The sequence below is a fragment of the Musa acuminata genome, chromosome BXJ1-9, assembly GCF_036884655.1.
Source record: "Musa acuminata AAA Group cultivar baxijiao chromosome BXJ1-9, Cavendish_Baxijiao_AAA, whole genome shotgun sequence".
NCBI classification, from domain to species: Eukaryota; Viridiplantae; Streptophyta; class Magnoliopsida; order Zingiberales; family Musaceae; genus Musa; species Musa acuminata.
This window is the reverse complement of record NC_088335.1, coordinates 42332222-42473202: the sequence shown is the minus strand read 5'-3', so window position 1 is coordinate 42473202 and position 140981 is coordinate 42332222. Positions and strand designations below refer to the sequence as shown.

Genomic DNA, 140981 nt, shown 5'->3' with positions numbered 1-140981 from the left:
TGACTTTTTCAATTCAATAATCAAGTGAAAGGATAAGGAACTTAAAAAGAAAGCATCTAATCAACAACACTTAAGCAGGCTACCTGAACCAACAAATTCTTGCTATCTTTCTAAAGGGAGCTTAACTGTAGGGCAACCCATCAAGGAAAATAAAGATGCTTTTCTACTTTTTTTTCAAACATCTTTCTCATTTCTTGACCTATCCTGGTTACTGTTTGCTTCCACTATCTACTGTTAAGCATACACTGTAAAGCACCTAAGTCCATGACATATGTTGCTTTTCCATTCTACAATCTTCCATGCAATATAACAAATAAATTTACTTTTATCATCAATCTGTATTTTATATCATCCAAGTGATCTATTATTCAGATCATACTTCTGAAGAAATGCAATGCAAGAAGGTAAGTATAGCTTAATATAAAATCAATGAAATAGAAACATGGGCAATATCTCAATTATCATAACTTAAAGCAATGTATTGCACCGACAGCTAACCATTGATGATAAGGAGAAGAAAAGATGGGGCCTTTCAATCTCTTTCTCAAGCTCGAGTACTCTTCGAACGAGTGCTCGCCTATCCCTCCTCTGCAACACGGCCTCATCGAGAAACCCGGCCTCTCTAATCCGCATCCACACCTCCGCCTCCATTTGTTCTCCATCACGAGCCTCACCATCACCATGAAACGACAGCTCCTCCGGATGCAGCATCGCGTTGCAGACCATCACATCTCTACCTTCCCCCTTGCAAGGAACCACGCCGCCATAATTCCCAGGTTCCGGTGGGGCAGGCCAATTCCCCCTCGCTAGAATAGCCCTTTACGAGAGAAACCAACCCTTCTTCTACGGCGCATGCATCGCAAATCCCCTTCTTCATAGCTACAAGAACTCAATGAATCGGATTTGGGAGGGAAAGAACCGAGGGACCAAAGTTCTACATGGAAAAAGATTGTGAAAATGATGAATGAAACTAATTTGGCCGTTGGAAATCCTAAATTGGATTATTTGGAGCCCCGAAATATCTCTTGGTCAGAGAACCGTTAACTATTTTTGGACAGGATGGAGAGAGCTCGATGAAACCCAAAAAAAGGACGACGGACCAAACGGCTATGTATAACGGTGGCGCGAGAACGGGTGGCAATGTTGTGATTTACACGCCCCCTAGGTTTGCCTTACATGGATACCATTTCTTTACAGCAACGTGAAGTTGGATGACAATTAAATTTCAAATTTAACTAGAAAATTAATTAAAATGAATTCAATCCACTACTTATCACAAAATTACAATAGGATAAGTGTTCCATGATGAAAAATAGTCTACCAACAAAATATAGATAAAACAGTAAATAGACATAAAGAATGGATGGTGGCAAATTTGCCCAGAAAAGTGTATGCAATAAGTGTACAAAGACACATACTGAAGGCACATCAATCCTCGACATTTCCATGAACAGAAGGATCAGTTGTAGCAGCATTTTAATAGAGCCTCTCAGGTAAATAGTACCAAGACAATGCAACGATGAAATGGCTGCTTGCCAATGCCAATTCTGAGGAAAGAGACATTGGAGAACCAGAGATAATGAGATTTTGTTAATGAAAATGGTAGTGAAAAGGAAAGAACTCGCTGAGTTACTGTCATTGGATCACCGAGTTCATGATTAAACCAACTTGTCAAGTTGACTTTTTTAATTCAATAGTCAAGTGAAAGGATAAGGAACTTAAAAAGAAAGCATCTAATCAACAACACTTAAGCAGGCTACCTGAACCAACAAATTCTTGCTATCTTTCTAAAGGGAGCTTAACTGTAGGGCAACCCATCAAGGAAAATAAAGATGCTTTTCTACTTTTTTTTCAGACATCTTTCTCATTTCTTGACCTATCCTGGTTACTGTTTGCTTCCACTATCTACTGTTAAGCATACACTGCAAAGCACCTAAGTCCATGACATATGTTGCTTTTCCATTCTACAATCTTCCATGCAATATAACAAATAAATTTACTTTTATCATCAATCTATATTTTATATCATCCATGTGATCTATTATTCAGATCATACTTCTGAAGAAATGCAATGCAAGAAGGTAAGTATAGCTTAATATAAAATCAATGAAATAGAAACATGGGCAATATCTCAATTATCATAACTTAACGCAATGTATTGCACCCACAGGTAACCATTGATGATAAGGAGAAGAAAAGATGGGGCCTTTCAACCTCTTTCTCAAGCTCCAGTACTCTTCGAACGAGTGCTCGCCTATCCCTCCTCTGCAACACGACCTCATCGAGAAACCCGGCCTCTCTAATCTGCCTCCACACCTCCGCCTCCATCTGTTCTCCATCACGATCCTCACCATCACGACGAAACGACAGCTCCTCCGGATGCGGCATCGCGTTGCCGACCATCACCTCTCTACCTTCCCCCTTGCAAGGAACCACACCGCCATAATTCCCAGGTTCCGGTGGGGCAGGCCAATTCCCCCTCGCTGGAATAGCCCTTTTCGAGATAAACCAACCCTTCTTCTGCGGCGCATGCATCAAAAATCCCCTTCTTCATAGCTACAAGAACTCAATGAATCGGATTTGGGAGGGAAAGAACCGAGGGACCAAAGTTCTACATGGAAAAAGATTGTGAAAATGGTGAATGAAACTAATTTGGCCGTTGGAAACCCTAAATTGGATTATTTGGAGCCCCGAAATATCTCTTGGTTAGAGAACCATTAATTGTTTATGGACAGGATGGAGAGAGCTCGATGAAATCCAAAAAAAGGACGACGGACCAAACGACTATGTATAACGGTGGCACTAGAACGGGTAGCAATGTTGTGATTTACACGCCCCCCCCGGTTTGCCTTACATGGATACCATTTCTTGACGGCAACGTGAAGTTGGATGATAATTAAATTTCAAATTTAACTAAAAAATTAATTAAAATGAATTCAAACTTGATCCACTACTCATCACAAAATTACAATAGGATAAGTGTTCCATGATGAAAAATAGTCTACCAATAAAATATATATATAACAGTAAATAGACATAAAGAACGGATGGCGGCAAATTTGCCCAGAAAAGTGTATGCAATAAGTGTACAAAGACACATAATGAAGGCACATCAATCCTTCATTATGTGTCTTTGTAGAACTAGAGATTATGTGCCAATTCTGAGAAAAGAGACATTGGAGAACTAGAGATAATGAGATTTCGTTAATGAAAATTACAGTGAAAAAGGAAAGAACAGTACGGGATTTTGTTAATTACACCCCCTTAGTGTACGTCAAACCCTTACCCTATCCATACCAAGGCTCTCAGGAACCCGATCTATGGGGTCCGCAGTTCCATCTGGATACGAGTTGTTCAGGTTACAAAAAATAGTACGAGTTACGCTACGATATTAATATATGTGGTTTACATAAGTTAGTATAATTAAAAAAACAAACGTCACCAATTAAAATGTTGATATAGTATTACCTGATTATATTCCAAACAATTAAATCTTACATAGTAATATGTATCAAATGATACAAACATATAATTGAAGCTTACATAGTAAAAGAACTGATAGTGGAAACGAAATGAACATTTTTGGTCAAATTTTGAACAAGTCATTGCCCAAATTGCAGTAGTAAGCAATAGGGCAGACTCTTCGAGAAGGAAATTTTACTAAAGAACAACATACAGCACCTATGACTAGTTCTAGCGACATAGTGAGACACCTAATTCCCAATCATCTGCTGGAAGCATTCGTGTACGTCCATGAAAGCTGACGACGGAATCTGTAAGAAATCACGGTGGTGATACGGGTTAAAGAAATGAAGCCGTGCTGTGCTTTATTTCATCTGTAGCAGCGACCTTAGAAAACTGGATGATTGTTCTCAATAATAGCCGGCGCTTCTGAGCCCTCCTTGCTCGGTTTCAGCAGCCTTGCTTACGTCGCCAAGAAACACAAGACGACATGTGGAAATTTCAATCCATTTTAAGTATGTTGATCATGGATAAAAGTTCATCTGCATTCATTAGTTCTTTATTCATATGGCTTCTTTTCAAGGGCACTATAGGCATTCTACTCTCATAAGCCCAATGAATCTGACAGTAACTTTGAAGAACTTATACTAAAATGTAATTTAATTATTTGCTGATTTCTAGATAAAAGCTTTAATATTATGTTTTACATTCTATCAGAATTTTGGTCCAAGACCTTAGGATCTATCGGTTCTCAAGTTTTGAGTCAATAAGTTTCTATTCAGCATTTTGACTTGTGCATCAATGAAATAAGTAAATTAAATTGTTGCATTTTTATCAAGGCCCTAAAACTATTAACTGTTCAACATGTAGTTTCGATCTGGGGCATTAAAATCCACCCAAGCTTTCACCGTGGCCGGTTGCTTTCAAATTGATCTATTGACAAATATTTGGGTTCTCACTAGAAGCCAAAGTCCTATACTACAAAATGCAAGATAACTAATTGTAACTCAATAAGTTCTCTACTACATTTTTCTGAATTAGTATACTTGAAGGCTAAAGATGACTGGTAAGCTTTCAAACTTTGAAAAGCAAAAAATTAAGGAAAGAGAAATATCATCTGCACGGATAGCAACTTCCCTTATGCGCCTAACAAGTCCAGTAATTGGGTCACTGAAAACTTTAGTCTCCAGGTTGCCCTCCAAATACAAAATCGCCCTGTAATAAAGGAAGTAACAAGTGTTTACCATTGACACTCATATATTTTAAGATTTTATTACTAGATATTTTATATGTTTTCTTATTTATATATGATCCGTACGTGAGCATGAAAATTAAAAAGCAGAATTAATGAAAAAATTATTAACTTATGGATTTACTTGGATATATTTGTATTTATTTATTTATGGTTATATTTGGAAATATTTATATTTGAATATTATTGTTGTTGTGGGAAACAACTTTTTAAGCCATGGCCTCGAGACCGACGCGGCTTGGTTCGGGGGTTCGAATGTCGGGGATTTCGGGTGGCGTCCCTCGGGGTCTCCCGGCGGCCGAGCACGGTGGTTCGGGTCGGGAGGTCGGGTCGGGAGGAAGCTCCGCCGTAGCGCCGGGAAGAGGCGACACCGTCTCGCACCTACACACAGGTCGGGCCGGGAGCTCGGCCCGACCCCTCCGACGATCAAGTTAGCGATGTGGAGAGGGTTTTGGAGGAAGAGATGCCTCCATACAAGTGTTGTGTGTGAGTTCGTCCTCCTCCCCGTTCGTTTAGAACTCTGGGGTATTTATAGATGAGTTTGATGTTACCTGATGTGGCTGCCTGCAGGAGGCAGGCTGATAGCGTCTGACATGGGGTTGGCGTGGCGTGAAGAACCAAGCCTGAGTTAGGTGTTAATGCGCCTCGACCAGTGTTCCGGCTCGGTTAACCGAGTGCAGTTGCGTCGATCGAGGCATGAGGTGTCGGCTGACGTCATGGTGTGTCACATCGTCAATTTTACCCTTATCATATTCCCCCCTGAAAGGAGCTATGCATCGGCTGTTGTACGAGGGGAGACCAATGCATGGCTTCTGTCTTCAGGCGGGCGGGCCGCGCGGACTCGATCTCAGGGAACATGGAGCCGAGGAGCACGACGCAGGCGGGCTGGCCGCGCAGGTGTGTCTCGGGAGGGCATAGAGCCGAAGGGCCGAGAAGCACGACGTAGGCGGGTTGGCCGCACAGGTGTGTCTCGAGAGGGCACAAAGCCGAAGGGCCGAGGAGCATGACGCAGGCGGGCTGGCCGCGCAGGTGTGTCTCGGGAGGCATGGACCGAAGAGCACGACGCAAGCGGACTATAGCCGCGCGGACGCCTATCAGGCGGGCAGACCGCGCTGAGGTGAACTCGGCAGCGTATGGCCGAGAAGCTCGGCGCAGGCAGGCTACGGCCGAGGGACGTGACCCAGGTGGGCAAGCCACCCTAAGATGGACTCGGTAGTGAATATGGCCGAGGAGCTCGGCGTAGGCAGGCTGGCTGCGCAGGCGTGTCTCGGGGAGTATGGAGCCGAGGGGCACGACGCAGGCGGGCTGGCGGCACTGGTGTGTCTCGGGAACATGGAGCCAAGGAGCACGACGCAGGCGGGCTGGCCGCGCAGGTGTGTCTCGGGGATGATGGGAGCGAGGAGCACGACGCAGGCGGGCAGGCCGTGCAGGTGTGGTCTCGGGCATCATGCTGCCGAGGAGCACGACGCAGGCAAGCAGACCGCGCAGGCGTAGTCGCGAGGGCCATGCGGCCGAGTAGCACGACGTAGGCGGGCAGGACACGCGGACGTGGTCTCGGGCACCATGCGGCCGAGTAGCACGACACAGGCGGACAGGCCGCGTCGAGGTGGATCTCGGCAGTGTGTGGCCGAGGTGCTCGGTGCAGGCAGGCTGCGACCGAGGGGCACCACTCAGTCACGCAGGCCGCGCTGAGGTGGACTCGGGCCGTCTAAGACCGAGCCGTGTGAATGCAAAAAAGAGGGGGGTTAGGCCGAAGCTAACCGTGAGCCAAGAGGCGATCAGCTAAACATGGAGCCTTCGCTTGGAAGAGACTGAGGCAGGGGCTAGATTCCTTGCACGAGGATTACACCGGATAGCAACCGCGGATGCTTGACCGCTGCTACGGGACCCGTCGCCCAGAGTCACTCCTCTTCCTTGCGGTCACCCAAGCTTCCGCCGCGATGTACCGGTTAGCTCGATGGAGCATATCTGGTACTGTGGTGGGGGGTCGCTCTACGAGGGACTAGCAAAATCTGGAAGGTCGCAAGCCGACCATGAACGCCTGCATTAACAGAGAGGGGTGAGTGTCCGGTAAGCTCCGGATTTGCATGGCAAAGCGGTCCACGAAATGTGAGAGGGGCTCGTCCTCTCTTTGTTTGAGTCCGAGGAGCAGTGCCGCGGAGGGCTTTGGCCGGGCATGGGCTACGAAGTGGAGCTCGAAGTCCTTGGCGAGTTGGCCGAAGGAAGTGATCGTTCCAGTCTTCAGGCCACTGTACCATGTGCGGGCCGGACCCTGTTGGGAAATCATAGGGGGGGGGCGACATCATATGCGCAGCGGAAGAACAAGAAAACAAAAATCCCCGATTCCCAAAAAGATGTTCATCGTCGTGCGAAGATTGGTGCGCAAAATCCGCAAAAACACAAAACTGCGTATAGAGATTGTGTTACCTAGGGAGATCGTATATCCCTGTTTCCTTGCAGATCCTTAGGAGAGGGTGAAGGAGGTCAAGCGTCCTCCTCTCTAGCGGTGATCCACACAGCAGGGTTGCGACGACGCTCCTCAAAACTCCAGGCCTACTCTGAGGTGGAGAGGGAGAGGAGAATAGGAAGGGCAAGCAAAGACTCTAGCCTATGAGGCTGTGAATCCCTCCTATTTATAGAGATCCCGTGTCAAAACCCTAATGGGTCCTTTCCCTAGTGGGTATTGGATCTGCATCCAATAAGACAAGGGCTCCGTCGGATATCTCATATCCGAACCTCTACTCATCGCAATGCCTACCATATGTGTGTGACCCTCTAGGCCCAATATCGAGCTGGCCGTGAGTCATACCTGTCAGAACTCCTTCTAACTAAGTGAATTATTATCTCTGTAATAATTCACTCGACTCATCGACTACGGAAGTACTAGGCCACTACGCCGTAGTCCCCAAACGATACAGGGGAATCCAATCCATTGGACCTGTCTGTCCTCAGTTACCATGTACCTATAGTCCCTCATCCATCTAATATCCCAGAGACCGTATATCGAGCATGGTGCTGTCAGACCCATACGGTTTCTACTCGAGTCTCGCTCTAATCGGATTCTCCCGGAGAACTCTTTCTCTCTCAACCCGAATGACCCTGGCCAGGGATTTGTCTGAGCAAGAACACATGGGATATTCCTCTCATGATACCGAGAGTGGATGATCCTCTATCGACACTCAATAGCCCTCGTAAGGTCGACTACCACTCCCAATGACCAGCTGTACTAGATCTGGGAACAGCCAAACCTATAAGTCTGGTATCAAAGAGTGGAGCACTCATACAGGACATCCTTGGTGTCTCAAGTCTAAGAACCAGATACACCACTAGGACTACGGAATTGTTGTCTGACAATAAGGCATCATCAACCATCCAGCATTCCGTAAGCGGATCAATCAGTGAACTCATTCTCCAATGAGCACCTGTACTGTATCCCTAGTGTCCCTACACGAGCAGCTATGAGACCAGCTGCATCCATCATATGGACGGGTATACAGCACACCAGTCTATCCGGTTATCACGATGTCCCTCTCGAGTAACCTATGACCGGGATTATTTAGGATATGTGTTTAAAGGTGAATCGATCTCATTATCGTGATCTCATCACGATCCGATTCCCATTGCACAAATCCAAGGACATCACAATATATATGCATTTATGCAATATTTATAAAGTGATATACGCCAAAATATAATAAGCAAAAAGATTCTGTATCAAGTCACACGTGCCATCACTCACGTGATTGGCTTGCTGGGCACTTATGACTAGCAATCTCCCACTTGACCTAAAGCCAATCACCTATGTGTCTGATCCCCATCAGACCCCTGTGACGCTCAAAGACAATCTGAGACAATGGCTTTGTTAGTGGATCTGCAATGTTATCTTCGGATGGAACTCTTTCCACTGCTACATCTCCTCGGGTCACGATCTCTCTGATAAGGTGGAACCTCCTCAGAACATGCTTAGATTTCTGATGAGACCTAGGTTCCTTCGCTTAAGCAATTACCCCGTTGTTGTCGCAATATAGGGAGATCGGCTCCTCACTATCCGGCACGACTCCCAAATCTGTGATGAACTTCTTCAACCAGACTCCCTCCTTTGCTGCATCTGATGTAGCAATGTACTCCGCCTCTGTGGTCGAGTCAGCAGTGGTATCTTGCTTGGAACTCTTCCAGCACACTGCTCCTCCATTCAAGGTGTACACATACCCTGAATTCGACTTGCTATCATCGACATCAGACTGAAAACTTGAGTCAGTGTAGCCTTCAACCTTAAGGCTATTACCTCCATATACTAGTAAAAGATCCTTAGTCCTTCTCAAGTACTTAAGGATACACTTTACTGCTTTCCAGTGCTCCAAGCCTGGATCCGCCTGATACCTGCTCGTGACACTCAGAGCATGCGCTATATCAGGCCTAGTACATAGCATGGCATACATGATAGACCCTATTGCTGAGGCATAAGGTATCATATCCATGTTCGCCCTTTCTTCTGGAGTCTTTGGGGACATACTCGTAGAAAGCGATATCCCATGTCTCATCGATATGAGACCTCTTTTGGAATTTTCCATGCCAAACCTTTTGACAATAGTTTCTATGTACCTGGACTGGGACAAGCCAAGCATCCTTTTGGATCTATCTCTATAGATTCTAATCCCCAAGATATAAGATGCTTCTCCTAAGTCCTTCATGGAGAAGTGTCTAGATAACCAAGCCTTTATTGTGGATAGCATTCCTATGTCATTCCCAATGATGAGGATGTCATCCACATATAACACCAAAAAGCTAATAGCGCTCCCACTTACCTTTCTGTATACACAAGGCTCATCTTCGTTCTTAACGAAGTCATAAGATCTGATTGCCTCATCAAATCTTATGTTCCAACTTCGGGAAGCTTGCTTTAGTCCATAAATGGATCTAAGCAACCTACACACCTTATCTGGGCAGTTCTTGGACACGAATCCCTCAGGTTGCATCATATACACCTCCTCCTCCAGGTTCCCGTTGAGGAATGCGGTTTTCACATCCATCTGCCAGATCTCATAATCATAGTGTGCTGCAATAGCCAATAGAATTCTGATGGATTTTAGCATTGCTACGGGTGAGAAAGTTTCGTCGTAGTCAACACCTTGCCTTTGACGATACCCCTTAGCCACTAGCCTTGCTTTATAGGTCTCTACCTTTCCATCTACTCCGATCTTTTTCTTAAAGATCCACTTGCAACCGATGGGTACAATACCTTCGGGTGCATCAACTAGGTTCCAAACCTTATTGGAGTACATAGAATCCATCTCAGAATTCATGGCTTCTTTCCACTTCCCGGAGTCTATACTCATAATAGCCTCCTCGTAGGTCTGAGGATCAATATCCTCTACATCCTCTGCTCTAATATGTCCCACATATCTCTCAGGAGGATGGGATACTCTATCAGACCTGCGTAAAGTTGAAACTTGTGTATTAGATACCTGAACAGACTCGGGCTGTAGAGTGGTGCTTGAGCTTGGTTCTCCAACCTCGCTCAATTCTATCATTCTCCCACTGTCTCCGTCAAGAATGTGTTCCTTCTCAAGGAACACTGCTCTCTTAGCTACAAAGACCTTTTGGTCCTCGAGATGATAGAAGTAATACCCACAAGTTTCCTTGGGGTATCCCACAAATTTACATCGCCCTGTCCTTGATTCTAACTTATCGGGGTTGTGTCTTTTAACATGGGCAGAGCAGCCCCAAATCTTAACTACTTTAAGATCAGGCTTCTTCCCTTTCCATATCTCATATGGTGTAGACACCACCGACTTAGTTGGAACTCTGTTCAGAAGGTAAGCTGCGGTTTCTAGGGCATATCCCCAGAATGAGATGGGTAGGTCAGCGAAACTCATCATGGACCGTACCATATCTAATAATGTACGATTTCTCCTTTCAGAGACACCATTGAGCTGAGGTGTATAAGGAGGTGTCCATTGGGATAATATCCCATGGTCCTTGAGGAAGTGAGTAAACTCTGTACTTAAGTACTCACCTCCTCGATCTGATCGAAGAGTTTTGATACTCTTTCCAGTCTGGTTCTCCACCTCATTCTTATACTCTCTGAATTTCTCAAAGGCCTCGGACTTGTACTTCATTAAGTACACATATCCATACCTTGAGAAATCATCAGTAAATGTAATGAAGTAGGAGTAACCTCCAATGGCATGAGTTGACATGGGTCCACATACATCACTATGTATGAGTTCCAACAACTCAGTGGCTCTCTCTCCAGTTCCACTAAATGGAGAGTTGGTCAGTTTTCCACGAATGCAAGGCTCACAAGTTGCATATGACACATAGTCGAATGGATCTAGATATCCATCATTTAGCAACTTTTGAATCCTTCTTTCATGGATGTGACCTAGCCTACAATGCCACAGGTATGCACTGTTCAACTCATCTCGTTTCCTTTTGGACACATTTATATTCATGATATGTGGAGTGGTGTCTAACATAAATAAACCATTATGCAATGTTCCTTTCGTGATGATCTTATCATCTAATAATATCGAACAACCATTGTTCTCAAAAACAAATTTATATCCACTAACTGTTAAACATGAAATGGAGATAATGTTTTTGATAATAGAAGGAACAAAATAACATGCATCTAATGCAATAAAAGCTCCACTAGGCAGATGTAGGGCGACCTCGCCAATAGCTAATACAGCAACTTTTGCTCCATTACCCATCTTGAGGTCCATCTCGCCTCTCTCTAGTCTCCTAGGCCTTGCCAGAACCTGCAACGAATTACATATATGATAAGCACTACCGGTATCTAATACCCATGTGTTATCATAAGAGTCTGACAAATGGAGACTGATCATGAATGTACCTGAAGCTTCATCAAGCTTTTGTTTCGCCCTTTCTGCAAGGTACTCTTTGCAGTTTCTCTTCCAGTGCCCATCTTTACCACAGTGGAAGCACTGGCCTTTGTCCTTTGTTGGGTCTTTCTTAGCAACCTTTGCTTTACCTTGTTTGCCCTTGCCCTTTCCCTTCTTAAGGGACCTTTCTGCTTTCCTTTTCTTTCTGGTCTCACCAGTGTAGAGAACTGGCTTCTCTTTCTTAATAGTACTCTCTGCCTCCCTCAACATATTGAGGAGCTCTGGGAGAGTCACCTCAAGCTTGTTCATATTAAAGTTCATTATGAACTGTGAAAAGGAATCTGGTAGGGACTGAAGCACAATGTCCACACACAAGTTATCCTCTAGGACCATTCCTAGACCTGTGAGTTTCTCTATCCACTCAATCATCTTTAGGACATGGTTCTGAACCGGTGTCCCCTCAGTCATCCTAGCGCGGAAAAGGCTCTTGGATATCTCATATCGTTGAGTCCTTCCCTGTTCCTCAAACAATTTACGGACATGTAGGAGAATGGATCTGGCATCCATCTTTTCATGTTGTCTCTGTAACTCTGGAGTCATAGAGCCCAACATATAGCACTGAGCAAGAGTGGAGTCATCAATGTACTTCACGTAGCGAGCGATCTCATCCTCGCTTGCCCCTTCTTCGGGCGTAGGCATCACTGTATCAAGGACGTACACGATTTTCTCCGCTGTGAGAACAATTCTCAAGTTACGGAGCCAATCCGTATAATTTGGACCAGTGAGGCGGTTGACATCAAGTATGCCACGCAAGGGATTTGAAAGCGACATTTTCTGAAAATAAAGATGTAGCAAAAATGAATAACATGCAGATTTTGCAAGAAATAAACTATCAAGATATGGACTTCTATCTTAATATGCTCCCACTATTTTACTAACGAGTCACGCGACACCCTCAGCACGTGAAACGGAAGTCTCCGGCAGACTTCTAGTGGGGATCAGGATCCAATCAGCGTCTTAGTGTAACCTCGAGGGACTCGACCAATCACACTAAGCCTAAAAGGTAGACAACTCTTGCCGATCACAACTCCTTGTGATTCCCGTCCTGTTCGGCCTCCGAATCACCATGGCCTCGAGGGACTCGACCAACCATGATGCTCGGTTAAGTCAACACCTTCGTTACAAGATGAGTCTGATTTGATGATATACCCTCGAGGGACTCGACCAAGCATATCATGCCCTCAGGTCACCGGTGACATCTCTATGTCGTAAGCAAGATAGCGAATCGCGATATAGGTGAGTCTCGAGGGACTCGACCAACTCAACCTACACCGGGATTCGGTTCCTACTCATAACGATGGAAGGCCACGTGGGTCAATCTAATTGCCTCACGTTTACCGACTTAATATTATCGAGAGATGTTTCTATGATTTGGTCTCCTAATATGACATGTCACACATATACATATTTAATATATATCTACATCGCATGCAAATATATATACATATCTAGTATGTGTATAAGCAATCACACCAGATGATCATGGACCACAACCTAATATGATTAGGCCCGAGCCAGTAGGCCTAATCACTCACATCAAGATCTATGTGTGCAACGGTGCATCTCCATGCCTTGTGATCGTCCATCTCGTCCTCGTTGGTTCCGTCGACATCTTGATGCATCTTCATGCATCACGATCGTCCGTCTCGTGGGTCCCGCTATGGCTTCCACGCTCCCGCTGCGCCTCCTCATGTGATTACAACTTAATCATAGGCACGTAGGGCCGACAATAAACGAGAAATATAATGGAGGTTCGCAGACCTCAATAATAATAATCACAAGTACACACATCACACGGTCCATGATCATCCGTCCACTCATCATACATCACATGTATAAATAATCATCATCATGTAGGACTACTAGATAATAATAAAAATAATAATCAACTAAACCTTTTAATTAATTAATATTTTCTGAAATCAGGGATATATAGGGAATTTCTCAATTCCTAAGGGTATTTTCGTAATTTGGACAAAAGACAGAAACTGGAATTTCTCAAATTCCGAGGGGCAAAACTGTCTTTTGCGCAGAAAACCCTAATACCCTTTCCCCTTTTCGCTGCTGCGCCGCCGCCGCCGCCACCCTGCTGGCGGCGGCCTGTGCGGCGAGGGCGAGGGCACTGCCCTCGCCTGTAGGTGGCACGCCCGCTGGGGTCGCTGCCGCTGCAGGTGGGCGCCCCCGCGGGCGCCGCCGCCTTCGCGGGCGGTTCTGCCCGCGAGTCAGCGCCCACAGGTGGTGCTGTCTCGCTGGCGGCCGCCCCTGCGGGGTTTTTGCCCGTGGGAGCAGCGGCCACAGGCGCCGCTGCCCTGCGGTGCCTCAGCCCGCGCTGCTGCCCCGCGGCGCCTCTGCCCGCGGGCTCAGTGGCTGCAGGCGCTTCTACCGAGCGGGCTCCCAGCCCCGCCGGCCGCAAGCCTGCTGCAAGCAGACCGCCGGCCGGCTGCTGTAGGCACAGCGCTTGCGCATGCGCCGGCGCTGTGCTGCCTGGCTGCGGCTGCGGCTGGCTGCAGGCATGCAGATCGAGGGCAGCAACTGTTGCTGCCCTTCCTTGCTTTTGCGTCAACGATTTTGACGTCAATATTCTTCCTAAACACAACACACGCAGTTCAAAAACCAATCATTCGCACGAACAACCTGGCTCTGATACCACTGTTGGGAAATCATAGGGGGGGGGCGACATCATATGCGCAGCGGAAGAACAAGAAAACAAAAATCCCCGATTCCCAAAAAGATGTTCATCGTCGTGCGAAGATTGGTGCGCAAAATCCGCAAAAACACAAAACTGCGTATAGAGATTGTGTTACCTAGGGAGATCGTATATCCCTGTTTCCTTGCAGATCCTTAGGAGAGGGTGAAGGAGGTCAAGCGTCCTCCTCTCTAGCGGTGATCCACACAGCAGGGTTGCGACGACGCTCCTCAAAACTCCAGGCCTACTCTGAGGTGGAGAGGGAGAGGAGAATAGGAAGGGCAAGCAAAGACTCTAGCCTATGAGGCTGTGAATCCCTCCTATTTATAGAGATCCCGTGTCAAAACCCTAATGGGTCCTTTCCCTAGTGGGTATTGGATCTGCATCCAATAAGACAAGGGCTCCGTCGGATATCTCATATCCGAACCTCTACTCATCGCAATGCCTACCATATGTGTGTGACCCTCTAGGCCCAATATCGAGCTGGCCGTGAGTCAAACCTGTCAGAACTCCTTCTAACTAAGTGAATTATTATCTCTGTAATAATTCACTCGACTCATCGACTACGGAAGTACTAGGCCACTACGCCGTAGTCCCCAGACGATACAGGGGAATCCAATCCATTGGACCTGTCTGTCCTCAGTTACCATGTACCTATAGTCCCTCATCCATCTAATATCCCAGAGACCGTATATCGAGCATGGTGCTGTCAGACCCATACGGTTTCTACTCGAGTCTCGCTCTAATCGGATTCTCCCGGAGAACTCTTTCTCTCTCAACCCGAATAACCCTGGCCAGGGATTTGTCTGAGCAAGAATGCATGGGATATTCCTCTCATGATACCGAGAGTGGATGATCCTCTATCGACACTCAATAGCCCTCGTAAGGTCGACTACCACTCCCAATGACCAGCTGTACTAGATCTGGGAACAGCCAAACCTATAAGTCTGGTATCAAAGAGTGGAGCACTCATACAGGACATCCTTGGTGTCTCAAGTCTAAGAACCAGATACACCACTAGGACTACGGAATTGTTGTCTGACAATAAGGCATCATCAACCATCCAGCATTCCGTAAGCGGATCAATCAGTGAACTCATTCTCCAATGAGCACCTGTACTGTATCCCTAGTGTCCCTACACGAGCAGCTATGAGACCAGCTGCATCCATCATATGGACGGGTATACAGCACACCAGTCTATCCGGTTATCACGATGTCTCTCTCGAGTAACCTATGACCGGGATTATTTAGGATATGTGTTTAAAGGTGAATCGATCTCATTATCGTGATCTCATCACGATCCGATTCCCATTGCACAAATCCAAGGACATCACAATATATATGCATTTATGCAATAGTTATAAAGTGATATACGCCAAAATATAATAAGTAAAAAGATTCTGTATCAAGTCACACGTGCCATCACTCACGTGATTGGCTTGCTGGGCACTTATGACTAGCAGACCCCTCAGGGTCGTGGGAAACGCCCTGCACATTAAAGCATCAGACGTTCCGTACAGTGCCAATTGGGCATGGAAAACAGCAACATGGTCCGCTGGGTCAGTGGAGCCGTCGTATGCATCCGAAGAAGGGAGCTGGAAGTTCGGGGGAACCGCGTGATCTCGTATCTTTGGTGCGAACGGAGATCCTCGGTATGCGTCCACCCGAGCTCTCCCTCTGAGTTGCGAAACTCCTTCTCTAGTTCGTCGAGCCGCTGACTAAGAAAGCGTAGCTGGGCTCGCAAGGAGTCCGTTGACTCCGGAGATAATACTTCGGGCTCCGAGGGGCCGCTCGGGTCTGCCATCACTGGATCCCCGAGTGGGGTCGGTCGGACTCGAGGCGAAGCGGGAGGCTCTGGAGGCGTCACGTGGGCCCAGGCGGGCGGCTTTTGTTGCCGTAGCAGCTGAGTCATAAGTGGGGGTGTCGGTTGGGAGACGAGCGGGATGATGGTTTGCACCATATCCGTCAGAGCTCGGACTTGACGAGCGAGGTCGTGAAAGGCCTCGGATGACACTGGCGAGGGGACGCTCGGAGCGCCCTCGGGCGGAAGCAGATCCGGGTTGTCGAATGAACGCCAATAGCATTCCGAGGTCGCGAGGAGGTCGTTAGCCCGCGGCCCGTCACGCACGGTCTGCGCCCCTGCTAAGAACGATCCCTCAGCAGGGAGTTCGTCGGGATCATTTTGAGGATCCCTTGACATTCGGGCCCTCCTTCTAGCGCCAATCTGTTGTGGGAAACAATTTTTTAAGCCGTGGCCTCGAGGCCGACGCAGCTCGGTTCGGGGGTCCGGATGTTGGGGATCTCGGGCGGCGTCCCTCGGGGTCTCCCGGCGGCCGAGCACGGTGGTTCGGGTCGGGAGGTCGGGTCGGTAGGAAGCTCCGCCGCAGCACTGGGAAGAGGCGACACCGTCTCGCACCTGCACACAAGTCGGGCCGGGAGCTCGGCCCGACCCCTCCGACGATCAAGTTAGCGATGTGAAGAGGGTTTTGGAGGAAGAGATGCCTCCATACAAGTGTTGTGTGTGAGTTCGTCCTCCCCCCCGTTCGTTTAGAACTCTAGGGTATTTATAGATGAGTTTGATGTTACCTGATGTGGCTGCCTACAGAAGGCAGGCTGATAGCGTCTGACATGGGGTTGGCGTGGCGTGAAGAACCAAGCCTGAGTTAGGTGTTAATGCGCTTCGACCAATGTTCCGACTCGGTTAACCGAGTGTAGTTGCGTCGATCGAGGCATGAGGCATCTGTTGACGTCATGATGTGTCACATCGTCATTTTTACCCTTATCAATTGTGACATATGAACTTTGTGAATATTATTATTATTATTATTTATAATTTTTATTAATAATAATAATAATTTTATTTTCTAAAATAAAATGGCAAATGTGTGAGTTCTTTACCTCTATGAAAATTTTTGTCACTACTTCTATTTTATCTAAACGAGGAATAAGATGAAGATAGAAGATAAAAGATAAAAGATGAGAGTAACGGAAGAAGCATTCCCCTCACCTCCTCCAATTCTATTGACATCCATACTCTTGTAATATAAGAGAGATCAAGATTTTAAATCTCTAAAACTCTTTTGTAAAAATATAGGTAAATAATCGTATGTTGGTGTGAGATTCGTCCGACTTTTGTTATTATGTTTTGTTTAGTGACTTCATGATTGTGATGGGTCAAAATAGCGACATTATCCATGGCAATGTTCATCCCATTTGTCAATTATTATTTCATTATAACGCTGAGTTGAGCCTTCTTGAACGATTTTGAAGTGATATTATATGAGCGATATGAAATCCAAGAAACATGTCATATCTGCGATCCAAGCGCTCAGTGGCTCAGCTCCTCTCCCGCAAATCTCACCGTCCATAGTCCCATCTGCAATGCACGAATCTCAAAGCGCAGGGATGCGCTCTTTCTTGCCCATCAAGTATACCCACGCCGAGGAAGGATTAAGAGGGCCGCCGTCGACCGCAAAACCAAAACGAAGCGAGAGAGAGAGAAAGCGAGTGAGCCGAAGCAAAGAGTGGAGAAGGCAAGGATGTCGGCGAAATCGGTGATCGAGCACGAGGTGGTGGCGAACCACGACGCCCTCCGCTTCGGGTTGCACGCCGTCAAGGGCGACGTTGTCGGATCCCATCCCCTTCAATCCCTTCGCGAATCCGTAACTCACCCTTCCCGATCCCGTCCTTCTACCGTTTTCGCTTGATTTCCTTGTTTTGGCTTCCGATCGTCCGGGTTTCTTCTGGTTTCTCGAATTTTAACCTTATGCTGACTCTAACCCTAATCCTTATTTTGTTGTCGTTGGTGTGTCTTTGGGTCTGATCTCGACCAGACGGGTAGAATCTGGGAGGAGAAGAAGCGGATGGGGTTGGACCTTACCTACGGAACGGCTTTCAATCTGAGGAGAGATCTCGATGCCCAAATTCTCTCCAGGTATGTATTATTTTCTCAGCAAAATCACAGTCACGATGTGCAATGTCGCAACAGCCACTGATTATGAATGTCATATTGGTACTGACTATTTGATCTAGTTATTAGAAGCTCAGAGTAGCGAGTTGTATTCTATGCTTTCTCCTGCACTTGTTCAGGCTTCTAATGGTGGTCTGCTGTATATTATCTAAGGGGGTCTTACTTGATTGAGTGAAATGTACTGAATCGAGAGAAAAATAGCGCATATTTATGGTTGAAGTTTTCGTCTTATAGTTGTAGCAAGGCTGATCAGAAACATAAGCATGGGGATGGGTTTGTATGGCGGTGAAATTGTAGGTGAAAAAGTTTGTATAGTATTGTTTCTCCGTCTTTTTTTTATTTGATTCAGAACGTTTTAGTGAGTGGAAATATGCTCTGAGCTTGTCTCATCTTTATATATATGACAAATATGAACCAAAGAAGAGAGGCCCATCTGGGGTGGGTTACCTTGAAGGTCCAAGCATCTCTAGTTCCTTCTCTGACTGAGTTCAGCTTTCCCAAATCTTTCCTCTTGCATATTGAAGTGTTTGTATGAAGGTGGTTGACTGGCTGATAAGTTCATATTCTGATGTAGTTGGCTACTTTGTTGTCTTATACTTGTTTGGCCCATACATCTGTTTTTTTCCTTTTTTTTTTTTTTGTGATATTCAAAAACCTTTTCATATATATCGGCCTCTCATTTAGATCTGGAAAGTGGGTTAGGTTGTTTCCCCCATTAACTTATATATATGATATGGGTCAACAGGGAGAATGTAAGATCTGGCATTGGCTATTAACTGGTCCTTGTTGTCTAGGGTTGCCTTTAGGTAATATCATTATCTACCAGCATATTTCACATTTCGCTGATGCAGCTCCTTAATGGTTTAAGGATAAATATTCTTTATTTGAATATAGATGACCTACACATAAGATTGAAATACAATGAAAGAGTATTTTAAGTTTATATAGTGGGTGTAACTTGACCATGCAAACCATAAGTTTTCCCAAATTTGGGCAGGTTGTGTCGGATCATGGACTCAGGCTTAAAAATCTTAAGACAACCTGAATTTGGATTAAACATGTATTTAGTTGTCAAGCATCTTGAATAGCTTCAGGTGGTTCATAATTTTTAAATATGCAAAAAATTTAAACATTTATTTTTGAAGTATTAATTTCTGTTTAGACCATTTGTGAGGTAGACATAGGATTGGTAAATCTTATATGAAAATTTTGGTTTGCATTTTTTGTATGGACTTTTATTCTAAGTCAATCTAAGAAAATGACATGAGGGTTTTATCAAGAAGCTATTTGCCAATAACAAAGTGCTGGAAATACCAAGGAGCTAGGAAGAAATTTAGAAGTGAAGAAAAGATAAATGGTGTTCTGATATCAGATATTTAATGCAATAATTGCAAGTTCACACCTAAAACTAAGTGTATATCTTGTCTAATGCTTATGATTTGGTCAACATCTAGAAGCCATTGGAGGTACTCTGAGAGTGTGCACCTATATTTCTAAGTGTCCAATCTTTGTTTGTTAGGAAATGACTGAACAATGTGTTTAAGATCAATGGGGTAAGTATCTGATGAGTATTAATTTCTGATATGTGAGACTGACCTAGCATGTAATATCTGATATACTAATTTGACTTCTTTTATCTAGTATAACTCTTTATGTTCCTAATAGGATTGCATTATCATTTGCAGATTCCAAAGACCTCCCGGAGCATTGCCCTCTTCCATGCTAGGATTTGAGGCTCTCACTGGTGGCTTGGATGATTTTGCTTTTGAAGATTACCTTAACTGTATGTGTTTTTTCTTCTTTTACAAGTTTTATCTCTTTCAATTTCTCAAATTTAGTCTCTGAGAAGTTTTTGCATATGTCTAGCATTCCTTGCATATTGTTTTCGTAAGGGATATAATGCTATCTTTCTGTCACAATTGTGGAAATTTATGATATTTTGTTGACTATCCTAGTTTGCTCCTCACTATTTCTGCTGATAAATCAATATCTTCATTTAGGATTGTTCTATGTTTTCATTTAGCATGTGACAATTATAGTCCATGGTGAAGAGCTAAGCATGCTGACACATGTATGCACAATGCACCCTGCTTACTCAGGAAAGAGGACCCTATGTAATGAGTCTGAGATCATTATCAATATGGATTTCCAAGTATCAATGGCTCTTATGTACCTTCATATATGGCAGGGCAATGCAGAATTTTCATCTAATTTGCTGCTTGTAGTTTTGGACAAATGGGTTAGCAGATTGTTGGCAATTCTCGTGAGCCTTAGAGATTTAGAGTGTTAAGTGAAGTGTGGCTTTTTGACCAACTTACTGGTAGTGCTATCTTCCAGTACAACTAGAAGAACTGGTTATGGTTATTATGATGCTTTACTTAAATGAGTCTGTCACAGTTTATAATATTTTTTTTCTTTTTTCTTTTTCCATTATTGTTTTTGAATTTACATGCTGTGTTGTTGTCTAATATTTTTTTCTCTTTTCGGATTTGCAGTGCCACAGGACTCGGAAACATTCAAGCCACTGGACATGCATCACGGGATGGAAGTTCGCCTTGGCATATCAAAAGGACCTGTTTGTCCAAGTTTCATCTGAAGTTATTGTTCTATGTTGGGTGACACTGGCAACGTTTGCTTCATGAAACATGTTATGAGACGCCATTTGATATTTTGAACTTGTTCGACAGTGACATTGAGATTTATCTAAATGTACTTGAACAAGTGAAATGATGAATCAGGACTTCTTGCGCTTGCATTAGCATATATGAAAAGCTGCGAGATTCATATGTAGAAACTTATTGGACGAGTACACAAAATGATAGATTGATTAATGGCCATGAGCAGCTACTTGGGATGAAACACTCTAGCTAAGATAGTGCTGGCTCTCGACAGTTCGTTGCAGGGAGATTTGAGCCTATGTGAAACGGCTGCATGGTTAATGTCTGGGCTCTGCTATAATAACTCATTTTTTCTTTCTATGAATGGAGAAATACGTGACCTTAATTATGGTTGTCGTTGAAGGATTTCCTCTCGACAAGTACAAGCCAAAATCACTCATTACCAAGTCTCCAAAGCTTCTTGTAATCTGTACATGGCTTCCAAAGCTCAACACATTTGGCATACTACGTTCTCTATAGGATTCATCGTTGCCATCCGACAGTTTCTGGCACTTTCTACACCAAAAAATGTTCTTGTCTGTTCTAATGGATCTATTGATGTTCTTGTCTGTTCTAATGGATCTATTGTCTAACTAGCGTGGCTTCTCCTTTATCAGGCCACGATCCTCTCTTCACACACAAACGAGAGCGAGAGAGAGAGAGAGAGAGAGAGAGAGAGTCCCAAAGCAGTAATGGAGGTGGTGAACAACGAGTTTGAGGTGGGCGAATGCAAGGGCCAAAAGCTCGTTGACGGAGAGCAGATGCCGCTGGTGCTCCGCCCAGCCGAAGCCCAAAAGCGAGGCCTATGCTCACTGGTGGCAACGCTCAAGGCCAACAAGGTGTGGTTCGAGGAGAAGCTGCTGCAGCACAGCGCCGTCCTCTTCAGGGGATTCGACGTGCGCGACGCCGAGGGCTTCAACGAGATCGTCGATGCCTTCGGGTGGGACGACATTCGCTATGTCGGCCCTGCGCCAAGGACTCACGTCCACAAGCGCGTGTGGACCGCCAACGAAGGACCCCTGTCCGAGTTCATATACTACCACCATGAGATGGTTCTGGTGAGCTCGAAGCCCCATGCTTCCTTGTTCGATCGATGAAGTGATCAGATATATGTACCTTTTACTGATATGTGATGGTCAGATCAACGAATTCCCCACCAAGGTGATCCTTTTCTGCCAAGTGCCGCCGCCGGAGGGCGGTGAGACGCCCTTCGTGCCGAGCTTTCGAGTCACGGAGAGAATGCTTGAGGAGTACCCCGACAACGTGAGGGAGATGGAGGAGAAGGGACTGCGATACACCTTCACTGCCGTCAGCAAGAACGACACCACCTCCATGAGGGGAAGAGGATGGGAGGACGCCTTCGGCACATCCGATCCGGTCGAAGCAGAGCGAAGGTGCCATCATCCATCTCGTCCTCCACAGCAGAAGCATGTAGTTCTAATGAATGGAGTCAACGGTGCAGGGCCAGGGCACTGGGAATGAACATCGAGTGGCTCCCAAACGGCGGGGCGACGACCATCTTGGGGCCGCGGCCCTTGACTCGGGTCTTCCCGGGGAGGAAGGCAAGGCGCATGTGGTTCAACACCGTCGTCGGCATGCATGGCAAGGAGACCAGCTCGGCGACCATGGCGGACGGGTCGGAGATACCCGAACACGTCGTGAAGAGGTGCGGCGAGATCATCGAGGAGGAGAGCGTGCAGTTCAAGTGGGAGGAAGGGGACGTGCTCTTCTTGGATAATCTGGCCTTGCTCCATGGGAGGCGGCCTTCGCTGCCGCCGAGGAAAGTCCTCGTTGCCACCTGCAAGTGAACTGGTCCTTCCAATAGCCAACAATAAAAGATCAACTGTGTTAAGCATCAACTCTAATATAAATATAAATATAAATATATATAAATATAAATATATATATATATATATATATATATATATATATATATATATATGTATGTATGTATGTATGTATGTATGTATGTATGTATGTATGTATGTATATGCATGTATGTATATATGTATGTATGTATGTGTGTGTGTGGTTGTGTGTGTGTTTAAGAAGTATTCATGACATCAATTTATCATATATTCTGTATCTTATGATGGTTGCAATATCATATGCTTTACCGTGACTTGAGTTTGACCTATAAAAGGTTGTTTTTATGAATTGGATCGACTTATATTAACATGCATCAATCAATCCTCTTTAAGATAGTATAGAATCTTCTATAAAATAAATACCAATATAGTTTTCTTCTTAAATACCGAGAATTGGAGGCCAATATGCATTGAAATATCGAGAAATTAAAAAAAATAAACAAAATTATTTACTCATTTTCTAATTAATGAATTAAAAAACCCAAAAATGGCAGGCATGCTAATTTGCATGGGTTGACTCGGACCCTAACCTTTCCCGGTTCTCGAGCGCGTTTGCTGCGCCGCGCCCAAAACCCCAGCCGTCACCCCCATTTCAAGCTGTAGGGTTTATCGCACCACAAGAAGAAGAGGGCAGCTCACACCACCCTCAGATGGCTGCTTCCTCCTCTTCCTTCTCCGCCTTTGCCTCCCTCTCCAAGCGCCTAATCTGTCGCGGTCCTCCACTCTGCCGCCAGATCCTTCTCCCCTCAGACTCCCGCTTCTCCTCCACTTCCCTCTCCTCCCCCGACGAGTCTGACTCCACATCCGAAGGTGGCACCCCTCGCTCGGAAGAGACCACTCCCCCTTCCCCCTCAATTGGCGCCGCTGATGCCACAGCTGCCTCCGAGGCTCCCCAGCGGCGTGCCCCCTTCCAACGCCCCCTCGAAAGCGGCCTCGACCAAGGTGTTTACAAGGTAAAATTTCACGGCGAACCCTATCGATAACCGACGGGCTTTGTTTTGATCGGGAGATCTGTCTGTCCCGAAGGCGGTCGTTGTCGGGAAGGTGGGGCAGCAACCGGTGCAAAAATATCTGAGGAGCGGGCGCGCCGTGGTGCTCTTCTCGCTGGGTACCGGAGGGATCCGGAACAATCGCCGGCCCCTTGAGAATGAGGAGCCGAGAGAGTACGCCGAGCGGTGCGCCGTGCAGTGGCACAGGGTTTGTGTGTACTCTGATCGGCTCAGCGGCCTCGCCCTTAAGCACGTCAAGCCTGGGTAAGTTGTCTGATAATATAGCTGAGAACGATGTCGATAATGTCATTCGTTCTATATGGCTTTGCAATTGAATCAATTGATTTTATCTGCAATACTGCTGATCCAAGTTTCTTGTATGCCTTTGTTAACTTGGTTCTCACATCATGATTCCATAATCATGCAATTATTGAAAACTTATCCTATTCACAGTTGGTGAACTTATGATCTTGATTTAGGTGAATTTATTCTATTCATAATTTGGCGATTAATGCTAACTCAGGAAGTTCGGACCGAAAAATGCCAAATGTTCTAAGTCTTTCACATGTAAACAGTTGTAGATGATGTTTACAAGGGTGATGAATCATTGAAGTTTCTTTGGTTTTTTTAGTCATTCTGTGCGATAAGCACATTAAATGTGGTCGAGAGGAATGTCGTTATACCAGTGTCACAAGTTCATCCTGGAAATCATATATGAATGAGCCTAACTAATGAATATGTTCCTTTCTTTGTTGCTACCAGTGGTTTCTTTGATATCTCAATCTACTAATTATTTAATTATATTGATTACTATTTAGCTGAAGCAAACGAATGTTCAGATATGTTCTCATCTAAATTTACTAAAGAATCATATGCCAACAACCTAAGTTGCTTTATGTAGGAACCGTTGGATTCTGATTCTGCAAAAAATGTAGATTAAGGACTTATTTAGTAGAAATATATTGTCTGATTCTTGAGCAAATTCTGTTCTATCGAGCCACCAGCTTCAGTGAGGTAGTCTGCCTATATGTCAAGGAACTTCTTGAAATCCTAAAGGACCACATATAGATTGCTATGCTATTTGTTCATGAAAGCAAGTTCATCAACTTAAATGAACCACGGTAAGTTCATCATCATGAGGAGTTCCACGGAATTTGTGCTATTGAGTAAACAAATCAATAGGATATATGCTTTTTCTCGTCCAAAGTTCATACTTGGAAATGGGACCGTTTGAATGTGTGCACATCCTACATCTATGTTAACTTATATGTACGATGTTTATACCATTAACATGGCCTTTAGACATATTGAGTATTGATTTGCCATGATGTTAATAAATTCCTTAATGTTATATATATATATATATATATATATATATATATATATATATATATATATATATATATATATATATATATATATATATATATATGAAGTAATTTTGTGAATGACAATCATCTATGTGATTGAGAATTGTTAATTGTGATGTGAGATGTGTCAAGTAAATTTATTGTATGTTCTTGCATTTTATATTTTTCAAAGGAAAAATATATGAGTGTCAATGGTAAACACTTGCTACTTCCTTTATTATAGGGCGATTTTGTATTTGGAGGGCAACCTGGAGACTAAAGTTTTCAGTGACCCAATTACTGGACTTGTTAGGCGCATAAGGGAAGTTGCTATCCGTGCAGATGGTATTTCTCTTTTCTTAATTTTTTGCTTTTAAAAGTTTGAAAGCTTACCAATCATCTTTAGCCTTCAAGTATACTAATTCAGAAAAAAGGTAGTAGAGAACTGATGACCCAATGAGGAAGGGGCATGCTTATTGAGTTACAATTAGTTATCTTGCATTTTGTAGTATAGGACTTTGGCTTCTAGTGAGAATCCAAATATTTGTCAATAGATCAATTTGAAAGCAACCAGTCACAGTGAAAGCTTGGGTGGATTTTAATGCCCCAGATCGAAACTACATGTTGAACAGTTAATAGTTTTAGGGCCTTAATAAAAATTCAACAATTTAATTTACTTATTTCATTGCTGCACAAGTCAAAATGCTGAATAGAAACTTATTGACTCAACTTGAGAACCGATAGATCCTAAGGTCTTGGACCAAAATTCTGATATAATGTAAAACATAATATTAAAGCTTTTATTTAGAAATCAGCAAATAATTAAATTACATTTAGTATAAGTTCTTCAAAGTTACAGTCAGATTCATTGGGCTTGTGAGAGTAGAATGCCTATAGTGCCCTTGAAAAGAAGCCATATGAATAAAGAACTAATGAATGTAGATGGATTTTTATCCATGATCAACATACTTAAAATGGATTGAAATTTCCACAGGTCGTCTTGTGTTTCTTGGCGACGTAAGCAAGGCTGCTGAAACCGAGCAAGGAGGGCTCAGAAGCGCTGGCTATTATTGAGAACAATCATCCAGTTTTCCAAGGTCGCCGCTACAGATGAAATAAAGCACAGCACGGCTTCATTTCTTTAACCCATATCACCACCGTGATTTCTTACAGATTCCGTCGTCAGCTTCCATGGACGTACACGGATGCTTCCAACAGATGATTGGGAATTGGGTGTCTCACTATGTCGCTAGAACTAGTCATAGGTGCTGTATGTTGCCCTTCAGTAAAATTTCCTTCTCGAAGAGTCTGCCCTATTGCTTACTGCTGTAATTTGGGCAATGGCTTGTTCAAAATTTGACCAAAAATGTTCATTTCGTTTCCACTATCAGTTCTTTTACTATGTAAGCTTCAATTATATGTTTGCATCATTTGATACATATTACTATGTAAGATTTAATTGTTTGGAATATAATCAGGTAATAATATATCAACATTTTAATTGGTGACGTTTGTTTTTTTAATTATACTAACTTATGTAAACTATAGATATTAATATCGTAGCGTAACTCGTACTGTTTTGTAACCTGAACAACTCATATCCAGATGGAACTGAGGACCCCATAGATCGGGTTCCTGAGAGCCTAGGTATGGATAGGGTAAGGGTTTGACGTACACTAAGGGGGTGTAATTAACAAAATCCCGTACTGTTCTTTCCAGGAAAGAACTCGTTGAGTTACTGGTACTAATCAGTCATTGGATCACCGAGTTCATGATTAAACCAACTTGTCTAGTTGACTTTTTCAATTCAATAATCAAGTGAAAGGATAAGGAACTTAAAAAGAAAGCATCTAATCAACAACACTTAAGCTGGCTTCCTGAACCAACAAATTCTTGCTATCTTTCTAAAGGGAGCTTAACTGTAGGGCAACCCATCAAGGAAAATAAAGATGCTTTTCTACTTTTTTTTCAGACATCTTTCTCATTTCTTGATGATTACTGTTTGCTTCCACTATCTACTGTTAAGCATACACTGCAAAGCACCTAAGTCCATGACATATGTTGCTTTTCCATTCTACAATCTTCCATGCAATATAACAAATAAATTTACTTTTATCATCAATCTGTATTTTATATCATCCAAGTGATCTATTATTCAGATCATACTTCTGGAGAAATGCAATGCAAGAAGGTAAGTATAGCAGCCATTGAGGGTGGTGTGAGCTGCCCTCTTCTTGTGGTGCGATAAACCCTACAGCTTGAAATGGGGGTGACGGTTGGGGTTTTGGGCGCGGCGCAGCAAACGCGCTCGAGAACCGGGAAAGGTTAGGGTCCGAGTCAACCCATGCAAATTAGCATGCCTGCCATTTTTGGGTTTTTTAATTCATTAATTAGAAAATGAGTAAATAATTTTGTTTATTTTTTTTAATTTCTCGATATTTCAATGCATATTGGCCTCCAATTCTCGGTATTTAAGAAGAAAACTATATTGGTATTTATTTTATAGAAGATTCTATACTATCTTAAAGAGGATTGATTGATGCATGTTAATATAAGTCGATCCAATTCATAAAAACAACCTTTTATAGGTCAAACTCAAGTCACGGTAAAGCATATGATATTGCAACCATCATAAGATACAGAATATATGATAAATTGATGTCATGAATACTTCTTAAACACACACACAACCACACACACACATACATACATACATATATACATACATACATATACATACATACATACATACATACATACATACATACATACATACATACATACATACATACATATATATATATATATATATATATATATATATATATTTATATTTATATATATTTATATTTATATTTATATTAGAGTTGATGCTTAACACAGTTGATCTTTTATTGTTGGCTATTGGAAGGACCAGTTCACTTGCAGGTGGCAACGAGGACTTTCCTCGGCGGCAGCGAAGGCCGCCTCCCATGGAGCAAGGCCAGATTATCCAAGAAGAGCACGTCCCCTTCCTCCCACTTGAACTGCACGCTCTCCTCCTCGATGATCTCGCCGCACCTCTTCACGACGTGTTCGGGTATCTCCGACCCGTCCGCCATGGTCGCCGAGCTGGTCTCCTTGCCATGCATGCCGACGACGGTGTTGAACCACATGCGCCTTGCCTTCCTCCCCGGGAAGACCCGAGTCAAGGGCCGCGGCCCCAAGATGGTCGTCGCCCCGCCGTTTGGGAGCCACTCGATGTTCATTCCCAGTGCCCTGGCCCTGCACCGTTGACTCCATTCATTAGAACTACATGCTTCTGCTGTGGAGGACGAGATGGATGATGGCACCTTCGCTCTGCTTCGACCGGATCGGATGTGCCGAAGGCGTCCTCCCATCCTCTTCCCCTCATGGAGGTGGTGTCGTTCTTGCTGACGGCAGTGAAGGTGTATCGCAGTCCCTTCTCCTCCATCTCCCTCACGTTGTCGGGGTACTCCTCAAGCATTCTCTCCGTGACTCGAAAGCTCGGCACGAAGGGCGTCTCACCGCCCTCCGGCGGCGGCACTTGGCAGAAAAGGATCACCTTGGTGGGGAATTCGTTGATCTGACCATCACATATCAGTAAAAGGTACATATATCTGATCACTTCATCGATCGAACAAGGAAGCATGGGGCTTCGAGCTCACCAGAACCATCTCATGGTGGTAGTATATGAACTCGGACAGGGGTCCTTCGTTGGCGGTCCACACGCGCTTGTGGACGTGAGTCCTTGGCGCAGGGCCGACATAGCGAATGTCGTCCCACCCGAAGGCATCGACGATCTCGTTGAAGCCCTCGGCGTCGCGCACGTCGAATCCCCTGAAGAGGACGGCGCTGTGCTGCAGCAGCTTCTCCTCGAACCACACCTTGTTGGCCTTGAGCGTTGCCACCAGTGAGCATAGGCCTCGCTTTTGGGCTTCGGCTGGGCGGAGCACCAGCGGCATCTGCTCTCCGTCAACGAGCTTTTGGCCCTTGCATTCGCCCACCTCAAACTCGTTGTTCACCACCTCCATTACTGCTTTGGGACTCTCTCTCTCTCTCTCTCTCTCTCTCTCGCTCTCGTTTGTGTGTGAAGAGAGGATCGTGGCCTGATAAAGGAGAAGCCACGCTAGTTAGACAATAGATCCATTAGAACAGACAAGAACATCAATAGATCCATTAGAACAGACAAGAACATTTTTTGGTGTAGAAAGTGCCAGAAACTGTCGGATGGCAACGATGAATCCTATAGAGAACGTAGTATGCCAAATGTGTTGAGCTTTGGAAGCCATGTACAGATTACAAGAAGCTTTGGAGACTTGGTAATGAGTGATTTTGGCTTGTACTTGTCGAGAGGAAATCCTTCAACGACAACCATAATTAAGGTCACGTATTTCTCCATTCATAGAAAGAAAAAATGAGTTATTATAGCAGAGCCCAGACATTAACCATGCAGCCGTTTCACATAGGCTCAAATCTCCCTGCAACGAACTGTCGAGAGCCAGCACTATCTTAGCTAGAGTGTTTCATCCCAAGTAGCTGCTCATGGCCATTAATCAATCTATCATTTTGTGTACTCGTCCAATAAGTTTCTACATATGAATCTCGCAGCTTTTCATATATGCTAATGCAAGCGCAAGAAGTCCTGATTCATCATTTCACTTGTTCAAGTACATTTAGATAAATCTCAATGTCACTGTCGAACAAGTTCAAAATATCAAATGGCGTCTCATAACATGTTTCATGAAGCAAACGTTGCCAGTGTCACCCAACATAGAACAATAACTTCAGATGAAACTTGGACAAACAGGTCCTTTTGATATGCCAAGGCGAACTTCCATCCCGTGATGCATGTCCAGTGGCTTGAATGTTTCCGAGTCCTGTGGCACTGCAAATCCGAAAAGAGAAAAAAATATTAGACAACAACACAGCATGTAAATTCAAAAACAATAATGGAAAAAGAAAAAAGAAAAAAAATATTATAAACTGTGACAGACTCATTTAAGTAAAGCATCATAATAACCATAACCAGTTCTTCTAGTTGTACTGGAAGATAGCACTACCAGTAAGTTGGTCAAAAAGCCACACTTCACTTAACACTCTAAATCTCTAAGGCTCACGAGAATTGCCAACAATCTGCTAACCCATTTGTCCAAAACTACAAGCAGCAAATTAGATGAAAATTCTGCATTGCCCTGCCATATATGAAGGTACATAAGAGCCATTGATACTTGGAAATCCATATTGATAATGATCTCAGACTCATTACATAGGGTCCTCTTTCCTGAGTAAGCAGGGTGCATTGTGCATACATGTGTCAGCATGCTTAGCTCTTCACCATGGACTATAATTGTCACATGCTAAATGAAAACATAGAACAATCCTAAATGAAGATATTGATTTATCAGCAGAAATAGTGAGGAGCAAACTAGGATAGTCAACAAAATATCATAAATTTCCACAATTGTGACAGAAAGATAGCATTATATCCCTTACGAAAACAATATGCAAGGAATGCTAGACATATGCAAAAACTTCTCAGAGACTAAATTTGAGAAATTGAAAGAGATAAAACTTGTAAAAGAAGAAAAAACACATACAGTTAAGGTAATCTTCAAAAGCAAAATCATCCAAGCCACCAGTGAGAGCCTCAAATCCTAGCATGGAAGAGGGCAATGCTCCGGGAGGTCTTTGGAATCTGCAAATGATAATGCAATCCTATTAGGAACATAAAGAGTTATACTAGATAAAAGAAGTCAAATTAGTATATCAGATATTACATGCTAGGTCAGTCTCACATATCAGAAATTAATACTCATCAGATACTTACCCCATTGATCTTAAACACATTGTTCAGTCATTTCCTAACAAACAAAGATTGGACACTTAGAAATATAGGTGCACACTCTCAGAGTACCTCCAATGGCTTCTAGATGTTGACCAAATCATAAGCATTAGACAAGATATACACTTAGTTTTAGGTGTGAACTTGCAATTATTGCATTAAATATCTGATATCAGAACACCATTTATCTTTTCTTCACTTCTAAATTTCTTCCTAGCTCCTTGGTATTTCCAGCACTTTGTTATTGGCAAATAGCTTCTTGATAAAACCCTCATGTCATTTTCTTAGATTGACTTAGAATAAAAGTCCATACAAAAAATGCAAACCAAAATTTTCATATAAGATTTACCAATCCTATGTCTACCTCACAAATGGTCTAAACAGAAATTAATACTTCAAAAATAAATGTTTAAATTTTTTGCATATTTAAAAATTATGAACCACCTGAAGCTATTCAAGATGCTTGACAACTAAATACATGTTTAATCCAAATTCAGGTTGTCTTAAGATTTTTAAGCCTGAGTCCATGATCCGACACAACCTGCCCAAATTTGGGAAAACTTATGGTTTGCATGGTCAAGTTACACCCACTATATAAACTTAAAATACTCTTTCATTGTATTTCAATCTTATGTGTAGGTCATCTATATTCAAATAAAGAATATTTATCCTTAAACCATTAAGGAGCTGCATCAGCGAAATGTGAAATATGCTGGTAGATAATGATATTACCTAAAGGCAACCCTAGACAACAAGGACCAGTTAATAGGCAATGCCAGATCTTACATTCTCCCTGTTGACCCATATCATATATATAAGTTAATGGGGGAAACAACCTAACCCACTTTCCAGATCTAAATGAGAGGCCGATATATATGAAAAGGTTTTTGAATATCACAAAAAAAAGGGAAAAAGACAGATGTATGGGCCAAGCAAGTATAAGACAACAAAGTAGCCAACTACATCAGAATATGAACTTATCAGCCAGTCAACCACCTTCATACAAACACTTCAATATGCAAGAGGAAAGATTTGGGAAAGCTGAACTCAGTCAGAGAAGGAACTAGAGATGCTTGGACCTTCAAGGTAACCCACCCCAGATGGGCCTCTCTTCTTTGGTTCATATTTGTCATATATATAAAGATGAGACAAGCTCAGAGCATATTTCCACTCACTAAAACGTTCTGAATCAAATAAAAAAAAGACGGAGAAACAATACTATACAAACTTTTTCACCTACAATTTCACCGCCATACAAACCCATCCCCATGCTTATGTTTCTGATCAGCCTTGCTACAACTATAAGACGAAAACTTCAACCATAAATATGCGCTATTTTTCTCTCGATTCAGTACATTTCACTCAATCAAGTAAGACCCCCTTAGATAATATACAGCAGACCACCATTAGAAGCCTGAACAAGTGCAGGAGAAAGCATAGAATACAACTCGCTACTCTGAGCTTCTAATAACTAGATCAAATAGTCAGTACCAATATGACATTCATAATCAGTGGCTGTTGCGACATTGCATATCGTGACTTTGATTTTGCTGAGAAAATAATACATACCTGGACAGAATTTGGGCATCGAGATCTCTCCTCAGATTGAAAGCCGTTCCGTAGGTAAGGTCCAACCCCATCCGCTTCTTCTCCTCCCAGATTCTACCCGTCTGGTCGAGATCAGACCCAAAGACACACCAACGACAACAAAATAAGGACTGATTAGGCTCCAAACTTGCTCAAACCAGTCCGAACTCGGGCCCAATTGGCCCCTACTTATGTTATACGATTAACACCTAATCCTAATCCTAATTAACGTGCTAACTACGAATTTAAAGATATTTTCTAAGCTATTACAAAGTCCGCAAGTCAAGACTTTTTCCGACGAGCTCCGACGAACTTTCGATGGTTTTTCGACGAACTCTCGGAAACCATTCTGCGGACTCTCGGCAAGCTCCTAGACTTCATGATTTGATCTTGGCGAGTTCGAACGAGCTTCTTCGGCAAGCTCCGATCTTTCTCGGTGAGCTCCGCGAACTTCCAACGAACCTTCCGGCGAGCTTCCGAAAACCCTTCGACAAGCTCTCTACTCATTCTCGGCTAGTTCCGGCAGCATTCCCGACGAACCTTCGGACTTCCATCGAACTCTCGAACTCGCAACAAATCCTTCGCGCTTGACTCCGACACTTTGTTTCGCTTTATGTCTTTATCGTTATCGTAGTTAATCCTGCACACACAAGCCAAAACTCTACTCCGATCTAGACAATTATTATAACGCGAATTGACATTCTGTTGCCCGACACATCATTGGTTAACGCTTCGTCCGATTCTTCAGCGCATCGTCCTCTCTTGCGGCTTGTTGCCCAATCGACGGTTGACCTCTACAACCCCGATATCCTTGGCGCAATTCCGCTCTTGGCCCGATGCCCGATGCCCGACGTCCGAAGCCTTCTGTCATCCAATATCCTAACGTGATCTCCTCTGGCGCAACGTCAATTCCTCCTGCATTAACTGTCTAATCCTGATCGAGTAGACCTGCATTACTCAAAATACAGTTAAACATCTAAACACAATCAATTAGTTTCATCATCAAAATCCGAGATTTAACACTAATTATAGATTCTCTTGTATTTGAACCCTTATAACATCTTACTGTTTGTACTTTTAAAAGTTATATTAGGCTCTTTATGGTTATGAAATTAAAATAAAATTTTTTTTTTTTATAATATTATTTATTGCACTGATGGAAGACATTGTATCTGATATCACATACTTAATTAGTATTTTACGAGTAATAAAATGATCATTTAATCAGTTAATTCAATGGTAGAAAAAAGAGCGCTTGACCTAGGGTGGCCCCGGGTTTGACTCCTTTTTTTTTTTTTAAACCCTAAATCAGTCACGTAGGGTTTGCAGTAAAGCTCTTCACAATCAACATGTGCTTCTCTACAACATCTCAATATCAGGTCAGAGTTTTAGCAATATTGTGAATATTAATATCAAGTTAGAGTTCTAGCTTAAGTTTGAATATGTATGGATTATGCTATTGTGGTATGTGATTTATGATGAGAAATTCTTGGATGGAGCATATGTTGGGCTGATAGCCCAAAGTGGGTTCAGCCCATGGTGAGCTTTATCAGCCCACAACCCACACCCCCTCTTAACCTAACCCTAGATTAATATAAGGGGGGTGTGGTGGCTGCGCTTTGGTAAGAAAGGTGGTTACGTTTTTTGGCAGAAAAGGGCAGCAACATGGTGATCTTCGTAGCAGCAAAGAGGAGAAGAAAAATGTAGAAAAACAAAAGAAAGAAAGGGAAGAAAACAAGGACAACGCAGAGAGACTGTTCTCAATCATCTAACAGTTTTCTCATCTTAGGTTAGATCAAATCTATAGTAGACTCTTGCTGTGATTACTTTGGGAGGTTTTAGATATCGTAGACAGTGACGTGATCCTTGTATCCCAGTTATTCTCTTGTGATTGTTGCTAGGGTTTAGGGCAAGAGATTGAGATTTGTATATTCATTATTCTCATAGTGGATTATTTCTAGTTTGCCCCGTGGTTTTTACCCTTCACATTGGAGGGATTTTTCATGTATATCTTGGAGTTCTATTTGATTATGATTTCATTTAATTTTGTTGCATATCATGGCCTGCTAGTATTTGTTCATATACAAAGGTTATTCCGTTTTATATCCCTATCAACTGGTATCAAAGCAAGGGTTTTGGTGATTTAATTTTTGTATTTGAATATGGAGGCCAGTAATGTTTCTTGCATGATTAGTTTAAATGGAAACAATTGGATGATATAGAAACCAAAAATGGAAGATCTCTTGTATTGCAAAAATTTGTATGGACCTTTGTAGGGGGATAGTGCAAAACCCATAACTATGATAGATGATGAGTGGAAGAGGTTAGATCGAAAAATAATTGGGTTTATTCGACAGTGGCTTGATGATAGTGTCTTTCACCATGTTTCTACTGAAATTTTTGCATATTCTCTTTGGAAAAAGTTGGAAAGTCTCTATGAAAGAAAAATAAAAATAGTTGGCAACAAAGCTTTTTTGATCAAAAAATTTATGAACCTAAAATATAGAGAGGATGCTTATATTGTTGAGCATTTGAATTAAATGCAAAGTATTACTAACCAGTTATCCTCTATGAAAATGTCTCTTGATGATGAGTTGCAGGCATTGTTACTTCTCAGTTCATTACTAGAAAGTTGGGAGACACTGGTGGTTTCCCTCAGTAATTCTGTGTCAGATGGTGTTATCACTATGAGTCAAGTAACAAGCAGTTTGTTGAATGAGGAGTTGAGAAGAAAGAGTTCAGCAACATCTCAGAATGATTCACAGGCACTTATCTCAGAGAACAGAGGAAGGTCAAAGTCTAGAAGCAGTTCACGCATGAGTAGGAGCAAGTCAAGATCAAGAGATATTGTTTGCTATAACTGTGGTGAGAAAGGACATTACAAGAACCAATGCAAGCAACCTAAGAAGAGCAAGAAAAAAGGAAAAGAAATGGAGTCTATAGAGTCAAAAGATAATATCACAACTATAGTGTAGGGTGGTGATTATTTGATTTTGTCTCCTTCTGATGATATTTTTTCTTGTGCATGTCAGGATCTTGAGTGGGTGATTGACACAGGTGCTTCTTATCATGCTACACCACAGAGGGAGTTTTTTGCTACATACAGGTCTGAAAATTTTGGTATTGTCAAGATGGGAAACTATGGCACAGCAGACATCATAGGCATAGGTGATATCCATTTAAAGACCAACCTTGGCTGCAAGTTGGTGCTTAAAGATGTGAGGCATGTGGTTGACTTGAGGCTGAATTTAATTTTAGTTGGAAGGCTAGATGATGAAGACTATAATAGCATATTTCACAAAGAGCAATGGAAGCTCAGTAAGGGTTCTCTTGTTATAGCTAATGGAAAGAAATGTCATACTTTGTACAGGTTGTAGGCTAAAGCTTATGGTGAGCAGTTAAATGCTACAAAAAAAGACTTCAGCATAGAGTTGTGGCATAGGCGATTGGGACACATGAGCGAGAAGGGGCTGCAAGCTCTTTCCAAGAGAGAGGTATTGCCAAACCTCAAAGGTATACATCTGAACTCTTGTATTGATTGTTTGGCAGGTAAACAACATAGAGTTTCATTTGCTAGTCCTGCTTTGTCTAGAAAAATGCATGTCTTAGATTGTGTTTATACAGATGTATGTGGCCCTTTGAGAACAAAAACTCCTGGTGGATCTGTTGATGTTCTTGGTATAAGTAGTGCACTTTATTTTATCACTTTTATAGATGATTTTTCTAAGAAAGTTTGGGCCTATGCTTTGAAGACCAAAGATCAGGTTATTATTATCTTCAAAGAGTTTTATGCCAGGGTTGAAAGGGAGATAAAAAGGCAATTGAAATACATAATATCAAATAATGGTGGTGAGTATACATGATTATTTAATAATTATTACAGGTCACATAGAATCCAACATGAGATGATAGTTTCTGGTACACCTCAGCATAATGCAATTGCAGAAAGGATGAACCGCACCATCATGGAAAAGATCAGATGTATACTTTCACAGACCAAGCTACCTAAAAGGTTTTGGGATGAGGCTTTGAGGACTGCAGTTGATGTGATTAACTTATCACCATGTACATCCCTAGATGGTGATGTTACAGAGCATGTATGGTCAGGGAAAGATGTTTCCTATAGGCATTTGAGAGTATTTGGTTGTCGTGCATTTGCACATATTCCAGACAATGAGAGGTCCAAGCTAGATGGTAAGTCTAAATAATGTATTTTTCTTGGCTACTCACATGATTATTTTGGTTACAGGCTTTGGGATCCAGAAAAGCAGAAGGTGTTTAGAAGTAGAGACGTAGTCTTCTTTGAGGATCAAACTTTTAAAGATTTGAAGAAGAATGCATTAGCCAATACTTTTGTAGAAGGATTAGCAGATTGTGACCCAATTTCTCCTCCAGTATATCAGGGTGATGGGGGAGATGTGCAGGAAGATAGTGTAGAGTCTGATATTGATCTACCTGCAGGACATGTTGAGCAAGAAGAAGTTGGAGAGCAACTTCCCGCAGAACCTCAGTTGAGAAGATCTTCTAGACAACGTCAACCTTCCAGAAGGTACTCTACAGATGAGCATGTGATGCTTACTAATGCAGATGAACTAGAGAATTACCAGGAAGCAGTTAAAAGTGAGCAAAAAGAGAAGTGGTTAGTTGCTATGCAGGAAGAGATGAATGCTCTTTAGAAGAAACACACTTATGATTTGGTGCTACTACCAAATGGAATGAAGGCCTTAAAGAACAAGTGGGTTTTCAGGTTGAAGACTCAAGAATATTATTCTCAACCAAAGTACAAAGCTAGATTGGTTGTGAAAGGCTTTGGTCAAAAGAAAGGTATTGACTTTGAAGAGATTTTTTCTTCTTTTGTTAAAATGTCTTCTATTCGTGTTGCTCTTGGTATTGTTGCTAACTAGGATTTGGAGGTTGAGCAGTTAGATGTGCAAATTGAAGAAGAGCTTGTATGGGCTAAAGCAAGCTCCAAGACAGTGGTATAGAAAGTTTTATTCATTTATGACAGAAAATTGATACAAAAGAACGACTTTAGATCATTGTGTGTACATCAAATGGTTTGGTGAGAATTTTATTATTCTCTTACTTTATGTTGATGACATGCTTATTCTTGGGAAAAATATGTCTAAAATTGACAGATTGAAAGAGTTGAGTGAGTCTTTTGCAATAAAGGACATTGGGCCAGCAAAGCAAATACTGGGTATGCAGATTTCTCGTGACAGAAAAAATAAGAAGATTTGGTTGTCATAGGAGAAATACATCGAGAAGGTATTGGAAAGATTCAGTATGAGCAATGCAAAACCAGTTGGTTCTCCTCTTGCAGCTTACTTCAAGTTGTGCTCAGAACAGAGTCCGTCAAGTGATGAGGAGAAGGAGAAAATACAAAAGGTTCCTTATACTTTAGCAGTTGGAAGTTTAATGTATGCAATGGTATGTACGAGGCCAGACATCACATATACAGTTGGTGTTACTAGCAGATTTCTTACAAATCCAGGCAAAGAGCATTGGGCAGCAGTGAAGTGAATTTTTAGATAACTTAGAGGGAGCTCTAAGGTTTGTTTAAGCTTTAGAGGTGGACCACATGTGTTGACAGGTTACACAGATACAAATATGGCAAGAGATATAGATACAAGGAAGTCTACTTCAGGTTATGTACTTACTTTTGTAGGGGGAGCTGTATCATGGCAATCCAGGTTGCAAAGGTGTATTGCTCTCTCCACCACAAAAGCAGAATATATTACTGCTACAGAGGTATGCAAAGAAATGTTATGGATGAAAGAATTCTTATAAGAATTGGGGTTGAAATAGAAAAATTATGTGATGCATTGTGACAACTAGAGTGTCATCTATTTGTGTAAGAACCCAATGTTTCATTCCAAGTCAAAGCATAAAGATGTCAGATACCACTGGATTTGAAATGTATTTGAAGAGAAGCGGTTGCAGCTTCAGAAAATTCACATAGATGACAACGGAGCAGACATGTTGACAAAGACTTTACCAAAAGAAAGACAGGAGATATGCCGACAACTGGTCGGCATGGCTTCATATTGAGGAGGCATGGGACAACCTCTCTTATGGGCTAAAGGGGGAGGTTGTTGGGCTGACAGCCCAAAGTGGGTTCAGCCCATGGTGGGCTTTATCAGCCCACAACCCACACCTCCTCTTAACCTAACCTTAGATCAATATAAGGGAGGTGTGGTGGCTGCGTTTTGGCAAGGAAGGTAGCTGTGTTTTTTAGGCAAAAAAGGGCAGCAATGTGGTGATCTTCGCAACAGCAAAGAGGAGAAGAAAAAGGCAGAAAAACAAGAGAAAGAAAGGGAAAAAAATAAGGACAATGTAGAGAGACTGTTTTCAATCATCAAGAAGTGTTCTCATCTCAGGTTAGATCAAATCTACAGTAGAATCTTGCTGTGATTACTTGGGGAGGTTTTAGATATCGTAGATAGTGTGACGTGATCCTTGTATCCCAATTATTCTTTTGTGATTGTTGCTAGGGTTTAGGGCAAGAGATTAATATTTGTATATTCATTATTCTCATAGTGAATTATCTCTAGTTTGCCCCGTGATTTTTACCCTCCATGTATATCTTAGTGTTTTATTTGATTGTGATTTCATTTAATTCCGCTGTATAGGCCTGCTAGTATTTATTCATATACAAAGGTTATTTCGCTTTATATCCCTGAGAGATAATGTTAGATTGTACATGCGACTTCTACAACAAATTTCTCCTGCCATTCTAATGATTTTATCTTCTAACGATTTCATCTTTGTTGGTTATATACTTTTGTTGGTTCAACAATTAATTTCTCTTGACAAGCATTCCTTGTTTTAGGTGTAGGATATTGATTCTTTAATCGAATTGGTCCACCTATATGTAAAGGAGAAAATAGAGTAATTCCTAATTTGCTGTGAAGAGTAAAAGTGCGCGAAGTCGGGTTGGCCAGGAGTACATCGAGGGAGAAATTATATTGGAAAGCTCCGATTATTTTTTTGGATTGCAATTTACCTTATTTGTACACTTGGTCTAAATAAAAAGGCATATGTGATTGTATCATCAATCAAGGAGCTTTTAAATGTTATGTGCTTTAAGTAGATTGGGTTGTGCTGCTGCATTCCTAAGTTTTGTATCCATTTCACTGTCCCTTTCATTTTTAGGGTTTTAGTGTAAGATTGCAATGTCCAGTTCTATACACTTTTGTTGTAATGGATATCCATCTATCATTGTTAGGTGTCAGTGTAAGATTGTAATGTTCATTCCTTAGTTTTGTGTCCAGTTTTGTATCCATCTTTAAATGAAGAAATTCAATGAATGGATCACTCATTAATGCTTGGGGATTTGGCCACTCACTGCTCTCCTTTTTGGATTGTGGGATTTCAATGTCAGAAAGAGCCAGTTTTGCACCAGTCAACATTAGCATGCATACTACATGGTTGAGTAATTTGCTTCAGATGCTATATTCATTGGATGTGTACGCTGATATAAGACTGCAGTAGTAGCCTTCATTCTTCACTGTTTACACTTTACAATTTATGTATAAAAATATTTAAAACATACTCATATTAGATTATTGCTTTTAAAAATTTTCTTAATAACGTAGAATTCATTCTAATCATATCATAATATTTATCGTGTAATCGTTATTATTAAATATCATATTTAATAATAATATAACCGTTCTCATTAAGATTCATAATTCATTATAATCAATTTTTTTATTTATTATGTTTTAAATATTTTATTTTTTATTCTAAATATAACTATTATTATTAAATATTTAATATCATTAAGTTCTTCATTATGGTTCAAACGTTACAAATTTAAATTAATTCTTCAACGTTATGAGTTGGTGATAATAAATGTTGAGAACATCTATATAAATGAAGATTTTAGTCCTTTGGCTCAATATCTCTTTGAAGTCAAAATGATTTCCTATACTATCTAAAGCGAGAGTTCTGAGCCGAGAAGTGCCAAAATTCAAGAAGAAATCGCTGTAGAAATTCTTGACAATAATGACTGGAGGTACGCTATTTTATTTCTGTATTAGTTTTATTGTGTTTCTATCATAATGATTTAGAAACATAAGTTGGTATCAAAGATTTCTTACATTTGATATCAGAGCCGATTGACCTCTACCTTTGATATGAAAGAGCTTTCATTTTTATGCCATGAAAATGATTTGATTTTGATTTCTTTTTGAAACTTCAAATTATGAGGATATAACATTTTCAATAATTTTAGACAATAAAATGCTCATGTATGCATATTTGATTATATTTAATCATGCTTATGAGTTAATTTTATATGTCTAAAATGTCTAGTGATCCATATAATATTAATTAATTAAGAATTAGTCATCATATTATATATTAAGAATTGGCCATCCTTAATTAATTAAAATTATATATAAAGTTAAAATAAGGATCACATAAGTAATTAGACATCATATTGTAACTGATTATATTTCATATAATAATTATTATCTCATAGAATCTTTTATTATATTAATATAATTAATCAAGATAAAATATCAGATTATTTTCATAATTTACGTATAGGGATTATGAATTGGAATATAATTTGATAGTTTTACCATAAAGACCATTTGAATCTATTTGAATTAAGAGTTTAGCCCACAGATAATTTTTATGTTATGAGATTCATATTTTTTTTGGCATGTTTTACATTGGTAAAACATGCAATTTAGACTATTAAGCTTCAAATTTTGACATAAGAATGTTTGATTTTATGCAGTTTCTCAAATTTTTAATTTCTCTGATATTCGATGTGATATTCCCGAACTTAGTGGTGATAACTATAAGATATGGAAGGAGAGAGTTCTCCATTTAGGGTGGATGGATATTGATTATGTTATTAGGAAAGACGAACCACCTATAGTCACTAATACCAGCACTCCAACTGAGATCACGTTATGTGAGCGATGGGAGCGATCCAATCGGCTCAACGTGATGTTTATCAAAACTAAGATAACTGCTGGCATATGTGGTTCTGTTGACCAGCATAAAAATGTCTGAGACTTGCTAAAAGCTATTGATGAACAATTCATCACTTCGGATAAGGCACTAGCAAGTACCCTAATAATGAAATTCTCATCCCTTAGACTCACCAACATAAAGGGTGTGCATGAGCACATAATGCAAATACGAGATATTGTGGCTCAACTTAAGAAACTTGAGGTTAATATGTCAAAATTCTTCCTGGTGCACTATATTCTGAATACCCTTCCACCTCAATATGGCCATTTTAAAATTTCATATAATATACATAAGGACAAATGGTCAATACATAAGGATAAAATTTCATATAATATACATAAGGATATGGGTGAAGCATCTTATGTCTTTGGCATTAAAATCCATACAAATATAGCTCGAGGTATTTTAGGTCTATCATAAGAAATCTATATCGATAAACTTTTAGAAAGATTTCGAATGAAGGATTGTTCACCAAGTGTTGCTCCCATTGTGAAAGGTGATAGGTTCAATTTGAACCAATGCCCAAAGAACAACTTTGAAAGCGAATCAATGAAAAACATTCCATATGCTTCTGTACTAGACCTGATATTGCATTTATTGTGGGGATGCTAGGTTGATATCAGAGTAATCCAGGTATAAACCACTAGAGAGCTGCAAAGAAAGTGATGAGGTATCTACTAGGAACCAAAGATTACATGCTTATGTATAGACATACAGACAATCTGAATGTGGTTGGTTACTCAGATTCAGACTTATTCGGTTGTGTTGATTCTTGTAAATCAACATCAAAATATATTTTTATGATGGCTGGTAGAGCTATTTCTTGGAGAAGCACCAAGCAGACCTTACTGTTACTTCTACCATGGAAGCTGAGTTTATCTCCTATTTTGAGGCTACTTCATATGGTATATAATTTAAGAGTTTCATTTCTAGGCTTAGAATCATGGATTCTATTTATAGGCCATTAAGAATTTTCTACGATAATTCAGCTGTTGTCTTTATGGCTAAATACAAAAAAAGTGGAAGTCGAAGTAAACATATCGACATTAAGTATTTAGCTATAAGAGAACGTGTAAAAGAAAAGAAAGTGGTCATTGAGCATATTACCACTAAATTGATGATTGCAGATCCTTTGACTAAAGGCATGCTACCTCTGAAATTCAAGGATCATGTAGAGAAAATAGGACTTGGTTCAACTTTGTAATGATATTGAAACTCTTATATATTGTGATATTTTTTTCATTCATGTGTACATTATTTTGAGAAAATATATTGTTATTGGACCAAGAATAAATATAAGGTTTATTCATTAAGTAATATTACCACATTATGATTAAGAAACTAAATACATCGTGATACATGAATGATAATACTCGCTCTTAGAGGACTTATCACTATAATTCATATATTTATTTCTTAAGAAAGTTGTTCGAGAAAGATTAATTCAAATTATTAAGCTAAACATATGGACCAAATGAAAAAATATAATTATTATTTTTAAATATCATATTTAATAATAATGTAACTGTTCTCATTAAGATTCATAATTCATTATAATCAATTTCTTCATTTATTATGTTTTAAATATTTTGATTTTTTATTCTAAATGTAACCATTATTATTAAATATTTAATATCGTTAAGTTCTTCGTTATGGTACAAACGTTACAAATTTGAATTAATTTTTCAACGTTATGAGTTGGTAATAATAAATGTTCTTGATGGAAGAACATCTATATAAATGAGGATTTTGGTCCCTCGACTCAACATCTTTTTGAAGTCAAAAGGATTTCCTACACCATCTAAAGCGAGAGTTCTAAGCTGAGAAGTACCAAAGTTCAAGAAGAAATCGCTGTAGAAATTTTTGACAACAATGACCGGAGGTATGCTATTTTATTTTCGCATTAGTTTTATTGTGTTTCTGTCATAATTATTTTGTTGTATCAAAGATTTCTTACATATCAATCAACCATTTAACTATTGTCAAATAATCTCACATAAATAATTTAGCATATCACCTTAATTCTATATTTATCATCTTTTATATATCACTTGATCCTAACACAAAACTCTATAGCATCAGCAAAATCTACCTACTTTTGTACTGTTTCATTCCCCAACTCTTATTATTCCATCCCCTTCGTTCTAACTTTCATTAAAAATACTATCACAATTGATAAAACAATCATATAGCAAAAACACCATTAATAAAATAAGATTCTAAAATAAAAAACTGTAATGAAAGCAGACATTCATGATTCTTCCTCACTATGATAGCAACAAGAACATGATTTAATAGGACCATGAGTCAGAAATAATAACTAATAGCAGCAAGAACATGATTCAACAAGACTGATAGTAGAACCACTCAAAACTATGAGTCTGAAACACAACTGATTGAAGAAGAAACACCACCTATAGCAACAAGTATTTCACAAAAAGATGATTCAACAAGAACACTAAAATCACTTCTGTTGCAGCAAGGTTAACACTCACAAAAATATGATTCAACAATAACAAGAAAAACACTTCTATTGCAACAAGGTAAACACTCAAAAAAATATGATTCAAAACAATGATTTAAACTATGATTCAATAAATCTATATTTAACACAATAATTTAAAATAAAAAAGATAAATACTCATCAAAGTCTTTATCGATCGACAACTCAATGACAAGTTCTTTGCCTTAACGTCTCATCCTTAACTATTGCTTTAATCATAGACCCTAATCCTCTCAAACCCTAATTAATAAGGTATATTCTGATATCAATCATAGCCTATCAGCTGACCACCAAAAAAGAGTTGATATAGATGACGAAAGCCAAGTCATCCTCCCCTCCACTCAATAGTAAGGCAACAATTATTTATCGTTGTGGACAACAACAGTCCATGGGGGGCGATATGGGTCGATCCCGACGATCGCCAAGAGTAATGATCCTCGGGTGGTCAAACAGACCTGCACCCCATTCTGTCGGTCTCTGTGAAAGATAGACCATAAAGAGCCACTCGAGTCGACCTTTTCAATTGTCGGGGGTCGTGGTCCTCGGGCGACTGATTAGATCGGCTTTCCCTCCTTTTCGCCTCTGTGGATAACAGGCCATAGGGGGCCATATAGACCAACCATCCATATAGATAAATGACAAAAGAAGAGCATCTTGACAATCATGAATGGTCCTCCTCTATTGCCCAAGTATAAAAGTCGACCTGAGATTTTCTTAGGGTGGCTTTCTCACTCTAAACTCTCTCGTTCCTAGTACTTCACAAAAAACTAAGATCATCGAAGGAATTGAGAATCCCTTCTGTTGCAGCAAGGTTAACACTCACAAAAATATGATTCAACAATAACAAGAAAAACACTTCTATTGCAACAAGGTAAACACTCAAAAAAATATGATTCAAAACAATGATTTAAACTATGATTCAATAAATCTATATTTAACACATAATTTAAAATAAAAAAGATAAATACTCATCAAAGTCTTTATCGATCGACAACTCAATGACAAGTTCTTTGCCTTAACGTCTCATCCTTAACTATTGCTTTAATCATAGACTCTAATCCTCTCAAACCCTAATTAATAAGGTATATTCTGATATCAATCATAGCCTATCAGCTGACCACCAAAAAAGAGTTGATATAGATGACGAAAGCCAAGTCATCCTCCCCTCCACTCGATAGTAAGGCAATAATTATTTATCGTTGTGGACAACAACAGTCCATGGGGGGCGATATGGGTCGATCCCGACGATCGCCAAGAGTAATGATCCTCGGGTGGTCAAACAGACCTGCACCCCATTCTGTCGGTCTCTGTGAAAGATAGAACATAAAGAGCCACTCGAGTCGACCTTTTCAATTGTCGGGGGTCGTGGTCCTCGGGCGACTGATTAGATCGGCTTTTCCTCCTTTTTGCCTCTGTGGATAACAGGCCATAGGGGGCCATATGGACCAACCATCCATATAGATAAATGACAAAAGAAGAGCATCTTGACAATCATGAATGGTCCTCCTCTATTGCCCAAGTATAAAAGTCGACCTGAGATTTTCTTAGGGTGGATTTCTCACTCTAAACTCTCTCGTTCCTAGTACTTCACAAAAAACTAAGATCATCGAAGGAATTGAGAATCCCATCCCCCCCCCCCCACCCCACTCCCCCTCCTCCCGACATTGACTTTTGTGTAGGATCTCCGAGAAGACTGGAACCCACCACCTTGTACCATCGCCTCATCTTTCATCATGACAATCATGAATGGTCCCCCTGAGATTTTCTTAGGGTGGCTTTCTCACTCTAAACTCTCTCGTTCCTAGTACTTCACAAAAAACTAATTTGATCATCGAAGGAATTGAGAATCCTCTCCCCCCACCCCCCCTAAAGAAAAGAATAGAAGATAAGAATAATTATTGAAGAAGTAAAGAAGCTTTATTGAAGTAACTTAGCTTGAATACATTAACATATCCCTCTCCTATTTATACAGATTAGGAGAAAGATTTTCCTCAGCAGAATAGAGGATTTCCCTCAATAGAGTAGAGAGATTTTCTCATATAATTGGGGAAATCTTATCTTCTATCATACCCCGCAAGTGCTCCTGTCAAGGATACCAATCTTGGATCGATGCAAAGAATGATTTACGAGCCAGAGGCTTCGTGAGTAGGGCAAGAGCATGCTGCTGCTGTTGTTGCTGTTGTTGTTGTTGCGATTGCAACGGCGACGGCTGCAGTAGAGGAGAAAGCTGCAGTAATAGAAAAAAGCTATAGCAATGCTGTAGTAGAGAAATAAGCTGCAGTAAAGGAGGAAATTGCAGCGATGTTGCAGCGATACTATAGCAGAGGAGGAAGCTACAGTAGAGGTGCAGCAGAGGAGAAAGCTGCAATAGAGGTACAACAGAGGAGGAAGCTGCAATAGAGGTACAGCAGAGGAGGAAGCTGCAACGATGCTACAATAGAGAAGAAGGCTATAGCAAAGGAGGAAAGATAGGGCAGTGCTGGTGAGCGTAGCACTAGAGACGCCGCAGCGGAAGGGAACGGACGTTGGTACAGAGTGGCTGTGGAGAAGATAGTTGCTGTTCGCTGAGGAGGAAAGATTTATCGCACCGATAGCCTGACGATGGAAAAGCAATAGTAGAAAGCTTTTTCTTTTGCCGTCGGAGGTGGCAACAGATGAGTCGACAGCGAGAAGAGAGCTTGCTCTAGGCAAGTGGCTCTGATACCATGAAGAAAAGAATAGAAGATAAGAATAATTATTGAAGAAACTTTATTGAAGAAGTAAAGAAGCTTTATTGAAGTAACTTAGCTTTAGCTTGAATACATTAACATATCCCTCTCCTATTTATACAGATTAGGAGAAAGAATTTTCCTCAACAGAATAGAGAATTTTTCTCAACAGAGTAAAGAGATTTTCTCATATAGTTGGGGAAATCTTATCTTCTATCACCCTCACCCCTCCCCCTCCCCCCGACATTGACTTTTGTGTAGGATCTCCGAGAAGACTGGAACCCACCACCTTCTACCCCATAACGACCGCCTCATCTATTCGCCGCAAGGGTCACTTGGACAACTCTATGCCTTTAGGTCAACACCGAGTCATGTCGATTACTAGTCGATGGCATCGAGACAACAATACTAATGAACAAAGATCTTTCTCAACAATACTAATAAACATAGCGCTCCTTCTCTCAAATCCTAATTAAATTTTTTTTATCAAGATTAGAATCAACTAATAAAGTTTTAATTTGAGCAAAACAAAAAAAAAACAGAAGAGAAGTTACAATTATCGATTTGCCCATCAGTTTAGTGTCAATTCAGTATGTGATGTCATATGTAGCATTTTTCATTAGCGCAGCAGACGCAGATGCAAAGCGACACCGAAGGAGGAAGAGGAGATAGAGTGATATAATACTGATAGATGCCTCATTGCTTTGTCTCCTCTTTCTCCTCGTCATCGATGTTCCGATTGACATTAGTAAGATTGACCATTGTATTATTTTTGCCAACCATAGCACTATCATCACCACCATTAAAATTATTTTTTTTTATTTTCATACTATTTTATATTATATCTTCCATCAATAAAATTGATGATATTAAAATAAATATAATTAAATATTTTATTTTTATAATTATAATAATCTTAATATAAATTATTTTAGTGTATTTACCGAAGTATTAAAGAGATCAAAGAATAATACGTAATTAGTCCTGCTATCTCGGTCAAGTTTAATTATCCCTTAATCTTAATGTCGAGACAAGTCGACACATTTCACCGCCAATGGACGGTGGACACCGTCGCCGCGCAAGGTCCCATGCTCGGCCCCAAGCCAAGCAAAAGACAAGAGTATAGGGTTACCAAGCCAAATCGGAGGAAGGATGGGAGTTGATGCCCTAATGGCTTAAGGAGCGTTCTTGGACAGCGAAAGACCACCACCGCCATCACAACAGAAGGAATGGCGTTCTCATCTTTCCGAGCTGTGCTTCCCTCGCCTCATCCTCCGGCCGCAAAAGACTCCGATGTCGTCGGAATCGCCCAAAACAAGTTCCGGGTATTGCTCTTTCTCTTAGCCTCTAGGAAAGATGACATGTATCAGGAAAAAGAAATTTGAGACAAGATTTCGCTGGGGGTTTCTTATCGATCTGCTGTTCGCTGCATTACACGTTGAAGTTAAATTTGACCCAATAAATAAGTCCTGGGATCATCTATGTGCAGAAAATTTTGGGTGTTCCGGAATATAAGGTCTCTTGATGTTGTGTCTGTTCGATTTCTTGCTCATGTTCCATGATTGAAAAAATTAGTGTTATACTTTGTAATTGCAACAGCAATGTCAGCTACTGAATTCAATGGTTGCATATGAGAGACGCAAACAAGCAAGTGTTGCATGATATCTGACATGAAGTCCACTGGCGTCATAAATTGTAGATCCGAAAGCTTCATCATAAGAAATAGTACTAATGTAATCTAAAGAGAAGGAAGCACACAAGTAAGATATTTAGCATGCCAACAAGAGCTTTTTATTCTTTTGTTCAGAACTGGAATGTTCTAACTATTCGGGATCAACTATATGGATCTTTTACCACTTTTGATTCATGTAAAAAGCAGTATCCTCAGTTGAATTCAGATCGTTTAAATATTTATTTATAGATTATAGTTCACCATCCGAGGTTGCCGCCTTCCATAGTTCTTCGATTTTTCTTACTGTGCTACTCTATTTTCAGGATTCGACTTTGTTTGTTCATTGTCCTCAGAGAATCACGTTTATTTATTTCAACACTGGAAGAATTGGGTAGGCATGTTAGCTTCAAAGAGCTACTTGCATCCTGATATGAATGTTGAAGACAGCTGAGATTTTAGGTTCAACGTTAAAATAAGTATTCATGATGTTAGATTTTTTTTTCTTTTTACAGTGATTGCATTTTGAATCAGTGTTCAGGAAAGAAACCCAAGAAATTGAACTGTTGTGGTACCATTCAAGAATGTCAGAATTGAAAACACATGTTAATAAGATGGAAATGTGGAGCACAGAAGAAGGTATCATGCACAAACACAATTAGGTGGGACATGAGACCAGCCTGGATATCATAGTTATGGTGTAATTGGAGCACATGAGAGGATAAGTGGTAAGCATGAGGCAGTGTCTGATTCGAGTGTATTAAAGGGATGGATGTTGACTAATAAAAGCATCCTGAAAAACTGAACTCAGATGACTACACATCTTATATGCACCCTAAATTCTTTTTGTTTTCCCCTTCTTGTGCACCAGTCTTTCTGAGATTATTCAATAACATATAACAAATCTAATTGGCTTTGTTACAAGATATTTATCAACTGATATAAAACATATGTATTGTGCTGAGTATTGAGATTATGATGATACAATCTTGATAACTATCTTATTTATATATTTGTATAGAGAAGTATGCTATTATTTTTGTGACTTGAAGTAGCTGATCTGCTTTGCATCCTTTGTATAGTTAATTTAGAACACTATGAAAGCAAACTGGTGTGTCCACAGTGGTAGTTGCAATTATTTTTCTTGCTCTTCACAAAATCTAGCCTCATATTGTATGAGAATACATACATTTATAAAACAAATTGGGTTGCTGAATTGATATGTTATCCTGCATTTGTTTCTTGCTATTCTTTGTTATGCAATTCTAGCTATTCTGTTAGATACCAAGAGAGGTTTGTCAGACAAAATAACTCCTCTGCTGCTCTTACTGCCAGACTCATACAGCCATGAAAAGAAACCTAACATTTGCCATTTAATTTTCTTGATCTTTCTCCCACTTCTATCTGTGCTCTTCCCTTGTAAGATGATTTTTTTTTTGTATGCTGTGATTCTTAAAGCTTATATCTTCTTTTTGTATGAAGCATTCAATCTGTAAATGACAAAATTATTCCCACATTTTAACCATGTTCTCTCATGTTTTTCCCTTTCCCTTTCTTTGTCATTCGATGACTGTGGTTACCATAATTTGTATCATGCAGGCGACTAACAAAGTAAACGAAGTGAAGCTGGTGGGTAGCATATCAAGAAGAGATGCAATGTCCTGCTTGTTTGCCACCTTGATGGCAACATCAGCACGCAGTGACCCTGCCGAAGCTCGTTCCGTGAAGCCAGAGACCCGAAGAAAAATCAGAGAGAAGCTCAACAAGCTTCGGGAGAAAGCAGGAGTTCCAAAGGACAAGACCGCCGCTAACCCTAAGAACAAGGAAAACCCACCAGCAAGTCCTGAGGACAGATTGACTGCACCTTTGGTTGAGGCAACTCTGTGAAGTAACGACTTCCAACATCACTTACTGTTGCCTTTATGCTCTGTATAACCTTTCAGTCTCAAGTACTTGGGTACTTCAGATCTAGTATGGTGCTTTTATCCTTCTCTATCCTCGGGTAAATGTCTTTAAAGAGCATGAATGGTATTGCATGTTGTTAGTTGATATTATCTTTCTGAACAATCTGGCCTTGATGCCATATATCTTGGCAATGAAGCACCTCACTATGACTGCCTGATAAAAAGCAATCTTAACTCAAGATTTGAAACCCAGTGATCAAGTTGATGAGCATTCTCATGTTTCCCTTGTGATTCAACTTTGCCTTTGGATGTAGAACAGCAAAATGACCATGATCCAGTTTTGTGACAGTTTGGTTGCCAGAATCAGAATCTGTCTCGTTGTAGCTGTTCCCTTGCAACTATGTCACCAACATTTAAAGTTCATAAGAAGGAAACTTGAGGACATGCATATTGTCATCAGGAATTCAGAATAATAATCAATATGAGAAATCAAAATTCTATACATCTAAAAAAAGAACATGATGAACCCTAATTATCCCAACTGAAGAGTAATAAATAGTGATAAACACCACTAGTGATCCATTGTGAATCTGAAAACCCTTACAATTCTCATAAACATCAAAAACTCAATTGCCATTTTGTTTTCTTCCTGCTCTCATGCAGTTTCTCTGTTGTTACTATACTCAATGGCCATTTTGTGTTCTTCCTCTTTTCATGCAGTTTCTCTGTTGTTACTATACTCAAATGGCCATTTTGTGTTCTTCCTCTTCTCATGCAGTTTCTCTGTTGTTACTATGCTCTCTTCTTGTTCAGGTTGGTGACAAGCTGCCCCATCTGAAACCTCCAGTAGCAGAAATAAGCCAATCCCAGACCAATCAGCACAAATCCCCACACCATCTCCCCTTCCCCTTCCTTCCCCCACTCCACCTCCTCGATCCTCCTCACCTTCTTCTCTTCTCCGCCTTCCTCTTCTCCAGGTGTCACCAGAACGTACGCCTTCCGCCCCTCACGCACGGCCACGGCTGTGGCCTGCCAACCCTCCTCTACCGCCGCCTCGTCCTGCACCGCCGCATCTCCCCACCCGTCCCGGCTCCGCAGCCAACGCGTCCCCGCTCCTCCCCGCGCCAGCACCGCTCCCCCGTCGCTCCTCACCGCGATCCCTTCCGCGGCCGCCCCCACCCCCTTCCTCAGCACCTCCTTCGCCGCACCGTCCTCTTCGTCGACCTTGAACATTCTCCCGGTTCCACCCCTCTCCACCACCAGCAGAAACCCGTGGCTCACGTGCGCCACCGCGCCCAGGCCCTCTGACGACGGATCGGCGCCGTAGATCGCCGATCTGGAAAGGACGGACGCGGTCCCATCGAGATCCGCCTTAAGGACGACGCTCCCAGCGGTGATGAAGGCGGAGCCAGTCTTGGGGTCGACGGCGACACCGCCGGGGACTGCAGAGGGGTCGGGGAACGAGGAGAGGAAGATGCGGCGGTGCGGGCGCGGGGAGCGGAGGTCGTAGGCGGCAAGGGCGGCGGGGCCGGCGAGGGCGATGAGGAGGCGGCGGCGACGGTCGTCAACGGTGAGGGCGGCGACGGAGGAGGAGGAAGGGAGGAGGAGGTCGGAGACGAGGGCCTCGGCGACGCCTGCGTCGGAGACGGAGTAGACGGCGGCGTGGGAGAGGCGGGACCCGACGAGGAAGTGCTGCGCGGAGGGGTCCCAGGCGAGGCCGCGTGGGAAGGGCACGGCAGCGGGGATGGCGATGACGTGGCGGCCGCGCCCAAGGGCAGAGCCCGTAAGGAGGGCAAACAGAAGGAGGAGGAAGGGCAAGCTGCGGAGGTGGCGCAGTCGTCTGGTTGCAGGGAAACGGCAGGAGAAGGAAGGCATCATCGCTTCTGCGTACGAAGAGAAGATCGAGAGACGGGAGGGGCTTCGGGAGAGAGGAAAGGAGCGGAGAGCTGAAAGGCGGAGTCGTGGATGTCCTTCTCATTGGACGGCTAAGGTTGCATCTCTCTGACCGATGCCAAATCGGGTCAACCATTATCGGATCGAAGATTATGATCCGCACGCAAAATGGTTCGGGTCGGGATCAGGTCACATCTGGTTAGGATTATATAGAATGATTTGGGGAAGCAGTAATAGTGTCTTCCCATAGTTCCCAACAGATCCAAGAAGCTTACCGAGGTGAGCATCCATTTCCTCCTACCTTAACTAAGCGGCACATTTGCATGAAAAGAATGAATGAACTGAAAAGTTCTTCAATTTGGATGGCAACAGTGTTGTCGGATGGGACGAGGAGGAGATTGTACGACTCTATTCTTTATGATCCACCTGAGGAACACGAGAAAGAAGTTGCAGTAAGTAGTAATGACGAAGTGTGCAGCTAAATTGGCACGAGTATTACCTAATTTTAATTGTTTTCTTCCTCATAAACTTTGTTGGCCGATCGTGATTTTGTGCTGGAAAGGATGTCGCTTATGGCCGGCACAAGGAAAGAGGTAATCCTCATTCTGTTGCCTTGCTCTTCTTCTTAAGCTGATTCCAGTTTATACTCGGTTAGCAACATGAATGATGATCCATAGCTAAATTGTGCCAGCATCATCAAATGAATTTGTTGATTGAATTGTGTTAAAAATTTCACGACTGCAAATGTCACTTGAATTTTTTTTATTTCTTTTAAATCTTTTAATGACTAAATAGATAAACATCATTTTATTCATCATTCATAAATATTTATTATAATTCTTTTATTACAATCCATTTATTCATCGAATCATAAATAGAAAAGCAAATATAGTGATATTAACTTCAATAATCATCCAAATGACTCTACATAGCGGTAGAGGAAGCTTCGCTCTCCACTGGAATCCGATTTAGTACTAGAGGGAGGCTGCTCTGAAAATAAAAAAATAAAGAAAATTCAGCAACGCTGAGTAGGAACCCCAAAAGTCAACTCAAAATATATATATGATCAAAATTCAATCAATCATTCCATTGGCGTATATCAAGTACCCGAAGGAGCACTCCCCCAACAGCGGATAGAGGAACTGTCTAGTCGCCACGTTTGACGGCCCGCTAATCCCCGAAGGGAATCGCCCTACCTGCTCTCGGTAGGAAAATAATATAATCACACATTGGTCATGTCCATTTTGGGATGAAATAATATATTTAAAACGTCTCTTTCAAATATCATCAATATCAAATAATATAAATTAGCCTTCAATTGACTTGAACTATAGTTTAATCGATTCAATTGAACTCGATTTACTAGAGCCTAACTGAACTGATCTCTAATCCTTATTTAATTGGTCTGGAACCATCCTAGACTAGTATAATTTAGACTAGATTAAGTTCAATTTAGGTTAAACTAACTTGAATAAGTCAATCAATTCGGAATCACCCTAAATTGATCTAGAATAATAAAGTCTAGTTTAGTTCAATCAATATTTAGGCTCAAGTTCAACAATAATATTGGACTAAATTGAGCCAGTCCATCTACTGGTCATGTGCATTATATATGATTAAGCATGCATTACACAAAACTGGCCCAGCCCTGGCCCATGGACTAGTCATGTGCGTCGCATGTGACCGCCCATAATGGTTGGGTTGGGGTAGCCTACGGGCCAAGGTCTGACCCGTGGGTTGGGCCTGGCCTGTGAGCAATTTCATTCCAATTAATATTTAATTTTATATCATAGCATATACCCATTAACAACATAAATAAAAACATAATAATGCATTAAAAGATAGACGATGAGAAAAGCTTTAATACAAGGAAATAACATTCTAAATTTGACTAGAAATCATAAGACATTAAAAGAGAGACTGGAAGATAAGTTTTAATACAAGGAAATAACCTTTTAAATTCAAATAAAAATCATGTTTTCAATACATATAAAATTTCAACATATTCTAGTCATATTTTAAATCATTCAGAATAATATATTTTAAATTTCAGATCAAAGAATATCAAAAAGGATTTTAGATAACATATTCTAGTCTAACAAGATTTTAATCCAAACAAGATTAAAGATAAACTGTAATATAAAAAATATATCATATAAAACATATACCTTTTTAACATATTTAATTCTACAATAAAAACCTTAATCAGGGGTCAAATAATATTATGAAAACTTTAACTAATTACTTTAATAAAATTTTTTTGACATTTAAAGAATTGATACACATTTTTCAAACTATAAAACCTTCAGCATTTAAAGAATCAAAATAGAAGCTAAAACTTTTAAATTTAAGAAAGGTAGGGAAACCTACCTCTTGTCAACATGGTGTAACTCCTCGTTCCTCCCGCTGCCAGGCTCGACTAGGTGAGGAACGAATGAGAGAAATCTCTCTCCTTTAAATAGGAGGAGGTGAGCCTCTATTAAGGGAAATTCATTTTAATTTTCATATTTATTTAATATAAATTATTTTCATTTAATATACTAACAAATATGATATCAACATATTTGGAATACTTAATAGTTATTTCCTTAATTCATATCAACAAACAAAGAAGTAGATTAAGATTTTCTTAAATTATAATAACAAGTAAGGAAATAAAATCAATTCCTAACTTAAATATTTGATTTGATTACACACATCTGCATAGTAAAAGAAGGAAATATCTAAAATTTATGTTTTGCTATGAAATTTTATAGGCCTCGAGCTTATACATGACCTTCACTGTAGATGGCATAAATTTCAGCTCATACTTAGACTAAATGACAATTAATTTAGTTTTATTGATGATGTGGGTGTATAAATTGACTTCAAGCCTGCACCTATGAGCTAATGACTCAGGTGTTGTAACAGCATCACATGTAACCAAAATAGTTATCAAAGCAGTTAATATCAAACTATCATGTCATCAAGATAAAATCATTAGACAAACTAAATTACATATGGTTAGCAACAAGATCTAAATAGGATAATTACTTAATGAGGATAGTAAATATGATAAGACTCGGCTAACGTCAGCCGATGCTTCATGCCTCGATCGACGCGACTGCACTCGGTCAATCGAATCGGAACACCGGCCGAGGCGCATTAACGCCTACTCAGGCTCGGTCCTTCATGCCACGCCAACACCCATATCAGACGCTACCAGCCTGCCTCCTGCAGGCGGGCACATCAAACAACAATAAGCTTCCCTATAAATACCCTCTCGTTCATCAGAAGAGGCGGAGAGAGGGGACGGAGGGATAGACACACAAAAACACTTCTTCATCTGAAACCCCCTCCACATCCGCTGACTCGATCGTCGGAGGGGTCGGGTCAAGCTTCTCGACCCGACCTTTGTGCAGGTCCGAAGCCAAAGGTCCCCGCGGGACGTGCAAACGAGGAGCCCTCGCCCGGAGCAAGCGGCCACCCCGTCCCGATCGGACTGCCTCGGCGCGACCACCTCGGCGGGCTCGAGGAACGCCCCCAGGGAGATCCCCGTCGTCCGGATCCGAACCGAGCCGCGTTGGCCCTGAGGCCACGGCTCAAGGCTGTTTCCCACAACAGATTGGCGCTAGAAGGAGGGCCGGAATGTCGGGTGATCACCCGAACGACTCAGATGAGCCCATGGCTGAGAGGTCGCACCCGACCGAAGCCTCGGGGGAACATCCCCCGCATGGAGACCATCGTGACGAACATCCCGCCACAACCTTCTAACGATATTGGCGAATATTCAATGACCCGGGCTTGTCGCCGCCTGACGGCGCCCCAGCCGACTCAACGCCCGTGTCACCCGAGGCCTTTCAGGTCCTCGCCCGTCAAGTCCGAGCTCTGATGAAAATGGTGCAAACAATTACCCCGCTCGTTTCGCATCCGACGCACCCGCCCGCGATCGAACCACTACGATAACGCAAGGCGCCCGTTCGGGCCCACATGACACTACCGGAGCCCCCCGCTTCGTCTCGGGTCCGACCGGCCCCACTCGGGGATCCAGTGATGGCAAACCCGAGCAGTCGCCCAGAACCCGAGGCACTCTCTTCGGACTCCCTGCTGGCCCAGTTGCGCTTCATCAGCCAGCGACTCGACGAGGTGCAAAAAGAGGTTTGCAGGTCCAAGGGAGAGCTCGGGGAGGACACACACCAAGGGTCTCCCTTCACGCCCGAGATACGGGATCTGACAGTCCCCCCGGACTTCCAGCTCCTCTCTCTGGACGCTTACGATGACTCCATCGACCCAGCGGACCATGTAGCCACTTTTCGCTCCCAAATGGCGCTATACGGAACCTCTGATGCCCTGATGTGCAGAGTGTTTCCTACCACTCCAAGAGGGCCGACCCATGCGTGGTATGGCGGCTTGAAGACCGGAACGATTGCTTCCTTCGGCCAGCTCGCCAATGACTTCGAGCTCCACTACGTAGCCTATGCACGGCCAAAGCCCTCCGCAGCGCTGCTCCTCGGACTCAAACAAAGGGAGGATGAGCCCCTCTTACATTTTGTGGATCGCTTTGCCATGTAAATCCGGGGTTTGCTAAACACTCACCCCTCTCTGTTAGTGTAGGTGTTGGGAAATCATTGGGGGGCGACATCATATGCGCAGCGGAAGAACAAGAAAACAAAATCCCCGATTCCCAAAAAGATGTTCGTCGTCGTGCGAAGATTGGTGCGCAAAAAATCTGCAAAACACAAAACTGCGTATAGAGATTGTGTTACCTAGGGAGATCGTATATCCCTGTTTCCTTGCAGATCCTTAGGAGAGGGTGAAGGAGGTCAAGCGTCCTCCTCTCTAGCGGTGATCCACACAGCAGGGTTGCGATGACGCTCCTCAAAACTCCAGGCCTACTCTGAGGTGGAGAGGGAGAGGAGAATAGGAAAGGCAAGCAAAGATTCTAGCCTATGAGGCTGTGAATCCCTCCTATTTATAGAGATCCCGTGTCAAACCCTAATGGGTCCTTCCCTAGTGGGTATTGGATCTGCATCCAATAAGACAAGGGCTCCGTCGGATATCTCATATCCGAACCTCTACTCATCGCAATGCCTACCATATGTGTGTGACCCTCTAGGCCCAATATCGAGCTGGCCGTGAGTCATACCTATCAGAACTCCTTCTAACTCAGTGAATTATTATCTCTGTAATAATTCACTCGACTCATCGACTACGAACGTACTAGGCCACTACGCCGTAGTCCCCAGACGATACAGGGGAATCTAATCCATTGGACCTCTCTGTCCTCAGTTACTATGTACCTATAGTCCCTCATCCATCTAATATCCCAGAGACCGTATATCGAGCATGGTGCTGTCAGACCCATACGGTTTCTACTCGAGTCTCGCTCTAATCGGATTCTCCCGGAGAACTCTTTCTCTCTCAACCCGAATGACCCTGGCCAGGGATTTGTCTGAGCAAGAACACATAGGATATTCCTCTCATGACGCCGAGAGTAGATGATCCTCTATTGACACTCAATAGCCCTCGTAAGGTCGACTACCACTCCCAATGACCAGCTGTACTAGATCTGGGGACAGCCAAACCTATAAGTCTGGTATCAAAGAGTGGAGCACTCATACAGGACATCCTTGGTGTCTCAAGTCTAAGGACCAGATACACCACTGGGACTACGAAATCGTTGTCTGACAATAAGGCATCATTAACCATCCAGCATTCCGTAAACGGATCAATCAGTGAACTCATTCTCCAATGAGCACCTGTACTGTATCCCTAGTGTCCCTACACGAGCAGCTATGAGACCAGCTGCATCCATCATATGGACGGGTATACAGCACACCAGTCTATCCGGTTATCACGATGTCCCTCTCGAGTAACCTATGACCGGGATTATTTAGGATATGTGTTTATAGGTGAATCGATCTCATTATCGTGATCTCATCACGATCCGATTCCCATTGCACAAATCCAAGGACATCACAATATATATATGCATTTATGCAATAGTCATAAAGTGATATATGCCAAAATATAATAAGCAAAAAGATTCTGTATCAAGTCACACGTGCCATCACTCACGTGATTGGCTTGCTGGGCACCTATGACTAGCAGCAGGTGTTTATGATAGGTCTGCGACCTTCCAGATTCCTCTGGTCCCTAGCGGAGCGACCTCCCACCACGGTGCCAGAGATGCTCCAACGGGCTAACCGGTACATCGCGGCGGAGGCCTGGGCAGTCGTGAGGAGAAAGGACGACTTCCGGCCGTGGGCTCCATAAGAGAGGTCAAGCACCCGCGGTGGCTACACCGATGTAGCCCTCACGAAAAGAAATCGAGGCCCTGCCTCAGTTCCTTCCGAGTGAAGGTTCAGTACCATCTGACTGCCTCCCGGTTCGCGGTTAGCTCCAACCTAACCCCCTTCTGTATCTACACGGCTTGGCCCGACTCGTATCCCTTGGCCGTAGTCGGCCCGAGCCCACCTCAGTGCGGTCTGCCCGCCTGAGTGTGTCCCTCGGCCGTAGCCTGCCTGCGCCGAGTTCCTCGGCCACAGACCGCCGAGTACACCTCAGCGCGGCCTGCCCGCCTGAGCCATGTCCCTCCGCCGCAGGCCGCTTGCGTCGAGCTCCTCGGCCGTAGCCGACCCGAGTCCACCTCAGCGCGACCTGCCCGCCTGAGCCGTGTCCCTCGGCCGCAGCTCGCCTGCGCCGAGCTCCTCGGTCACAGACCGCCGAGTTCACCTCAGCGCGGCCTGCCCGCCTGAGCCGTGTCCCTCGGCCGCAGCCCGCCTGCGCCGAGCTCCTCGGTCGCATGGTACCTGAAACCACACTTGCGTGGCCTGCCCGCCTATGTCGTGCTACTCGGCCGCATGGTGCTCGAAACCACGCCTGCGCGATCTACCCACCTACGTCGTGCTACTCGGCCGCATGACCCTCGAGACCACGCCTGCGCGGTCTACCCGCCTGCGTCGTGATCCTCGGTCGCATAATGCCCGAGACCACACCTGCGCGGCCTGCTCGCCTACGTCGTGCTCCTCAGCCCCATGTTCCCCGAGACACACCTGCATGGCCAGCCCGCCTGCGTCGTGCTCCTTAGCTCCATGTTCCTAAGACACACCTGCGCGACCAGCCCGCCTGCGTCGTGCTCCTCGGCTCCATGCTTCCCGAGATCACGCTTGCGCGTCTAGCCCACCTGCGTCGTGCTCCTCGACTCCATGCTCCTCGAGACACGCCTGCGCGGCCAGCCCGCCTGCGTCGTGCTCCTCGACTCCATGCTTCCCGAGATCACGCCTGCGCGGCCAGCCCGCTTGCGTCGTGCTCCTTGGCTCCATGTTCCCGAGATCACGCCTGCGCGGCCAGCCCGCTTGCGTCGTGCTCCTCGGCCCCATGCTTCCCGAGATCACACCTACGCAGCCAGCCCGCCTGCGTCGTGCTCCTCGGCCCCATACTCCCCGAGACATGCCTACGCGGCCAGCCCCTCTGAAAGCTAAAGCCATGCCTCGGACTTCCGTTACAACGACCGACGCATAGGTTCTTTATGGGAGGGAATATGATGAGGATAGTAATTATGATAAGACTCGGCTGACGTCAGCCGACGCCTCACGCCTTGATCGGCGCGACTGCACTCGGTCAATCGAACCGGAACACCGGCCGAGGCGCATTAACACCTACTCGGGCTCGGTCCTTCACACCATGCCAACACCCATGTCAGACGCTACCAGCCTGCCTCCTGCAGGCGGGCACATCAAACAACAGTAAGCTTCCCTATAAATACCCTCTTGTTCATCAGAAGAGGCGGAGAGAGGGGACAGAGGGACAGGCACACAAAAACACTTCTTCATCTGAAACCTCCTCCACATCCGCTGACTCGATCGTCGGAGGGGTCGGGTCGAGCTTCCCGACCCGACCTTTGTGCAGGTCCGAAGCCGAAGGTCCCCGCGGGACGCGCAGGCGAGGAGCCCTCGTCCGGAGCAAGCGGCCACCCTGTCTCGATCGGACCGCCTCGGCGCGACCACCTCGGCGGGCTCGAGGAACGCCCCCAGGGAGATCCCCGTCGTTTGGATCCGAACCGAGCCGCGTCGACCCCGAGGCCACGGCTCAAGGCTGTTTCCCACAACATTACTCGATTCCAATTATTCGACGGTTGGACTATTGTATAAAGGGATTTTCTCCTCAGAAACTATTGATATGATACTCTGAATACTTTTCTAATTTGATTTTTTTTCAGTATTATTTCACCGTCTGAAAGAATATCTTGATCTAAGCATCAGAGGAGGATCTTGTTGAGTATATTATAACTTTTATCTTATTTTTATTGGAAATATTCATGTATGTGAGATAAAAGAAAGATGAACTAAGAAGATATAGTAGGATTATAGATATTATGATTGATCCATAACATAGGATCCTACGCTTTTGGACTGACTTAGTGTCTTGCATGATATAATCATGGCCAATTTGATTTAGACACATCAGTAGTTGATTTCTGATGTGGTCAGAAAACTCAATACCACCTCAGCTCAACCTTGCTTCTCATGTTCATATTAGTAATCCTTCTATTTTAGCTTTTTTTTTGGCAAGATGACTAAATCTGACCTCATCAGTGAATTCAATTATTGGATACTCCAGCTCAGGCACAAGCTTACAATAAGTACAATGATATAATTGGTGATGATGTGATATTTGTTGTAGCAATATCAACAGATTAGTGTCCTATTAACAATTTCAGATACCGATGTATACATGTAAATCATCAACTATTCATGGCCAAAAAATTTCTTGTTGTCTACAGCTTTATTCTTTCAAGCAACCTGTTGGCATGTTTCTGGAACGCACTCACCTTAATCATGTCAGGAGAAGCAATATAGCCTGGACTTGGAGGAGCTACAGCAGACGCTGCTCGAAATGGTACAGGATTCTGGTTCACCATCTCAGCCTTGCCCCTTTGCCGATGGAGGATGTTTGTCAACTTGGAAGTGGCTTCTGGATGGCATGGAGTCGAAGACACCGGCACGGAGTTGTTTGGAATTGTGAGGTATCATTCAAAACAAAGTTTATGTTTAGGAGTCTGCAGAATCGATGCCAAACAAAGTTTGGTATTTGCTAACCATTTTGATTTAAACATATAGACAGCCATGATATCTATGTGTATCATATAATTTTTCTTGTTCAGATATAAGACTGCAATCAGCTAAACAAGTGATGCGTTCGTCAAGATAATGCCCTTTAAATTCAAAATTAGTCATTGATGACCGAGTTGAGGCCCACTGATTGGCATCTCATTTCAGGCTTAGCTTGTTTTGATCCTATAACATAATCATAATAATGACAAACCAATCCACAATAGATTAATCCATATTTGTCTTAGAACTGTTGTGATTAGTGTTGGGAAAGATAAATTATCTAGAGTTAGAATTTGGCTGGGGGGCATCCTGTAACTCTTAAATGAATGCTTGTGTTCCTTCCCCTTTTCCATGGCCTACCCATTCGTCTTAATTATTCTTATCTTGAACAGGTTGGTGGCGGGTCTACATTCAGCTTCGTTGCTGTCTCTGAATACCATGAACTTGCCTTTCAAAACGAGTCAGCAGCTACAAGCCCAGTGGCAAGTACTCAGAACCTACCTTATCTCTGAACTCCCATTTTTACTTTCTTACATACACTGCAAAAATGCTTTAGAGAGAGAACCTAAGTTAGAGGAGCTTCCTATCTCTCTCTTGACTTGGATGTCGAGGTCGAATCCCGACTTGAGATATAATCTCTCTCGACTTGATATACTTGCATATGAATCTCCTGTAGGAATTTGGTATCTAGGCATTCAATGTAAGAGTAAGTATTTAATCGCATGATCAAAACATACTTGAAGAGACCTGTTTATAGTGATAGCTCTAATCGTATGACATTGGGAAGAACATTCATTGAATCATATCCAAATGTTCATTTGATCGTATTTAGTTTTAATTATCCGAAAATACGGATAATCAAACCCCAAAATTATGGATGTGCAGTTCATCTGGGTCCCATCATATTAGGGCATCCACATGCCGATCGCTTTCAGACAAAACAATAATAGAAGGATAACCATGCAACAACACACCTTCTAACACTTTTTTCTTCTACCAATTACACCCATAGTTGTTCATGCAACAATAGAAAGAGAAAGAAGAAGAAGACGATTACATAGTTTTCTTACACCAACCTCCTCTTCCTATACACTCCACAGCTTTACCTTCTCCGCAATCCACTTTGGACCAACCCAATTAAGCCCTCGACGTGAACGGAAAGGAGAAGCAAAGCCAAGTCCACAGAGCTGTCTCCTACTCGGAGAGTGTGTGTGTCTGTGTGTGAGAGAGAGAGAGAGAGAAAGAGAGAGAGGAGGAGGACGTCGGAAAAGATGCGACGATGCTGCCGAAAGCCTTCGCCACTGCTGGTGAAGTCGACGCTTATCATGATCGCGGCTGCCTCGATAGTGGTCGGCTGCTCTGCAGCAGTAACCCCGTCGGTGCCCGACGCTCAGATCAAATGCGACTGCAATCCCTGCGGCTGCACGCAGAAACCGCCGCCTCCGCCTCCGAAGTGGCCCGTACCGTATTGTCCTCCGCCGCCACCGGCGCCGTATCTTTACATAGTCGGCACGCCAGGTAATCTCTACCCGTTTGACCCCAATTACTACCCCTCGAGCGCTCGCCGGAGCTACGCTGGGCCGATGCCGGTCTTCCTGGTCTCCGGGCTGCTTGCCCTGTGGAAGATTTGGTGGCTATGACTTGTGCTGTAACAATCATTTAGATTTCTGCTTCGTCTTCTTTCCATGTTCTCAAATCTTCTCTTTGTTGCAAGAAAATGAAGAATAAGTTCTGATTTCTAAATGATTAGCTTTGGCAGATCCTTTTTTTTTCCCCGCTTTATACGTAAATCTCTAAATTTGTTAAGAATATAAATGAATTCATATCTACACAAAAGAATATATCTTTCTTATCTACTAAAGTTCTTTAATGAAATGACAGTGATAAAAAATAATAGATTTACACTATAAATCATGCATTGAATGATCAGATCCTACCACAAAAGAAATGGAGTATGATTACTGGGGGATACATGAAAATTCTCTAATATACATGTCATAATCATTTGTATTAGAGAATATTTTTCCTGTGAGGAGGAGGATGATATTATATATTGCAAGTGGACATTGAGCCAATTAATCTTATTCATAGCTCATATGCCTATTGGAATTGCTTATTACTTAGCTTTTGGTAGATGGATCAGTAATGTCACTTTCCAGTGTCCATGATTGAGGCTTGACTTATGACCATATTACTTTAGCATCAATAAGGTTAAGGTTTAAATTATCATATTTTATGTAATGTGACTACTTTTGGGTTTTTAGAATTTGCATGTCTAACCTCAATAACATCTATTGGTTAGCTGCATATTTAGAAACTAATTAGGCTTAAGAATGAATTTATGTTACAAATTGCAAAGAATCTTATCATAATTAAAACTCTCAAATTAGAATTTATGTTAAATTATAAATTTAAATTTAATATTCCAATGCTATCCACCATTTGTATCTCACTCCATATAGAAACCTGCGAAACCTCCCTTTGCGTGCACTCGAAGCCCCACCGATGGACGCTACTCTCCGCACAAATCAACCTCATTAACCCTGAATCACATCCACCATGCAAAGCCGTCACCCTCAACCATCGTAGAACACGACTCTCCTTCTTCTTCTTCCTTCGATCCTTCCTAGCATGCACTCATGCTCTCAAAGCATTCCTACGTCGTCATCTCCACGCTTCTCCTCCTCCTCCTCCTCGACCGTCCTCCGTCGAGTCTCTCCGACTGTCCGTACCCAAGCCTGCCGCCACCGGACACGTCATATTACGGGGAGTCGCATCCTCCACCGCTGGGTTACATTCCCTACTTCCCTCCACCAGACAACACTCTGCTAGCTCCGCCGCCGCCCAACCCCGTCCTGCCATGGTTCCCCTTCTACTACAGAACCCCGCCGCCGCCTCTACTTGCATCCCTGCAACATTGCTGCCTTTGCTCTCAGCGTCGTTGGCAGTCCTTCTCTAGCGATCATAAGCTTGGTTTCTCAATAGAGATCGAAGTTGTTGGTTTGTGTATGTAATTGTTTTGGCATGCGGTCTGATAATAACAACGTAAGCTAATGAAGCTTACTTCATATTTGCTGGATATGACATGCATTTCCTCTTTCCTTTATTCTTTTTTGCTGCTTTATGTTCTAAAATTGTTCTTCTGCAGTTCTGCTACTGTAATTGCTAAGTCATCATCAGGACAGAGACAGGTCAACAGAGTTTGGTCAAGATAACACAATCTCGCCACATTCCACCAAACTCATTGTCCGCACTGTGACATAGAACAAGAAAGGGAACTTTTTCAGAGAGAGAGAGAGAGAGAGAGAGAGAGAGATTTTAACGCTTCACAATTGACATCTCATTCAATCAGTCCGTTGCCGAGAAAAATTCAAAAAGAAAGATATATATATATATATATATATATATATATATATATATATATATATATATATATATATATATATATATATATATATATATATATATATGACGCGCGTGTGCTGTTATAATCCGAAGGTGGCGTGCTTGGCGAGGACGGTGGGCCCCAGTTAGTTAAAAATTTGACGAGGAAGCAAACATAATGGCTACGCTTCTTCGTTCGTAATGGAACGCAGTTTGGTAGCTCAAAGCTGGGACTCTTCCACACAAAGCAAACGTAATCGTGACGTCCGTTATTTCTCCGTCCAAATCGTCATGGAAGGTGGCCTAACGTCCGTTATTGTCACCACACAGTGCACGGACAGGAATGCCGTTACTCCACGTCAGCTCACGGTGGTTTCACTTTGTGGCGTCTTGAAACGGCGGTAGGAGTCCGTCAAGCTTACCGTTTCGGGGTCTCCCTGGCACCGACCACTGCGCTCCACACTCCTGCCCTCCCCACCTATATATACACCGCTCCCTCCTCCCTCAGTTCTTTGATCACCCCCCGTCCCCTGACTTCTCGTTTGGCGAAGGTGAGACTTCCTTTGATGATGTGATCTGTTTCTTTTTTCATCTTTGTGTTGGATGAACGAATCGAGCGAGATGTTGAAATCTCGATGATGATCCGATATCGATGATCACGCGTTCGTGATCTTTCGTTTGGATGTTGGTCCTATTGGTTTTGGATTGGCGAGTAGCTGTTTTCTCTATGTTTTCCTGGTTTCTGTTTGATCCGGGAAGAAATACCAGTCTCTGGACAACTTTTGATGCATATTTGAAGTTTTGTAGAAAATGTGTTCTGTGGCAGTGGTCGGATCTGATCCGTTGGTGCTTCTTTCTTGGTTTGTCTCCTTTGAAGAGACGGCATCAGACAGAGATTGATGCAGCGGGCACTGGTTTCATCCGGCGGTGGCGACTGCCTCGGCGTTTCGATGGCATCCGCGCCTTCCCCGTACATCTGTAACGGTGACGATTTCCTCAGCCCGTACACGATTTTCTCAACGATCGACACTGCCCCTCTCCCCGCTTCCGGCACCTTCGCGATCTCCCCCTCCTCGGTCTCCTTCGAAGAGGCGGAGGCCTCATCCACAGCCACCGAGGACCGCCTCTGCCTAGCCCGCCTCGCTCTCCGGTACCGGGAGATCACCGAGCGCTACGGCATCTGCCTATCCCACCTCTGCGACACCGCCGAGGAGGTGGAGTCCCTTCGCCGCGAGAACGCCAGCCTCCGAACCGCCAACGGCGAGCTCGCCAGGCGGCTCGAACTCCTCGCCGGTAAGCACACTGGCCGTTTCCCGTCATCCGCGGGTGTGGTGCTCATGGATGAGCTCCCCCCCCTCAGCATCGCCGAAACGCCGAAGCCCGGAGACAGCCCCACGAGCGTGCTCACCTTTCAGGAGAGAATCTGCGGTGGCCACAGGTCGGCAACTGGGCCGGTGGCGGAGAAGCATGTCTCACCACCGAAGATCACCTCGGTCAGATCCAGCGGATACCTAAAGCTGAACTCGGCCGGTGGACCGGGTTCGGATACGAACCTTAACGACCGGTTTCGCGTCCCAAGCCCCGTCATGATCGGCTCGGTGAGTATTCTATTCTCTATTCCTCTTAATTTTTCTCGCAGAGAAAGTTGACGTTGTTATTTTATACATTATTATACAATGATATAACTATACGGACAAGTTTGGTGCACGAGCGGGTAAAGTGTCATGGTGTAGTAGAAGTGTTGCTCTCTTCCACACTGGAAGATATTTTGGTTATTTCGTTTTGTTTGACAGGGTGCATATTTCCCTTCTATTTTGTTTTCTTACTACAAGCTGCGGCAGGCGCATTTGGGCGGGGGGAGCAACGACGGCAAGGGGGAAAGAGTAGGAGGCGCGGACGATGAGAAAGAAGGAGAGAGTGGTGGTGGAGCACTGGAGCTGGAGGTGTTCCGCCAGGGGATGTTCAAGACGGAGCTGTGCAGTAAGTGGGAGGAGAGCGGAGTGTGCTCATACGGCGAGCACTGCCGGTTCGCCCACGGCATCGCGGAGCTCCGCCCTGTCCTCCGTCACCCCCGCTACAAGACCGAGCTCTGCCGCATGATCCTCTTCGGCGACGCCTGCACCTACGGCCACCGCTGCCAATTCCGCCACTCCCTCTCCCCCTCCGACCACCAACGCCTCCGGCGCTGCCCATAAAACGTATAGATTACTCCCTATACTAATTAACGACAATAAAACTAAGAAAAAACAGGGTAAAAAAACAGAGGTGTAGAAGTTATATATCTCCCCTCCTAACCAAAATTATTCCAAATGGAAGGAAATGTAGCAGATCTAAATGCTTGTAAATTGCTTTTGCTATGTGTATGCTCCCTCTGGTAAATAAATATATGTAGATGTATTTAGTGCAAGCACGGAATAGGACAATACATTTTTCTCTGTTGAGCAAATATTTAGAAAGATCAAACATAGTGGTGTCGTTGTCTTAGCCTTTTGTTTTTGAAGTTTCTTGATTCAATTTTCTCTGCTCTGAGCTATTACTTTATGGGCGCGTAGCTAGCATGGCCAATGACGGAGGTGCAAGCATGCTCAGCGTGCAAAGGTAGTCAGTAATAGATGTGACCAATGGTAAAATCATCATTTATGAAAGAAAACTCTCTTGGAGAATTTATGAAAATTCGGTGCTATGTAAGAATTTATCAAAACTATAGATTTAAAAAAAATAAAAAAAATCTTATTTTTATTTCTTCTCGAATATCATTCATTTTACATTTAATCTTGTAAAAGCTCCTTATTTTCTAAATAATAAAATTACCCCTAACATCTATTGGTGATCACCTTCGCTCCTCGTTCGTCACCTCTGTCTCACTAACCCACCCTTGCTCATATAGTATCTCTTCCCATTTTATACACTGATTTCTTTGTTGAATCTTAATATTATTGACTTCTCGTCGAGTTAGTAATCACGGGTTAAGGAGATGTGAGAGTGATTATGACCATGATGATAAAAAAGATAAGAATAAAAAAATAAAAAGATAAAAAAAATGACAAGAAGTGGAGGCAAAAATAATTTTATTAAAAAAACATTTTATAGCTAACGGATAAAAAGTCAAAACAATATTTTTTTTAGAATTTGCTTTTTTTTTTTTTTTAAATTTACCCCACTATAAACCCCGTAGCTATCGAGTCAAGCTTCTTTTTAGCTTTCCAATCCTTAAAAAAAAAAAAAAAAAAAAAACAAACAAACAAACAAACTGAGTTCTCTTTCATAAACCCACTCTCCATGACGCTACCCACTTCCGTTGTGAAATGAAGGCCATGACCATAGGGTGACAGGGAGGGATCGCTGCGAATCAGTAGGGAACCATTCATAGATTTATTACTTGTGGCCCAAGTGTGACGCCACAAATATGAAAGCCATTCCCACAAACGTATGGCAGGCGTCGTCGCATCCGCTTTGCTTCGTAACGAAGCATCGGGAACCCACGTGCTTTCCTTCGCACCAGCACCCACGTCCATGTCGGAAAGCGCTGGCATCCAACAAAACCAGCGGCCACATCGGCGGTTTCACGAAACCACGCGTCGTCCCGAGGAAGCGTCCTCCCCTCTTATATCCACCCCTGCAGCGAATCAATTGCAGAGAGCGGAACGGTAGCCGCAGGTCGGGGAGGGAAGGGGAGATCGGGTCTCTCGAAGCTCTTGGTATGGGGCTGGTTTGGAAAACCCTCCCTCCACCTCCATGTTGGTAGGAGTGCGGTGCTTTCCAATACCTCCCATGCCAATGGTTTCCAGGCACCCCTCCCTTTCCCTCGCCGAGCCCTCCTCCTCCATGAGAAGTGATTCGGTGAGGGGAGGTGGGAGAGGAAGCACTGGCTCCCCGAAAGCCGTGGGGATGGGGGCATCTGCAAGTCCATGCCTGCTCTTCCTGCTTCGGATGCTGTCTGTTGGCGGGAAGATGCAGGCGCTGGTTCTTGCCGATTCCTCCCATCCCTATGGTTTCTGGCAGCTCCTTCCTCTCCCTTCCGCCTGTTGTGGCGCTCTCTTGTCACTCAGACCGGTAAGGTGTTCTCGTTCCATTTAGCTCTGTTTTCTCCTTAATGGTCTTTCTGGCTTTTGGAGGTAACAACTCAACGTGAATACTTTGTTATGGTTATTGCGAATCAAATACCTTTTCTCATGGCGAAGTATCCATGGAGGCTCTGCTTTCACCTCCTTCTCCAGGAGATAACGTGGAGGGCTCGCTGCTTCTGTTCGTGGATGCTCTATATATGGATATTGTTGCTGCTTTGAGTTTTAAGGGATTCGAATTGTGTGAAGAAACACACTTAAATGTTCCATTTCTTTGATCTGAATCACTTCGTTGTCATGGTAGTTTTTTGGTTTATCTTGGAGAAGCGTCAAGCGACACATCGATGACTGAGCAATTGAGGCGAGTTATGAAATGAGCAACTCCATTAATGAGATCGAAGCATGGTTGGTCTCAGTCGAGCTTAAAGCTGAATCCGGACTCGAGGGAGCGGATACACGACAGCTTTACTGTTGCAAGGTCAAACGAGGCACTCTTCCCAACCGTACTCAACTGTCCATTTTTGGGGTTTGAAAATATATTTTTATTTTTAGCGTGTGGTTAGGTTACGTTGGTTTAAGTGGATGTGGAATGTCTGAATGTTCTGTAATTATTATTTGGTAAAATTATATTTTCAAAATTTATTAAATATTGTATGATATTTTTTTTATTTTTTTATTTTATTTAAAATAATATAATTTTATTTTAAATTAATATATAATTATATAAAAATTTTGAATCGTCCAATATATAATAAATAAATATAATAATGCAAATAAATAAAAAATATTTTTAAAAAATAAAATAAAATTTTATCTATATATTATATTCAAATTTTACTAAATCATTCGATGATTGAATGTTGATAAAAATTATAAACTACTATTAAAATTTAAAATTATATTAATATTTTAATGTAAAATAGTAATGTTATTAGTATTTACAATATTTGGGTGAGGTATTACTTAAAAAAATATTAAATATTACTTTAAAAATATTAAATGGTAATTTATACTCAAAATATATATTTGAAATATATATTGGTTTTTTAATATATATATATATATATTTATATATTTTAAATAAGTTGCAAAACGTGCATTCAAGTTTGTCATCTTTGAAATGAAGTTAGTCTATCGATTGAGTCATTAGTAGTAATTCTAAGTATAAAAATTATGATTATATGAAAAATTTAATATTATAAATTAAAATTAAATAATAATATATCAAATATATAACGTGTGATTAAAAAATAAAAAATATATAATCTTTAAATAATATTATGTCACGTATTTATATTTGAGTTTATTTATTTCAGATTAAAAATTAGAAGAGTTTTTTTAATCAAATTTATTTCTTAAAAAAATTTATTATAATTAAAATTTTTATTATTTGATAATTAAAATTTAAATCTCATCATATTTATAATATATATTTTATCTAATTAAATAGGATTATATATTTTAATATTTTTCTTGATTTATTAATTAATAATATGTAAAACTTATAATAAAAATAAATAAAATAAAAGTTTATTAAAAATATTTTTATTTAATTAAATTTTAAAAATAAAAAGTGGTGGAACCGCCCTTGAGCGAGTTTGGGCGGTGCAACCACCCCTGACAAGCGGTGGAACCGCTTGAGCTCGGTCTCCGAGCTCTGCCAGGCGGTGCAACCGCCCCTGTCAGGTGGTGGCATTGCAAAGAGTCTCAGTCTCCGAGCTGCTAGGCGGTTGTACCGCCCCAGTTAGGAGGTAGTACCGCTAGGACCTCGAAAATCCGAGAAAAGATATTTTTGAACTCAAAATTCAAACTAGTTTGGGGCCCATATATACCCCACCATTTCCTGCATGAAAGGGCATCGAAAATCCAATCTTACTCTGTGATTTTTAGAGCTCAAAAGTATTGTAAAAGTTAGAAGTTCTCCTCCCTCTTTTCTTCCAAGTTTAGATATTTCAAGAGAGGAGAGAAATTTCTGTAAGGGTTGTCTCCTAAGCCCGTTAAAAGGAGTGAAACTGTAAAAAGATGGTTGACCTTCGCCTATTAAAAGAAGGCCTCTAGTAGACGTCGGTGACCTCGTTGGTGGAAGAAGCCAAAAGTGGATGTAGGTTAAGATTGACCGAACCACTCTAAATCTCGGTTTGCATTTACTTTGAGTATCTTATCTTTACTGCAAACCTCCTTAGTAGCTTACTGCCTTCTGCTCATTTACGAACGTGTTTCATAGTTAAGTATTTTCCGAATCAGCGTTAAGACGGAATCAGTTTTATCGTACGAACATTATATTTCAGTTTGTGTTTACATTATGATTTCTATCTTAATTGCAAATTGCCTTCACATTATGATTTCTATCTTAATTGCAAATTGCCTTCCTTACTTTACTTGAAATATGTTTCCGTAAGCTTTCAAAGTTATTATCTGCACGAAACGACTTTTATGTCGGAATCAGATTTCAACGTACGAACGCAGTTTTAATCGTCGAAAGTTTTCCGCTGCACTAATTCACCCCCCCCCCCTCCCGTCTTAGTACTCTTGATCCTAACAATTGGTATCAGAGCGGGGTTAACTCTCAAACAGATTCAAACCTAAGAGATGGCATACGTCGGAAACTAAGAGGCCCACTCTATTACACGTCCACCCATGTTCAATAGGACGGACTACACCTATTGGAAGACCCGAATGAGGATCTTCCTTATTTCAATGAATTTTGAACTTTGGAATCTTGTTAAAAATGGATTTTCGAAGTCTTCTCTTCTAATGATCGATTGGAATAAATTGGAGAAAAAGACTTTCGCTTTTAATGCAAAGGGTATGAATGCCTTATTTTGTGCGCTTGATAAAAATGAGTTCAATCATGTTTCAGTTTGTGAAACCGCGTTTGATATTTGGCATATACTCGAAGTGACTCACGAAGGCACAAGTAGAGTGAAAGAGTCAAAAATCAATCTTTTGATACATTCTTTCGAACTTTTCCGAATGAAACTGAGTGAGACTATTGGCGACATGTACACCCGTTTCATGGATGTCGTCAATGGTCTAAAAGGACTCGGCAAAAGTTTTTCAGATTTTGAGCTCGTAAATAAGATTCTAAGATCCCTTCGTAAGAGTTGGGACCCAAGAGGCTAAAAATTTAAACTACTTCCCTCTTGAAGAACTAATCGGGTCATTAATGACCTATGAAATAACTTGCAAGGCTCATAAAGAGCAAGAAGACATCCTTCCAAAGAACAGGAAGGATATGACACTTAGAACTTTAGATGACCACTTGAGAGAAAACTTAAGTGATGAGGACTATGACGATGACTTGCACTTCTAACAAGGAAATTCAAAAAATTCATTAAGAGAAACAAGTTTAAAAATGACACAAAAAATAAACTTGAACCCAAAAAAGACCAAGTTATTTGCTACGAGTGCAAAAAGCTAGGACACTACAAAAGTGATTATCCCCAAGCCAAGAAGAGAACATCAAAAAAGAAGACGCTCAAAGCAACATGGGATGACTCAAGCGCGTCCGAAGAAGAGGAGTCCAACACCGAGCAAGTTGCTCATTATACCTTAATGGCCATCGGAGAGGAGGTAACAAATTTAATTGATGCAGATTTATCATTTGATGAATTATTAAATGCCTTCCATGACTTATTTGATGAATGTAAAATAATTAGTAGAAATTATAAATTATTGAAAAATAAGCATGACAGTCTTGTTAGCAATTTTGATAAATTAAAAACTGAATATCATGATAGTTTAGCTCAATATGAAAAATGCCATGATTTAGAAACTCTCCAAAAGGAGAACTTGCTACTTAAGGACACCTTGAAGAAATTCGAGGTTGGTAGCAAGTCTTTGAACATGATCCTTACAAATAAGGGTCATGTTCCCAAAAGAAGTGGAATCGAATTTGTGAGAAGTCCTCACCAAAATCCAACCACCTTCATAAAAGGCCCTATCTTACATGTTCGGCACCAAAGCAAATGCAACTTTTGTTGCAAACATGGATATAAAACGTATCATTGTCCATTCAAGAAAATTAGCCCAAACAAACTGATTTGGGTTCCTAAAGGAACCATGATAAACTTTATGCAACATAATAAACAATGTAGATCAGTTTTTGAGGCACCCAAAAGTAAATGGGTACCTAAAAATTATCCTTTCTTGTAGAGACATACACCATCACAAGCTAGGAGCAAGAGATGGTTCATTGATAGTGGATGCTCAAGGCATATGACTGGAGATCCATATCAATTCTCTAAGCTTACTAGCATAGATGAAGGCTATGTCACCTTCGGAGACAACAATAAGGGTAAAATCATTGGCAAAGGAACCATAGGTAACAAATCCAACTTCTTTATTGAAGATGCTTTGTTAGTTAATGGTTTAAAACATAACCTCTTGAGTATTAGTCAATTATATGATAAAAGATATATTGTCAAATTCGAATCTAATGCTTGCATCATTGAAAAACCACACAAAAACACATATATGATTGTATTAAAACATAATAACGTATACACCATTGACATCAATGATCTTTGCAATGAAGTGTGTTTCTCAGTTTTGAATGAGGATGCTTGGCTTTGGCATAGGAGATTAGGTTATGCTAGTATGAAACTAATCACTCAAATATCATCCAAAGAACTTGTATGAGGAATTCCTCATATCAAGTTCATCAAAGATAATGTGTGCGATGCTTGTCAATTAGGAAAATAAATTAAGAGTAGTTTCAAATCTAAGAATCAAATAAGCACATCTAAGCCCTTACAATTGATCCATATGAACTTGTTCGGACCAATCTCTACATCAAGTCTAGGAGGTAGCAAATACGCATTCGTCATTGTAGATGACTATAGTAGATACACATGGACTTATTTCTTGAAACACAAAAATGAATGCTTTAGATATTTCACCAATTTTTGTAAACTTGTTCAAAATGAAAAGAGTTGTATGATTTCCTCAATTCGAAGTGATCATGGTGGTGAATTTCAAAACCGTGATTTTTAAGATTTTGTGAATCTATTGGATACAACCACGACTTCTCTACTCCAAGAAATCCTCAACAAAATGGAGTAGTAAAAAGAAATAATAGAAATTTACAAGAAATGACAAGAACCATGTTGAATGAACATAGCCTACCCAAATATTTTTGGGCCGAAGCCGTAAACACTGCATGCTATATTTTGAATAGAGTTCTAGTAAGACCCTTACTCACCAAAACTCCCTATGAGTTGTGGAACAATAAAAAACCTAATGTTTCATATTTTTAAGTTTTTGGGTGTAAGTGTTTTATCTTGAATGAAAAAGATGTCTTAGGAAAATTTGATGCTAAATCTTATGAAAGAATTTTTCTTGGTTATTCTTCGGTTTCTAAAGCTTTTCGTATCTTTAATAAAAGGACTTTAATTATAGAAGAATCCATTCATGTTATTTTCAATGAGATTTCCGAAATCAAGAAAAATGACTTTGATGATGATGTTAATTTCGATTCTTTGAATTTAAATGAAATCCCTTCTCCAACTAGCAACTTGGATGTATCCACTTCCGAAACATCTTTATCCAAGGATTGGAAGTATGTAGATGCTCATCCTAAGGAGCTAATCCTAGGAGACACATCTAAGGGGGTTCAAACACATTATTCTCTTAAAAATTTTTGTGCCAACGCTGCTTTTCTCTCCTAAATTGAACCTAAATATATTGATGAAGCCATGAAAGATGATTCATGGATTATCGTAATGCAAGATGAGTTAAATCAATTTGAGAGAAATGGGGTGTGGAAGCTTGTTCCTAGGCCAAATGACCATTTAGTTATTGGTACTAAATGGGTCTTTAGAAACAAGCAAGATGAATATGGTATCATGGTTAGAAACAAGGCTAGATTAGTGGCCAAAGGTTTCAACAAAGAAGAAGGTATCGATTACGAAGAAACCTTCGCTCATGTGGCTAGATTAGAAGCTATAAGGATGCTCCTTGTCTATGCTAGTAATAATAATTTTAAGTTGTTTCAAATGGATGTTAAAAGTGCTTTTCTTAATGGTTTTATTTCTGAAGAAGTTTATGTTGAACAACCTCCCAGATTTAAAAATAATAGCCTCCCTAATCATGTATTTAAATTAACCAAAGCTTTCTATGGTTTAAAACAAGCCCCAAGGGCTTGGTATGATAGACTAAGTACTTTTTTTATTGAATATAATTTCACAAAAGGCAAGGTTGATACTACATTGTTTATCAAGAATTTTAAAAATAATTTTTTCATTGTTCAAATTTATGTTAATGATATTATCTTCGGTTCTACGAATGAATCTCTTTGTGAATCTTTTGCTAAAATCATGAGTCTCGAATTTGAAATGAGTTTGATGAGAGAATTAACCTTTTTCTTAGGCTTACAAATTAAGCAACTGAGCAATGACATCTTTATTAGTCAAACTAAATATGCTTTAGATCTGCTGAAAAGATTTAATATGGATAGCTCAAAAGCTATTAACACCCCTATGAGCACCTCCACTAAGTTAGAAGTTGATGAAAGTGGAGAAAGCTTCGATAAAAAAACTTATAGGGGTATGATAGAAAGTTTACTTTACCTCACTGCAACTAGACCAGATATCATGTTCAGTGTAGGACTTTGTGCTAGGTTTCAATTAAACCCTAAGATATCTCATCTCAAAGCGGTTAAAAGAATACTTATATATTTTAAAGGTACCATAAATCTAGGATTATGGTATCCAAAATATGAGAATTTTGAGTTAATTGCTTATGCTGATGCAGATTTTGTTGGGTGTAGACTAGATATAAAAAGCACATCAGGAACATGTCAATTTTTGGGACATTCCCTTGTTTCCTAGTCATTTAAGAAACAAAACTCGGTTACATTATCAACAACCGAAGTTGAATATATTGCAGCTAGTGCATGCTGTGCACAAGTTGTGTGGATGAAAAACACCTTAGAAGATTATAAAGTCCATCTTAAAAACATTCTCATTAAATGTGATAACACAAGTGCAATATGTTTAACAAAAAATCACAATCAACACTCAAGAATAAAACATATTGATATTAGACATCACTTTATACGAGATCATGTTACTAATCATGATGTAATCATAGAGTTCATAGATACTAAGCATCAACTAGCTGATATTTTTACAAAACCTCTAATTGAAGAACAATTTGATTTCATAAGAAGAGAATTAGGAATGTTGATGTGTCTGAATGCATAAATTTGTTAAAATTATTTTTCGGATTTTATTGATTGAATGATCAAATCACTTGATTGCCATTACATGCCTAAAATAATATGTTAAAAATTAATACAAAAATTTCTATAACAATGAGCATGTTTTGTCTTCATGATTGTATTTGAAAATCTATAGTTATAGTCTTATCCGAATGTATGAAAGTGTTAATTTCATTTTCGGATTCTCTTAACTAGTGGTATCCTAACATTCGGATTTTCTCAGTACATTATCCTCTTCCGAACTTAATAAGCATATGTCATATCGAGTTTGATTCTCATCATTGATTTTTGACATATGGAATCAACTAGCAAATACATCTCTCATACACTTATCATGTGAAAAATATTTTTTTTGAGAAATAGATTTGATAAAATGATTCCTACTTGTAAATTCCTTCTTGAAATATGGATGTTAGTGTTTTTACTTGTAAGGATTTGTTTCACATATATATCTTCATCCTTGTAAAAATGAAGTATGATTTAATCTCTCATCGATTTTAACTTCATTCAAAGTAAACTAAAAAATAGCTTGTATCACAAATAGCCTTCCTCCTTCATGCAAAAAGATAATAATAAATAAAAAAAGTATTAAAGGCTATCTCCATGTCATGTTTTCCTTGAGATGTTTGCATAATTGGTATCCTATCACTCGCTGTTGGAAAATGACATGAACCTAGTTATGACATGAATAATTACCGCACTTATGCTTAAAATTTGCTTATATCGTTCTCCTTTTTGTTGATGACAAAGGGGGAGAGATATATGAGTTGATACTATAAGTATTGATGCTATGATTATGCCATGCTTGCATCATCGAAAATATACGAACGGATGATAACTATGATTGCCATATTTGCATTATACCATGTTTGCATCATGTTAAGAATTTGTATCGTAATTTTACGTGTTGATGTCTTACCATATGATGAAATGCTATGATTACTAAAACACTTGAAATGTGTGCATCATGTTAAGATATCAAAATCTTACTTCGAAATTTTACATGTTGATATCTTACCATATGATGAATTGCTACTATTACCATCATTCACATTTGAAATTTGAAAATGGATGTCAAGCCTTGACATCATTTTCAGAAAGATACATCATGATAGGAATCATGACGGGAGTATTGATAAGGTTAAATGATTTTAACTTATCAATATGTCTCTTGAATTCAAAGCCTTTGAATTCAAGAATGACTTATCTCAAGTATGGCATATAGATAGGGGGAGTTAAGGCTAACTCCGTTATCAATTGATTGTCATCATAAAAAAGGGGGAGATTATTAAATCTCGAATTTTGATGATGAAGTCAATTGTCATTTGTTATCTAATCCATATGTTGAGATAAGTGTGCAGGATTAACTACGATGGAAGAAAGACATGCAGTAGGAGTTGCGTCGGAGTCAAGACTATGATCACGTTGGGAGTTCGAGAGTTCGACGGAAGTCCGGACGATCGTTGGAGGTTCTACGGGAACAAATCTGAGAAGTCCAAGAGCTTGCCAAAGAAGCTCGTCGAAACTCGCCAAGTGGATCATTGTAAGTCCAGGAGTTTGCCGGAAGTCCGCCGGAGCATCGCCGAAGGTTCGTCGGATGTTCGCCGAAAGTTCGTCGGAAGCTCGCCGGAAGAAGCGATTGACGCACCGGAGCAAGTTGTAGTAAATGTCTTACGAAATATCGTAGTTAGCATGTAGATTAAGTTAGGAATGGGAGGTGATCCCATTAACTTAATCTAGGGGCAATTGGGCCGAATGGATCAACCAATTCGGACAAGAATTCCTGCCAAGTGGTGGCACCGCTAGGGTCGACGGTGGCACCGCCCAGGAGATGGTCTTCCAGGAAAGCTGGGCGGTGCAACCGCTCAGGCCAAGCGGTGGCACCGCTTGGGCTCAGTCTCCAAGCGAGATTGGGCGGTGCAACCGCCCCTGACAGACGGTGGAACCGCCTGAGCTCGGTCTCCGAGCTCTGCCAGGCGGTGGCACCGCCCAGAGGCTCAGTCTCCGAGCTGCCAGGCGGTTGTACTGCCCCAGTCAGGAGGTAGTACCGCCAGGACCCCGGAAATCTGGGAAAAGATATTTTTGAGCTCCAAATTCAAACTAGTTTGAGGCCTATATATACCCCACACACATGAAAGGGCACCAAAAATCCAATCTTACTCTGTGATTTTTAGAGCTCAAAAGTATTGTAAAGGCTAGATGTTCTCGTCCCCCTTTTCTTCCAAGTTTAGATCTTTCAAGAGAGGAGAGAAATTTCTGTAAGGGTTGTATCCTAAGTCCATCAAAAGGAGTGAAACTGTAAAAGGGTGGTTGACCTTCGCTTATTGAAGGAATGCCTCTAGTGGACGTCGGTGACCTCGTTGGTGGAGGAAGCCAAAAGTGGATGTAGGTCAAGATTGACCGAACCACTCTAAATCTCGGTTTGCATTTACTTTGAGCATCTTATCTTTACTGCAAACCTCCTCAGTAGCTTACTGCCTTTTGCTCATTTACGAACGTGTTTCATAGTTAAGTATTTTTCGAATCGACGTTAAGACGAAAATCGGTTTTATCGTACGAACATTATATTTCAGTTTGCGCTTACATTTTGATTTCTATCTGAACTGCAAACTGCCTTCCTTACTTTACTTCAAATACGTTTCCGTAAGCTTTCAAAGTTATTATCTGCATGAAATGACTTTTACGTCGGAATCGGATTTCAATATACGAACGCAGTTTTAATCGTCGAAAGTTTTCCACTACACTAATCTCTTGATCCTAACATATTTGGTGATTATGCATGTTATAAAGTGACGAAAACTTTACTAGCTTGCATTATATAAAAATTGCTAAATTTTCTAGCTTACAAATTGCATGATGATAAAACTTGATATTATGTTTTTATACAATAATTTGAACTTATATCTCAAACACTTAATAGTTGGAACTTCTCTTTTTTGTTGATGACAAAGGAGGAGAAGTATGATCATGTTATGCATGATGATGTGTTGTAAATTGCCATGATGAAATTTGCATGACTTGAATTCAGCTTGAATTCAAGATTCTATCAATATGGCATATTGATAGGGGGAGTTAAGGTTAACTCTCTTATCAATTGGTTGTCATCATCAAAAAGGGAAAGATTATTAAATCTTAGATTTTGATGATGAAACCAATTGATAAGTGTGTATGATTTGATCTATGTTTTGAGTGACGCAGGATGCTTCGATCAGGGAGAGATAATTAAAGTAGGAAGAATCATATTGGGCTAGAGGAAAACATGTCAGAAGATTGGACGTCGGGCCGGAGGATCGGTCGACATATCGACAAAAGGCTTCGGGCCATTGATTCAGGCATCAAGCCAAGAAGAGCAGATATTGCACCAAGAATATTGGAGTTGCGAAGGTCAATTGGCCGATTGGGCAATAGGCCGCAAGAGAGGACGATGCGCCGAAGAATCGAACGAAGCGTCGATGAATCGAACGAAGCGTCGATGGACCTATGACATGCCGAACGACATGATTCATGCTTAGTAATAATTGTCTAGATCGAAGTGTATTTTTATGTGTGCAGGAATAACTATGATAGTAAGACATAAAGCAAAATGAAGTCCCGGAGTCAAGAACGTAATTTCGTTGGGAGTTCGAGAATTCGTCAAAAGTCCGGACATTCGTCGGAAGTTCTATCGAAATTGACTAAGAAGTCCTGGAGCTTACCAAAGAAGCTTGTCGGAACTCACTAAGAAGATCATCGTGAAGTCCAGGAGCTTGCCGGGAGTCCACTGGAACATTACCGAGAGATCGTCGGAAGTTCGCCGGAAGATCGTCATAAACTTGCCGGAAGAAATCAGTCTTATTTTGCTTAGAATATGTCTTAGGAATCGTAGTTAGCACATAATTAGAGTTGGGATTGGGAGGTAATCCCATCAATTCTGTTAGGAGCCAATTGGGCCCGAAGTTGGGCTGGTTTGGGTCGGATTTAAGGCCCAACCAGGATGCTGAAAGCATGGCCGACGGTGGCATCACCTAGGAGACTCAGTCTCCCAGGTGGTCTGGGCAGTGGTACCGTCCAGTGTCAGGATGCTAGGCGGTGGTACCGCCCAGCATAGGCGGTGGTATCACCCGTACCCTGGAAACCTAGGATAAGATATTTTTAGGTTCCAAGTTTGAATCAACTTGAAGCCTATAAATACCCCTCTCATCCCTGGTTAAGAGACACACAACTGAGAGCAAAAAAAGAAAGAAAACTCTGTTGCAATTGTGTATAAAACTCCTCTCAAAGTTCTAAGTGTTAGAATAGTTTGAGAGAGGAGTAAGTGGGGGTGTAAGGGTTATTTCCTAAACTCGGTAAAAGGAGAATCGAGTTGTAAAAGGTAGTTGGCCTTCGCTTGTTAAATGAAGACTGATAGTGGATGCTGGTGGTGTTGACAGAAGAGGAATCGGTGGAGTAGATGTAGGTCACGATGACCGAACCACTATAAAAATCTGGTTTGTATTTCCTTTGAGCACTTTACTTTTATAACAAACTACCTCTCCTCTTTATTGTGCTTTTACTACGCCTACACTCGCATACGCTTTCAAGTTTCCGAAATCGATTTTCAACGTATGAAAGAATTTTCAGAACCGACGTTTTTATCGCTGCACTAATTCACCCACACACACCCCCCCCCCCCCCCCCCCCCCCCCCTCCTAGTACTGACTTGTTCCTAATAGAGAGATCGTGACTCGAGGAGATGTAACACTGGAAAGAGTTTCATCCGAAGATAACATCGTAGATCCACGGACAAAGCCATTATCTTATATTATCTTTGAGCATCACAGGGGTCTGATGAGGATCAAACACATAGGTGATTGACTTTAGGTCAAGTGAGAGATTGCTAGTTATAGTTGCCCAACAAGCCAATCACGTGAGTAATGGTACATGTGACATGATACACATTCATTTTTCTTATTATATTTTGATATTTTATTAATTTATATTGCTTGTTGCATATATGCATATATATTATAATGTCCATGGATTCGTGCAATGAGAATTGGATAGTGATAAGATCATAATAATGAAAACAATTCACCTTTAAATACATAGCATAAATAATCTTGGTCATAAGTTACTTAAAAGGGACATCGAGATAACCGAATAGACTGGTGTGCTATACCCATCCATATGATGGAAGTAGCTGGTCTCATAACTGCTCTTGTGGGGACATTAGGGCTACAATACAGTTGCTCATTGGAGAATGAGTTTATTGATTGATCCGCTTATGGAATGTTGGATGGTTACTGATACCTCATTGTTAGATAGTGATTTTGTTGTTTAGTGGTGTACTTGGTCCGTAGACTTGAGATACTAAGGATGTCCTATATGAGTATTTTACTCTTTGATATCAGACTTATAGGCTTAGAAGTTCCAGATCTAGCACAACCGATCATCGAGAGTAGCAGCCAACCTTACAAGGACTATTGAGTGTTGATAGTAGATCATCCACTCTTAGTGATATGAGAGAAATATCTCATGTGTTCTTGCTCAGACAAATCCCTGACCAGGGTCATTCGGATTGAGAGAGAAACAGTTCTCCGGGAGAATTCAATAAGAGCAAGACTCGAATAGAAACCGTATGGGTCTAACAACACCATGCCCGATATATGGTCTCTGGGTTATTAGATGGATGAAGAACTATAGATACACAGTAATTGAGGACAAATAGGTCCAAAGGATTGGATTCTCCTGTATTGTTTGGGGACTGCGGCGTAGTGGTCTAATACATTCGTAGACAATGAGTTGAGTGAATTATTATGGAGATAATAATTCATTGAGCTAGAAGGTGATCTGATAGGTATGACTCACGGCCAGCTCAATATTGGGTCTAGAGGATCACACACATATGGTAGGCATTGCAGCGAGCAGAGATTTGTATATGAGATATTCGTTGGAGCTCCTATCTTATTGGATATCTAATAAGTTCCTAAATTATTTGATCCTATAGATGAGATCAAATAAGCACCAATGAGAGATTATTAGATAGAGATCCACTAATCTAAGAGGCTTGGGTAGTTGGATTGAGATCCAATACCTAATAGGACAGGATCTATTAGAGTTAAGTTGACATGGGGTCTCTATAAATTAGAGGGAACCAAACACCCATAGGCCAAAGGTTTTTGGTTGCCACCTCCTATTCTCCTCTCCCCTTCTCCTCATATAGCAGGTGTGGAGTTTTGGACAGTGATTGAAGGAGTGTCGTCACAATTATATTGTGTGGATCACTACTAGAGTGGAGGACACTTGACCTCCTTCATCCTCTCCTACAGACTTACAGGGATTCAGGGATATACAATCTCCCTAGGTAAAACATAATCTTTTATATATGTTGTTTTTTATTTTATAAATTTTACACACTAATCTTGGCATGATGACGAATACATCATTGGGAAATTTGGGGATTTTTATTTTATATTCTTCCGTTGCATATTTGATGTCACCCTTAGACTTTCCTAGAATTGGATGGAGATCCAGTACCCAATAAGGTAGGATCCATTTGAGTTAATTAACTATGGGCCTCTATAAATAGGAGGGAACTAAGGGCCCAAAGGCTAGGGCTTCTTGGTTGCCACCTCATATTCTTATCTCCCCTTCTCCTCCTTAGATAGCAAGCATGGAGATTTGAGGAGCGTTGTAGCAACCCTGTTGTATGGATCATCACTAGAGATGAGAATGCTTGACCTCTTTCATCCTCTCCTATAGATCTGTAGGAATTCAAGGATATACGATCTCCTTCGGTAAAACACTATCTTATACATGGATTTAAGTTTCGCGGGTTTTTACGCACCAATCTTCGCATAACGACGAACAAATTTTAGAAATTTTAGGGTTTTATTTTATTTTATTTATGCTATGCATGTGATGTCACTCCTAGATTTTCCTACAGTGGTATCAGAGCTAGGTTGTTTGTGCAAAAGATTCATTTTGAATTGCGTGTGTTGTATTTTAGAAAAGTTTTCAATGTGAAAATCATTTACACAAAAGCGAGAAAGGGCAGCAACTTTTGCTATCCTTGCTACCCTCGAAGATGGCAGCCTTGCTACCATCTGCATACAAGATAGCCATCTGCAGCGATGGCTGCAAGGCCAACCGCCCACAAGTAGAGCCGGTTGCGCGCAGGCACTGCGCTTGTAGCTCAAGTGGCGGCATGCACGGGAGCTACATACGAGCATAGCGTTAGTGCCTGCAGTAGCACTCATCTATGGGCATTGTGCTTGTAGCGGTGCTTGCCTACGGGCATAGCGCACGCAGCGGCGCTCGCCCACAAGCGAGCAACCCGTAGGGGCAACCACTCGCACGGACAGTGCCTATGGGAGCTATGCCCATGGGCAGAATCGCCCGCAAGGGCAGTGCCGCCCGCATGCACACCACCCACGAGTAGAGGCAGCACCCCCACCCCCTTGCAGTGGCCACCGCTGGCAGGGTGGTGGTGGCTGCAATGCACCAGGGCAGAAGGAGAATATATTAGGGTTTTTTGATAAATGATAGTTTTGCGCTTCAGAATTTCATAAATTCTAAGTTCTGTCCTTTCTATCCGAATTATCAAAATGCCCTTCATAATTCAAGAAATTCTTTGTATATCCTCAATTTCAAAAAATGTTAGCCAATTAAAAGTTTAATTTAATAATAATATTATTATTATCTAGTAGTACTACATGATGATATAGTGTATATGTGATGTATAATGTGGATAGATAATCATGGACCATGTGATGTGTGTGTACATATGATATAATAATTATTATAATTAGGATCTACGGGCCTCCAATTTTGTTCTCATTTATTATTGGGTCTACGTGCTTATGATAAAGTTGTAATTACACAAGGAGGCATATCGGGAGCGTGGAGTCGATAGCGAGAACCATGAGGCCGAGACGAATGATTGCGACGCATGAAGATACGCCGAGATGCTGAGATAACCGATAGGGACGAGATGGACGATCACAGGGTATGAAGATGCATCGTTGCATATATAGATTATGATATGAGTGATAAGGCCAACTGGCTCGGGCTTTATCATATTAAGGTATGGTTCATGATCATCTGGTGTGATTACTCATGTGATGTGTGATTACTTGTATATCTACTAGATATGTATATATTTACATACGATGTAGATATATATTAAATATGTATGTATATGAGATATTATATTAGGAGACCAAATCAAAAAATTTCTCTCTCTATAATATTAAGTCGGTAAACGTGAGGCAATTAGATTGACCCACGTGGCCTTCCATCATTATAGGTAGGGATCGATTTCCGATGTAGGTTGAGTTAGTCGAGTCACTCGAGACTCACCTATTTCACGATTCGTTATTTTGCCTATGACATAGAGATGTCACCGGTGATATGAGAGCATGATATGCTTGGTCGAGTAACTCGAGGGCATATTATCGAATTAAGCTTATCTTGTAATGATGGTGATGACTTAACCGAACACCATGGTTGGTTGAGTCATTCGAGGCCATGGTGGTTCAAAGGCCGAACAAGATGGGAATCACAAGGAGTTGTGATTGGCAAGAGTTACCTACCTTTATAGGCTTAACGTAATTGGTCGAGTCACTCGAAATTATGTTAAGATGTTGATTGGATCTCAATCCTCACTAGAGATCTATCGGGGGATCTTCGATTCACATACCGAAGGGAGTTGTGTGATTCGTGAGAAAATAGTAGGAGTAGATTAAGATAGAATTCTTTATCTTAATTATTTATTTTTTTATAAAATATACTTGTTATTTATTTATGCTACATCTTTATTTTCAGAAATATATTGTATTCAAATCTCTTACATGGCATACTTGATGTCAATCGCCTCACTGTTCCAAATTACACTGATTGGCTCCTCAACTTGAGAATCGTTCTTACGGTAGAGAAAATCGCATATGTCCTTGATACAGTGATGCCTATGCCCGAGGAAGGGGCAAGCAAGGATGAGATCACTCGCTACGTGAAAAAGATAGATGATTCCACTCTTGCTTAGTGTTACATGTTGGGCTCTATGACTCTTGAGTTATAGAGACAACATAAAAAGATGGATGTCAAATCCATTCTCCTATATCTCCGTAAAATGTTTGAGGAATACGGAAAGACTTAATGATATGAGATATCCAAGAGTCTCTTCTATGCTAGGATAACTGAGGGGACACTAGTTCAGAACTATGTCCTAAAGATGATTGAGTGTATAGGGAAACTCACAAGTCTAAAGATGGCCCTAGAGGATGACCTATGTGTAAACCTTGTACTTGAGTCCCTACTAGATTTTTTTTCTCAGTTCATAATGAATTTTAATATGAATAAGCTTGAGGTGACTCTTCTTGAGCTCCTCAATGTGTTGAGGGATGCAAAGAGCATCATCAAGAAAGAGAAGCCAATTCTCCATGCTAGTGAGACCATAAAGAAAAGGAAAATAGAAAAGTCCCTTAAAAGGGCAAGGGCAAGGGCAGATCGGGTAAAGCAAATATTGCTAAGAAAGACCCAATAAAAGACAAAGGCCAGTGCTTCCACTACGGTAAAGATGGGCACTGGAAGAGAAACTACAAAGAGTACCTTATAGAGAGGATAAAATAGAAGCTTGGAGAAGCTTCAGGTATATTTATAATCGATCTTCATTTGTCAAAATCTTATGATAACACATGGGTATTGGATACCGGTGGTGCTTATCACATCTGTAATTCATTGCAGGTTCTCATTGTCATGATCTGCAATTCATTATCGTGATCTTATGACAATCTGTAATTCATTATCGTGATCTCATCACAATCTGATTCTCATTGCATAGATCCATGGACATCAAAATATATATCCATGCAACAAGTAATATTAAATGATAAAATATCAAATAATATAATAAACAAAAAGAGTGTGTGTCATGTCACACGTGTCATCACTCACGTGATTGGCTTACAAGGTACCTATGAATAGCAAACAGTGCCCGAGTGATGCACCTCGACCGAATAGTGCTCGAGTTATGCACATAAGACAAACAATATTTGAGTTGTGCACCTCGGCGAAACAATGCTCGAGTCATGCCTCACGGTCAATCTAATGTCTGAGTCACGTCTCGGCCAGTCTAATGCCCAAGCCACACCTCGCGGCCAGTCTAGTGTCCAAGTTGTGTCTTGGCCAGTCCAATACCCGAGCAATGCCTCTCAGCCAGTCCAATTCCTGGACCATGTTACCCGGCCAATCTAATATCTTAGTCGCATCTCGGCCAATCTATTACCCGAGCCATGCCTCATAGCAAGTCCAATGTTCAAGTCACGTCTCGGCCAGTCCAATGCCCGAGCCATGCCTCATGGCTAATCCAATGTCTGAGTCATGTCTCAGCCAGTCCAATGCCCGAGCCATGCCTCGTGGCCAGTCCAATGCTCGAACCATGCCTCACGACTAATCTAATGCCTGAGCCATGCCTCGTAGCCAATCCAATGTCCAAGTCATGTCTCAGCCAGTCCAATGCTTGAACCATGCATCACGGCCGGTCCGATGCCCGAGCTATGCCTTGCAACTATATGCCTTGCAGCTAGTTTGATGCCCGAGTAATTTTGCTCGACCAAACCTATGCCCGAGCAGTGTTGTTCGCCCAATCCTATGCTCGAGTAGTGTTGTTCGGTCAGCCCAATGCCCAAGTCACATTGCTTGGCCAGTCCTGTGCTCAGTGCCCGAGCAATGTTGCTCGGCCACTCTAGTGCCCCAATGCCCAAGCAGTGTGCTCGACCAAGTCAGTGCCCGAGTAGTATTGCTCGGCTAGTCATGTACCCGAGCAGTGTTGCTCGGTCAATCATATACCCAAATATTGTTGCTCGGCCAACCTAGTCCTCGAGTTATGTCGCTCGACTAGTCCAGCTCCCAAATAGAAGCTCTTAGTCAACCGATGACTGAACCACCAATCCTAATATGATAGTGGAACTAGCTAGCAAAAGGCACCAAGCCATTCCACGAGCCTCTCTTTGGGGGGGGGGGGGGGGGGGGGGGAGAGAAAGAATGATGAGGCATATTCTGGTACCACCCCCATGGCAACAGTCAGCAGCCACATCAGCGTAAAGCCTCAAGTATGATATGGTGCATTGCGTCGATGTGGCACCTAGGACTCAGATGGGACGATCGTCTGTTCCTGCGCTGTCTAAGGCCATACGCGTTGCATATCACAAAGCCGTTTTGGAAAGCTCTAAACAGTATCGTGTGGCGTGGATCCATGCAGGTCAGTCGACGCTCGCATAGGAAGAACAAACCGACCGTCCGAGTAGTCGGCCGCCATTAACAGATCATGTATGATCGACCCTCGTTCGCAGGTATAAAAGCCAATCCCCTGATCGACATCAGAAGGAGAACTTCGCACATTCAACTCACTCTTGTGCCACTTAACTCTAACTTAAGCTTCAGATGGGTCGAGTCGGAAAATCCCCCTCCCAACCTCGACCTGAGTGTAAGACGAAGAAGCAAGCGATGAGGCCCACGACTCACTCCAACCTGACGCTCTCTTCCACCACTCGAGTCTCTACGTGGGGTAATCTTGCACATCTGAGATCAGACCAAGCCGTGCTGACTCCTTGGCCACGGCGTAAGGGTTCACCAATACTAGGCGAAAAGAATTTATGGAAAGACCTCAAGTAGGCTTACCGTTCTCATGCTGGACCTCTTAACGTGGCAAGAAGGTGTAACACATCGAGCATCTGAAATGTCATACAATGATATTTGGGTGTGAAAAGCTATAATGTGCTTTATCAGGTAGGCAACGACGGGAGATAGAAAGTTCATTGAAATTAGTTCCTTTTAGATTTTATGGATGAATGGTGATCAACCCGAGGTGGTGTCATCGGGTGCTTCCTAACATGGAGGGAAAAGGATAGTGGAGGTAGAGTAGAAGGAGGAGAAAGAGATAGAGATGATTCATGAGTTAATATAAGGGATTGATTCGAATCAACTTGGCTGAATTAAGATATCTGATTGGACTAAATCTATTTATCAAACTTAAAATAATTTGATTCAAGAGTATTATCAAAATTTTAAATAAAAAATCAAATATGGGATATCATATGATAAAAAATTATTATTAATTTTTTTGATAAATTATTTATTTATTTTATTTAAAATTATAAGAAAAATACAGAGAGAATGGATGGATGAAGCGCTGACTTTTTTTTCTGAGGTTCATTCTCTTTGTTTTAGTGGCAGTGAAGCTTCCGTTGATGTCAATGAAAAGATGAAGCAAACACAGAATGACCACGAAACTTCTTTGTCTTTGGATGCCAACGACCATTAAATCGGATGCGTTCATGTAATGCGAAACGCTACGACATGAAAGCATGATCATCGGCCAGCAATTATCTCATCGTCACCAATCTCTGTCAGCCACCTGCAAAGGCAGCTCCACTACTCCCTTAGTCGAGCCGTAAATCGTAGCTTCAGTCGTGGTAGTACTTGGAAGGATAGCTGAAGCGAAATTTGCGGGCCATTTCGTGCCGTGTCCCACCACGTGCGACCCGCTCGTCCGCGCTCCACGAATCGGTACGCGACAACGGCCTGGCTGTCAAAGATCCTTATCCCTTCTCCCCCCACGTCACGACCGGGAACACAGCCCACCAAGTTGCCCGCGTCCGTCAACTGGGTTGCGACACGGCTGCACAGCATCAATCCTAAGATTCGTGCTGCCGCGACCACCCCAAAAACGGAAGCGAAGGTGGGCGGCTGTGGTCAGCACGACATGCTTCCGGAGATAAGATTCTGTCACCACCATCGCCCTCGTCCAAGACGCCATGAAAGAGAAGCTAAAGTCCAAACAAACTCGAGAACCACCAACACTGTGCTCGATGGAACCCAACCTTTGCTTGAGATCAAACTGGTGCCCACGTCAGACTCGATGACGATGATTCGGCTGCTAGCTTGCTCCCATCTCTCAGAGAACATGAACACCCTTCCCTAGCAGGAACAAAGGAGGGATTGAATACAAAGGGAGAAGGGAGGAAGATAGTGAGGGTTCTCAGTACCGGGACTTGTTACACCTTTCTTCTCGCCAAGTTGTATGCGTGCCATGTCCCTTACGCAAGCTTTAACACTGTTGTGTCACGCCCACGCCTCTAATGTCGTCTGATAATGATTCAATGAATGATGTAAGCATCTCATATTGAGCTTGTTGGCACACTGGTGCAAGATTAGGTAATTAAGAGTTGAAGAACACTCCTTTTGTTCTCGGTCATCCTATAAATAGGTGTGTGGGGGAGGTCTTCTTTGGTACTGGCAAGCCTCTTGAGCTCCACTTGTTCTTACCCTAGCTTTATTAGTACCCCATTCTTTTCTCTCTGTTGCTGGTAGGAAGGCAATGGAGGCGTTTTTGGTGATGCTGTTGACAGAAGATAGAGAGCACAGATGGTGACCTGCAAGCTCTTCTGCATCTCACTCCTTTGTGCTCTCTATGCTTCTGTCATCACCTTCAGCCCCTTGCCATGTCCACAGCACCAGTAAGCAGCTTGCTAATAGACTGTTCTATTGCATTTGTTTCAGCCCCAGAACTTTTAAGGACAGTCATCAGAGGCTACCAGAAGCTTATTAATTCCAGGTTTATGATGCTCAGATAATATCTGTGAGCACCCAAATGATGTGCTTTGGCTGCCTCCTGTTCAAGGTATGCTTGTTCTTTACATTAACTAGTTCTGCTCATGGATCTATTTTGCTGCATATGTCCTGTCAAAGCATGCTCTTAATTCATTGACAAAATAGTTTTATAGTCCCAGCTTTGCTGTGATAGCTAGGCATGAAACACCTCTGATTTGATTGCTTAATTAGGTTCATGTGAATCATAAGTCCAACAGGATGAAGGTGACTCAAAGTGTGTGTGTGAAAGAACTGGTAAGGAATCTGGAGCTGAGCACTTGAAGAAGACATGACAGTGACCAGGTCTTGGGAAGCAATTAGAGCTGATGGTGGAGTGTCCAACTTACATGATTCATTCACTAGGGATGCACTACCGCTGAACTAGCAATCATCTTCATGACCATAAATGTGAGATGTTACATGCATTCTAAAACAGACAAAGTAAGCTGCATCTTATCTTATTGTTGGATGCAATGCATGTAACTAGCAAGTGATAATTGCGTTTTAAGCCATTTGTCTGTTTCCTTTGTGCTGACAAAATAACACAGTAGTAGTATTAATATGGACTTCTACTTTATATTTTTAGCAAAATAGGTTATTGCAAAATTGGGTATCACTTGTTTGCTCTAGATAAATATTTTGGACGAACACATCACACACGTGTTATTATGTTGTTCATATAGCATGTAATTTTATTCTTGATAGAGAATATTACGGTGCCAATTATAATCCATCAGTTGATTACCACATATCCTCTTAGAACCACTTTAGATACCTACATACTATCTCGGATTTGTCTCGGATACCTCAGCTCCATAGTGATCACCCTATTAGACCGTCACGAGGGTAAGTTAGATAATTTTATGCCTTCAAATCAAGATCAAATCGTGCCGACTCCCGGTCGATAACATCAAAATAATAATAAGCCTTAAGGACATAATTCACTCTACGAGGGCATATAATTTTAGGATAATGAAATTACTAAAATGAAAAGTGACATGATTATTTTTATTCATTTTAGAGAAATAAAGATGTGATTCTTCACAATCACTTCTCTTCTCATGTCTAACAGGCGCTTTTACTGAATGTTGAGGACCTCCATGTATTTTTGGTTATATTGTGCATTGATTTGTAGTATAATGTTTCATATAATAATATACTTCAACATTATTCACATGTTGACATAAAATGGAATGTGTCATTATATTTATTCAATGAAAATTTAACATATTTGCTACAATTTCAAATTAATTCTATAAAAAATGATATGATTATTTTACTTTATTACATTAGATGAATCTTAAGAAATTTATGCGTCACTCACCAGCCTACTGATTCGAAGCATTTGTGGGCCCATGCAGGTCCCAGGCGTCTTATTAGCGAGTATTACAGTGGCTGAGCGGGTAACGGTCGAATAGCAATAGGTAGATAAACGTGTCTGTCATCGCGTGGTCTTGGGAGGCCTTACAACATGGTCTGATGGCGGGTCCCGCTTCTCCTCCATTAGAAGAAGAGAAGGTAAGTCAGTGGGTAACGTCGGAGAGGTAGAGAAATGTCTTTCACTGTGTGGGTTTGGCGGGCTAATGACGGCTCAAGACGCCTAAGAACGAGGTCCGACCGAGCCGGGTTCGAGCCACACTCTACCTCCGCCCTCTTAAACCTAAACGTCATCACGTCTCAAACCTGCCTAGTGATTCCAAGGATTGGTGGGCCCATGTGGGTCCCTGGCGTTTCTTATCCAAGAAGGAAAGGTAGCTGAGCGGGTAGGATAGAGATCTGGAAAAGGTTTGTTTTTGTTTGGATCAGCCCTTACCTAAACGAAGAAGGGAGACTGAAGCATCCCGAGAAGCGCCGACATCACCCCCATTTCCGAGCTTGGGCCGACTGTATCGCTTAATCACAGCAAGAATCCGGAGGTACACGCCTTGCTCGCGCTCTCCCTATCGCTGATCTTTAAGATTATTCGCGCTGTTTGATTTCTTGGGCGTAATACGGGGTTTCTTTCGCCGCGAAAAGAACGGCATTATTTGTTGTCAATGAAAAGTGCGGTAGAGGTTTGCTTTCATAGGATCAGGGGAAAAAAGGGCTCAAGATTGAGGAATCTTGAATTGTTTCAGCTGGAAATGGCTCGATTTCTTGAATATATATATGCATATACGGATATGTTGTCTCTCCCCCTCTCTCCACCCCCCCATCCCCCACCCACCCCCCTCCCCCCCGCCCCCTTTTTTTATTTGGATACTATAGGTATACATATTTTGTAGAGGTTGGGGATGAGTTTCTTGGATTAGCAATTGGTCTCTCGGACAAATCTTATTGGTAGATGCACCAATCTTCATCTGACACGTGGTATTCAGTCCGGAGACGGCCACCCTTCTGTCTACCCATATGGATAAGGGTCTAAGGTAGATGGTTGCAAGCTATCTGGACAAGGATCCAAGGCAGACAGTTACAAGCTATCTAACCCTTATCGCCCACATGGAAAAAAGCCACGGAAAGATTGTTAGAGGTGGTTGAGGGCTGTTTCTTTACATAATATTTTATAGAATAGTCTGTTCATCTATGACCATATATAAAAGCTCAGTTTTAGCGTAGTGGAAAAGGGAGGATCACTTTTCATCACTCACGATCACACACATTTATCTCGTGTTACTAACTTGGGCGTCGGAGTGATTGGGTCTGGAAACCTCTCTTGATCTTGATCTTTGTGCAAGTGACACTTGGTTTAACGTTTTCACGTCGAAGGCACCTTGGACAACCTTGCAAACATGAGCTTAGACCACATCGGACTGACTATGACGTTAACGACATCTTCCTGTAACATTTTTGGTACTAGAAGGAGGGCCTGATTTCGTAGAAACTCTCGCCCATCGATCTGCTCAATGAACACTTGAGTGAAGAGGCTTTGCCCCCGATTGACAATACTTTCACTCAGGGGGCACAATAGCCATCCTTTCCGCACATCGTTGCGTCCATCTTAGTGCAAACACCAATGTGGTACTAGCATCTATTTAATGATACAGGTCTCTCATCCCCAAGGAAGGTCTCAAGCCACCTACTCGTCCCTGTGAGGTATTTTTAAACCTCACTTAGCAGGTATAGACACTAGCAAGGATTATACAGGTTGTCGCTCTTCTTTTGCCCTAGTTAATCCAACAGATGGTGCCACCAACTCAACCACAGTCCTCGGCTCTACTACCATCGATATCCGTCGAGATTCCCTGACCCGACGTGGTGCCGACATCCTAAGAGTGCTTGAGGCCTACACAGTATATCCATTTTGATTCATCAACAACATTTCATTACATACAAAATATGCTTATACAACAATAACATAATAACCAACAAGACTTGCCCATAATTCTGAATAGCTATCCACTGCCTCAGCCCAAATCAAACATCTCAAAGAGTGACAAGCTGACCTGAAAGATTTATATAATAACGGAGTGAGCTAAAAACAGCTCCGCAAGTGACAAAGCATATTCAGAACAAAAGGAATGATTTCAAACAAGTAAGGTATCATAATGCAAGGCAGAATACAAGAATTCTCAAGGATACCACCTCATTAGATACAAAATCATATGTATCATGTCATTCAAAACATATTTGATTCATAACAAATGGAGCATAGAGTAATTGGAGCATATCAATAGCATACGAGATGTTCCGGAGCATATCAATGGCAAATAGGACATTTCAGAACATATCAGTTCATAGCAAATGGAGAACAGAGTAATTGAAGCATATCAATAGCGTATGAAATGTTCCGGAGCATATCAATGACATATGGAACATTTCGAAGCGTAACAATAACAGATGAAACAGATAGAAGGTGAAGTGGGATTCCAAACATAATATGGTCCATCCATTTCTGAATGACCACCAAACATAATCTAGAGCATCGCAGGCTCTAAGCACATACCCTTTGCCATTTCTGGCAAAGGTCCAAATAATCCCACAAACACCAGAGTACAAAAGGGTATTGTGAACAATAATTTGAGACAATAGCAGATGAAGCATTTCGGAGCATATCAATGGCGTATGAAATATTCCGGAGCATATCAATGACATGGAACATTTTGAAGCGTAACAATAACAGATGGAATATTTCGGAGCATATCAATGGGGTATGAAATGTTTCGGAGCATATCAATAACAAATGAAACATTTCAGAACATATCAATAACAAATACCAAACAGAAGTTCAAACGTCGTATTTGACGTTGCATTCATATCATTCTTATCCAAAGCATGTACAGAAACACATAACCAAAGCTCTGGATATCATATCAAACATACAGAAGGTGTAGTGGGACCACAGAGTAAAGGGGAAGCGTTGGACCAATGTTTGGAGGAGATATAGTGAGAGCTCCAAGAGTAAAGGGGAAGCGTTGGTCGCCCCCACCTCGGGTTAGTTATCGACACTCAAACAATCCAAGAGGAACCAATTCCAGTGAGCTTTTGTCTCTCGTGCTTGGAGGCATTTGACGGTAATATGTCGATCCAAAGGAGCACATTGCAGCCTTTTGCTCCCATATGTCGCTATATGGCACTCGGATGCACTAATGTGCCGCACCTTCCCGACCATGTTAAGAGGCTCAACACGAGAATGGCATGCTCGCTTGAAATCACTTTTTATTGGCCTTTTTACCTAGTTGGCAAGGGAGTTTGAACTTCACTTCATTGAGAACATATAGCCTTGGCCTTTAGCAGCAACAATCCTTAGGCTCGGGCAAGGGGAGGAAGAAACGCTTGCAGACTTTGTCGCATGGTTCATCAATGAGATCTGAGGCATAGTAAATGCCCATCCATCACTCATAATATAGACAGACCTTCATGATAGGACTGAGGCCCTTGACTCTTTCGGTCGTTGATAGAGAGATCATCGACGTTTGTACACGAGGCACTTCAAAGGGCCAATCAATATATTGTTGCATAGGCAATGGTCTCGGGTAAGTATGAGGCAAGTGGCACCTCGAAGGCTCGGCGTTTCCATCTCGGAGGCACCTTAGACAACCATATGCACATGGGTCTAGGCCATGTCGGGCTGACCAGGATGTCAATGACATCTTCCTGTAACAGTAAAAACTCTCTCTGAGTTGTTTTATGATATTTTTTTTCTTTAATAAGATTTTGTTACATCGATAAAATTCTTGGAATCCTATGTTTGATTATGTTTTAGGAATTTTCCCAAGAAAGAAATTTAAGATTTTTGGTATTAGCATCTCTGTTTTTCTTCTTTGTTATACATGATCAAAAACAAAAGAAACTTTTACATCCTTGCCATTAGTGGAAAGTGGACATTGTATTGATTTGACTATCATTTATTGATTTGCCATTAGTGGATAGTAAATGTTCCTTCATGAACACATTATTTATTGGAACAATATGTGCGTTAATGATATATTTGTTTTTGCCTTATCTTTTAAATTTGGAAAAGTATATAAAGTTTGATATGAATGATTTTTTATTGAAGAAATTTGTTTGTATGTATAAGCACTTAAGCAGTTTAAATAGCCATGATGTTTTCATTTTAGCTAAGAATATTTTGTGATTATAATCAATATAAGAGTGAAAAGTCATTTTTCACTAACATGTTTTCTAATTGCTTTTTTTTTGCACATTCGATGTCACATCCCATATCTATAAAAAGCCATAATTTTGTTATTCATAATTTACAGAAGACTCTTTTTTTATGTTTGAAATCATATCCTTGTCTTTACAACACTAAATACTTTTTAATTGAAAAAATCACATCTTCTTAGTAGGGCCATAAGTGACGAAAAAGTTTCTATCCAACCCTCATATATATTATAAAGTAGTAGGTTATTTTAAAAATAAATATAAAATAAAAACACATTAGCAACTACACAATGCTGGGGGCACTTCTATCCCTGACCGTGGAATTCAAACGATTGCACCACCCTCAGTTTGCCCCACTTGAATTCGAGGCTCAGTTAGTGGACTCAACGAAGGATTCCTTGCGAATTCAACTATAATAGATGGACCAATGTTTGGAGGAGATGTAGCGAGAGCTCCAAAAGTAAAGGGGAAGCGTTGGTCGCCCCCACCTCGGGTTAGTTATCGACACTCAAACAATCCAAGAGGAACCAATTCCAGTGAGCTTTTGTCTCTCGTGCTTGGAGGCATTTGACAGTAATATGTCGATCCAAAGGAGCACATTGCAGCCTTTTGCTCCCATATGTTGCTATATGGCACTCGGATGCACTAATGTGCCGCACCTTCCCGACCATGTTAAGAGGCTCAACACGAGAATGGTATGCTCGCTTGAAATCACTTTTTATTGGCCTTTTTACCTAGTTGGCAAGGGAGTTTGAACTTCACTTCATTGAGAACATATAGCCTTGGCCTTTAGCAGCAACAATCCTTAGGCTCGGGCAAGGGGAGGAAGAAACGCTTGCAGACTTTGTCGCATGGTTCATCAATGAGATCTGAGGCATAGTAAATGCCCATCCATCACTCATAATATAGACATACCTTCATGATAGGACTGAGGCCCTTGACTCTTTCGGTCGTTGATAGAGAGATCATCGACGTTTGTACACGAGGCACTTCAAAGGGCCAATCAATATATTGTTGCATAGGCAATGGTCTCGGGTAAGTATGAGGCAAGTGACACCTCGAAGGCTCGGCGTTTCCATCTCGGAGGCACCTTAGACAACCATATGCACATGGGTCTAGGCCACGTCGGGCTGACCAGGATGTCAATGACATCTTCCTGTAACAGTAAAAACTCTCTCTGAGTTGTTTTATGATATTTTTTTTCTTTAATAAGATTTTGTTACATCGATAAAATTCTTGGAATCCTATGTTTGATTATGTTTTAGGAATTTTCCCAAGAAAGAAATTTAAGATTTTTGGTATTAGCATCTCTGTTTTTCTTCTTTGTTATACATGATCAAAAACAAAAGAAACTTTTACATCCTTGCCATTAGTGGAAAGTGGACATTGTATTGATTTGACTATCATTTATTGATTTGCCATTAATGGATAGTAAATGTTCCTTCATGAACACATTATTTATTGGAACAATATGTGCGTTAATGATATATTTGTTTTTGCCTTATCTTTTAAATTTGGAAAAGTATATAAAGTTTGATATGAATGATTTTTTATTGAAGAAATTTGTTTCTATGTATAAGCACTTAAGCAGTTTAAATAGCCATGATGTTTTCTTTTTAGCTAAGAATATTTTGTGATTATAATCAATATAAGAGTGAAAAGTCATTTTTCACTAACATGTTTTCTAATTGCTTTTTTTTTGCACATTCGATGTCACATCCCATATCTATAAAAAGTCATAATTTTGTTATTCATAATTTACAGAAGACTCTTTTTTTATGTTTGAAATCATATCCTTGTCTTTACAACACTAAATACTTTTTAATTGAAAAAATCACATCTTCTTAGTAGGGCCATAAGTGACGAAAAAGTTTCTATCCAACCCTCATATATATTATAAAGTAGTAGGTTATTTTAAAAATAAATATAAAATAAAAACACATTAGCAACTACACAATGCTGGTAGGAACTTTCAAAAAATCATAAAAATAATCTTTAATATTCGTGAAATATATAAATGTCAATAATTTAATATGAAATGATAACATATCAATTTATTATAAAATTCATATATAAAAAATATGATAATTCTTATACAATAAACAAAATCATGCATCAGTTATTTACGACATATGTTAATGATATATATAATATCCAAACAACAAAGATGTTTATTTCACTCGATGGTAGACTCCTAACAGCGGCATACTCTACGGGATGGATTCATTCCAATAGTGGTTGGAGAGAACCTATATCGCACTCCCATCAACGGATAGAGTGGTATCCCTTAGCCACTTAAATGAGGACACGTTCCTCTCAACAATAGTTGGAGGAATCGTCTAATTGCCTCGTTTGATGGCCTATTGATCCTTTAAAGGAATCGTCCTACCTGCTCTCGACAGGGATACGTAATCAACATTGATAATTCATTTACATTCATCCATTCATTCATATATGCATCCATGAAGTAGTATGATAAAGTTTTACGAGAGATTATGCTCGATATATAATTTGTCAGACTATCTCCATTGGTGGCTCCACACTATGATGGACCTGTAGCTTTTTTTACAGATTATAATTTTAATATGGACCACTTAGTATAGTTACATATACTACATAGTAACAATCATATCAATATCATCAATTTAATCTAAAAAAAGTGAGAAAACCAATAATCATTTTAAAATGACACCTTCAGATCAAATTTTTAAGTTCATCAAATCATAAAGACATGAGGCATTAATATCTCAATAATCCTCAATCAACTAGATCCCTGATTGGAATAACTCAATTAACTTGAACCAAACTCAATTCAATTAAGATCTAACGGAACCAACCGTAAATCCTTGTGGAATCAATCTGGAATCATTCTAGGCTAGTTTAATTTAGACTTGATTGATTTTAATTAGGTCAAGTAGGCTTGAACTAAGTCAAGTTAGTTTAGAATCATCCTGAATTGGCTTGAACCGATTAAACCTGTCTGGTTCAATCAACTAACGAGCTCAAACTAATAAAGAGAGAGAAAAATGAACTATATCGTATAGTGCAGTCTTGGACGGGTCATGTGCGTCATATATACCTGATTACCTGTCCCAAGTTACTTGGCCACATGGGTTGCATTATATCTAGCTACATGGGCCGGGTCATGCCTGGCCATATAGGGTGGGTTCTGTTTGGCCACATGGGTTGGGTCTTGCCTAACCACATGGGCTAGACCATATTTGTTTACATGGGCTGAGTTGTACTGGGTCACATGGGCTGGGTCACGTTTGGCCATGTAGGCTGGTTTAGCCAATTAATTTAACTCGGGTCAGACTCCAATTTGATCATTCTTATTAAATTATATTTTAATATTTTTAAAAATACTTTAAAAAATTAAAAAATAATAATTAACCTCAAATCATTATTTTTCATAAATTAACTTATTTAGATTCATGATTTTAAATTTAAACTAATTAATATCAAAGATTTTAAAATATGAGTAAAAGCTAGTAACAAAAAAATAAAGAATCCCCCCTCTCCTCGGAGAATCCACTCCTAAATCCTTCTACTGCCAAGCTTGGTAGGAATAAGGAAGGAGGAACTTTCTTTATATAGGAGAAGATAAGCTATCCCCAAAAAGATAAGTAATAATTTAATTTTTATTTTTAATTTATTTTTATTTTGCTTTCACATACAAAGATAGAATTGTAATATTTATTTCTTATGGTTCACACACAAAAATAGAATTTGAATCATTTACTTTTTAAAAATCACATCACTCATTAGGAAATAAATCAAACAATAATTAATTGATTGACATAATTTCTAACTTGTCAACATTATTGAGGATATCAAATTTAATCATTTCCTTAATTATACTACACAAACAAGGAAGTTAATAATTTAAATAAAGCAACATATTATTTATGGTAATTTGATATATGTGAGGGAGAATAAAATAATTGGTGATTACATTCGACGTAATTGCTTTTGATTAAAATATATATTTGTATGCATAAGCGATTTAAATAACCATGATGTTTCTTTTTAAGCAAGTATGATTTTATGGTTGTAATCAATAGAAGATTGAAAAATCATTTTCTTTAGCATGTTTTTTCGTTGCTTTTCATGTACAATTTGGATATGTGATATTTACTTGTTCAGGTACTTGTCTCGTGTTCTGAGGCTTTAAGTCATTGCTGCTGCAGTCATAGTCTTTTCTTAAGGATATTTAGGTCAATATGGCTGATCATAAACGTGGGGCAAACTTCAATGATGATGATCCAATTACAAAGAGGTCCAAAGGTATTGATGTTGACACAGGTGTAGAAAATAAAAGCGTTAATGGAGATTGCAGTGTGTCAGTAAACAATCAGTCAGTTTCTGATGAAATGAACGGCACAAAAGAGAGTAATTTTGATGACAAGCTCTGTAAGGACTGCAAGAACTTTTGTCAAGGACTTATAACTGATAAACTCATCAGAATTTACATCTTCATGCACTTCAGCAGACACACCACATCAGGCTAGCATGGTAACCTGTATTGAAGCTGATGCAGCAGAAGACAAAGGATCGAGGCACACAATGGAGGATGCTTCGGTAGTCCTTTTAGATGCAAGCTTGGAATCTCCTGGAAAATTGAGGTACTTAACAGTTATGTCTTCATCTTTGTGACTAGCTATTATATAAACCACTTCAACCAGTTTTATGCCTGAATTCATTCTGATGCATGGCAGAGTTGAAATTAACTTTTTAAAGCTCATGAAACTTGTGCTACGTTACTATCTTCAGTGTTTATCCAAGATGTATATACTGCTGTGTGCAGTTTGTAATTGCTTAGCTAAGCCAGGTAGTTTTGAATAAATATCTTGCATCATATTTTTCATCTGGATACTTTCTCGAAAAGATTTTTTTTCATTTTTCTTGTGTTTTTCAGATGTAGTAACAACTCATGACAAATGTTTTTCTTTGTCATATGAGAACTTGTCATATTCAAGAAAAACCTTTTTCAAGCTGCTGTCTTATACTGAAGATTTAATAGTTCATCATATGTATGCTCATTCTCTTTGCAACGAGTTGATTGAAATAAGTGGATGAAACTCCTAATGTTTGTTTACTTAGCTTAGCATCATTAGAAACTTAACCAGATTATACATCTCACAGTTCATAATCATATCTGAAGATTCTGTACATCTTTTTTCTGGAAAAGAATTTATGTATCTGTAGTTTCATAGAGAATGTACTATGTGATCATGTTATTTATATGTATGTTGTTTAATCTTGGTACTTCTAATTGTATGCTGTAATGACTATATAGGCTGAATTTTATCTCTGTGCTAGTCATTATATGTATCTAATTCTAGAGAACAGCCCATGACTATGCACACAATGATGGCCCATGACGTGCAGTGTCTTTTTGTCCTGCTTAGAAGATGATAATTTCTTTTTCTGTCTCTGTTTCATATTAAAATTTGGAAATTTATCTGAGCTCTGTCTGTACCACAGATGTGCACATTTTGCAGTTTATGATGGGCATGGTGGTCGCTTGGCTGCTGAATATGCACAGAAGCATTTACATGCAAATGTTCTTGCAGCAGGGTTACCACGTGAGTTGGTGTGTCTGCTTGGTCTGTGTTAACTGATTTTTTGATAAAATGTAATTTGTTGATAAATTTTTTCTTTTCTGTTAGAAATTTAATTGTTACCAGTTCTTGAATGCTATACTGTGATAACAGGAAGTAAGATGTTCTCAACTGATGTCTTACGGTATGCGGAACGGACTTTGTTCCCGTTGCCAATATAAGCTTTTATTGTACCTATGAAAAATAAGTAATGTGAAGTTCATGCATGAGCCTGCTAATACTTTCTGTATGCTGTGAATGTACTTATTTTGGGTAAATTTAGTCGCTCTTTAAGCATATATTAGGTTTGCATGGCTAATTATAATCAACATGTTATTGGAAATCAAAAGAAAAATTATTGAAATTTGTGATTGAGAATGGCCAGTCTATTGGAGATTAGGTGTGGACTGTCTCAGACCAGGCAATCAGGTTCAGGAGTTGGCAACTCAAAGAATCTTAAGCATTAATATATTTACTTAAATGAGGGAGAAATTTTTTTTCACAAAAGTAAGTTATTTTTGTTGACAATCTTCTTTCTTTTCCTCGTATCTTTTTCCCTCTTCCAAGACAGTGGACTCCTACACTCCAGGAAGATCCACAGTCCACCTGTTAATCTTCGGCTATCAATTGTTGTTGATGGAATTTTGGTCTCAGATCTGTCACTGTTGAGAAGTCATCGATATCTGTGACTCTGTCAAGAAGACACCCATAGATGGGAAAAAGTAATGATTTGCAGTTGCTAATCTCTGGCTATCAATGGGCCTAGCCAGTTTCTTCTGTGTTCTGATTATAAACTTGGGTCTGCTCTACCCTGGGCATCAGGATATGGTCATTGGTTTGTATTGAACCCAATGTGGATCAGCTGTTTTGATATCATGATCATATCTAAGTTGCTTTGTGAATCTTATATTCAATGTACATATTTTGCAGATAAAGTTATAATATAATTCTTCTTAGGTTTCGGGTAGGTGGCATTTCTAGTGTTGCTGCAGATGATAAGCAGCTAGATTTGATAATTTCTTTTTCTGAATTTGTATCTTGTTTTATTTCATAGCCAACCTGGGAATATAATTTCTTAGGCTTATAGATTTTACAATACAAAACTCAGAATTATTCCTTTTGTTGACATTATTTACCTTTTCCTAGACATTGATTCTTAGGTTGCAGGTAGAAGCATTTTTAGCATTGTTGCATATGGTTATACGCTGTTTCAATTAACCAAGCTTTAGATCTTACACTCTAGTGGAACTAGTTCTTCTGTTTTTTCTTTTTAAATTGACTTCGTTAAATTATATGTATGGAATGCATTATATATTCTGCTCATGTTCTGATTTTTATTCTCCATCTATCTCATTTTTAATGTTGCAGATGGATATCAAGGCAGCCAAAAAGGCTATCTTTGAAGGTACCTTATATTCTTAATGTTGAGATGCCTATTGGGCTTAAATGTGAATAGGGTGTTGTTCTATATGAAGTGTTACAAAGTTGGAAGATCAGCTTCTCTTTGTTATTTATTCCCAAATGATATTATGTGGTATGTTTTTCATGGATGAAAAGATATTTGCTTTTATTAGTCTCTTATTGGGAATGATGTTACTGGAGAACTTTTCTTTCAAAGAAACTTTGATCTAAGTAGTTGTTGACAATCGTGCATGACAATTATCAAAGGTCTATGTGGTATCTAGAAATTGAGTTTTTTCTTCAAATAATATTCTCTCTCTCTCTCTTTCTTTGGGAGGGTTGGTCAGTTATGGTTGTGGGTTCTCTTATAGTTGAAAATTATAAACTTTGAATGGTAAACAAAAATATTACTTTTTGTCTTGATTTTTGAACGGTTAGAAGTATATATGATCAGGCCCTAGCTAGAAGCATATATGATTTGAAGAAAACTCTTTGCCGAAAAAAAGTTGCTAATAGGCTTCCTTTTATTATTGTTTAAATCATTGTATCTAGTATAATTGCTGTAGGTGTTGTCCTGATTCATTCACCATTAACTTAATTAACTGGTGTGTGATAGTAATACTTCAGAGTTCAGAGTTCAGATTATCTTGATGATTCACGTATCAAAGTTTTAAATCTCAGTTTAATACTAATTTCAATAATCTACTGGACTGATAATACTGACCCATACTGCCTGGTGTTAGCTGACAAAATACAATAACAACAATAAAGCTGTAAGTCCCAATTATTTGAGGTTGGCTATATGGATCTTTTATTTCCATTGAGATCAATAAAAAATTATATATTTAGTTAAGTTCAGAGTACTTAAATCCTTATTTATAGCTTTTATTAAGGTCTTTTTATGTCTTCCTTTATCTCTCTTCGTACGACTAACATTTATTATTTCGCATCTTCTGACTATCGCATCTAGAGGTTTTCTTAGTATATGCTTGTATCATCTTAAATGATTTTATCTTATCTTATCCTCTATCGAAGCAATACCTAATTATTCATGTATAAGACTATTTTTTTTATCAGCTGAAAAAATATTTTTAAAAATACCGATCAGTACCGGAGCATATGAAAACTTATGACACTGACCTATATCTGAAACCATGCATGAATAAATATATATATCTTGCTACTTTTTTGTGAAAAACCATGTTAAGGAAGACTGCCCTTGGCTCACTGTAGTCACTTACATTTATGTGTTTTTAACCATCAGGTTTTCGGAGGACTGATGAATCGTTACTTCAAGAAAGTGCTAAAGGTACAGACAAAATCTACTTCAATACACAGATTTTTCATATGTAGTCTTCCTGACACACTGTTACTGTGTCAAATGAAGCAGTATATATTTACCCTTGTTTTAGAGAACCATCTATGCTGATGCTATTGCATAGTGATCAGCCAAGACAATCATCAATGATACATAGGTAAAATGTGTCTTCAGAGAGAGCCCTTGAGGAAGATGATGGGGATCAACATGCTCCAACCAGGATGTGGTCTTCTTGAGTGGAAGTCCTATGATTAAAATCTACAAGTGAACTGTATAGTTCCATTGGTAGATTGATCACCATGAGTAACCTGCCCAAATGTTTCTCCTCATGTCAAGTTTGTTAATAGTAGTTCATTATCATCTCATTAATTTGTCTATAACTTTATACACACATGAAAGCATGTAATTGACACATGAAGCTATAGATGGTGGGATCTCTCAGTCTCATCTTGGAACATCATCTCTGGTCCTCGTTTAATAATTTAAGGGTCTTTTAAAAGAATATAATCTTAACAAGATCGGGCACGTGCTGATTTGATCACTTCTGATAGGCCATAAGTTCAGTTTTGTGCATAAGACTGATTTTATCATCTGTTGCATTTCGAATGCCTCATGTGGGTGTCACATGCGACAGGTGTTGTATACTGTCCACTGTCAACCGAAAATTTATGCAAGATGGCTCATATTTGTATACTCCCTTTGCTCTTTCCTTTTAATGTCCACTATCTAACCTAATCTTGAACTTCAGGTTTACTGTTCAAAATCATATGCTTGTTTTTGTAGTATTTTTTGATCAGTAGCATGATTACCCCACACTAATCTTAGTTCCTAGTTTATAGGTACACTTGCATTGGAACTTTTTTCTTATCTATAAAATTGTTAGCCAATCAAGAGTCAATTTGGTTTCTTATTGACTATTGACAAGGCATTATATCATGTTACATTCCTTATGATTATCAGAAAGGTGTTCTTTTAATATAATGAAGCATTATTCATAAATATCCAAAGAGACAGTCGTGTATGTAATCCACTGCAATGTGAGATCTTGAGAGGGTCAGATATGTGCAGCTTATATACGAGGACAGTGCATATTCTCGGTACTCAGGAAGCAACGTAGTATCTTTCGTGAGGTTGCATCATCTCCCTCTGTGTAACATTTAGTTTCTTCTTATGGTGCACGAAATACTAACGGCTGTTTCCATTTAATTTAGATATTGATTTTTGAAATTGTTTATACTTTATAGCATTATTACATATCTAAGAATATACAGTAGCAGTTCCTAGTCATCTAAGAATGGTTAAGATTTGAACCAGGATAATTATTTGTTCTCTTTTTTGAAAAAATTTTGGATGAATTTCACCTGATCCGACTTATATTCTAAAATCTTTTCAGGGAACTGGCAAGATGGTGCAACTGCTGTTTGTGTTTGGGTTTTGGGGGAAATGGTTAGTTCTTTTTGCTTAAATTTTATCAGTTGGTTGTGCACCAGCTTTATGGTGTACCCAATAACATGAATGTCTGTTCAAGGTGTTTTCCACCATAGGCTCTCTGAGAGCTTTTCTTACTAGAAATTATAAAGTTGTTAATCTACAACCCATTGCATGTGCATAAAACTCGATGTTCACAGTGAAGGTTCAGAAGCAAGTGACTGCATAGATTTATATGCAACAGAATTACAAAGATAAATTGTTTCCTTAATTTTCTTTCATACATAGCAATGCAGTTATACAATTTAGTAGATGCAAAATATGATTTTCATATAGGGGTATAAGGTTGATATTAAGACATGTGAAAATTTTGGCTGAAACCAGATTATGCAGCTGACAAAGCAACACAATCAATATTCATATGCCACTCTGTAATGCATTTATACCACATTAATTGCATAGTTATTTCGCTGATGCTTGCCAATGTAGCTGAATTGAGATTTATATGGACCCATGTGGTGTTCAATGCGAAAATGTCATGCCTTGTGCTTCTTTGTTCTGCCAGTTTGTATAAACTACAATCCATGTTTGAATATCCCTAATGGTAGTTCTTGCACATTGCAAGTCCCATGGTGGTTTTGAAGGAATATTGTTTATTCTGAGTTTGTTGTTGATAATTACAAAAAATTGACTTACAAAAGGCTAGTTATAAATACTGTCTTTTCAATATAGTATGTCTTTTTTGCCAAACATTTTGTTTTGATGGTCAGCAGCTATATTTATACCTTTTCTAGCTTTCTGTAAGGAAATGAGAAAATTTTGCAATAAAGTAACCCCTGTACTAATGTAGTGTTGTTTGAAATTGTACAACATGGTTTACAACATTGATTGAATTGGTGGATGTTGACTGGTATTCCCAGTTCACCAAACATCAGTTAGGGAAGCCAAAGCTTGGCACCATTTGGTATGTTGTTGTTTATTATTTTTTTAGGTAGCTCCATAACTATTTTCTTCTTACTGACTAGGCTTTTCAGATTTGATTTTGCCTTGCTCAGTGAAGTATATATCTTCTAGATGACATTTGTTATATTACTGCTGTAGATACTGGGAGTCGAATGACAATTTAAATTTTATATATAATCTGAACAAGGACACTGTTTTCTGCTGTTGCGTTTGGTGGTCGACATAAACACTCTTCTATACAAGAATACATCTCACTGTGAGAGGATGTTTTTTTTTTAAGCCAGAATTCAGTTTTTTACTTATATCTACAAGCTCGAATTTGCGTGACAATTTTTATCTGGAAATGCATATATTCATGGCACAAAAATGATGAAATAGCAAATGCAGCATAAGTTCCCTAACCTTTATGCACGATGTCAACCAGAACTTTTCTTTCTAGTCATGAATTGCTATTCATCCAGGTGTTAGTTGCTAATATTGGAGATGCTAAAGCTGTATTAGCACGTTCACCTAGTGTGGAGGGGTCACAAACTCTTTCAGATGAAAGAGGATCTCCATTGAAAGCTATCGTTGTGACGAGGGAACACAAAGCTATCTATCCACAAGAACGTGCCCGCATCCAAAAGGTAAGAAAACCTTTATGTCCTGCATAGAAGTTTGTTTCATGCTTGTCTTGTAGTGAATCTGTGCACTCAATGTCATTTCTTTGGCAACTACCATTTTTTATGTCCATCCTCTTTAATATATTTGAATTTCGGTGCATTAGCATTTGCAACAGATGATTGTACTATCAGTCTACGGAAGCAACAGCCAAATTAGTGTCCATTTAAATATGTATGGAACTCTTGACATCTGTATGATCATTTACTGAAAAATATTTGTTGAAGATGTGTTTAGATGCTTAATTTTTCTAGAGTTACTTTAAGTTGATTCATAAATTTACATTTATGATGCTAAATTGCTTAATTCCTTTAATCATATCTAGAGTTCTTATATGCAGATATTGTTTTTTTAATAAACAAAACTATTCTTGTGATCCTAAATACATGTCACACATTAAGTTTGATACTTCTTTTTTGATACATAAATTCTTACATTTTTGTTGAATCATTAAATTCTCCTTGTTCTTCTGTCACCTGAAGCAACTTGCTAATCATTTTTAGGTATAATAAAGATATAGCATAATTTGTTCATTTGTTAATGCTTATGACACAATAAGGCTTGTTGATAATTATGTCTATAATGATGGTATCTTATTTTTTAATTGAATAATATTTTCCTTTTAACTCATTGTCTTTGGGTACCGAACAGTCAAATGAGTGATTGAAATCATTGTTTTTGGGTAGCTACAGAAAATACTTTCCTGTCATCTATTTTGGTGGTTTTTATACTTGTAATTTAAAGGTGACCCTTTGCCAATTATTTCTCATATGCTAAATGCATGATTGCATATGTTCCATTTTTGATTTTATCAAACTCCTGTATTCTGTAGAAACTGGCTCCTATCTTCCTTGTTTACAATGAAGTTGTGGCTAAGAATTAATTATCTTATTTAATGACCATCTGAAATTTTTGCAACACTTCCTTGACTATAGCAAAATGTTTATTGCTGTATCCTTGTTTGTGCTGCTACACTTCTTTCCTTGGTTCTCTTTGCTATATGATAACTTCCATCATGAAGTGCTTCTACAAGATATTTCTATGTAAAAAGTGATACTCTTGTAATCCCCTACAAGTCCTATTCTGTTTTTTGACCACGTCTTAAGATTCTCTTCTGCCAGCATTGCTTCTCAATGGTATATCCATATCTTTCTGTTCTATAAACAAAAATTTCATTTTGCACTATGGTCTAAAAGATAAATGTTAACCTCATCTTTTTATGGTTTAACATATCATCAGTGTTGCTCAGTAGGGGCTAGTATTTACCAGCACAACAACCAATTGGACAATTTCTTCTGGTTTGATCTGGAATGGGTTGTACATTTGGTTAACTCAATACAAAGCTTAATGGATAACAAGTAGATCAGTAATGAATGGAACCAGGGTAAGCCTATTGCTCGGTACCAGTATTTTTTTTTTAATTTATGGTAATTGTTATGGAACTGTCTTTTTCTCTTTTCCTCTGCCCTCTTCTCTCATTGCTATGTTACTGTCACTGCCTCCTGACGCGGTCGCTGCCTCCTCCTATCAGTACGTGATGCCACCTCTGCCTCTTCCTTTTCCGTGTCTGTCTTCTCCTCCTGCTCCTACGCGCTTCTCTCACTCTCTTTCATTTCTCACTTCCTCTCTAAGATCCATGTCGGTCCGGGATGTACTGGCACATGGTATCCCCAACTATACGGGTACCATACTGGTCTGAGCAAATGTTACTATTAGTACTAGACTGAGATTTGATCTTATCGTCTTGGTGTGGTTTCTTTGGGTAAACCAGTCATTGATTAATTCAACTTTAGGGTATCTAGAGTAATATAAATGGATGATTGAAGTTTTTATAATAAACATAGCTTGTATCACCCAGCAGGTTTCTGTAATGATGTATATGGAAGTAGTGACAACTTCTGCTGTATGGTAAACATTCCATAACTGGTGCAAGAAGCATCATCAAGGATCTGCATGTGTATTTGTATAATTGCATCATGCAGGCAGTCCTGTTGGTAAGATGACTGGAGAAGTTCAGTTTCCTGTCGAAGACATAGTTCTGACCATGTATCTCGGATTGTAACTTCTTGAATTTTCTGATCTCTAATTTCTTTTGGATCTGAATTTCTTGTTCGATCTTAATTTGACTTTTCTAGAATATGCTACTATTTATGTTGGTGGTAACTTAAAATGACATAGTTTCTTGTTTATGTAGGCTGGAGGTTCTGTGGGTTCAAATGGACGATTGCAGGGACGGCTAGAGGTTTCTAGAGCATTTGGGGATCGCCAATTTAAAAAGGTTGTGTAATGTAAAATTTTTAAATGTTTTTGGGTCTGAAGGTTCCTTTATGACATTGAATTAATTCTTGACATTCATGGCTCGCAAACATTTACCATATGTCACAAGACAATCAGGCTTCACCAGACTGTTTGCTTAAGTTGTTTTTGACCCACATGGAAAAGCCATTAGTACTGTAGTTTAACAAAAACTTCCTAATATAAGAGTGAGAGACATTGATTTTCTGTTTAATCTGGTAGCATTCCTTCTATTTATAGTACTTTTGTCTTATGCTGTTCATTTTCTGACATGAATTCTCTTAGATTTTGGTTTACTTCTTTAGTTTCCTCGTAATGGATCAAAAGTATGTGTTTTTGTAAAATATTGATAGCTCAGCCTTCTATGACTTGGTTTGCAAGATCGTGCAATTGATTTTTCACCAACTTAAGGTAATGACCTATTTTAATCAGTAGTGAAAACCTTAGTGATGGCTTTTGAGGCATTGGATCTGGCATCAATTTAGCATGGTTCTAGTCCTGTGAACCTCATTTCCCACATGTAATGCTCAGTATTTGTGGTTTCTCACCCCTATTTTGATCGACTGGCAGAAAAGATCTCCAGAGGAAATAGATTCCTCCTCTCTAGTTAGTCGTCTGATGTGAGTGTAGTGCATCAAGTGTGCCGTCCATGATTAACTGATGCATCCAAATCAATGGCATGCAGTTTGGAGTTATTTCATCCCCTGATGTTCATTCTTTTGAGCTTACAGAAAGAGAGCACTTCATGATCCTTGGTTGTGATGGCTTGTGGGGGGTATGTAGTGTCTGAAATCCTCATTTATCAGTTAGACTTATTTTCCTATAATGTATGATGTGCAGCCATATTTTACATTTGAATTGCTAAAACAGGTTTTTGGGCCTAGTGATGCTGTTGATTTCGTTCAAAAGCAGTTAAAGGTAAATACTGCACATACTTTGATTCCTTTTATGGCTTCTTGTGCTTCTTTGATAATCATGGGCAGTTCCAAATACTCTTGTCATTCTTCACCACAATTGTCAAATAAACTATTTTTTATTGAGATCATAGTGGGGATGGAAATATACCTTCTGAACCTAGAAAAAAAACCAAAATATCATGTTTGGTTTGCTTTAGCCTGGTTTCTTTTGATTGATGAATTTAGTTCAATTTGATGATATGGGATCCGAACAACTTCTAGTTTAATTTTTGATCTGGCTTTTCTTTATATTTTGGCAGCGAAAGAACCACAAAATACTAAACTGAACTGCTTAGATACTACATAATGGTATGTTTAATCATAAAGTTAGTTTGTTTTCCATGTAAATTTGGTTCAGTTCCATTCGGAATCTGCAAATCGAACCAGGAACTGTAGGGTATCTGATCGTAGTTCATTTTTACAATGCATCATGCACTCCGAATATATATGTCCTGTCTTTGTCCCCTGCTAATGTGGTAAATTTCTTTTTTTAAGATCATTCAGTACAATAATGTTCCGACGTCCAAGATACCATAGATCAAAGCTTCAACTGAAACATAAAGCTTTTCCAATTTTTATGGATCATTTGATAAGATAAATTTAGCTCCTGAGCTTCAACTTCACATTGTGCAGAAGATGACTTTCGAGTGCTGGTCAATCTTAAATAAGTTAATAATTAGGATTTTAAAAATTCATAGTATATTCCTGCTCTTCCATTTAGTTGAGTATATTAGTATAAGACATTTATGGGTATTTTCTGTAAGAATATATGTAATGATGGAATTACTGATAATGGAATATATTAGTATAACACGTTTGTTGGTCTTCCCAATCTTTGCTAGCCGGTGTCATTCTACTTTGAGCCCATAAATAAAAGTTCATTGCTCATTCAACTTTAACCGATGGCGTTTGTTTAACATTGTGTATTGCAGGAGACATCATCTGCTACTACTGCTGCCCGTCGCCTCGTGAGGGAAGCCATTCGTGAAAGACGCTGCAAGGATAACTGCACGGCCATAGTCATCATGTTCAAGCATGAGCGTCATTCATGAATACATACATCCATTTGATGGCTGAATATTGTGAACACTCCCCATTGTACTGTTCATTTTTATGTTCTTGTCCTGGGGATTTGTAGCCTTCATGAGGCTCTATAGTGGCATGCACTGTGTCTGAGCTATCACATGCCCTCCTGTATTCCAGAATGATAGTTGGAAAATTGATATACCCAAAATCAGAATGTATTACCTCAAGCATCCATCTTTCATGATGACATTGTTGACAAGCTCCTTCAATTTGTCTACACAAAATGCTCTGAAACATCTCCTCTTTTGATGTATATGACAAAGGGTCTTTTTGTTCACCAGATTGATGAATCATGCATATATTGGCTAAATGCATGTTACAAAAGAATGGCCATTTAGCTGTTATTTGACAAGAGGCAGACTTGTGGAAGAATCTGATCACGATTGTAATGCAGAATTGCTTGCCAAAAATAGTGAAATATTCTTGGACAATTTTATTACCAGTTGTTCGTTGTTGTATGCAGAACTTTTTCCTCCTAAAAATTGCAATCACCAGAAGAGTGTTCTGTACTGATGCTAACGTTTAATATCTCACAATTCTTCAAAAACAAACACTTCTTTATAGGCCATCTTAGAGCTGCCGTAAGACTTTCTTCGACATCATTAGAAGTAGCCAATGTGTAAGAAAACATTAGTTACAGCAACTGCAAATAGAAAACTCAAAAGTCTGAGAAGGGAGAATTATGCATTTAGTGGTAGTATCATGTATGTTCACTGTATTTCGATTTCATTAAGAAAAGCAAAGCAACATACAAGATTTCTCGAGGTTCAGAAGTTTGCAGGCATCAACTCTCTCTATCAAAAATGACATCTTGGTTCTTTGTAATTCGAATAGCAACTGATTTTGTCATATATGAATAAAGACATGTCACACACTCATGGTGGCCCATTCTTAAAGTTCTCAGCAAAAATGGCACCTTGGTTGGTTCTGCAACGGTCTTTCCAATCCGAAACAACACCATTATAAATAAAGAAGAGTCGATCTTCCAGTGAAGCAGCAGCACAAAACTGAATGATAAGACCGCCATCTTGCTATTTGAAGCTTTCATGATCGAACAATTTTTGAAGGATAGCCTAGTACGGAAAACAAAATTATGTTGCTACATCCAAAATATAATACAAAAGGCATATAACTAAAAGCCATACTCCGTTGCAGGAAACATGAATTACTGGGATAAGATTTGTCATCAGAAACCACTGAATCATGTTTTAAATCTAGAAAAGCGTAGTATGATGCCAACATCCACAAGGGTGTGTAACGACAAAGTAACTTACAGGGCATGAAGAGTTTGACTTCAAACCCAGATAAAGTTCACGAGGCGAAATCAAAAGCTTCACTGGTCGAAATTCTGTAGAGAGGTTCCGTCCCTTGTATTCAACAAAACTGATCAATTCTCGTTCTAAAAGATGTTCAAAAGCCTACAGCATGCAAGTCAGATAAGGTTAAGATATGCCTCCAGAACTATCATCTTGTACGCTTAAAAGATTATACCTACCCTCAGGCACACACTGAGTTCATAACTGTCAGAGGTCTTATAGGCGTCATGTATAGCTTTATACTCTAGAAAAGAAGTTATCCACTTCAGCATTTCATTGACAGAATTGACCATAAAATAGAAAGAACATTGTATTTTTACCTTTCATCACAGAATTGAAGTTGTATAAGTCCTGCTCTTTTCTCTCCAATCTGTTCATGCACACTAGAATGTATAGCTCCAGAATTGAGACATCTGTTTAACCATGTTTAAAATAAAGGCGTCATTCATAATCCTAAACCTAGACCTGCTTAATAAGATATTTCCAACAATGTCATAACCCCTAAAGACTACCCAGCTCTCTGTGCGTGCATGTGTAAAAAAATCAGCAAAGTGTAGCTGTCTATCTTTAAATTATAATATTACAAATTAAATGAAAAACCAACTGAACTACATAATTTTGGTTCAGTTCTCTTGTTCCCTTTTTAGTTTGGTTTTCTTTCAAATCTGCCAGGCCACACACACCACATGTACCCACGGCCAGATTAACCACAATAATCATAACAGGAGAATCCAAGGTAATTGACCTATATATGAAACATGAGTGACTAACCATGCAGGCTGTCAGTCTTTGGTTGCCTCTGGTTGCAGATCTGTGCATTCTTGAAGTTATCCAGTGATAGCAAACCAGACTCCAAATTAATGAAAGACACAGCCCGAAATCTGAAGCATGTTTGTCGCAGGATGAATGAAATACTTGAAAGAAAATACCATGGTGTACTGATGATTAAAAAAGAGGGTGATAGAAAAACTTACAGAAATTGCACCAAGTTGCTGACTGTTCCATCAACATCCAAGAGGGAATCGAGGATTTTGTCGAAATTTTTGTCATTTAGAATATTCTGAGGCAAAGTCAAGGTTTTATATACCAAAATTACAATTTCATAAACATAGCTATTTTAAAAGGAAACATATTCATGCACAATCTATACTCTGGATCCAACAAGTTAGATTAGCTATGAAAATATCTTTACGCTTGTGGATTTTACATGAGATATATGTTGAATGAGTTTAATCTAGGATGTTACAAAGTAAATTCAAGCTATTCACTACTACCATGATGCCTCAATAATTCCCCATCAAGAGATTTGATAGATTGGAATTGCCACATAAGATTTGACAGGCCTAGTCCTTGTAACTCAACTTAGCAGAATATCTAGTTAAGACAAGTAATATACATCAGATTTATACAAAAACTAATGTTCCTCCAATACGCAACACAAAAACCATTGTAAGTGTCTATATGAGATGAACAGAAGGATACTTGAACCCTTGAGTTGAATTCTGTAATATATTTAGAAGGGAGACCTGAATCTTGTGGCAGGTATAGTATATATTCCAGCAATCTGCATGCCAAATTTAGAAAACAAAGGATCAAGATTCAAAAGAAGTTGCTCCGCAAGAAATATCTGCATAATATTGCATATGATGCAGGATGTAGGAGGATATAAAGGATCACCTTTTTATTTCTTCTCTTGAAGGAGGAACAAAAAGCAGCTTCCTGTGGGAGAACCTAGATCGAACTCTTTTTTCAAGAAGTTGGTCTGCATCCTGAAAAATAAATGATCTACTAGCTTAGTGATACAAATATAACTAGAAGTTGTTATAAACTTGAACTGCCACTTGAGTTTTTTATCTTCACAATTCTTTCATGGAAATAGTCGAAGTAGGGACAATTTTAAGCAAAGTAGCCCTTCAAACAGATAAGGTGACATCAAGAGGAAAAATGAAAATACCTTAAGTAGTGTACTTGTCTATTGCATGGCAGTAGCAAATGCATGACTATGAATAGAAAGCAGAGAGAAGAAATGTTAAAGCTACATACCAATCGACAACTCACACCAATGACTACAGCCTGCGAAGTCAGAGTTTGCATTGCATCTAGCAAACTATAAAGTAATCGTTGCTTACCCTGCAAATGCAAGAATGAGTTGAATTATGTTGCTTTGAGACTCTGACATCATAATTAGCTAAAAGGTGTACCATAAGATGGAGGGAACATTTAATCCTGAGCTAAGAAAGATGAAAAGAAAGAATTGACATGAAAACCCACATGTATACCTGAGCAAAAAGATCAAACTCATCCAGCACAAAAACAATTGATTTATGAGCTAATCCACACTCCCTGGCAACAAAATAATATTCAAATAACAAAGAGACAGTCAAACATCATTGAGCATGCTTAGTACTTGTGTGAGACTCATAAAAAAATGACACTTACCGCATCATGTCAATCATGAACTCGGAGTTATCATCAGATGAGGCCTAGGGAACATAATATGAGTTCTAAAGTTCATATCATTGTGTTATTATATAGCATGTCAGATCATTTATAATCCTGGAAAGAAATATAAAGAGAAGCCTTACCATTTTAGAGAACAGTAATTGGTGTTCCAAGCATAATTGCCTAGCAATTTCCTAAAACAATAGAAGTGCCTCATAAAAGTCATAAACAAAATGTTTTAGGTAATTCTCAAGGAAAAGACACAAATATTATCCACAAGATCAAGAATAGAAGTTTAGTATGAATATCAATGCAGACTTTTAACACCGTAAGTTGCATTCCAGCAAAGAAATATTTCAAGGTACATTTGACCATCCCAAAGCTTAAATCTTGGAGAAACAAAGATTCAATGACTTATAATTAGAAAAATAAAAAAAAGTGATGTAGGTTATTAATAACACCAAACTGGATCATTGACTCAAAACAAAAATTGAAAGCTTTGTTCCTGTTTCCAGTATCAAGATTAGGTCAGAAACCCAAAATATTTATAATTTAGTTACCCAAAACATTTCTAATTTAGTTTTTCAACTTGCTTTATTTTGCTTTAGATTTTTAGAACAAAAATTACAAAAGCCACTTAGACTTCTCCACAAATTAACCTATGCACCTACTTTAAGTTAATGAGAGGAATTCTCAAAGACATAATAGCCATTTCCTTTCCATATTCGTTTGTTAAATCCATACCAACAGAAAGTACACTTGCTGGATTGATCAAGGGTGCTATCCGCTTAAACCAAAAAACCCACATAGGTCAGAGAGAGGAACATGTAATACCACAGATAAATTGTAAAAATCATAATAGGAAACGAAGCTCAAGTAAAAAGCAAGCGTGGTAAGGATCTCACCTTATGTGCGCAATTGTCATCATGATGCAAAAGCCCACTTAATCTGATCTGAAATGCAAATGGTCAATATTCATAGAATAATCATCTTGTGTTGACAAGGACACAGTATCAGATATAGAAACGTAGTTTAGGTCACAAAAATTTAAGACAACAAAAGAGCAATGGAAAACATTTTAAAGAAAAATACTGTACCACAGAAATCGTGTCGGGGTGTTCGGCCTTCAAGTCTTCAAGAACCAGATCAACTACCTAAAAAACAACAAGGAAAACATAAAAACGCGCCACCCAAATGACAATTGCATTGAATTATCGAAAAGTTTGGTCTTTCGGGAAGGCCTTACCGCAATTTTTCCAGATCCCCGGGGACCGAGAAGAAGGGCAGAGTTGTTGTAGGCATCGGCCATGGAGCTGGCAATGAGGAGCTTCAACTTGCTGGGGATGTATAAATACAACTTCTTTAGATAGAAATCGAGAAACGAACGACGGGGCACACCGGAAAATCCATCAAATTAAGAACCGGAAAGAGAAAAGGTAGGGTTTCGACTGGAAGATATGGTGGCGAATGGCACCTGTAATTGCTCTGAGGGCAGGATTTGAAGGCGGCGTGGACGTAGGTCGGGTCGCAGAGCCTGGCTCGGAGGAGAGTTAGGGCTTTCTCGACGGCCATGGCGGACACTGCGATCAACCAAATGGCGGGAAAACCAGCGACAAAATTATACGACGTTTGCGTAGTACTCTCTCTCTCTCTGCTTAAATTGAGCCTTTGCGAGTCGTGGAAGGAACGACTTAGGTCGCGACTTCTGATGCAGGAAGACGTGGCGAGCATCGAGCGGACAAAAGGGATGTTGTCCGTTTTGATGTGCGCGAAAACATCCGTTGTGACTGCACTCGAGTCTTGGGAAACAGAAGCGATCATGTACACTACACGGGGCGTGCATTGCACGTGCTTTATTCCTGTGGACACAAACCGGCAACATAAAGTTTTGGACCGTGGGGGAAAATGATAACAAAAACAAAGAAAAAACAGACACAGCATAAAAGGAGGAAATAAACAGAAAACAAAAACAAAATTACCCAAAAGAAGAGTGTGGGAGCCGCAATAATTGTTTCCCAAAAAGAAAACAAAAATCTCGGCTCAGAGAGCGAGAGAGAGAGAGAGAGAGATGGGAAGCATGGCTCTTCTCCTTCCACCCTGTTCGCAGCTCCCTTGCTGTCCTCGGCACCGCATCCGTGCCCCCAACAACCGTGGCGACAACGCGCGAATCGTCGCTTCCCCGTCTACCTCGGCTTTGGATGCCCTCTCGAAGCCCTTCCGCAAGCATCGCCTCCTCTGCTCCGCTCTCCTCCAAGACGACGCTCCGCTGGGGCAGGAACAGCAGGAGCCGCCGCCGCAGCTCCCAAGTGGCGTCGTCGGCTCTCCGGTCGAAGAAACACTCAGTACGATCCGTCTCATCTTTCTTTCTTTCATTTTATCCAGTCCTTTGATTCCAACATGAATTGCTATCAAATTCGCTTCTTTTTTGTTTCTATGATTGTAATTACAGCTCCCTTTCCTTTTAAATTCTTGCACGAGTTGTGTGGATTTATTAATCATTAGGTTCTGCTTCATAGTAATTTTGCAAATTTCCATCTTTTAGTTGTTAATTAGATTTGGTTCATGGTATTTTTACGCGAGTTAATTTAGTTTGGGAATGAGAAAGATGATAAGAGATGTAAAGATTATGGAAGTATGCACCATTATTGTTGGTATTTATAAGTACAGATTTTCCAGAATGGTAAATAAATGTTAAGTTCTGCAATTCGGCATATTGCTTGTTACAATATCAAAGTTGGATTTTCACTAGTTTATGATTTTTCATGTAAAACCATGAGTGGAGATGTTCATGGAGAAGCCTATATCAGTCTTTCAAAATGATGTTTATTAATTAAATTCACCAGATGCATCATAGGAGTGCTTAATATGCTTCCACTGTTTCTCTTCTGTTGATTTGTTAAAAAATTATGTGAACCCTTGGTTTATAAAACAAGTGAATGCCATTGAATTAGAGTCTTTGTTTGCATGAAGAACTGTTCTTGTGTGGATCATTATCTTGCTTCTATTCAATCTTCTTTAAAGTTTGAAGCACAGGATTTTGGTGAAAGGAATGTTTTAGCCAACAGATTTTGGTAGGTTGGTCGTAGACTGTCAGATTGCAAAAGGAAACTGCCAACAAGAAGCTACTAGAAGACAAGGATGGAATACATAAAGAAAGTCAAGAAACTAGTGCAGTGAAGCAAAATCTTTGATTAAGCACATAAAACACCTAAGAAGCATGTGGTGAATAAGTTTCCAATGAATTTCTGGAACTGAGCTAGTTGTGGACCAAAATTTCTGTCTACTAGGAGTTGAAACCACTCTCTTCAGTTCCTATACTTTATCTATTTAGTTATGCTCTCTTCAGTTCCTAGTGCTAAAATCTAAGAACTTAAAAGAGCAATTTTCTGAGTTGTCACATAGCAAGTGCATCCATCGTTGGAGTTGAAAACATTCCTTTGTTCTGTTTGTGGTACTAGTTTGTATCATTTCATGTGGTTGAAGAATGTACTGTTTGAATTTTATCATAGGGCTCGTCATCAGGTATACGAAGGTGATAAAAAGATATCTACAATCAGGATGAAAATTGTTTGTTGTGGTTGAAGATAATTTTGGGAAGCAAGATCTGTAGCTTTGCCATTGAATAATATGATAAACAACATTTTTCCATGACAAAACCATTTTACTTTATTTGGTTAGATATTATTCTCTCTTTTGGAAGTTTTTGGATTAAGCTTTCATTGAAGTTTCTTGGAAAATTGAATTAGGAAGATAACATATGTCTGATGGTGCTCTTTTGTTTAACATATGACATTGTTTACTGTATCATGCAATTCCATTCCATGGCATAATATTCCCTAGATTATTGATAATTAGTTAGGTCCATGTTTTGCAATTGGTCTTTGTTATGCTATCGACTTGTTGTAGCATGGCTTGACATACAACAGCTTGGCAGAGCTACATTTTTTGTCATTAATGTTGTCTGGTACATTAAGCATGGTAAGATAGCTAGTAGGGTGGCTTCAAATATAGAAAAGGCAGAGGTTTGTGAATATAAGGGAAAACTAAGCTCAGCAAGTATTGATTCATTTAATTGTGATAACGAAGGTGGACCCAGTAAGGGAAGTCAGCATCTTTTGAAATGATATACTCGGTAGCCTTTGGTTGATGTGATTAATACAATACAGACGACTTGTAGAGTGCATATACAATTTTAAGTTTTTACAGCATTATCTATCCATCATGATCACGTCTCAAGATAGTTTGAGCATCTGTCACTTGTAGTGCATGGTAACATAGTTAAACAGAACTGCAGAAGATCACTGAGTAAACATAGTCAAACAGAACTTCCATGAATTATTACCTGAAAAAGTTGCTGAATTTTTGGTGCAGCTGAAAACATAAATGAAGATCCATTGCAAAGTATCAAGCAGGATAATGAGCAAAGCTCTCTGTATAATTTTCTCTATCCCAGTAAAGAGCTTCTTCCAGATGACAAAGAGATGAGCATATTTGATCATTTGGAAGAGCTTCGCCAAAGAATATTTGTCTCAGTTTTGGCTGTGGGAGCTGCTATCTTAGGCTGCTTTGCTTTTTCCAAGGATTTGATTATACTCCTTGAAGCTCCTGTTAGTTCCCAGGGAGTTCGTTTTCTGCAACTGTCTCCTGGAGAATTTTTCTTTACAACTCTTAAGGTAAACTTTCTATCCATGAAACTTCACTTTATATAATTATGGTTATGCATGTTTTCTACTGAAATGAACATTCCTTAGCTAGTCGTGCATCTCTTTCAAAGTTGATTCTACAAATGACCTAGGCAGTATGACCAAGTTAGCTCAGCTTCTTATTCCCTTTAAAAGCCATAGTTTGGTGAAGCTTAGAGCTGTTATTTTCAAAAGCCCATTCTTCTCGGTGATTACAATTGAATCAGCAATCCTAGCTGAAAACTAATCCTTCTGTAGCTTAGCACTTCTCTATGTTTCACCTTTTGCCTCTTGTTTTTTTTATACAACTTCCATTTTTTTTTTTTAATTCTTGTTTGATGCTGGACTGGTTAATGATTGTGCCAACTTCAACTGATGAATCTTGATGTATACAGGTATCTGGTTACTGTGGGCTTCTTCTAGGGAGTCCTGTTATTCTTTATGAAATTATAGCTTTTGTTCTTCCTGGTCTAACAAAGGATGAGAGAAAATTCCTGGGCCCCATTGTCCTGGGATCTTCAGTGCTATTTTATGCCGGTATTGTCTTCTCCTATGCAATCCTCACTCCTGCAGCCTTGAATTTCTTTGTTAACTATGCGGAAGGCGCTGTGGAATCATTGTGGTCCATCGATCAATACTTTGAGTTTGTTCTCATTCTTATGTTCAGCACAGGGTTGTCTTTCCAGGTAATGTTGATTGATGCTGTATAGTCTATATTGTCTTTGATGCATGAACTGTTTATGGATTAAAATTGCTTCATCTGAAATCTGCTGAGTCAAATGCCTGACTACATTTAACCCATATTTAACTGTTCATGGAAGAGCAAGAGCATGCCTTTAGTTATGTTTATCTTTTCCTCATATTCTCTCTTGTGACTCTCAGTATACTGTACTCCCAAACTAAATTATTAGGTAAAAAAAAAGGAAACACTTCCAGTTTCACAATCTAAGTTCAACCCAGATGTCCCGTACTTTTCCATTTCTTCTGAAAAGTGATGCATATGTCAGAAATATCTGGTAACTATGGTTGACTTCCCTGATGTTCTTTTATTTTATCCTTGGATTGCTGAACTGGTTTCCCTTTTGGGTGGGATAAGCATCACTGAACTAGTTTCTCTCACTGAATCAGCTCCGTAGCCTAAATGTAAAAATGTCATTTTTTTGCTTTATCATTAATTGTATACGGGCTTCATTCTTCTCAGCAGCCTAAATATTACTTTGATTTTTGAACATTGTTCATCATATATGAGCTTGGTACTCTCATGAGGATCATCTGAATAAGCACTCTTTGTGCTGAAGTATCATCATGAGTTGGTCTCGGAAAAGAAAGATTGTGACAGCTTCCATTCACATCCTCTAACAACCTTGTGTTTTCAGGTTCCAGTTATACAGCTTTTACTAGGACAGGTTGGCTTGGTGTCCGGGGACCAGATGTTATCTATCTGGAGATATGTTGTGGTCGGTGCTGTTGTTGCGGCTGCTGTGCTTACACCCTCAACTGATCCCTTGACACAGATACTCTTGGCAGGTCCTCTGTTGGGTCTCTATTTAGGCGGCGCGTGGATGGTCAAATTAATAGGTCGCTAGTTCGATCATCTTGTGCATGATTTTCCCTCACATAATGAATTATGAACCATATGTGAATCGAAGCGCATGGATGGTCAAATTAATAGGTCACTAGTTCGATCATCTTGTGCATGATTTCCCTTCACAAAATGAATTATGAACCATATGTGAATCAAAACATGAGGTACGTCTTCTCTGCGTCCAATGCTACCCGTTCAGTGTATATTTACTGTTCCATATTTGTTCAGATAAAAGTTGGACAATAATCTATTCTGATCCTGCAAAACTATCAAGGATTTCAAAGACTAATATGCAAAGTATGCCTCTGTTGTCTCTTCTCAGATAGCATAATCTTTCACAAGAGTTTTCAAAGACGTCTTCATCTCAAACACTCCAGTGAATTAGTGCAACAAGTAGTGTTCTTCAGGAAGGCCAGTTCCTGATGGTGTGCAGTTCATCAGAAATATGCCACTTGACATCAAGTCAATTTCAAATTGGAATTGAGCTTAAACGTGATTTAAGAATTTATTGTTACATGTGTACATATTATTTCTTTTATTAGATATATATATCTCCAATTTCTCATATTCTGGAGCTGATTTAATTCACTTGTCAATGCTTGTGAGATACTTGATGGTTGCCAAAATATACATTAATGTTTCTTATAATCATCAAGAGAGAGATGATCATTTTGATTTGTTTGCTGTTGACAGTTTCTTATAATTGTCACCATCAAATGCTCCAAATTTTAGTAGAAAAAGAGGAATTACTTGAGAGAAGATAAAATGGTTCATGTAGGAATTGTTTTATGCATCTATCTTGATTGCGACAGAATAATATTATTACATATGCAGGACGTGAATTCTAATATTAAATCTACTTCATAAAGAAATTATTTTTCTAAGCATTGTGGTGTTCGATCATCCATGAAAAGGCAAAAAAAGAAAAGAATAAAAAAATTACTAGAAAAAGAGGATTGGGGGAGAAAGAAAGAGTATAGTAATCATTAGAATAATAAAAAAAGAAATTAGGTATTTAAAAGTTTTCTTTTTTCTAAAACTTAAATTAGCTGTTGCAAGGATAGGCGATTGGGGGACCCACAGAAACGATCTCCATTTGGGGCCCACTCAATTGGTTCCTTCTGCATAAGTTAGGGCCCAAAAAGTCCACAAGAGGCCCGATTCGATCGGACTCCAAACTCACCCTTAATTCCACTTCGGACACGCTTGACGTCCACGCTGTTTCTCCGAGCCCAACTTTTTAGCCCTAAAAATGGGGAAAAGAAGGACGTGAGAGCCGCCTCCCTCTCTCGCTCTCTAGTCGCCTCCTCTCCCGTTTGCCACCATGGCCTCACGCCGCCTCCTGTCCTCCCTGCTCCGCTCCTCCGCCCGCCGCTCACCAGCCCCCAGGCCCTCAGCCGCCGCCTGCCCCACCCCTAGGGCCGCCCCGCGCCCCTCCCCCGCTGGCTACCTCCTCTCCCGCGCTGTCGAATACGCCACCTCCGCGGCGGCCCCGCAGCCTACTCCTCCCCCGGCCAAGACCCCTCCTGGGCCCAGCGGCAAGATCACAGACGAGTTCACTGGCGCCGGTGCGATCGGGAAGGTCTGCCAGGTGATCGGGGCGGTCGTCGATGTGAGGTTCAACGAGGGCCTGCCGCCGATCCTGACGGCGCTGGAGGTCCTCGATAACCAGATCCGGCTGGTCCTTGAGGTCGCGCAGCATTTAGGCGAGAACATGGTGCGGACCATCGCCATGGATGGCACCGAGGGGCTTGTCCGCGGTCAGAGGGTTCTCAACACCGGATCTCCCATCACCGTATGCCCTCTCCGCTATTGCTTGTCTTTTTGCTTGAAACGTCCTCTTAGCCAACAATGCCTTGTGAAAGTATCTTTCAGTTCTGTTCGATGCTTGTTGATGATGGAGGAATTTGATGGTAATGTTTCGAAAAGTGCTATGCTTCTTATACGGAGATGAATTGTAGGAAATGATGTATGTTTATGACGTCGTCCTTTTCTTGTTAAGATGTTACACTGTCTCTCACTGTGTCCATCTTCTTTAGTTCTATTATTTGCACTATTTTCTTTTTATGTAACTATGAATCTGGATTTCTCCTTCAATGGTCACATTTGGAATATAGTATCCTGAAAAAATATTTCTTTTATTTTTTTCCTTTTTCGTTATACTTGGTGCAGATGTATATACGTGTATATATATACAGAGAGGAAACGACTATTTGTTGTTAGGTGGTTTGTCCCAAAGATGTTACCCTGGCTGACAGTCTATTGCTTCAAATTTGGTTGTAGAATCAGTACCGATAACATAATGATTGTTATTTGACAAATATGTAATCTTGATTAGTCTGATGTCATTATTGACTTACTCTTCTTGTGTTTGGTTGAAACGTTAGGTTCCTGTTGGCAGGGCGACTCTTGGTCGCATCATGAATGTTATTGGAGAACCAATTGATGAGAAGGGTGAAATAAGTAAGATTGCTCAGTTTGCTATAGTTGATTACATTCTGAATCTATAATGTTTTCAAATTCTATTGGAGTGTGATGCTTAATTATTTCTTCTGTTAATAGATACCAACCACTTCCTTCCCATCCATCGTGAAGCACCAGCTTTTGTTGAACAGGCAACAGAACAGCAGATTCTTGTTACTGGAATTAAGGTGATTCGTTGCCTTTCTTTTCAATCCAATTCTAATTTTTGGTGCAGACAGTGGATTCCAATATATGTTCTTCTGAAAACACCAGGTCGTAGATCTCCTGGCACCTTATCAGAGGGGTGGAAAGATCGGGCTGTTTGGTGGTGCTGGTGTGGGGAAGACTGTACTTATCATGGAACTGATCAATAATGTTGCAAAGGCTCATGGTTAGATCTATTGAAAACTCATTGATTTAACTATGTACTTTTTTTAAAATTAAATTGTTAATTTTTATCTGTAGGTGGTTTTTCTGTCTTTGCTGGTGTGGGTGAGCGAACTCGTGAGGGTAATGACTTATACAGGGAAATGATTGAGAGTGGTGTCATCAAGCTTGGGGACAAACAGGTCCATGCTTGAAAATTTTTTTTGTTTTCTGATGTAAATATTATCTTTAGTTATTTTTGCCATTCCTCAAACATGTGGTTGTGAATTAATGGCTTTCTACCTCAGGATGAGAGCAAATGTGCTCTTGTTTATGGCCAAATGAATGAGCCTCCTGGTGCTCGTGCACGTGTTGGCTTGACCGGGCTGACAGTTGCTGAGCACTTCCGAGATGCTGAAGGACAAGATGTGCTTCTATTTATTGACAACATTTTCCGGTTCACTCAAGTAAGTTTGTCAGAACATGAATGAAATGCTTTATTTGGTTGTAGGAGAACTGTTTATTAGCTGAGTCATTTTTCATGTATCTTTAATTACTTAGGCAAACTCAGAAGTGTCTGCGTTACTTGGTCGTATTCCATCTGCTGTCGGTTATCAACCAACTCTTGCTACTGATCTTGGAGGGCTGCAAGAGCGTATCACAACAACAAAGAAAGGTTCCATCACCTCAGTGCAAGCTATTTATGTGCCTGCTGATGACTTGACAGATCCTGCTCCAGCAACCACCTTTGCCCATCTTGATGCTACAACTGTGTTGTCACGACAGGTTTGTCCATATAGTTGTCTCCTATACTTTGAGGGAGTTTACATTTTTCAGAAATCCAAATGTTATTGTCCTGACATCTCTGTTTCTAATTAGATTTCTGAGCTTGGTATCTACCCTGCTGTTGATCCTCTTGATTCTACATCAAGGATGCTTTCACCACATGTGTTAGGGGAGGAACACTACAACACTGCTCGTGGTGTTCAAAAGGTTCTTCAAAACTACAAGAATCTCCAAGATATTATTGCAATTCTTGGAATGGATGAGCTCAGCGAAGATGATAAGTTGACTGTAGCTCGTGCTCGAAAGATCCAGCGGTTCCTGAGCCAGCCTTTCCATGTTGCTGAAGTGTTCACTGGTGCACCTGGAAAATATGTGGAATTGAAAGAGAGTGTGAACAGCTTTCAGGTCAGGCATATCTTTCTCTTGAAAACATTGGACACATGATCTGATCTTATTTTGTGAAAATTATGTGTTAGGATACTTGATATAAAAGATGATATAATGGCTAACAGTCTTAAACTTATGAACATAAAGTGATTTCTAGTTATTTTTAATGTGAATTTTCTGTTGGGAAAAAAATAAGAATTGGTGAAAAGATATAAGTTCGTAAGTGGTGGCTATCTTGTTCAATTTTGGCTGATCTTAGTCATATGATAACTACTGATTTGGGCAAATAGTAACAGCAGCAGGAGGACGCTGCTGTCCACATCAGCCCTGTGCTGGTGGAGAGCGTATACCTTGAACACCACTTGCTGCCCATGTCTATTGTTGCGTAGTAGTCACTTGAGTCCCGTGAAATTCCCTACGGACATATTTTAGACCACAGCTTATTATATCACTGTTCAATAAAGATAAGAGACATGCGAAGAAAGAGGAGAGAAAAAGAGAATTAAACAGACATTGTCCAAACTATCAAAACACTTTTTAGTTTAAAAAAGGGTACACGGACAAATTAACATAATATATTCATCGCATGTACACATACAAATTAGAAGCATTGCATGCAGTTTTTTATTTCTGTTGTTGATGTTTGATCATATTATAATTGGCAGGGTGTTTTGGATGGAAAATATGATGATTTACCCGAGCAGTCATTTTACATGGTTGGAGGCATTGAGGAAGTCATCGCCAAGGCTGAGAAGATCGCCAAGGAGTCTGCTGCATGATCGAAATTTATGTCCTGTAATAATAATGTGTGGGATGCAGCTGTTTGGTGCCTGCATCCAAGAAAAGATTCATTTTTGAAGTCAGCAGTTTATCTGTTTATGATCTGTGATTTTTCTGATAGAAGTGCGTGTATGCTCTAGGGATCTCTTCGGCCCAATAAGTAAACCTGGAGAGCTGTTTCTTTCTTGCATCAAGATACATGCATCTGAAGCTGTAACCAAACTGTGTTTCGGGTTGATCAAATCTCTTTATAATGCCCCTTGTCTGCTGGCTTAAATTTGTTTCTTTACCAGTTTCTTTTTACATGGATGGTTTCACAATAAATAAATAAATAAAACTAGTCCTCCGGAATGCATGAAAGATAGGCATAGTAGCACACTATATGGATCATAGGAATACCATGTTACCATATAAAGGACCAAAGCTTTTCTTTCTTGGAACCCATCTAGATTTGTGAAGCATGTGGTACATTTTATATGCCTGTTTAATTCATCAAAAAGATGGGGAATAGAAACACATTATCCTATTTTTCAATCATGCGAATGTTTGTGTTTTTAGCATCTTGAAGAAGCTAAACTTTCTGTTTGTTGCCAGTATTAAACTGCCCTTCTAAAGATACATGTCTAACCAATAATATTTTCATTTATTGTACACTCATTCTATATATATATGTATATATATATATATATTTATATATATATATATATATTTATTTATTTATTGTAAAGCGTTTTCCTAAGGGAACAAAACAAGCATCACATCAACATGGAAACATCACAAAGCAAAAAGAAGTTGCGAACTTGAAGCAATGAATAAAACAAAGCTTAAGTTGAAGGATAAGTAATCGTGATTCCTTACCCTAACAAGGGAATAGGATACCTCAAATACACACACACAAAGAAAACCTCAATAAAAAAAATAAATTATGTGCATAACCCTAAAAAAAAAAAGTGAATTTTTTATGTCCTTTTAAACTTTCTTACTTGTCATCATCATGGTTAATCTCAGTTATCTCAAAGCAACATAAATATCCTTTAAATTATATTATAATTATAAGAATAAAAGGATATCTGACTTATATTAGTTATAGTTGATCCTGAGTTTTTGGATCAATGATAATGAAAGGAATACACATGAAGGATTTTAGTAATTGGACGTCCCTCTTGGAGGGCTATCTATATATACACATACAAGGCAAATATTTTATTTCCAAGCTTTGCAAGGATATAGGGTGTTATCACCATGTACACTAGTATTAATCTGGACAATACCTATTCAAGTTGAGTCGTCGAGGCCCATTAACCCCATAATTATGGGCCTTTAGAATGAGTCTTACTCCCACTCGAGCAACGACGCCGACATCGCCTCACGAAACCAAAGGCGAGGGTGAAATCGTAATAAGAACAAACATTCAGGGCTGATAACAAACGTAAGGGTGCCCTAATCCTTCTCTTCGAAGGGCTTCCCCTTGTCTATAAATACATCCGCCTATCCTCCGACCCTTTGATTCCTCTTCCACCGTTAAGAGCTGTCGTTTCTGCCGCTGATCCCATCGAAGGTGAGAGGCGATCGTTCTTTGTATTCATCTTTTGTTTCGCTTAATTTTCTTCCGCTTTGGTCTTGATCTTCCACCTGTAGTTGTAATTTTTTTGGTTCGACCGGATCCAGATCTCCTTCGCTCTTTTGATTGCGATTCTATTTTGTTTCCTTTTTGTCGTGGTTTGGATGGAATTGGATCGACGGATGGGTTGTTTTTAGACTGATCGACCGTGTCGATGATCGCGATCATCGTTTTCATGAGATTCCTGAAGCTTGATTTTGATTCTGTTGCGATCGTGGCGTTTTTGGCCTAGTTCACTAGAAATAGATAGATTTAACGGAGATCTCGATTTATTGTTGGATTATGTTTTATTTTCTTGATGGTTGTTATAATATTTTAAAACTAATATATGATTTGATTGTCGTATTGCCTTTTCGTTTTATTGTCAGGACCTATGTGATGCGTTATAATGGAATTTATGATTCGAGATTGTAGATCTCTTAGATTTGAGGAGCGATTGCTTGTGTTTTAATACGTTTGGTATGCTGTATCACATCTGTATCTATGTGATATTTTGTCTGGTTCAATAGGTGCTCGGGAAAGGAGAGTGGTGCTTCTCTCTCTCTCTCTCTCTCTCTCTCTCTCTCTCTCTCTCTCTCTCTCTCTTTCTCTCTCTCTCTCTCTCTCTCTAATAGCTGCTGGATTCATTGGTTTAGTTTCAATAGCTAAACTCGATATAATCAATATATTTTGGTTTAATTTCATCTATACACCTTTTTTTCTTCTTGTTCATAATCATTTCAATATCTGTGTTATTTGCCTGGTTCAATAGGTGCTCGGGAAAGGAGAGTGATTTCTCCAACTCACCCTCTCTCTCTCTCTCTCTCTCTCTCTCTCTTTCTTTGATAGCTGCTGGATTCATTGGTTTAGTTTCAATAGCTAAGCTCGATATAATCCATATATTTTGGTTTAATTTCATCGAGACACGTTTTTTTTTCTTGTTCATAATCATTTCAATAGCTAAACTCGATAATGTTGTATGTGTTTTGGATGCATGATTTGTTTTTTATAATCACCCGTTATTATGTATTGTTCTGCAATAACTATTTCATTGGAAAAGGAAATGTAAATACATCCAATTTTGACTACATTATCGAGTTTAGCTCCAAGCTAACCAATGATACATCCAATGTAATGTTTGTAAGTATACATCCAATGTAAGTTGCTCGGTCTGTTTGTGGTGGGTAACCAATGATTATCATGAGCTAATGCTAGAGAGATGTTGTAAGTATACATGCAATTTAAATACAATAGCTTGGAGGTTTTTTGAACTAAAATATTGAGGCTCAAAGATGCAGAGCAGTTACCTGTAGTAGGTCTTTAGAAGGGTGAACAGTATATGGTGTTTTACTTGGATAAACTGGTTCACATGGTTTGCTGACTGTATGCTATCATTGTATGATCTGAATTTATTAAATGAGTCTTTCTATCTTAAACTTAAGCCCATCTAGAACATTCCTATATTTATGCCTACCCTGAACCATCATGCACTGTGTCAGTTTTGTATAGTTTGTCTGGTGGGTGTTTTATGCTATCATGTGTGTGTGCCCCATTACCTATAAAGTATAAGAAGATTAACAAACAGCAATTTGTATCTTAGGTAGATGTTGTTATGTTTGATTCTTTCTTTAAATAACAGTTACAGTGGACCACGGGAAGCTATTTATGCGCACCTAGAAATTGTCAGAAAATTATATTACTCTCAAGATGCAAATATTATTGTACCTATGCAAATCCTTAAGGTCCCTAATGTAGACCCATAAGGTCCACTATTATATATCATTCACATATAAATCAGTCATAATTGGTCCTTGTGTTATGATTCACTAGGGCTGATTTATTATTGCAAACTGACCTTTAAAATTGGGGTCATAAATGATTGTGAGGTATAATGGATATTTGCATTTTCTTTAGGAGTAACTAAGATGTACAGGATGTATTGGCACTTGTGCCGCATGCATTCATCTGTTCTGTATGGATCTGAATATCTGATGTGGCAAACCATGCTTGTTTTGTTGGATTTTAACACTTCATGTATTCTTTATAATGATTCCACGAACAGAAAATGTTATGTAAGAATTCAAATGCCAGTTGCCCATCAAATAATCATAATATTTATACATCTTGGATAGATATATTTGTTGATGATTAAATTTATAAAATGCTTGGTGGATGATCCATGTAGCTATGTCCCAATTATATTGTTAATACAATGTTTATGGGTTCTTTATCTGCTAAGAAAAACACAAGTCATGCTTGTATGCATCTGAACTTTGAGGAAACAAATTTTGGTTTTATGGGCTGGTACGGACCAGTATTTAGTGGTCCGACTGAGAAGTTAATTAAGGACCATCGAGGTCATTACTGTGTGCTATTTATTTCTTGACTCTTCTTTTCTGAAAGCACCACCTAGCTATGTTAATAAGATTTTACTTATGGGTTTCTTGTGCTGAGAAGATAGCACTAGTGATGTTTCAATACTTAGTGCACTTAACGCCATATTTTGGTTAAATTGTTCTGTACACACCAGTATTTACAGATCCACAGAGAGTTGGTATGGTTGTATATCGACACCAAATTGATTTGAAGGTTGTATAAACCGTGAGGTTTCATCCTTGATCCACCTAATGTTCATGATCCATGCAAGCAAGATACTACTGTTAAACATCATGCTTCCTCGAGATCAAGGTTATTTGAAAATTGTAGTGTTGTTGGTTCCATATTATGGATTTGGATCCTCTTTTTTGCTTATAGCTTGGTGAACCATAGCTGTGTGGTACATGTCTTCTGCCAAATCTGTTCCAAGTGTTTTGTTTGCATTGTTCTTCAATAATACCTGGTTAATTGTCATTTAGGAATTGAAAAATATTAACATGTTGCCAAATTGCAGGACGAGAACATTGAAGTTTCTTTTATGTCTGAGCAAGTCCGTCTCTATTTGGGATCAATCGGATTGCTTGGAGAATATTCTCCGACCACAAGAAATAGGGAGAGGCTCTCTTGGGGGAGTTTTAGCTGCATGCATTACAGGCCACATCAGCATCTGACACCAACTCTGGGTTGCTACTTTAAGCAACCTCTTTTAATCGCCGAGGATCAGTTCATTGTTTCCATAGGAAAGGATAACACTGTTACTTCTTGTCCTTGTTGTCTTTGATAAGTGTTAACGTCTGTTATACCAAAGAATCAGTTGACAAAGATGGCTTTGCAGAACATTGGTGCCTCAAACAGTGATGATGCCTTTTATAGGTACAAGATGCCTAAGATGATAACCAAAATTGAAGGCCGTGGCAATGGCATCAAGACTAACATTGTGAACATGGTTGATATTGCTAAAGCACTGGCTAGACCTGCTTCATATACGACGAAATATTTTGGATGTGAGTTGGGGGCACAATCTAAATTCGATGAGAAGACAGGTGTGTCCTTGGTCAATGGGGCTCATGATACTGCCAAGCTAGCCGGACTGCTTGAGAATTTCATCAAGAAGTATGTACAATGTTATGGGTGTGGCAATCCTGAGACAGAGATCATCATCACAAAGACCCAGATGCTAACACTTAAATGTGCAGCCTGTGGTTATGTGTCTGATGTTGATATGAGGGACAAGCTGACGACCTTCATCCTGAAGAACCCTCCTGAGCAGAAGAAAGGAGCAAAGGACAAGAAGGCAATGAGAAGGGCAGAGAAGGAGAGGCTGAAGGAAGGGGAAGCAGCTGATGAGGAGCAGAAGAAGCTGAAGAAGGAAACAAAGAAGAAAGGAGCCACCTCTACCAAGGATGGAGCCTCAAAGGCTACTACTACTGCTGCAAAGAAGAAAGCTGGTGGTGGCTCTGATGAGGAGCGTTCAACTTCTCCTGTCGGCAGTCAGAATGGGGATGCTAATGCTGATAATGGTGATGACGATGTCCAGTGGCAGACAGATACTTCATTGGAGGCGGCTCAACAGCGTATCCAGGAACAGCTGAGTTCTGTGACTGCTGAGATGGTAATGCTCTCGACCGATGAGCCTGACCAGGAGAAGAAATCAGAAAAGGCAAACAAAGAACTCACCAATGGCAGTGCAAAACAAGTGGATAAAAATGGCGCAGGCCAAAATGGTTCTCCGGCCAACAGTTACAACAAGTTGCTTGTAGAAATTAAAAGCAACCTGAGCAAGGGGTCTAACCCCACCCAGCTTCAGACTTGTTTGGGTTCTCTCACTGGGTCTCCCCAGGAGGTTCTGACTGCCCTCTTCGAAGCCCTCTTTGAGGGGGTGGGTAAAGGCTTTTCCAAGGAGGTTGGGAAGAAAAAGAATTATCTTGCTGCTGCTGTGAAAGGTGAAGACTCCCAGATGCTTCTTCTCGACGCCGTGGAAGCCTTTTGTGCCAAGTGCAGTCCGGATGCTGTTAAGGAAGTCGCTCTTGTTCTGAAGGTACTTTATGACGGGGATCTTCTGGAGGAAGAGACCATAATCAAGTGGTATGAGAAAGGTAGTGTAGGTGGCAAGAGCTCTCAGGTATTAAAAAATGTGAAGCCCTTCGTCGAGTGGCTTCAGAGTGCCGAGTCTGAATCCGAGGAAGAGTGATGCTGTGTGTTTCTCGTTTGTGTTTGCTGTGTCGCAGCTCATAATAAGCTTGCAGGAGTCTCTGAATTCTCAGTTTGTGTGTGGTTTGTCTACGTATCCTGGTCTGTTCTCGTCAGTGTCAGTGTCAGTGTCTATGTGATGGTCATTCGTCCGTGTGAACCTTGTTGAGCTAAACTCGGGTAACATTTGGTCCATCTATTTCGGTGGTTGCCTAATTAATTGGTGGTGTTCTTGTTTTACTGGGTTGTTTTATTGCAATCATCTTTTAGTTGTTCATGTCGACCCAGCAATCATCTCTAAGGTGTTTTGCTGGAATTGTCTTCATCTGTTGGAAAGCGTGAAGCGGTGCTTCTTGTCAGCTTTCTATTTATCTAAACTGCAGATTTCACTCCTGACGCAAAACGCCTTGTATTCTTTTTGCCTACCATATGATTTGACTGCAGGTTACATACTGATTAATTGCCTTGTAAACTGCTTCATGTCATTATTTGCGAAGGCAAACGAATCATGATTAATTATTTAATTTGTAAGGAAAACATTCTGAAACAGATTTCCACGTCATTCGAATTAAATCTACAAGTAAATGATTCGACATGCATTCATCTTTTTAACTTTCCAGCGATTACTCACCATCATAGCAACCAAACGCTGAATCTTTGATCTATGTGGTTGTCAAAAACACATGTAAAGGGGCCACGATATAAAGAACTTGACCCATATAAACGATCATCTTCATCTAGAGCAAATACCCTCCTCGGCGATGGTCTCCAGCGTTGGCCTTCTTGACCTGCACATACTCAACCTGTATTTAAACTCCCCAATCTCCACCGCCGCGGGCTCCGACGCTTCGGTCATGCTCTCCAAGTCCGGCTTCGGGACCGACCGCTCTGCCATCTCCGGCAAGACCCTCACGCCGTGGCCCAACTCCCGCCGGACCTCCTTCTGCGCCGCCATCAGCAGCACCGCCATGTCGGCCGCCGCGACCACCGCGTTCGCCCTCTTCATGGGGAACATGGCGTAGACGTGGCCCATCTCCAAGTCCTCGTCCGCCGCGAGCGGCGCGAACCGCCGGCCGACGTGCATGGACCGCGAGTCAACCAGGAAGTGCCCCGGCTCGTCAAGCATGATCTCGGCCGCGTTGGTCGGCGCCTCGATGCGCCGGACCCTGCCGTCGGGTAGGATCACCTTGGCGGATCTTGCGCGAATGCCCGACGCGCCAGCGAGGGTGCAGGAGACGTAATTGCCCATGGAAGATGCACAAGGAAGAGCAACGGGGTCGGATTCAGCTGCTGTCGACGCAGTCTTAGATCGAAAAATAAGCTACCTCTCGATGGAGAGAAAGAGGGACGAACGCCAGACTCGGCGTTTATAGTCTTACAGAGATAAAGATCGAGGAAGATTCCAGGTGAGTAGGCGACACAACGAGTTGCGTGGCCATCTGTATACGCGTCAAACAGTGCACACAGAGAGATAGAATGAGACAGGTACAGAGGTTCACATCGGAGTTCCGTCGTTGCGTGTGGGGCCCGCGGCTGCGGTTCTTGTTTGGTGGGCGGTGAGTTTTAAAGGATTTCGCCGGGAGTAAATTCAAGTCGCAAGAATCTTTCCAACCTCTCCTGTCTTATAATAATATTTTCTTTATATATATATATGGAAATATATTTTTTTGATGTTTTGATTGAATTTTGTGATTTCTTTCCAAACTGGTATGAAATGAGTATCGGTAGCTATCACAGTAGCTGAGTAGTCATAATCGACTACGTGATAGTATAAAGCCTCGATGACTTGATGGGCGCTCGTGCTGTATTTGGAGGACAAAAGTGGGTGGTAGAGAAACCACGAAGACCGTTGGCGGTGGGAAAACACGGCAGGGAAGAGCAACAGCACCGGAAGATGCAGCGGAGCGGAGTCAACCAGTGAAGCGCATCAGCTTATTTGTGAAAAGTCAGCGGGTGTACTTGTACCTGCGTTGACCAGGAATCACATTATTATTATTATTATTATTACTATTCCTTCTCTTTTTTTTTTTGTCTCGCAAGAAAATACGAGTTTTTATATAAAAACAATATTTTGTTTCCAACCAAAATTCTCGCTTTTAAGTCACGAGGCTATTTAGTCATTTTGTAAAAGGCCAACCTAAGTACAAATGTCTCGAACGACTATAGAATAGAAATTTGATTAGTTACGAAGGTGAAGGATAGATAAATCCTAACAAAAGCCTAATAATCATACCACTTAACAAAACGTGAATTTGAACGATAAAAAAACAATTCGATAATGACATATTGGGAAAAAATATTATAGCGAAACAATTTTTTATTTTTTATTTTATCAAAATTGGTTCTTTATTAAAATATTAATTTATTATCAAAAGTAAATATTAACTAAGTAGCATAAACAGTACAACAATAAATCGGTCACTAAGTGAGACACTGAACGTGAAAACCCAATGCGAAAAAAATCACGAGACCGTAATCTACTTCAAACTTCCACTATCACTAATAATGATAACATGTTTATAATAAGTCTTCTCCAGAATAACTAAAGGATTACAATAACATCAAGAATATAAATCTTACTCAACATTAACATATCATCATCACCAAAAGTAGATTTTATGAAAAAAAATTTAGATCTCACAAAATAAATATAACAGAAAAGTATCTTAGAGAGGATAAATTGTAGATCCGTACCATTAAAATTGTACAGCTTGTTACATGAATTCTTCATATAAAATTTGAGTCAAAACTAACAAGGTTTAGCCGCTCAATCATATAACAAAAGCCCCAGAATTTTAACTTTTATTTTTTTCCTTTTCTTTTTCTGTACACATCTTCATCGGTTTTCTATTTTTAAATAAATCAGATTTAAGCTCAATGTAACCCAATCGTATAACTAGGTGTTGGATTACATGATTTGCGTACAAGGTCGAAAGTTCCGAGCTAATCATCGCACGCTACAAGGATTTTACTTAGTACATCAAAATCAAAGTCAAAGTCAAAGCCAATGCACGGATTATAGGTGTGCTGGTCAACCTGACCAATGAATGATTTGGAAGATTCAAACTTCTCCCTCTTCATCACAATTGTAGAGAGAGTCGTGTTTCCATTAAATAGGGAGGATGCTGATCGCTGGAGTCAGTTCAAAGTCCAAACTTTGACCAATACCTGGATAGACTGTTTCATTCGATGCTAAGGGTGAATTATACTCTGACTCAAGTCTCAGGACATGAAACATTTCGGTAAAAGACTCGTTCCAGTCAGTGTTTCAGACAAAGGTGCATGAGTTTTTATTAATGCCTTGAAAAGATCAACTGTCACAAAATGACATTTTGACACTCCAAAATTGATGAAGAGTTGGATTCTCTCAACTATCATTTATGATGCATATCTTGCAAAATATTCATATTTTTTTTGCAAATAATTTCTGTGCCCATATATTTTGGTGCAACATTTTGCTAGGATTCACTGTTTCAGTAGTTCTCTCTATCCTGTACAAGAGTTTGCAATCTTAGCAAGCATATCAAAAACATATCTGCCATTTTATTGCCAGTTTCTACCAATTAATGTAGGTTGGATCAGTCAAAAATGAAAGTAACTGTTGACTTGATCATGTCTAATAAACTGAAAGGACAGGAAAAGCAGAAGTGAGATCTATGAATCATTCATAAATTACTATTTCAAATAATAGAATCATTCTACTTGGTTTTTTATATTCCAGAAGCATGTCAACACAGACTATTAAAAAATATATATTAAATGTTGCCAGTGTCAGATGTGAAATTGCTGTGGAAACAGCAGTGAGAAATGAGGGGAGTTGATGGATGCCTGCAGCAAGAAGATACTGGCGACAATGACCTGCACTCATGAAGGGCACCTTCTATTACCTTTCATCATATCTGGCTCACAAGTCAAAAGCTCTTTCTTATCCACACACCATTTTCTTTTTATTTTTAACCTGTGCCAAAGTTCTTACAACTCATGATCTTTCCTTTCATGTGAAGACACTTGAAAACCTACTAACCATAATGGTTGCCAGTTGCAGAAATGATTTGAAGCAAAGGTCAGAGTAAAATGTCAATTGCAGTTGAGATGATAGCTGGGAAAATTGTCCATAACATTTTAACAAGCAAACAATTTTCCAGCTTATTCACAGTTATTTTCTGATACCAAACTTGTTATAAAACTCTGTATCTTATGAACTTAATGCATGTACAAGAACATAATTCATGATATAACTGCACTTCATCTTCATGGACTTGAAGAGAGTGGCACCATCATGTTGGTAAGAAAGACTGCCTAAGATACTAATATACATTTACTGATGCCTTTGCTACTTGGATTGTATAGCTCATGGAACCTATTTGAAGGTTCAAGCATAAATTTTCCAGCTCCAGGACTTGAGAAAGTGGTTCCCACTTCTCCTGTTCTTTCGGTGTTTTTGTTCTTGAGTTTGGTAGTCAGCAAAATCAACATAATTTTGCATCACCAGACTCAACAATACCATCACTGAATTTATATGAGAAGAGGCACTCAGCTAATGGATGCGGATGAGATGTGACTGAGGCTGAATCAGTTGCAATGGGTGCGAATGCCCATTCTCTCTTTCTGATGCTGAAATAGAAGATTCATGCATTTCCTGCAATTCTAAAAAACATTAGTTCGCATCAAAGGAAACAATTTAGTTGTTTAACTTGTCTCAAAAAAGGTAGTGACGACGAAAACCAAGAATTACCTGCAGTTGCCGCCGTCGATAAAACGTGGTCACTGCTCTCAACATAACATAGAGAGGTAGGATGATACCAGCAATCCTCAACATCAACAGCTAATTTTTTTTTGATGAAGTGTAAGTCAATATCCTGAGAAATAAAAGAAAAGCTTTCATATATTATAAGCTTTGGTGAAGTCTTACTGTGAAAAGCGGGATCGAGTACTGCTCAGCTCCACTCATAATAAAAGGGAGAGAATGACGCAGAACCAACATAACCATGAACTGCAAACAAAAGATTTAATTTTAGACTTCGATATATGAAGTTACCGATTAGGATTCAATAATGGTAAAGCTAAGCAACTCACTGTAGCAGCCACCAAGCGACAATACATAATACTCTTTTCATGTGAAGCTGAATATTCATCATAGCTGGATCTCAGAAAAACATGGCCAGTTTGAGTCATTGTTACATATTGTTGATTGTAGATATCTCGCCTTGAGATTTCCCAGTTTCCCCTATAAGATGGGCCGTATAACCATCGTATAAGATGATTTGGAACTGGAAAAAAAAAAAGACCACTTGATATGAAAAGGAGCAGAATTAGTACCTGAAATTCATAGGACTAGTCCCATAGAGGAACAACTTAGGAGGGGCAGTATATCCCGGCTTAAATTGCTGGAACCATGTAAGAAGTAATGAGAGTTTTAGGCAATGCCCTGACGATGGAACATCTAGAATATGGAGACATATATAAGCAGGTAACATATAAAGAGAACTTATAAGAAGTACCTGAAGGCATATCTCACATGTGGTGTCACCCTTTTCATTACACCACTTCTGTATACACTTGCGATGAGCATACTGCAGGAGTTAAAAGATCTGATCAGAAGAAAATAATCTACTGAATACTAAATGCAGCAATATGGGCTCAACCAGAAAAAAGAACCACAGAAACGACACGAGTATGAGGGTGATGGAAGTAATGATCATTACTTCACAGTCATAGTTCACCGAAAAAACAAGTAATGGGGACAGAGTTGTCATTGGTGATTTCGTTTAACCCAGACCAATCAACTGAAGAGCAATATAATAATATATGGCTTTCTATATGAGGCAGTGGCAGCTGAAAATGAGAAAAACTGAAATTGTTTAGCTCCAAGCTATCCCAACGAACATACGTCATACATGCTGTGCAACGACAACACAACAACAACAAGTCATCCCTAGTATCTAAAAATTATATGAATCTTTGTCCCGCAGTTTAGTTTTGTACAAGACAATATATCTGTACTTGAATCAAGAATATTCAAATATCACTTAATTATAAAGAAGACAACAGGATAGTTAAATCCTTCCTTTGGAGGACAAATAAATATAATTTATTCTACAGAAGCCCGTTATCCCCTTTTAATGAGCTATATCATTCTTAAAGTCAACAGACAAAATGTAGGATCCTTGCATGCACCACATATTTACTATAGAACAAAATTTATATAATTCCAACACTTGGAAGAAAAAAGGTTGAATAAGATATGGGTAAATCTAGTCCATATCATCACATTAAAGAAGCCAGACCCAAAAGGGTAGATCTCAACATATCTTCTAAACAAATGCTTCCCATTATGGAAGGTAGAAACAAGAGGTTACGATAATATGGTTCCTACATGGCCAGTTTTCTCTCGGTTTCATGCGAGGAAGCCTACTTCAGTACTCACAGCTCGCCATCCATTATGCGAACAAGAATCAGAATTGGGTAACTAAACATCAGCCTGAAAGTTAATGGCTACAAGTTGCAACATCAATGACCAAATACCAAATGACCATGACACATTAACAAAGCTAGTTTCCGTAGTTTAAAACCAGCTTTATGTTGGATGTTTGATCAACTATATAAAACACGGCTAATACTTCTTGTTGCTTGTATCATATGATGAAGTGTTACGCTGATTATATGCATGGAATCTCTGACACAATAAATGTCTTCACGTCTAATAAAAACAGAAACAAAAGAACAAATTCTAGCCAAATGAACCAATTAGCTCGCAATATCCAACAAAGTATTCTCTTTTATAAGAACATAAGAAAAACAAAGGCACTCCTTTACCTTCAAGCTTCCGCAGCACGAACATGGGATCTCCATGTTGACATCCTCATCCTCATCCTGGCAGATGCGGCATTCAACCAGTTTACCAGTGAACATCCCATCCCCAACAATTTTCCTTTCCGGAGCAAAGTCAGCTATGTCCACCGTTGACAATGAAGCAACTGGTGTGTTTGACCCATGAGTTACACTTCCAATGGCAGCTTCCAGCGTTGACTCCGTGAGCAAACGGTCCACCAACAACACAAAATGGTCCCCCATAACTTCATTAAACACAGAAAGGAAGACCAAATTAAAAGAATATAAACCATATCCATGTAATTCTATGCTACCGGGGTAAAATCCATCAAATTAATCTACTGTTACATTTATTAGTGGCTTTTTGTTCAAAAGATATAAGTTAAAGCTCAAATAAATAGACAAGAAATCTCAAACGCGTATAGACAGAAAAAGACCAACTGCGATAAAGAAAAGAAAGAGACCACAAAAACCATCACTATACGTAGTGGAAGATGTCGAACGAATGACCCAAAACGTGGACAATACAATAGGCAATAAGAGCTCAACAAAACATCAAAAAGCTCTAGAGGAAAGGAGTTAACCAACAAGCCAATCTCAAGGAATCGTCTCTGTAACAACAGGGAGGTAACTGAAACAAACATCAAAGAGAACAAGTTCCCAAAAAGATGGGAGGAAAAGATCAAATTTTGATCCGATTTAAGAGCTCAAATACCAAAGACTTCAGATATTGTGAAGCCCTTAACAACCCTAAGTCATCAACCATCAAATACAAGAAAATCAAGAACACGGAACCTCAAAAGAGTAAGGAAAAGCTCATGTATTCAATAAAGGCAACTCCTTTGTTCCATTGGAAAACAAAGAGAAGGGATCCAAGGAGAACCAAAGGACCAGCTAAGCCCTTTCCTAAAAGTACAACAATAAGCCGCAGATGGAAAGCCAAAAGGAAGATGAAAGGAAGCCGCAATCACCACAGGAGCAACCCAAACAAACAAGAAAAAGGTAGCAGCAACAGAAAAGGCGGCACCTTTTCCATGGCTCCTCAAAGGTCTTACCTTTCTGCTTGCAAGAATACCCGGAAGCCAAAAGAGAACAAAGGGGAGGAAGAGAGGAGGAAGACTTGGGATACCTCTAGAGTAGGGAAAGAGAAGAGAGGAGAGAAGGGCGAGAGGAACAAAATGGATCGAGTCCGTCTTAATGAACTCTCTTCTCAGACACAAGAGAAGTCTTCTTATATACTCCACAGCTTCCAATTTCCTATCATTTTAAGACAAAGAAAGGGTTTTCAAGGTAGCTTCAAATTGGTGTACCCACTCATGGAGTAGATCATAAGAATCCATGAATATTATCAGCAGCAGTCATTAGCTATCCTTTTACTTCACTGCAAATAAATAATCATTGTACTAATTTGATGTCCATATTTTCTCTGTTCAGTCATTTTCCATGCTAAAAAGGTTCTGCAGCCAAAGGATGTGGTCACTGTGGATGACCCAAGTAAAGCCAATGAGATTGAGATTTGAATACTGGCTGAGAGGTTGGTCTGGTTGGCAACCTCCCCAATTCACTGATGGCTTATGGCCATCTCTGTAAGTTGATGTAATCCAAACCCCCAGTTTATGCAGTGGTTATGGGATCATGGTTTTGTGGTTGAGCAACCTGCCATATCTCCTCCATCCCATGACACAGGCAAATGTGGAGCTTGATGAGGATTCCATGTGGGGTCACCCACAAAGGTGGACTTGTTCCAATGCTTGGAGAAGTGGAGCCCCTTATTGAGTCAGGCAATGTTTATCCAGTTGGATTCTCCATGGGGAGCACTGCAAAGAACAACAACTTGGCAAGTCTAGTTTTGGAGTAGATTTGGAGTAATTGCAATTTGGAGTAGATTTGCCATTTCCTTGAACCTATTAGTTTTTCTAGTTAAAATTGACTTCTTTATCTTTACATAATATTATAATAATTTAATTTAATTTTACATTAAAAAAAAGAAAGATTAAGATGGATTGTTACATGTTATGAAAACATCAAGATAATTATAATATCTTTTCTTTATTCTATCAAATCAAATAGTAAAAAAAAATTGTTACATGTTATGAAAACAATTAATAATAATAAGGTATGAAAAAATTAATAATAATAATAATAATAATATAGTCTTCTTCCTATCTTGTTCTTCCCATTTGCAGCAAGAATCACATGGTGTATAAGATATGGAAGGATTGTTTTGGATAAACATGGGGGATGCATAAGATGTGGATTTTATTATT

General features: G+C 40.2%; 15 protein-coding genes and 2 long non-coding RNA genes across 39 annotated transcripts in view; 10 read left to right on the top strand and 7 right to left on the bottom strand.

Annotated features, from left to right (window-relative positions):
- Window positions 1-2833, bottom strand: part of LOC135593587 (nuclear matrix constituent protein 1-like) — an 11341-nt gene extending 8508 nt beyond the window's left edge. For 3 of the 7 annotated variants that reach the window (XR_010479708.1, XM_065083748.1, XM_065083750.1), the window contains exons 1-2: window positions 2215-2833; window positions 1419-1547 (exon numbers count right to left, since the gene is read on the bottom strand). Coding sequence is in view for 4 of the 7 variants with exons in the window: in XM_065083748.1 (XP_064939820.1) it covers window positions 1419-1547; window positions 2215-2535 (450 nt within the window). In the remaining 3 variants the exon portion in view is untranslated. Of the gene's footprint in view, window positions 209-1418; window positions 1548-2214 lie in introns of those variants that run through there. The other 4 variants (XM_065083749.1, XM_065083753.1, XM_065083751.1 and 1 more) reach the window with 3 other exon arrangements.
- A 14921-nt stretch (window positions 2834-17754) lies between these two features.
- On the top strand, window positions 17755-21041 carry LOC135593586 (cyclin-B1-2-like). The gene is made up of 4 exons (XM_065083747.1): window positions 17755-17970; window positions 18142-18242; window positions 19964-20061; window positions 20774-21041. The coding sequence occupies exons 1-4, from the start codon at window positions 17848-17850 to the stop codon at window positions 20872-20874; spliced, it is 423 nt and encodes a 140-aa protein (XP_064939819.1). The 5' UTR covers window positions 17755-17847; the 3' UTR covers window positions 20875-21041.
- Window positions 21042-21523: 482 nt separating this feature from the next.
- LOC135593584 (clavaminate synthase-like protein At3g21360) lies at window positions 21524-22794 on the top strand. Of its 2 annotated transcripts, none has more exons than XM_065083746.1 (3): window positions 21524-21993; window positions 22076-22329; window positions 22404-22794. In XM_065083746.1, exons 1-3 carry the CDS (start codon window positions 21628-21630, stop codon window positions 22741-22743), a joined length of 960 nt encoding a protein of 319 aa, XP_064939818.1. In that variant the 5' UTR covers window positions 21524-21627; the 3' UTR covers window positions 22744-22794. The 2 variants fall into 2 exon arrangements, with proteins under 2 accessions (XP_064939818.1, XP_064939817.1); XM_065083745.1 differs by having other exon boundaries at window positions 22398-22794.
- Window positions 22795-23348: 554 nt separating this feature from the next.
- Window positions 23349-26649, top strand: LOC108952108 (single-stranded DNA-binding protein, mitochondrial-like). Its single transcript, XM_065083744.1, has 4 exons — window positions 23349-23756; window positions 23830-24056; window positions 25386-25486; window positions 26136-26649. The coding sequence occupies exons 1-4, from the start codon at window positions 23454-23456 to the stop codon at window positions 26213-26215; spliced, it is 711 nt and encodes a 236-aa protein (XP_064939816.1). The 5' UTR covers window positions 23349-23453; the 3' UTR covers window positions 26216-26649.
- A 1359-nt stretch (window positions 26650-28008) lies between these two features.
- Window positions 28009-32688, bottom strand: LOC135593583 (clavaminate synthase-like protein At3g21360). Its single transcript, XM_065083743.1, has 5 exons — window positions 32556-32688; window positions 30742-30839; window positions 28810-30029; window positions 28474-28727; window positions 28009-28405 (listed from the first exon to the last, which is right to left on the bottom strand). The coding sequence occupies exons 3-5, from the start codon at window positions 29173-29175 to the stop codon at window positions 28060-28062; spliced, it is 966 nt and encodes a 321-aa protein (XP_064939815.1). The 5' UTR covers window positions 29176-30029; window positions 30742-30839; window positions 32556-32688; the 3' UTR covers window positions 28009-28059.
- Window positions 32689-50900: 18212 nt separating this feature from the next.
- Window positions 50901-52229, bottom strand: LOC135593580 (uncharacterized). Its single transcript, XM_065083741.1, has one exon. It carries the CDS (start codon window positions 52227-52229, stop codon window positions 51144-51146), a length of 1086 nt encoding a protein of 361 aa, XP_064939813.1. The 3' UTR covers window positions 50901-51143.
- A 152-nt stretch (window positions 52230-52381) lies between these two features.
- Window positions 52382-63082, top strand: LOC135593581 (uncharacterized). Its single transcript, XM_065083742.1, has 6 exons — window positions 52382-52523; window positions 52617-52696; window positions 52807-52837; window positions 61009-61251; window positions 61732-61821; window positions 62440-63082. Exons 2-6 carry the CDS (start codon window positions 52626-52628, stop codon window positions 62491-62493), a joined length of 489 nt encoding a protein of 162 aa, XP_064939814.1. The 5' UTR covers window positions 52382-52523; window positions 52617-52625; the 3' UTR covers window positions 62494-63082.
- On the bottom strand, window positions 52886-61195 carry LOC135593582 (uncharacterized). The gene is made up of 3 exons (XR_010479706.1): window positions 61057-61195; window positions 53352-53440; window positions 52886-53234 (listed from the first exon to the last, which is right to left on the bottom strand). It is a non-coding gene; the product is annotated as an uncharacterized LOC135593582 (long non-coding RNA).
- A 1719-nt stretch (window positions 63083-64801) lies between the features above and the next one.
- On the top strand, window positions 64802-67130 carry LOC103998944 (zinc finger CCCH domain-containing protein 9-like). Of its 3 annotated transcripts, XM_065083740.1 has the most exons (4): window positions 64802-64976; window positions 65054-65274; window positions 65601-66321; window positions 66556-67130. In XM_065083740.1, exons 3-4 carry the CDS (start codon window positions 65623-65625, stop codon window positions 66916-66918), a joined length of 1062 nt encoding a protein of 353 aa, XP_064939812.1. In that variant the 5' UTR covers window positions 64802-64976; window positions 65054-65274; window positions 65601-65622; the 3' UTR covers window positions 66919-67130. The 3 variants fall into 3 exon arrangements, with proteins under 3 accessions (XP_064939812.1, XP_018673529.2, XP_018673528.2); XM_018817984.2 differs by having other exon boundaries at window positions 64802-65274; window positions 66565-67130; XM_018817983.2 differs by having other exon boundaries at window positions 64802-65274; window positions 65550-66321.
- Window positions 67131-67677: 547 nt separating this feature from the next.
- LOC135593578 (uncharacterized) lies at window positions 67678-69434 on the top strand. The gene is made up of 2 exons (XR_010479705.1): window positions 67678-68776; window positions 68905-69434. It is a non-coding gene; the product is annotated as an uncharacterized LOC135593578 (long non-coding RNA).
- A 19811-nt stretch (window positions 69435-89245) lies between these two features.
- Window positions 89246-111190, top strand: LOC135584667 (probable protein phosphatase 2C 67). 12 transcript variants are annotated; one of them, XM_018818449.2, is made up of 14 exons: window positions 89247-89648; window positions 89836-90025; window positions 90979-91533; window positions 99347-99613; window positions 99690-99825; window positions 100688-100796; window positions 102172-102208; window positions 103469-103513; window positions 104916-104968; window positions 106375-106539; window positions 108768-108851; window positions 109554-109643; window positions 109739-109786; window positions 110757-111190. In XM_018818449.2, exons 4-14 carry the CDS (start codon window positions 99424-99426, stop codon window positions 110874-110876), a joined length of 1077 nt encoding a protein of 358 aa, XP_018673994.1. In that variant the 5' UTR covers window positions 89247-89648; window positions 89836-90025; window positions 90979-91533; window positions 99347-99423; the 3' UTR covers window positions 110877-111190. The 12 variants fall into 12 exon arrangements, 11 of the variants coding, with proteins under 11 accessions (XP_064939811.1, XP_018673994.1, XP_064939806.1 ...); XM_065083734.1 differs by having other exon boundaries at window positions 89828-90025; XM_065083738.1 differs by having other exon boundaries at window positions 89810-90025; window positions 99347-99487; window positions 99693-99825.
- A 385-nt stretch (window positions 111191-111575) lies between these two features.
- LOC103998943 (origin of replication complex subunit 4) lies at window positions 111576-116284 on the bottom strand. Its single transcript, XM_009420573.3, has 16 exons — window positions 116143-116284; window positions 115915-116005; window positions 115766-115822; window positions 115574-115621; window positions 114812-114862; window positions 114666-114709; window positions 114506-114569; window positions 114270-114356; window positions 113904-113995; window positions 113709-113790; window positions 113201-113286; window positions 112998-113107; window positions 112547-112639; window positions 112406-112470; window positions 112185-112328; window positions 111576-111983 (listed from the first exon to the last, which is right to left on the bottom strand). The coding sequence occupies exons 1-16, from the start codon at window positions 116238-116240 to the stop codon at window positions 111942-111944; spliced, it is 1254 nt and encodes a 417-aa protein (XP_009418848.3). The 5' UTR covers window positions 116241-116284; the 3' UTR covers window positions 111576-111941.
- A 390-nt stretch (window positions 116285-116674) lies between these two features.
- On the top strand, window positions 116675-121500 carry LOC135593576 (sec-independent protein translocase protein TATC, chloroplastic-like). The gene is made up of 4 exons (XM_065083730.1): window positions 116675-117010; window positions 119040-119341; window positions 119746-120036; window positions 120727-121500. The coding sequence occupies exons 1-4, from the start codon at window positions 116737-116739 to the stop codon at window positions 120934-120936; spliced, it is 1077 nt and encodes a 358-aa protein (XP_064939802.1). The 5' UTR covers window positions 116675-116736; the 3' UTR covers window positions 120937-121500.
- Window positions 121501-122164: 664 nt separating this feature from the next.
- LOC135593575 (ATP synthase subunit beta, mitochondrial-like) lies at window positions 122165-125971 on the top strand. Its single transcript, XM_065083729.1, has 9 exons — window positions 122165-122730; window positions 123323-123398; window positions 123498-123586; window positions 123672-123789; window positions 123864-123967; window positions 124073-124231; window positions 124326-124550; window positions 124644-124955; window positions 125603-125971. The coding sequence occupies exons 1-9, from the start codon at window positions 122260-122262 to the stop codon at window positions 125714-125716; spliced, it is 1668 nt and encodes a 555-aa protein (XP_064939801.1). The 5' UTR covers window positions 122165-122259; the 3' UTR covers window positions 125717-125971.
- A 1166-nt stretch (window positions 125972-127137) lies between these two features.
- LOC135593572 (eukaryotic translation initiation factor 5-like) lies at window positions 127138-132123 on the top strand. The gene is made up of 2 exons (XM_065083727.1): window positions 127138-127275; window positions 130208-132123. Exon 2 carries the CDS (start codon window positions 130517-130519, stop codon window positions 131882-131884), a length of 1368 nt encoding a protein of 455 aa, XP_064939799.1. The 5' UTR covers window positions 127138-127275; window positions 130208-130516; the 3' UTR covers window positions 131885-132123.
- Window positions 132124-132519: 396 nt separating this feature from the next.
- On the bottom strand, window positions 132520-133228 carry LOC135593574 (uncharacterized). The gene has a single exon (XM_065083728.1). The coding sequence runs from the start codon at window positions 133130-133132 to the stop codon at window positions 132617-132619; it is 516 nt and encodes a 171-aa protein (XP_064939800.1). The 5' UTR covers window positions 133133-133228; the 3' UTR covers window positions 132520-132616.
- A 2830-nt stretch (window positions 133229-136058) lies between these two features.
- LOC135584658 (uncharacterized) lies at window positions 136059-139953 on the bottom strand. Of its 3 annotated transcripts, none has more exons than XM_065083724.1 (8): window positions 139770-139933; window positions 138700-138959; window positions 137385-137456; window positions 137203-137270; window positions 136960-137110; window positions 136796-136876; window positions 136619-136708; window positions 136059-136522 (listed from the first exon to the last, which is right to left on the bottom strand). In XM_065083724.1, the coding sequence occupies exons 2-8, from the start codon at window positions 138955-138957 to the stop codon at window positions 136421-136423; spliced, it is 822 nt and encodes a 273-aa protein (XP_064939796.1). In that variant the 5' UTR covers window positions 138958-138959; window positions 139770-139933; the 3' UTR covers window positions 136059-136420. The 3 variants fall into 3 exon arrangements, with proteins under 3 accessions (XP_064939796.1, XP_064939797.1, XP_064939798.1); XM_065083725.1 differs by having other exon boundaries at window positions 136213-136522; window positions 139844-139953; XM_065083726.1 differs by having other exon boundaries at window positions 136213-136530; window positions 139770-139917.
- Between the last annotated feature and the right edge of the window lie 1028 nt (window positions 139954-140981).

Coding starts and splice junctions, on each gene's coding strand:
- LOC135593575 (XM_065083729.1), top strand. CDS start 122,260: ATGGCCTCACGCCGCCTCCTGTCCTCCCTGCTCCGCTCCTCCGCCCGC. Junction 123,790..123,863: donor TAATGTTGCAAAGGCTCATG/GTTAGATCTATT, acceptor TTTTATCTGTAG/GTGGTTTTTCTGTCTTTGCT. Junction 123,968..124,072: donor TCAAGCTTGGGGACAAACAG/GTCCATGCTTGA, acceptor TTTCTACCTCAG/GATGAGAGCAAATGTGCTCT.
- LOC103998943 (XM_009420573.3), bottom strand. CDS start 116,240: ATGGCCGTCGAGAAAGCCCTAACTCTCCTCCGAGCCAGGCTCTGCGAC. Junction 115,823..115,914: donor GGGGATCTGGAAAAATTGCG/GTAAGGCCTTCC, acceptor GTTGTTTTTTAG/GTAGTTGATCTGGTTCTTGA. Junction 112,640..112,997: donor AAAGACTGACAGCCTGCATG/GTTAGTCACTCA, acceptor ATGGTTAAACAG/ATGTCTCAATTCTGGAGCTA.
- LOC135593584 (XM_065083745.1), top strand. CDS start 21,628: ATGGAGGTGGTGAACAACGAGTTTGAGGTGGGCGAATGCAAGGGCCAA. Junction 21,994..22,075: donor ACCACCATGAGATGGTTCTG/GTGAGCTCGAAG, acceptor TGTGATGGTCAG/ATCAACGAATTCCCCACCAA. Junction 22,330..22,397: donor CCGGTCGAAGCAGAGCGAAG/GTGCCATCATCC, acceptor TCAACGGTGCAG/GGCCAGGGCACTGGGAATGA.
- LOC135584658 (XM_065083725.1), bottom strand. CDS start 138,957: ATGGGGGACCATTTTGTGTTGTTGGTGGACCGTTTGCTCACGGAGTCA. Junction 137,457..138,699: donor CGTGCTGCGGAAGCTTGAAG/GTAAAGGAGTGC, acceptor TAACTCCTGCAG/TATGCTCATCGCAAGTGTAT. Junction 137,271..137,384: donor CATGTGAGATATGCCTTCAG/GTACTTCTTATA, acceptor ACATGGTTCCAG/CAATTTAAGCCGGGATATAC.
- LOC103998944 (XM_065083740.1), top strand. CDS start 65,623: ATGCAGCGGGCACTGGTTTCATCCGGCGGTGGCGACTGCCTCGGCGTT. Junction 66,322..66,555: donor GCCCCGTCATGATCGGCTCG/GTGAGTATTCTA, acceptor TCTTACTACAAG/CTGCGGCAGGCGCATTTGGG.
- LOC135593583 (XM_065083743.1), bottom strand. CDS start 29,175: ATGGAGGTGGTGAACAACGAGTTTGAGGTGGGCGAATGCAAGGGCCAA. Junction 28,728..28,809: donor ACCACCATGAGATGGTTCTG/GTGAGCTCGAAG, acceptor TGTGATGGTCAG/ATCAACGAATTCCCCACCAA. Junction 28,406..28,473: donor CCGGTCGAAGCAGAGCGAAG/GTGCCATCATCC, acceptor TCAACGGTGCAG/GGCCAGGGCACTGGGAATGA.
- LOC135593580 (XM_065083741.1), bottom strand. CDS start 52,229: ATGATGCCTTCCTTCTCCTGCCGTTTCCCTGCAACCAGACGACTGCGC.
- LOC135593574 (XM_065083728.1), bottom strand. CDS start 133,132: ATGGGCAATTACGTCTCCTGCACCCTCGCTGGCGCGTCGGGCATTCGC.
- LOC135593586 (XM_065083747.1), top strand. CDS start 17,848: ATGTCGGCGAAATCGGTGATCGAGCACGAGGTGGTGGCGAACCACGAC. Junction 18,243..19,963: donor GATGCCCAAATTCTCTCCAG/GTATGTATTATT, acceptor TATCATTTGCAG/ATTCCAAAGACCTCCCGGAG. Junction 20,062..20,773: donor TTTTGAAGATTACCTTAACT/GTATGTGTTTTT, acceptor TCGGATTTGCAG/TGCCACAGGACTCGGAAACA.
- LOC135593581 (XM_065083742.1), top strand. CDS start 52,626: ATGGGACGAGGAGGAGATTGTACGACTCTATTCTTTATGATCCACCTG. Junction 52,697..52,806: donor AACACGAGAAAGAAGTTGCA/GTAAGTAGTAAT, acceptor TGTGCTGGAAAG/GATGTCGCTTATGGCCGGCA. Junction 61,252..61,731: donor GAGTTGTTTGGAATTGTGAG/GTATCATTCAAA, acceptor TATCTTGAACAG/GTTGGTGGCGGGTCTACATT.
- LOC135584667 (XM_065083736.1), top strand. CDS start 99,424: ATGGCTGATCATAAACGTGGGGCAAACTTCAATGATGATGATCCAATT. Junction 103,514..104,915: donor ACTTCAAGAAAGTGCTAAAG/GTACAGACAAAA, acceptor AAATCTTTTCAG/GGAACTGGCAAGATGGTGCA. Junction 109,787..110,756: donor TCGTTCAAAAGCAGTTAAAG/GTAAATACTGCA, acceptor TGTGTATTGCAG/GAGACATCATCTGCTACTAC.
- LOC135593576 (XM_065083730.1), top strand. CDS start 116,737: ATGGGAAGCATGGCTCTTCTCCTTCCACCCTGTTCGCAGCTCCCTTGC. Junction 117,011..119,039: donor TCCGGTCGAAGAAACACTCA/GTACGATCCGTC, acceptor TTTTTGGTGCAG/CTGAAAACATAAATGAAGAT. Junction 119,342..119,745: donor TTTTCTTTACAACTCTTAAG/GTAAACTTTCTA, acceptor TGATGTATACAG/GTATCTGGTTACTGTGGGCT.
- LOC108952108 (XM_065083744.1), top strand. CDS start 23,454: ATGGCTGCTTCCTCCTCTTCCTTCTCCGCCTTTGCCTCCCTCTCCAAG. Junction 24,057..25,385: donor CTTAAGCACGTCAAGCCTGG/GTAAGTTGTCTG, acceptor CCTTTATTATAG/GGCGATTTTGTATTTGGAGG. Junction 25,487..26,135: donor AGTTGCTATCCGTGCAGATG/GTATTTCTCTTT, acceptor AAATTTCCACAG/GTCGTCTTGTGTTTCTTGGC.
- LOC135593572 (XM_065083727.1), top strand. CDS start 130,517: ATGGCTTTGCAGAACATTGGTGCCTCAAACAGTGATGATGCCTTTTAT.